At 33.4% G+C, this 142,984-nt stretch overlaps 15 protein-coding genes across 26 annotated transcripts; 8 read left to right on the top strand and 7 right to left on the bottom strand.

Moving 5' to 3' along the window:
• Positions 1-10,476: 10,476 nt before the first annotated feature.
• On the top strand, positions 10,477-11,016 carry LOC107926435 (uncharacterized). Its single transcript, XM_016857282.1, has one exon. It carries the CDS (start codon positions 10,477-10,479, stop codon positions 11,014-11,016), a length of 540 nt encoding a protein of 179 aa, XP_016712771.1.
• A 6,957-nt stretch (positions 11,017-17,973) lies between these two features.
• Positions 17,974-19,671, top strand: LOC107926548 (UDP-glycosyltransferase 90A1). Its single transcript, XM_016857432.2, has one exon. The coding sequence runs from the start codon at positions 18,079-18,081 to the stop codon at positions 19,498-19,500; it is 1,422 nt and encodes a 473-aa protein (XP_016712921.2). The 5' UTR covers positions 17,974-18,078; the 3' UTR covers positions 19,501-19,671.
• A 12,359-nt stretch (positions 19,672-32,030) lies between these two features.
• On the top strand, positions 32,031-32,738 carry LOC121219597 (HMG-Y-related protein A). The gene has a single exon (XM_041098039.1). The coding sequence runs from the start codon at positions 32,299-32,301 to the stop codon at positions 32,689-32,691; it is 393 nt and encodes a 130-aa protein (XP_040953973.1). The 5' UTR covers positions 32,031-32,298; the 3' UTR covers positions 32,692-32,738.
• Positions 32,739-40,391: 7,653 nt separating this feature from the next.
• On the bottom strand, positions 40,392-47,100 carry LOC107926345 (uncharacterized). The gene is made up of 5 exons (XM_041098038.1): positions 46,770-47,100; positions 44,520-44,601; positions 43,388-43,469; positions 41,228-41,599; positions 40,392-41,152 (listed from the first exon to the last, which is right to left on the bottom strand). The coding sequence occupies exons 4-5, from the start codon at positions 41,495-41,497 to the stop codon at positions 40,748-40,750; spliced, it is 675 nt and encodes a 224-aa protein (XP_040953972.1). The 5' UTR covers positions 41,498-41,599; positions 43,388-43,469; positions 44,520-44,601; positions 46,770-47,100; the 3' UTR covers positions 40,392-40,747.
• An 857-nt stretch (positions 47,101-47,957) lies between these two features.
• Positions 47,958-49,928, top strand: LOC107926560 (F-box/LRR-repeat protein 3). Its single transcript, XM_016857444.2, has one exon. It carries the CDS (start codon positions 48,150-48,152, stop codon positions 49,566-49,568), a length of 1,419 nt encoding a protein of 472 aa, XP_016712933.2. The 5' UTR covers positions 47,958-48,149; the 3' UTR covers positions 49,569-49,928.
• An 8,271-nt stretch (positions 49,929-58,199) lies between these two features.
• Positions 58,200-93,019, top strand: LOC107926439 (titin). Of its 7 annotated transcripts, none has more exons than XM_041098034.1 (45): positions 58,200-58,413; positions 58,516-58,566; positions 58,653-58,703; positions 59,869-60,819; positions 61,094-61,255; positions 61,349-62,695; positions 62,794-62,889; positions 63,107-63,202; positions 63,643-64,884; positions 65,008-65,112; positions 65,246-65,404; positions 65,575-66,549; positions 66,734-67,243; positions 72,265-72,363; positions 72,797-74,029; positions 74,153-74,257; positions 74,398-74,556; positions 74,656-75,741; positions 75,881-76,390; positions 76,495-76,593; positions 77,018-78,259; positions 78,383-78,487; positions 78,629-78,787; positions 78,975-79,943; positions 80,127-81,845; positions 81,925-82,041; positions 82,349-82,564; positions 82,649-82,904; positions 82,986-83,230; positions 83,330-83,452; positions 83,534-83,659; positions 83,998-84,246; positions 84,331-84,450; positions 84,540-86,906; positions 87,012-87,137; positions 87,221-87,346; positions 87,690-87,929; positions 88,005-88,121; positions 88,219-90,432; positions 90,539-90,640; positions 90,723-90,836; positions 90,956-91,585; positions 91,717-91,830; positions 91,916-92,026; positions 92,217-93,019. In XM_041098034.1, the coding sequence occupies exons 1-45, from the start codon at positions 58,369-58,371 to the stop codon at positions 92,772-92,774; spliced, it is 21,546 nt and encodes a 7,181-aa protein (XP_040953968.1). In that variant the 5' UTR covers positions 58,200-58,368; the 3' UTR covers positions 92,775-93,019. The 7 variants fall into 7 exon arrangements, with proteins under 7 accessions (XP_040953968.1, XP_040953967.1, XP_040953965.1 ...); XM_041098033.1 differs by having other exon boundaries at positions 82,646-82,904; XM_041098031.1 differs by having other exon boundaries at positions 82,649-83,230.
• LOC121219596 (uncharacterized) lies at positions 70,339-72,258 on the bottom strand. Its single transcript, XM_041098037.1, has 2 exons — positions 70,868-72,258; positions 70,339-70,550 (listed from the first exon to the last, which is right to left on the bottom strand). The coding sequence occupies exons 1-2, from the start codon at positions 71,307-71,309 to the stop codon at positions 70,516-70,518; spliced, it is 477 nt and encodes a 158-aa protein (XP_040953971.1). The 5' UTR covers positions 71,310-72,258; the 3' UTR covers positions 70,339-70,515.
• A 692-nt stretch (positions 93,020-93,711) lies between the features above and the next one.
• Positions 93,712-94,417, bottom strand: LOC107926441 (40S ribosomal protein S17). The gene has a single exon (XM_016857293.1). The coding sequence runs from the start codon at positions 94,329-94,331 to the stop codon at positions 93,903-93,905; it is 429 nt and encodes a 142-aa protein (XP_016712782.1). The 5' UTR covers positions 94,332-94,417; the 3' UTR covers positions 93,712-93,902.
• A 944-nt stretch (positions 94,418-95,361) lies between these two features.
• Positions 95,362-100,019, bottom strand: LOC107926534 (pescadillo homolog). The gene is made up of 13 exons (XM_016857412.2): positions 99,797-100,019; positions 99,607-99,692; positions 98,847-99,095; positions 98,634-98,759; positions 98,430-98,514; positions 98,206-98,316; positions 97,727-97,820; positions 97,316-97,578; positions 97,058-97,165; positions 96,840-96,961; positions 96,374-96,593; positions 96,050-96,244; positions 95,362-95,682 (listed from the first exon to the last, which is right to left on the bottom strand). The coding sequence occupies exons 1-13, from the start codon at positions 99,824-99,826 to the stop codon at positions 95,572-95,574; spliced, it is 1,800 nt and encodes a 599-aa protein (XP_016712901.2). The 5' UTR covers positions 99,827-100,019; the 3' UTR covers positions 95,362-95,571.
• Positions 100,020-107,616: 7,597 nt separating this feature from the next.
• Positions 107,617-112,799, top strand: LOC107926416 (denticleless protein homolog). 2 transcript variants are annotated; one of them, XM_016857267.2, is made up of 16 exons: positions 107,617-107,885; positions 107,961-108,073; positions 108,307-108,415; positions 108,539-108,603; positions 109,284-109,322; positions 109,528-109,624; positions 109,697-109,793; positions 109,916-109,979; positions 110,045-110,121; positions 110,227-110,308; positions 110,717-110,781; positions 110,898-110,982; positions 111,262-111,330; positions 111,410-111,477; positions 111,575-111,623; positions 112,197-112,799. In XM_016857267.2, exons 1-16 carry the CDS (start codon positions 107,819-107,821, stop codon positions 112,578-112,580), a joined length of 1,530 nt encoding a protein of 509 aa, XP_016712756.2. In that variant the 5' UTR covers positions 107,617-107,818; the 3' UTR covers positions 112,581-112,799. The 2 variants fall into 2 exon arrangements, with proteins under 2 accessions (XP_016712756.2, XP_016712757.2); XM_016857268.2 differs by lacking the exon at positions 109,284-109,322 and having other exon boundaries at positions 107,728-107,885.
• Positions 112,800-113,965: 1,166 nt separating this feature from the next.
• LOC107926388 (oleosin 18.2 kDa-like) lies at positions 113,966-114,765 on the top strand. Its single transcript, XM_016857234.2, has one exon. The coding sequence runs from the start codon at positions 114,054-114,056 to the stop codon at positions 114,558-114,560; it is 507 nt and encodes a 168-aa protein (XP_016712723.1). The 5' UTR covers positions 113,966-114,053; the 3' UTR covers positions 114,561-114,765.
• LOC107926511 (zinc finger CCCH domain-containing protein 41) lies at positions 114,598-122,150 on the bottom strand. Of its 4 annotated transcripts, none has more exons than XM_041098028.1 (6): positions 121,847-122,149; positions 120,461-120,531; positions 119,677-120,361; positions 117,392-118,567; positions 116,754-117,068; positions 114,598-115,731 (listed from the first exon to the last, which is right to left on the bottom strand). In XM_041098028.1, exons 2-6 carry the CDS (start codon positions 120,463-120,465, stop codon positions 115,378-115,380), a joined length of 2,535 nt encoding a protein of 844 aa, XP_040953962.1. In that variant the 5' UTR covers positions 120,466-120,531; positions 121,847-122,149; the 3' UTR covers positions 114,598-115,377. The 4 variants fall into 4 exon arrangements, with proteins under 4 accessions (XP_040953962.1, XP_040953963.1, XP_016712870.2 ...); XM_041098029.1 differs by having other exon boundaries at positions 120,461-120,480; XM_016857381.2 differs by having other exon boundaries at positions 119,677-120,531; positions 121,847-122,150.
• Positions 122,151-124,186: 2,036 nt separating this feature from the next.
• LOC107926572 (glycosyltransferase BC10) lies at positions 124,187-129,682 on the bottom strand. 2 transcript variants are annotated; one of them, XM_016857461.2, is made up of 12 exons: positions 129,053-129,682; positions 128,260-128,373; positions 127,515-127,615; positions 127,304-127,375; positions 126,677-126,758; positions 126,459-126,539; positions 126,107-126,145; positions 125,917-125,982; positions 125,499-125,648; positions 125,078-125,206; positions 124,380-124,432; positions 124,187-124,311 (listed from the first exon to the last, which is right to left on the bottom strand). In XM_016857461.2, the coding sequence occupies exons 1-11, from the start codon at positions 129,293-129,295 to the stop codon at positions 124,391-124,393; spliced, it is 1,119 nt and encodes a 372-aa protein (XP_016712950.2). In that variant the 5' UTR covers positions 129,296-129,682; the 3' UTR covers positions 124,187-124,311; positions 124,380-124,390. The 2 variants fall into 2 exon arrangements, with proteins under 2 accessions (XP_016712950.2, XP_016712949.2); XM_016857460.2 differs by having other exon boundaries at positions 124,187-124,432; positions 129,053-129,681.
• Positions 129,683-136,459: 6,777 nt separating this feature from the next.
• Positions 136,460-139,041, top strand: LOC107926385 (sirohydrochlorin ferrochelatase, chloroplastic). Its single transcript, XM_016857230.2, has 6 exons — positions 136,460-136,646; positions 136,724-136,941; positions 137,043-137,104; positions 137,627-137,737; positions 137,846-137,938; positions 138,686-139,041. The coding sequence occupies exons 1-6, from the start codon at positions 136,597-136,599 to the stop codon at positions 138,809-138,811; spliced, it is 660 nt and encodes a 219-aa protein (XP_016712719.1). The 5' UTR covers positions 136,460-136,596; the 3' UTR covers positions 138,812-139,041.
• A 912-nt stretch (positions 139,042-139,953) lies between these two features.
• Positions 139,954-142,370, bottom strand: LOC107926413 (high affinity nitrate transporter 2.7). Its single transcript, XM_041098027.1, has 2 exons — positions 140,792-142,370; positions 139,954-140,310 (listed from the first exon to the last, which is right to left on the bottom strand). Exons 1-2 carry the CDS (start codon positions 141,916-141,918, stop codon positions 140,070-140,072), a joined length of 1,368 nt encoding a protein of 455 aa, XP_040953961.1. The 5' UTR covers positions 141,919-142,370; the 3' UTR covers positions 139,954-140,069.
• Between the last annotated feature and the right edge of the window lie 614 nt (positions 142,371-142,984).

The following is a 142,984-nucleotide window of genomic DNA, read 5'->3' as shown; positions in this document are numbered from 1 at the left end:
TTCACATATCATAAATTTTCTGGTAATGGGCTCGTGCAACAAAGAGGGTGTTTTTACAATGTCCATAGTCACACACGTGTCCAGACACAACACATCAACTCATTTACAGTAAGAGCAACTTACTGTACATAACCCACATGTCATGGAAGTTTCATAACCCAAAGTAAGTAAGAAGGAACTCACCAACAACTTCAGAATAGAATCTACTCTACTGGTCCTTTGCCTCGATTGTTCGGACCTCCACTAGCTTCTTGAGCTAAAAAAGAAACAATATAAACATCAAACAATGCATCTAATTTTATCATGCATGCTTAATACAAAAACGTAAATCCCTTTGACAACAACCTAAAGGCTTTCCAAAACTTCCTCTTCTTCTAACGAAGATACTTTAAAACTTTCGAGTGACTTGGAAAAGAATGTAGAGAAAAACAAAGGTGAAACATGCCAGCTATCGACACATTTATATAGCACAAACAGCAAGGAAAAAGCTTAGTGGGGGGTAAAAAAATCACACTATAGCCACTAACTCGAGAATAGGCTTGTCTAAACATCTACCAAACTTAACTACTACCATTAATCAATTTAGTGAGTAGTAAAACGTTGCTTGTACTCTAAAATAAATCAACTAAACAAGTCACTCAACTACCTAAACACATCAAGTTGTCATTTACAGTACTCTAGTTTAATTCTAACTAGGTCTCAATTAAACTCTAATGATACTCATCGAACTATTATTTTCACGCTAAAACACGGAAAACAAGTATATCAATCCATGAACTAATGAGTTCGCCCCAAGTATTTGGGATTGGAAAATTGTCACACAAAAGAGTCTATCAAACCCTAGAGTTCGCCAAATGGAAAATTCCAACAAGGCATTCCGCAAATGGTCATATTGTCGAATCCGCGCAATACGTCACCCAGATTTATAGCATATAGTTAACCAATCTCACCCACTTTTACCTTGGCTTATTCATCTATATGCCAAAAAACATACCAATACGGTCTATGCCGTGTGGGCTGTTATATCCAGTATCATCAGTTTACTTCATTTTTTTGCTCATGGGCCTGAAGAGAACCCACAAGTTCATTGATAAAAATTTGTGACCAAATCTTTTGATTATTTGATGGAGACAACCACATATTCAAATTTGTGAGTTAATGATCGCAAAATATTTTCCATTCCTCTAACGTCATCAAGAATTTCTCCATTTCTTTTCATTTCATTCACCACCACTATTACTCAGGTGACATAGTCATCAATACTTTCTAAATTTTTCATTTTTAACATATCAAATTTAGCTCTGAGTGTTTGTAAATATACCTTTTCAAATCATTGAAGTGATTTTTGCAAAATACCCCAGGCTTCCATTGATGTCTTTGCATCTAAAATTTTTTCAAAGCTTTATTCGTCAACTTCTTGAAAAATAAAAAACAATGTCTTCTTATATTTTTTTCGAGCTTCCTTTAATGCACGTTTCTCTACATTTGTCAAATTCATTTCGATAATTACATTTTTGGGCTCAACATACCCTTATTCAGTAATATCCCAACAATCTTGAAAGTCGAGCAAAACCTTCATGTGGATGCTCCAATTACTATCATTTGTCTTCATTAGTTTTTTTTTATATGTGGTTGAATCATGTTTTCTATCGTGATATAGATCCAAAGCTAGCTCTAATACTAATTCTTGACACTTAAAATCGAAATAACTTTATTACTCACACAATATGTATACAATAATAACAAATTACAAATATTTTCTCTTTCCAATATTCTAATGACCGTGCCTCGGTGTACATACATTGATCAGAGAAATTTGTAAACAAAGACTAAAATGTGTTGTGTTTTGCAAGTGTAACAGGTCAAGTTCTAATATTTTTAAAGTCTACAATGGAGCACGTTTGGAATATTACAAGGATCAAACCCATAGTAGGCAGGTTGATAAAATTGAATCAAGAAAAACAAGCATGCAAAATAGAAAGTCTAACTAGTTAATATCTAATAGACTATAGTACGAAAAGTTACAAATTGAAGGTTTTAAGTTAAAATTATATCTAAATGACTAAATTGTAAATATTCCAAAATTTATTAAAAAAGTAATCAAGGAAAAAAGTACTCGTTGATTAATTCCCATGTTGACAACTAATTCTTAGATTAGGGAATTGAATGGAATAATTTTCTAATTGGATTAATTAATACCTCTCGGTTAATAATTTACCCTATTACGATTTAGACCAATTAATCTCTCGATCTAACTTAAACTAAACGGGGACAATTAAATTTTTACTATATAAGGTCTCCTTTCATTCTCACTTATCTATGTTTTCACCTAGAGATAATCATGTTTTAATTTGTTTAATTAATCATTAATCAAGAATTAGTGCAATCTTCCATCATCTTCCAGTAGTTCCTATTGCAAAGTGGATTAATTACAATTTTAAACTTTCATATAATTGCCATTTGACAATTAAAACTCTATATAAATTAGACTTTTACAATTTAGTCACTGGACCTTAATTAACTATTAATTCGATAAAATTTCTTAACCAAAGTATAGTACATTTTTATATTATCCTCATAAATATTAATATTTAATAACTACTGACTCGGTTTATAGAAATGGGGTTCCAAAACTGCCTTTTGTAGTACCACTAAAAATCGGGACATTACGATTCCCCCTTAAGAAATTTCGTCTTCGAAATTTTTATTTCGAAAAAGGTGGGGATATTGAGATCTCATAGTTTCTTTTGACTCCCACACTGCCTCTTCTGCATCGTGACGGTGCCAAGATTTGAGTTAAGTTAATGTTTGATAATAATTACCAAATGGATTGGTTTGAATGTCATAGTACTGGAATGTTATGTTTAATGGTTGAGTTGGTAGTATAGTTGATGTAAAGATGATTGTGGATGTTTATACATGTTTTGGTATGTGTTTGGAATGATTTTTATGCAATTAAAGTTGTGCGAATAAGCACCAAATGTGAAGTTTGAAATGTAGACATGAAATAGGTACCAAATGGCCTTAATTTTACCAAAAACAGAGTTCATGTCCTGACGAGCAATCTTCCTCTTCACAACGTTGACCGACAGTATATGATGTTGAGATGTCGAGTGGCCTGAAGTTATGATGTGAAAAACTGTTTAGTGATGTCACGACATGGAGGAAGTGACTTTACGACGTCGACCTTAAAAGTTTAAAACTTTACAATTTGGTCTCGTTTCATGCTTGAGTCAAGAAAAGAGCTTTCGTAGGCTTAATTAAGACTCTATTTTAATTGTGTATCATAATAAGAATGTGTTTATGACATGTTTGAATGTTTGATTGATTTATTTACAGTATATTTGACAGTAGTTGCTCCAACAATAATTGTGGCATCCTATAGCTCGGACCCAATGACCGGGTTGGGCAAGGGGTGTTATATACACATTCAAACCATATTTTTCAGCCAAAACATACCATTTTTATAAATCAAACATGAATAACCAATTTGATCATTAGTGTACCAATGTCACATTACCTAGCTCAAAACAATTAAACCCTTAAACCATATGCTTAATCATTTAAGCTATGAACACAACAACATTTCATATTTCGACAAAAAAATGCATTCAATTGACCAAACCAATCAAAAGAATTCACCATTCACAAAAACATCAAGTTTGACCAAAATATGCACCAAAAAGTTTCATACCAAGTATTATATTCAAGATAAATCATCATTACCATTAACATACGATTACCAATTCTCAAAGTGGTCATTTACATATTAGGGACCTTAAGTACATGGAACATAGTCAAGTTTCAAAATGAATTTATAACTATCGTCTTGAGATAGTGTGTGCTTCTTCGCTGATCCAACTTGGTCGTTCTACAAAGTGAAAAGTTACAGGGAGAGAAAACAACCAAAGTAAGCATTCAAAATGCTTAGTAAGTTCAAATAAAAACTAATACATACATTGATCAATAAGGCATGGTTAACTAATCTATTTGGAAATCAACTTAACTATCCATTGGCACATTATGACATATCTAAACATTTAACAACATCACCAAATAATTTCATTAGCCATCTTTCCAAATCATAAGTATTATTGAAACTTAAACAGATTCATGTAACATACCACATATCAAATACCAACAAGTACCATTTCATTTCCATTCCACCATTAAAATTCCATTTCAAAACATTGAATATCTCCTAATGGAACTATAGTAAAGCGGACTCGGATATACGAGATAAATTGCTCACACAAGCTGACAGTATATCAGGTTTGTTCACACAAGTTGACATTATAATAGTATTGCTCACACAATCTGACATTATATCGAAATTACCCGTCTTGGCTAAACCAACGATACATATAACCCAAGAATACAAATGCTAGATCTCGCAACAACATGTAAAATCATTAATCAAATGCGCATATAACCCTAATGGCATGCCATAAGTATCCTAATATTTTACTAAGTTCACACGGGCATAATTTTCCTATACATATATTATGAGTATTTGAACACATTTACGTATTCCATTTACCAGTCTAGTAATCAACCAACATTTACATTTGTACTATGTACTAACTCATAATATCATGTATTCATGTAACTCTCAGTTCAGCCCAATTTAAACCATATGTGCCAAATTCACTAAATTCTATTTAATTCTTAAAAATAAATAAATTCCAACATAATTCAAATATAAAATAGAATAAAGTGTTAAGTTTTATATGAACTTGTTCAGAAATACGTAAAGTGGATAATTTAAGGGCTAATTCACAATTTTAGCTTTTCCTAGATCAACTCTTCTTTAGTCCGATTTTTTATCTAAATAATCATTTTCAATCAGTACCAAATATTTTCATTCTATGTTATGATGTGTTTGAACCTAAATGAACTCGATTTTTCGATACCCTTAAAATTTTGTATTTTATTCAATTTAGTCTCTAAACTTAAGATAGTCATAACTTTCAATTCCTAGCTTCGGATTAAAATTCGTTTTTATATATTCTCATTAGGGAACTTATAATTTCTACTTCTAACATCATTTCATGAGAATTTTTACATTTATTCAATTTGGTCCCTAATGTAACAAAGCTAACAAACAAACTAAATTAACTTTACAATCTAGTCTTCTTTTATATTCTAAGCTTAAAATCTATCAATTTCAAGCCTAATTCTTCAAGAAATCAACAATGAAAACTTTCACACACTTTAACAGTTTTACAAATTGGTACATGGGCTAGATAAATCAAGCTCCCATAACTCTAAATTCATAAAAAAATTACAAGAAAATTACTTGGAATCACCTTAATATTAATGGTCAAATGTTTTCGAAGCAACAAACCCTTACTCCTTTGGTTTCTTATGTTTGGAGGGTAGAGAAGAAGAAAAAGTTGATAAATCTCTACTATCTTACCCTTTTATACTTTGCTTAAATGTTAATTAACTTGGTTTAATTAAGTTCATCATGGTTTAATTAGTTTAAATAATCATTAATAAAGAATTAGTGGAATCTTCCATCATCTTCAACTAGTTCCTATTGCAAAGTGGATTAATTACCATTTTAAACATTCATCTAATTATCATTTAAGTCTTCAAGCCTTTTGAAAATTAAAACTCTATAGCGATTAGGCTTTTACAATTTAGTCATTGGACCTTAATTAACTATTGATTCACAAAAATTTATTGACCAAACTTTAATACATTTTTGTATTAACCTCGTAAATATTAATATTTAATAATTGCTAACTCAGTTTGCAAAAATGAGATTTCAAAATCGTCTTTTTCGACACCACTGCAAAATCGGGCCATTACAATGGGTTTTAAAAACTCATTATTTTATTTAATTACAAGTAAACATGATATTAACTCAATATTTCTCAAAACTTTTTTTTCATAGTATTGCTACTGCAGGAGCACATTTGAAGCATGGAATTGAAAATTTTTCTCTAATAAGATCTCATTAGTAATATTCTCTCACATAATTTTTAATTGAGAACTTATTCTAAATATTGTAGAGTTATACTACTCCACAATTTTAAAGTCTTGCAACTTTAGGTGCATTCGATTATAATGAGCTTTAGATAGGAGATCTTGCTAGTTCAGGTGTATCCAATCATAAAATTATCATATTTCGATGCTTACCTTTCTTTTAAATTATTTCACAATTCAAGTGGATCTTTCACAGTTAAATAACTTTTGTATGGATAAAAGTTTACATCTCAAATATAAAAATCTGACATAATTTTTTTTCATAACCGCCATCAGAAACATGCATGAATTTCAATTCAATTCAAAATCTATCTATTCATGCTTTTGCCATGATTAATCTCCAATTATAATAAACACGTTATAATAAAATAAGTCATATTAAAATATACCTAAAGATATTTACCATCATCGTCATCACACTAACTATTATCATAAGCACTATTACAAGTATTAAAACAACTTCGCTTTCATAATAATATTTATAAATCAATAGTAAAAATCATTTATAAAACAATTAAAATTTTTTCTTATGATGCTTGAAAATTATTTGATACACATTGTACCAAACTTCAATACCTCATGTATAGTATAAAATCTTATGATGCTCTAATCAAATTTTTTTAATACTTGCATTTAGTTCAGAGAATGACTAAACTAATGTGTTTTTTGGTGCGCAATGGGGTGCAAATCTAAATCCACTAGGGTTTGGGGTACACTTGCACGAAATGGAGCCCAATATGTATTTTATTCTTTTTATACTGCAGAATTCTTATGAGACACACAACGAATTTATTTCACTCTAAAAAATTCTTTTTTTTCTCTCCAAATTTTCAAAAGTTTTGGTGATAGAAGAAGGTTTGTTCTTCTAAGGCAAGGTTTGTTCGTTAATCACTGCAAAGATACTATTGTCACAATCATTTTGTTGTTATATCTTGAGAGACAGACGACCAACGTTTCTCTAAGTACCATAGGAGTAGCCGAATCTGTCTTAAGAAAATTGTGAAAACAAGCATCAACATCTAGTAAAACTCGATTCCCTTATTCGATTTCTGATTTTTCAAGATCTTGTTTCTTTAATTGTTTTAATATTTTCTTTTTTAAATAAATATAATTATTTGTTTAATTTATTTTGTTTAAATTTGATGTTTTTACACAATATGAATATTTGTTTATATTATTTGTTCAGATCTTGTATTTAATATAAATATAAATATTTATATTTATTTATTAACATGTTTTGTACCAAAATTAATAACATAAATAATTTTTTTAATCGAAATCAATCAATGACCAACAATAATAATTAATTTTATTATCATTGATACTCTTTGATAAAATCATAATTAAAAAATAAAAGGGTTTTTTACCAAAATAATACCAAAAAATTAAAAAAATATCAAAATAGTATAACTTTTTTTTATTTACCAAAATGGTATAAAAAAACATAACAGTTAAAAAAAAGTCGAAATCCTGGTGGAGGCCCTGCCACAGGCGGCACCAAAGGTGCCACTACCATAGGCGGCACCACTTCAATTATAACTGCCCTGATTCACTTCAACTGAAGGAGAAGAAGAAGAAGAAGAAGAAGAGGGCAGTGTCGGAAAAAGAAAAGAAAAAGATAAAAAGAGAATAGAGAAAGGAGAAAGAAAGGGAAGAAAAAAATAGAAAAAATAAGGTATTTTTAAAAAAAATAATGGATTATCTTGTTATTATGTTTTTTTGTATAATTTTTATTATTTTTTGTTGTTAGTTTAGTTATTATTGTTAGTTATTAAGATTAATAAAAACCCTAATTATTATTTTAGTTAGTATTATTATTGTTAGTTATTATTGTTAGTTAATAATTATTGTTACTTAGTATTTTTGTATAATTATTGTTAGTTATTAAGATTAATAAAAACCGTAATTATTATTTTAGTATTTTTGTATAATTATTTTAGTTAGTATAACTATTGTTAGTTATTTTTGTATAAGTTTAGTTATTATTGTTAGTTAATAATTATTGTTACTTAGTATTATTGTTAGTAAAAAACTAATAATATTATTATTGTTAGTTATTAGGATTAGTAAAAACCCTAATTATTATTTTAGTTAGTATGATTGTTAGTTTTTACATTATATTACTGTTAGTTATTATTTTTAGTAAAACCCTAATTATTATTGTTAGTTAGTATTATTTTTAGTAAAAAACTATTATTATTATTATTATTATGTTAGTTATTAGGATTAGTGGTTAAACGTTGTTCATGTACAAAATGATAACTGAAATAGTATGAGCTTAAGAATGAAAAAATTGCATATTGAAACATTAAAAAAAATTTATTTAAGTAATTTATTTACTGTTCGAGATTGTTTTTTGAAATTTTGTTTATTTTTTGACAGATTGAATATTGAAGATGGATGATAAGTTTTTTGTATGCATTTATTTCGATGGAATCATCTTGACAACAACTGTTGGATGTATATTTGACTGCCGGCAACAAATAGCAATGAGATTTAATAGAAATGTCTCGTTGAATGATATGAAAGGAAGGATTAATGCAAAAATTGTTAGACGTTGTGGGAGAAGGATATAAAAAATTTTCTACAATTTTCCAGTTTCGACAAATCCGATCAAATTCACAGAAATGGAACTTGTAGACGACGAAGATGTGGAGACAATGGTCGCTCTTTACTGTGGGAATGGAAGTGACAAAAATGCACTGATTCACTTATTTGCTGAGTTAGCCGGTATGAAGCAAAATGAAGATGTCAATGCATATGATAAAGAACACGGAGCTCAAGAACCGTGCATGGTGGCTCCAATATCATACATTGATAGTGAATCCGCTATAGGTGGGATGGGTATCGATCTGAATATTACACCCGATATTGATGTAGTTGGTGATGATGGATACGGTGGTAGCGATCATTGTGATGAAGAGGTCGATAGTGACAGTGATCCCGATGTGGATGATGTACCTGATGATATTGACGATGAAGATGTGAATAACGATGAAAACATTAACGCTTCTTCGGTCGGGAACCAAATGCGACGTATTTTGATACATAATAATCCTGGGCCACACATGTCGCTCATAGACCCCGACGCAACACATGTAGCTGAGTTTTCGGAGTACCCTAAAATAGTTTCTGCTCACCGGCTGGCCGTAAATTCTGATCATGATGAGTTATTCGTAGGCCAGAGATTCGAAAGTAAAGAAGAGTGCGTACTTGCTATTAAACGGTATAGTATGAACATATCAGTGGATTATAAAGTCGCAGTGTCTAAACCGACAATATATATTGAGGAGTGTTGGAAGGCAGCGGAAGGCTGCAATTGGCAGGTACGAGCTGCATTCATTGAAAATTCGCAGATGTGGGAGATACGGAAAATTGTTAGGCCTTATACATGTACATCAACACGTATGACAGAAGATCATCGAAAACATGATTCGAAAACTATCTGTACGTGTATCATGCCAATGGTGAAGGACATGCCGACCATGAAAGCTTCGGTATTGATTGCCGAAATGCAAGCACGATTCCAATATCGAGTATCATATCGAAAGGCGTTGATACCTAAACAGATGGCAATGGAGCAATTGTATGGGGATTATGATTCATCATACAACGAGGTACAATGATGGATAGCTGCTATGCGGGAGTACGTACCGGGGACTGTGATTGAGTTATAGACAAGACCTTATTACAACTCGGACGACCAATTACAGCCGGGAAAAAGAATTTCCCATCGGATGTTCTGGATGTTTGATCCATGTGTGCGGGAATTTCCCTACTGCAAGCCATTTGTGTAGGTGGATGGGACCTGGCTATATGGAAAATATATACAGATCATACTTATTGCGGTTGCTCAAGACGGTAATAGAAATGTGCTCCGGATAGCATTTGCCATCGTAGATAAAGAGAACTTGGAATCTTGAGAATTCTTCCTTACTAACCTGCGGAGGTATGTTATTAGCAACGATAATATTTGCATCATCTCCGATAGAGGGAAAGGTTTAATTGCAGCAATTAGGCATTCCGGTGTGCCATGGAGATCTGTTTACTGCATCCGTCACATTGCTGCTAACTTCCATCGAGATTATAGGAATGCAGACTGGAAGAGACAAGTAGTGGCAATGGTTAAGTGATAACATTATCTTTTCAATATAAGTTGTAATGTTTTATGTTATCGAGTTACTGAAACTTATCTCTTCTTAATACGTATACAGCATACGATTTAGAGCCACATATTTTCTGCCAAAGAATGATTTGACTTGAGAGTGACATAGAGGGTTAAACAAACACATCTTTCCGACAATGTTGGGTACAATAGAGCCGTGGCAATGGGCCCAAAGTTTTGATAAGGGCTTTCGTTATGGTCAAATGACCACAAACTTAGTGAAGGGGGTCAACGCTGTGTTGTTTAAAAAACAACATCTTCTGATTTCATCTGTCTTCTCGGCTACATTCTACAGGTTGGCTACTTTGATGCCAAGAATGGGTCAGCAACAAGTCGACCAGATGGAGGCGAGACACGTGTTTGTCGAAGATGTCAGGGATGTAATGGTTGCAAACCGTTGGATGGCGAGGTCGATAAATGTAGAAATATATTCACGACGTCTGAAAACGTTTCGAGTTACTGAGACCATCGGTCGTCGACCCGGTATACCACCTAGGTCCTATGGAGTTGATCTCTGGAATAGACGGTGCTACTGCAGGAGGTTCAAAACACTTCATTATCCATGTGCGTATTTCGTGGCAGTGTGTGCTAAAGTGACCCTTAATGTTGAACAATTCGTCGATGATGTGTACATGTTCGAGTGCACATTGCGTGTCTGGGAAAATGAGTTCCCCGTCCTGCCTGATCTGTCTACGTGGGAGGTACCTCCGACGACTTTCGAGCTTGTCCCAGACAGAGGGCTACGCAGGAATCCAAGAGGTCGTCTGCAGTCATCCAGAATCCATAATGAAATAGACATTAGGGAGAAATCCTACAGTAAGCATTGTGGATTATGTAAGTTAAGTGGTCATAATTAGAATAAATGCCCTCAGTGAAACTATCATGTTAGACAATCGTCAGGATCGGGTCGGAATTGAGCTTATGCTGTAAAATTGTTATGTGTAATGTTGTAATGTTGTAATGTTGTTGTAAGACCCCTTAACTTAAATTCAACTTTAATATAATGCAAAAAAGTATAACAATTATTTATAGGTTTCCAAATTAAGTTATAAAAAGTATAATTCATTTGGAATAATTAAAATTATATCCAAAATGGATCCATTTAACCTTAAATTCAGCTTTAATATAATGCAAAAAGGGAAGTAAATAAGAGTTGTAAGCATACTTAAAATTAGAATAATTAAATTTATACAAAAAGTACAAACTTTGTAATGTACAAAAAAGTGCAAGAAACCCTTAAAATTGATGGTTCGATGGTGTGGTCCTAGGGGTATACCTATGCGAAGGTCGACGTTCACGTTGTGGGTGATCGCGACGACCAACATCCTCATTAGGCGCAGGTGGGGGTGTGTTAAACATAGAAGAAAATCATTTGGCTCAATAAGCATCAACGAACTTGAACCGGAAGGAGTGCCATGATACTATGGATAAGGGCTGGGAGTGTTGTACTGCGGTGGGTACGATCCAAATATATCAAACTCGTAATGGTATTCGCCCCCTGACAAGCTGAAAAAATAGTCATTGCCTGCCAAATCTGAATGATAACAATGTGAATCCCCATGTGAATGTGATTCCTCGGGATCTAGCTCGGGCTTCGGCTCAGGCTCTGATTCGGGATCAAGCTTCGGATCAGGATCTGCCTCAGGCTCCACCTCCATATCAGCCACTGGCTCGTATGCCCCAGGTCGCTGCATGTGTGGGGGGACCACATTCGATTGCCTTCCAAGTAGATATGGCTTTCCGCAACTAGAGTACCATTGTATGTACTCTAATGATAGTTACAAATTGGAAGCCATAACCATCTGAGGTATTCGAGCCACCCGATTGTTCCACAGCGCAACAAATTTCCGGTGCTTAACCCTCCAATTCAACTGCGATTTTCCTATCTTGTTGATGCCGTGAACCACCCCCACATCGCATGGCGGATCCAGGATATATTGGACGCAACCAAACTGTCGTAGCACTCGATCCCCATGGTACCACTCGACTACATTGAAATTTATAATTGGTACGTTAGTACACCACATATGCGAATGAACGTAGGTAGACGAGGGTATCATAGTTGTAATTTCCGGTCTACGATATGGCATTCATATAAACTGCATGATTAATAACATGGTTATAATTTAACACGGTGTGAGTAAGATATAGAAAGTAACATGTCACGAATATTAGAATAGCTTACCCCTTCCCCGGAATATTGTTCGATCATCAGTCGGTATATCGGGACAGTGTACGACCTCCTGATACCCGGATAAATACTCTATCTACAAAAACAAATATAGTATGGTTGGTAACATCAGTCAATATAGTATCAATTGAAATTAATGACAAGTTATATTTTATCACCTGTTAACTAGTGGATAAACATATGGTTGGTGAGAAACCGATGTCAAAAGTGGCATCCGATAAAGTGCCCAGGACTGCAACAATGTAAGGCATCTGCCCATGTCTACGACAGCAGGCTTTGTCGTCCGACAAAGCTCCCGATACAACACTGCCAGAACTGCGGAGCCCTAGATATACGAGCGAACATTTGTTAAATCAGCTAATAGAGGTAAGTATATGATGTGAACCTTGTTGTTGTTTGAATCGGGCATCAGTACTCCCCCTATAATATGCATGATGTACGCTCGAGCAGCACATCAACTCTCCTTCAATGGCATTAGCTAATAAGTGTCCAAATTTGCCTTTCAGCCATGTAAATTTTAAGCCCATAAAATTTGACTCATCACCATTTGGCGAGTCTTCTAGTAGGCTATAACATAGTGCAGCCGGCTCAGCAAATGCACTTACTCCCGTTATGGGACTCTCGTCGATTGGGAGCCCAAGCTACAGTGCAACATCCTCTAAGGTCACTGTGCACTTCCCACACGGAAAATGAAAAGTGTGGGTCTCCGGGCGCCATCGCTCCACTAGTGCAGATATTAAATAGTACCGCAAGTCGAACGTCCGGATCAATAATGCTGACCCGAATCCAGCTTGCTCCAAGTAAGGCATCAATCGTTCATCCGAGAGATATCCTATACCATTGAACCAACCTCTTAATACGCAGTACGAGCCCTGATAGTGTTAAATTATAGAAAAAAATATTAGGATAACATGATTTATTTCTATATATTAGGTATATCCTTTTTTAATAGAACCCGTGATTAAAACATAATAATATATTACCATATTATTAGCCGCATCAGATATGTGAGGATCGTCGTTAATCAATCGAGCCATTGCGATGCCTGCAACTTCAAAACAAATTTAGTAAAAAACCCTTATTTCGGCTCTTTGTTCGTATTTTTCTTTTTTCCCAGATTTTATTACTTTCAAAAAATATGATATTTTCGTATTTTATTATTTTATATTATTTTACTACATTATGTTTGAAATGTATACATTTAGTGTGTTTTTTAAATAAATTTAGTAAAAACCCTTATTTCGGCTCTTTGTTCGTATTTTTCTTTTTTCCCGATTTTTATTACTTTTAAAAAATATATTATTTTCGTATTTTATTATTTTATATTATTTTACTATATTATGTTTAAAATGTATACATTTAGTGTGTGTTTTAAATAAATTTTGTAAAAAATCCTTATTTTTGCCCTTTCTTCGTATTTTTCTTTTTTCCTGAATTTTATTACTTTCAAAAAATTTTCTATTTTCGTATTTTATTATTTTATATTATTTTACTACATTATGTTTTAAATGTATACATTTATTGTTGTAATAGGCCAATTTAGTCCGAGCTCACAAAAAAAAACCCAAAATAATAAAATAAAGTCCAGGTCCAGTCCAAAATTATATCATTTGGCCCGATCGGAATGGCCCATTACTTGAAAAGGTTGAAGGTCCATCTACAAGCTTGACGTATATGGAAATATAATCTTCAAGGATATACAATCTTAGATATGATATGCAATCTTAGAAGATATGATTTTGTAATATTAGAGATTTAATTTGTAGATACCATTTAATCTTAGCCGTTGATGTAATTGATCTATACCGTTGGATTTGGGGAGGCTCAACTATAAATAGAGGCCTCTCCCTTCATTGTAAAACACTTGAGTTGGGAGTAATAATAATTCTTAAGAGTATTCACTCAAATTTCTCTTTCTGTTGCGTTCTTATTTTCTGTGGCTTGTTCTTATTTTGTTGGTTTGTGTATAATTTATTTATTGATTTGTATATTGTTGATTTCAAATCTCTTTTTCCCTTATTATTCATTTTCAAGTTCATTATTTTTAAATTTGTTTATATTTTATTTTGCCTTATATTTTTTTATTTTAAATTCATTGGTCTTTGATTATTGATGCTATTTAATCCTTTATTTGTTATTTTAGTTTTTTTATTATTAAATTAATTATTTTTATTAATACTATTATGTGCCATCATTAATCTTGTATCATTATTATTTACTTTTTTATGCCTTTAAATTTCAAATTTTGTTATATATATGCATGTATACATACATACGTTTTATAATATATACATATACGTACACATTTTTTAATTTTTATAAATATATATATACACATACTTTTATATATTTTCTATGTTTCATAATTTTATATACATACTTCTATTTTTTTTACATATTAAAATATGTATATTTATATTTTTTTTTTATTTTTTATAATTCACATACATATATATTTTTCTTATATGTACATATATATATATATATATTTCTATATTTTATAATTTTTATCTATTTTCTTTGTTATTATTATTGCTTTACTTGATGTTTGTTTATTTATTTATTCACATGACCATTATTATCATTATTATATTCTTTAAATGCTTCGGTTTTATTTGTTTATTTACTTGATATTGTGTATATATGATTGATTTGTTTTTTTATTTATCTTTTCATTATTATTATTATTATTATTATTATTATTATTATTATTATTATTATTATTGTTGTTCTTGATCATGCTATTTATATTTACATTATCACAATTCTTACTCCATTAAATAATTTTTACCCAAATTCGTATAAAGAGAAAATTTTGAAAAATAAAGGCAATACTCGATATTTGGAATCTTCGAGAGGATTGAGCCATAACGTATTGGGTTCTAACTCTTTCGTTGAATCTGAATAATCGAGAATGCTCTTTAATCAAAACATAAATAAAAACTCATTATCGAGAATTCAATATGTTGTGTCCTAATGCATTGGATATGACATGTTGTTTTCTCGAGATGATGATTTTTTTTCTAAAAATAATAAAGGTAATATTCAATGTTTAGAATTTTGAGAAATTGTGCCCTAACGTATTGGGCTACGATTTCTTCATTTGACTTAAACAATTGAATATCCTTTTAAATTTTATTGCACGAGTTTTTTTGGACAAGCTCGTTTTTGAGGAAGTGAAATATCATGCCCTAACTCATTGGGTGTGACATTTTCTCTTTTCAAAATGAGAGGGTCTTATCGAGTAACTTGTTTAATATAAGTTTTTAAAAAAAAACAAAAGATCGTATTTTAAATCTCTTCAAAGTTTTTAATTTTCGACATTAAGACATTAATTAATTAACTAGGTACCAATTTTTGGGCGTTACGAGGGTGCTAATCCTTCCTCGTACGTAACCAACTCCCAAACCCGTTTTTCTGAATTTCATGGACCAAAATCGTTGTTTTAATAAAGTCAAATAGCTTATTAAAAATAATAACTTTTTGAGGTGACCCGATCATACCTAAATAAAAAGGATCGGTGGCAACTCCTATTTTCATTTTTTTAAAAAAATCTAAGTCAACCCCGTTTTTCAAAATAAAAATGGTTTCGACAATTGTGTTTTTTTAAATAAATTTAGCAAAAAAACCCTTATTTTGACCCTTTCTTCGTATTTTTCTTTTTTCGCAGATTTTATTACTTTCAAAAAATATACTATTTTCGTATTTTATTTCTTCATAAACATATTTTTCAGTATTTTATTTTTAATGCTATTTTTTGTAAAAAAAAACTCATTACAACATGCTAAATAAATTCATAAAAAATATATCTAATCAACATAGAATGTACATAACATTAGTTTTTTACATGCTAAATAAATTTCATAAAAATTTTATGCTAAATAAAATAATAAAACATATAATGTACATAACATGAGTTTTTTACACAAATTATATAAAAAAATAATACCAAAAAAAATTACCTTCCTTTTTTTTTCTTTCTTTTTCCTTCCCTCCCTCTTCTTCTTCTCCTTCTCTTTCTCTTTTTCCTGCGCCTCCTTCCTTCTTCTTCTTCTTCTCCTTTCCTTTTCTTTCTTTTTCTTTCGTTTTTCTTTGCTCTTTTTTTCTTCTCCTTCTGCCGAATGGGGGGGGACTATTATAAGGGCTGGTGCCGCCTGTGGCAGTGGCACCTTTGATGCCGCCTCTGTCACTGGCATCACTGATGCTGCCTGTGGCAGGCCCTCCACCAAGTCCTGTCACCTCACCCTTCAATCTTTTTTTTTTACTGTTATGTTTTTTTATATCATTTTTGTAAATAAAAAAATAATACTATTTTGATATTTTTTTATTTTTGGGTATTATTTTAGTAAAAAACCTAAAATAAAACAAAGAACAATCACATCACAGATACATCTTATAATCTATAGGAAATCTCCCATTAAAAGACACGTTGGTGGGGGAAAGTGATTGTGAATTATGAACCACATAAACATAAGGACAGAGACTCTGCCATGCTCATGGGTCTATTTTATTTCCTGAAAAGAGACCCAAAAAGTTAAATTTTAAAGATTAAACCAGCCAAGCCACATTAAATACGTGTATAATAAATGAATTCTATTACTAGAAATCAAATATTTAAAATAATACACAATAATATATAAAAAATTAAAACGTAAAGTTTAATAATAAAATAAAAATTAGTTTTAATTACGAGTAAAAAATAAATAGCTAAATACATCATAATTAAAAATATTAAAAATATTTTAATTGTTTATATGATATTATCATTTATTTTTATTGGTATCGAGTTAACCTATGGCATTAATTCAGTCGACATAATTAATATATATATACAATGTGGATGAAACAATTTGTGTAATAAGATTGAAATGTATAAAAATATCAAAATAAAACTTTATTTAAAGTAATAAAAAAATATTTTATAGATATAGGTGGCATATGTTCAAATATATATTTTTTTAAATAGTAAGAAAAAGAAAAAAGTACCCTCGTAATAATATGATTTATTTAAAATATAAAAAGTTATTTTTGTAATTTTGTTGACTGAATTGATATTAAATCGACCGTACACCATTTCAATTATACATTTAAATAATAGTATTATTCTATCAACAAATAGATAAAATAAGTGAAAGTGGATTTCTTCCACCAAGCATTTGGAATAACAATATCGAATCTTAGAGCGGCATTATTAAAAAAGTTTTATTTGAATACCACTCTCGATCCAAATAAAACTATACTCAAACCGTAAATAATTATAAAAAAATTAGTATTATTCTAATAGAACAATGTCAGTTCATTAATCATTAACACAATTATTTCTTTATTATTTGTCTTCCCATAATAATTATTTTTTTATCATCAAAGAATAGTTATTCCATGCAAACTTAAATAACAAAATAAAATTAATTTTCAGATTAGTCCTTTAAAACTTGATTAAAAAATATAAAAATAAAATATTTGAAATATTTTAATATAATTTAATATAAAACTAAAATATATTTTAATATAAAAATAATTATATTAAAATGTTATTAAATTATATATTTTTGTTTTTATTAAATTAAATATAATAATTAGTATATTAAAATATAATTCAAATCAAGCTATTCAATTCAAGTGAATCATACGTGCGGTAAGAGTCCTATAAAACCTGCTCGGGAATTTTCAAGTAACTGGCAGAAACCACAGGTCGAAAAAGCCATAGAAAGAGTAAGAGGAAAGCCAAATGGATACAAATTCATCAAAATTTTCAATCCATCATGTAGTTCTTTTTCCATTCATGTCAAAAGGTCACATCATACCAATTCTCAACCTAGCTCGCCTCCTGCTCCGCCGTGGCATGGCGGTGACAATGTTCACCACCACCGGAAACCGACCCTTTATTTCCGAGTCTCTTGCCGACACATCCGTCTGTATCATTGACATCCCTTTCCCTCAAAACGCCCCTGAAATCCCACCTGGTGTTGAGAGCACTGATTTATTACCTTCAATGTCGCTATTTTTTTCATTTTGTAAAGCCACAAAGCAGATGCAACCCATGGTCGAAGAAAAGCTCCAGGGTCTGGTTCAGGCTCAACCAGTTAGCTTCATGGTGTCAGATGGGTTCCTATGGTGGACCCTTGAGTCTGCAACAAAGTTTGGGTTACCAAGGTTGGTGTTTAGTGGCATGAACCAATTTGTTTCATGCGTGTCCAGAGCTGTTTTTGAGGACAGGCTTTTGGATGGGGCTGAATCAGATGATGAGTTAATCACAGTGACTCGGTTTCCATGGATTAAGGTTACAAGAAACGACTTCAATACAGTGATGCCTAATCCAAATGGTCCTACGATGGAGGTTTTCATTGATCAAGTGAAATCAATGACAAACAGTTTGGGGTTTATTGTTAACAGCTTTTACGAGTTGGAAAAAGTTTATATTGATAATTGGAACAGTGAGAAAATACCCAAGGTTTGGTGTGTTGGACCATTGTGCTTAGCTGAACCCGAACTTGAACCTCAAAAGAAACCCTTTTGGATTCAATGGCTAGATCAAAAGCTAGCTCAAGGGTGCTCCGTTTTATACGTAGCATTCGGCTCTCAAGCCGAGGTCTCATCGAAACAACTTCAACAAATAGCGAAGGGATTGCAAGAATCAAAAGCAAACTTCTTGTGGGTGTTAAGGAAAAAAGAATCTGAATCAATATTGGATGAAGGGTTTGAAGAAAAGGTTAAAGGGAGAGGCATTGTGGTGAAACAATGGGTGGATCAAAGGCAAATACTGAAATATCAATGTATTGAAGGGTTTTTGAGTCACTGTGGGTGGAATTCAGCGTTGGAAAGCATATGTTATGGGGTCCCGATCCTTGCATGGCCGATGATAGCTGAGCAGGCACTGAATGCGAGAATGGTGGTGGAAGAAATCAAGGTAGGGTTAAGAGTTGACTCGACATGCAATGGGATGAAACCTGGGTTTGTGAAATGGGATGGGTTGATGAAGATGGTGAAGGAGTTAATGGAAGGAGAGATGGGGAAACAAGTGAGGAAAAGAGTAAAAGAAGTTGCAGAGTTGGCTAAGATGGCTATGGCAGACAGTGATGGATCGTCTTGGCAGACGTTAGATATGCTTATTAATGAACTATGCAACAAGAAGCAAGACGTCCGCCTTTAAAATTGTGTTCAATTCCACATCACACGTGAGAGTCGTGTACTTCTTTCTTTTTTGTGCGGGTGTGGTCCTAATTTCAATAAATGAAGATCAGTGTTTCTATGGCAAAACTTTCACTTAAAAAAGTTGTACTATTTATAATGTTATAAAAAGAATTATCTAACCTTCCGAAGAGTATTTATTTCCAAAGTATAAACTTTTAGAGGTTAACTGAAAATTAGTGAAAGTGTAACATTAGCGTGGCTTTGCTGCTTTAAGCATTAAAATCTAATATTTTACATAAGACATCCTTTTATTGAATTTCTAGTACATTATTGTTTTCAACTCCAGCAGATAAAATAGATGGTATAAATTATTAATATATGTCAATTTTTTTAATTGGCTAAATAGGTCGTTTTTTCAAGATTTAGGGAAACAAATCGATTTTGTAGAGAGTGTGTGAAAGTGTGTCTCTCTCTTCTCGACCATCGTTTTCAAGGTTTTTCTAGGGTTAGGGTTTTTTATTTAGGAATTAGGGTTTAGGGTTTTGAGAGTAAAACCGTGAAAGTTTATAGGTAGATTTAAGAGGGCAGGGATGTGATAATGCATCTTAGAACACATATATTTCATATGTTATGTCGGGATAGGACTATTACCTCAGAAACCCATCTTATAAAAGCCAGGTTTTGGGGTGACAATGTTTGATACGATCACGGGTCGAAATCTAAGTGGTGGTCCCAGTCGGCGGTTGTGAAGCGATCTTAGGTTCGAGTATAACTAGAGGTCAATTGACGGTTGTAATGCAGTCACGAATTCAAGCTTTTTGGATACCCACAAATGATGCCTTATATATACCATATATAATATTGATGCCATAATCATAGGGAAAAACGAAGGGCTTTTCAGTTTAATCAACATAATATTTTTCTCTTTTTCCAAGCAGTTGATATCTTTAGCCTTTCATTCTTATCCGAAGGCTGACACCGAGGTAGACACAACAAGAGTGCTCTCAAGCAAAGAGCAGATGTTCCAATTAAGGGCCAGTTCTTCATTGATTTTGAAAAATGCTTTTGAAAAGTGCTGTGGAAAAGTACTTTAGAGAAGTGCTTTTGAAAAATTTGAGTGTTTGGTATTGCTGTCAAAAAGTGCTTTTGAGAAATAAAATGTCCATTTTAGACATGATATTATAAAGTTACAAATATGTATTTAAATAATGTTCGAATTAGTTAATATTATGATATTTTAGCAAAATTATAAAAAATAATTTATTATAACTTATCGTTAATATTTTAATATATAATATTAATTTTACATATTTCTAAGTAATTAATATTAATTATTTATTAAATTTAATTAGAATATATAAACTATATTTAAATATTTAAATATAATGATTAAATATTTGTAATTAGATATTGACACAATTGTATTATTTTAAAAATTATTTTTTATTTTTAATTAATGCTTTTAACACATTTGTATTATTTTATTTTAAAATGTATTTGAATATATAACTCATATTAGATATTAGCATAACATAGAAAATATAAACCTAACAAATTAAAATATTACATATATTTAGATTAAAGTTTTAAAAAGGGATAATATTTATATACCAAATATAAATACTAAAAATTTTGGGAGAAGACAAAGGTTAAAAATGTAAATAGAAGTCAAAAGTACTTTTGGCAGATGGAGAAGTTAAAATTTTTAACTTCTCCATCTACCAAAAAGTGCTTTTTTTAAGTTTAAAATTTTTCTGAAATGATGTCTGTACTTTATTACTTTTCGGGGAAAAACACTTTTATATGCAAAAGCTAATCTGAAAAGCAATAAAGAACACAACCCAAGTAGAGGTCAAACTTGGACCAGTGTGGCAACAGTTGTAGTTATTAATGAATTGTTTAATAATGACAACTGTTGTCGACTCAAAAGAAGCATCACTTTTACTCCACTACCACAGTCGTTGCCCGCTTGAGAGTCCTTCTGCGTCTACGGCAGTGTCATCCTTCGAATAAAAAAGAACGTTAAAGATATCAATTGTGTGGAAATAGAGAAAAAAATTACGCCGGTTATAGTGGGAATCCCCACAATTTTTCCCTATGATTATGCCCTCAAACTTCTATATGATATTTATAAGGCAATATCTCTGGGTATCTAAAAAGTTTGAGCTCGTTCCTGATCTGCCATAATTTTTTATGGCAAATTAAGATCTTTTCGACACTTAACGAGCTTTTTTATAGCGTTTTTATTCACCATTTTTAGTTTTTACCGCTTTGTGTTTAATTTATACAAAATAATCATTTTTACGCAATTTTGAGTTATGTTATGACCTAATGGGCCACTCTAGGTCTAGGGATGATCTAACGACTCTATCTAGTGAGTAGAGCACTATTTTCGAGCTTAAGAGTTAAGGGGCGACTACAGCATTGCGACACTAGAAAGTGGTGTCGTGACACTGAACCTCAAAACCAAAATACCAAAAAAAATGAAGGTAGTGTCGCGACATCGAGTGACAAATAGGAAATTTTAATTAAGGTTATTTTAGTCCACACAATGTATTTTAATCAGAATTTTGGGTTGCTTAGTAACCCTGATTAGGTTTGAGCATAAACTCTATAAATAGGCATATTAAGTCTCATTTGAGGAGACTTGTCCAAGTAAGTCGTTTTAGTATTTTAGGTTTTTAGTTTAGTTTTATTTTCTTTTCAATTTAGTCTTTTATATACTTTTGTTCTTATTTTAACTTGGATTCGATTTCGATCTAAAGCTTTAATATATTAGTTTTTCATTATTTCGTTGTTGATTCCAATTGCAAGCAAGGTGATCTTCGCAATTGTTAAAGGAGATTTCGCTTTTAAGCTTCAATCAATATCGAAAATGGATTTCTTTCTATACTCCTTACTTTTATTTAATTTGTTGTTTTGCATGTTAAATATGAGTTTAGGAATTATTGTATTTTGATTCATGAGTAGCTAATTTCCTTAAGGAGTTTAACGAACGGATGTGTGAATAATTAACAAATGAATGAGGGTTGAAATCTGGGTTGGTTGGTTTAAATTATGTACATTTAAACCCTAGGGAGTGACACCCGTAGGAAGTAATTTAGGATAAACGAGATCGAGGAATAAGTTTACCAAGTACTCATAATTTATCTCGATCAAGAAAGTGAGGTCGAGTGGCAAGCATGTATTGATCGATTAGTTAATTAGTTAGAGGTCGAGAGGTAATAACTAGTTAATTAATAGCTAACTCGATAAAAACTGAGTTTTGAAGTAAATTAAGATCACTGAAGTGAATTAGGATCACTAAAGTGAGTTAAGTTCCTGCCTATTTTATTGGGTTATTTGCGATTGTTTAATTATTTGATTTTTAGTTTAATTAATTTTTAGGTTGATTATATTAATTGATGTTTATTTTATTTTTTGTAATATAATTTTAAATAGGTACTATTTCAACTTATTAGCGTAGATAATTAATTTTAGTTTAATTCAATCTCCTTTGCGTACAATCCTCGGAATACTTTCTGTAGTGTTTCGTTGTAACATTCTTTTATACTACAATTTGACCGGTATACTTGCGGATATTGTTGTTTCATTAATTATCTATTTTGCTACAGTATTTCTAGTATAGACGTTCGCATGTCTGGTGGCGGTCAGTGCCCGTATAACAACCATCAACTGGCTCCCCCGTTATACTTTGATCCATGACCTCATATTGATTGTCGACCAAGACCTGTATGTAGACTTCCACCCATGATCGTATAAAGAAAAAATACCCTGGAACTCGACTTCTACAGGATAAGTTTTTAAGGCAATAGTTTCATCTCGGCAAGACATATGAAATATGTGTATCTCATATAGATATTGCATCATTGATGACTCAAGAATACATCAAACAGGAAATTTTGTTGTCGACAGAATTTTTTAACACTAAAGCGGGAAAGAAAACCGAGAGGGATAAATATTATAAAGTGGAAGGATGATGACTAAAAGAGATGATAGATTTAAAGATGGAATATCTTAGGAGTTCCCCCCTTTTATAGGCACGGGGGATGGGTGAGACTGAAAAGATAAAAAAAAGCTCGTGGTTAAAAAAGCGTCGCAGAAGAGGGTTTTCATCGAAAATCTAAAAGATGAACCTCAAATCTTAACCAGGGTTCTCGAGATCAAGGCACTTTTGTCAAACTTTGAGTGGTGGTGGATAGAAAACGCGTCCAGCTGGGCGAGCTTTCTTGTTGACTCGGCAGGAAAGCATGCCTAGTTGGACGTGCTTTCTTTGTAGTTAATGGAAAGCGCGCAGGAAAGCGCATCCAACTAGGTGCACTTTCCTGCCATGTCAGCAGGAAAGTTCGCCTAACTGAACATGCTTTCTATCCACTACCACTCAAACCTTGCCAAAGTGCTCTGCCCCTAAGAATCACGGGTACATTTTCAAGCACTTTTTCAAGCACACTGAAGACCCTTTAAAGCATGCGTCTGTTGAAATTGATTCTATTTAAATGCATTTTCGAGCACAGAAAGCCTTTCATTATTATTATTCGATGAAAATGCATCTTCTGAAATGAGTTTTGAAGCACGTCTTACCTCTCTTATCGTTCTTTTTTTGCTATTAAACTACTAAAGTATTGAATTCTTAGACATACAGGAAATTTGTTCTTTTTTGAAGAGTTGCACTGCAAGTGTCATCTGTATTTCTTTGGATAACCATTTGAAGATTTTTTTATTCTAAATATTTTTTAATTTTAAATTTAAACGAGGTGACGAGTGAAATCCATAATTTACTATGACGATCAATTTTGTAATACGGACATTGGGGTCGTATGTGCAAGAGCCCATTCTGTGGAATTGGCTTTCAACCGTACCATTCAATTGCGTAGGGATTAAAATCAGAAGGAAAGTTGAGGGTTCAAGCTGGGGAAGAATTTTGAGCTTGCAATATAGATATAGCATTAGTGAACCCCTTTAAGTATGAGTTATTTGATATGAAAGACGAGCTCAAGCTAGAGGGGGTCATATCTTCACATTGCTCAAGTGGAAATGCTATAATTGATTTATATGTTGAGTTTGCCAAGGTTGATGGAGTTGGCCCATTTTCGACCATTTTTGCGACTAATGCAGGAATTGAAGTAGAAGAATAAAGTCCTGCAACACAGTTGTGTAGTGGGTTCACTGCTTTGTTACAAAGATACCATTATGATGTCCTCGAAGCATCAATGGGAAGACATTCTTCGATTTCAAGCACCGATTTCAACTTCGGCGGCCATTATCAGTCAATGTATAAGCTTAACCTGAACCTCGACACCCGGCCACCATATTCTTTGGTGGTTCGATGTCCTGAGTGGAATCACTTGTATCAATGGGCCATCAACCTACACCAGTTGACAATCCAGTACAGATGTTGACTGTAACATGGGGTATAGAAGAACTGATGACATACTCCCTACGATCAGGTTCAGTGATGGTACATCAAACCCTTTGGTTAAAGATGAATATAAAGATGCAGTTGAGGAAAAAGATGCAGGTGCATACAAAGGGGCAGTTGATGCTGTTGACGAATCAAAATCAGGCCTCGATCAAATTCGGCAGTCCAAGTCGGATGGCTTAAAAGTAGCATTCTTTTATGAACCAAAGTAGGTTCCAACTCAGCCAAAAACTTGCGATTCTGATGATGACGGTTCAGACAATGCTTCAGATCTAGATTCGTAATTTAGGGCATACAAACCTCCGCCCAACATGACCAACATCGATCTTTCTGCTGAGGGTGGTTTAGAGTTTTCGCTATTGGATCTGGTGCCCCAAGTGTAGTATTTTCGTCTAAGTACACTTGTTATTTTTCGAATAAATTAGTTAATAACATTATTCATGAATTACAATAATAATTTGTATATTGCCCTCACATATTTTTTGCATGCAAAGCAAAATGGAAGAAAATGTTGCTCATTGGTTATCTACATGTTTAAATAATTCTAAACATTATTACGTGGTCGGATCGTAGTACAGAAAGATGACTTGTATTAGTAGACAACCTAAGCATTTCCTTAGTCTAATCAGATATGAGCAAACTAATTCAAAGACTGATATGTCTTTTATCAAGTCCAATTGGGGAGATGTCTTATCATGGGCATCAGAGCAGATGACTCCTAGAAGATAGAGACATGGACGTGGTTGACTGGACTGACAGCACATCGGATAAAACCCAAGTAGAATATATCTTGGACCCGTTTATGGATTTATTCACTTGTGACATTCACAGTGTGGCATACCTAAATCTTGAGTGGATGACAAACTATGTATGTGTGAATCATACACTTTGGTGCAAATAAAAGTCTAAGTTCAAATAGATAAGAAACCGAAAGTTAGTGCGTTTGGTGTACGACTTCTGTAGTATATAGCGTTATTCAAAATAGTGGAATTCATAGTCTAAAAAATGGGTAAATGATATCCTCTCATTGGAACTACATGGTTGATGAAAAGTAAATGCGGCTATGGGTTGTCCATCTTTGTGATGGATGACTTGATCACTATGATAGTGATTGACTTTTCATAAAGGAAGATATAATGGTTACTATGAGATAGAATAAGATCATATTGAGAGAACATATATTATCCCAAATAGATCAATGATATCTTATGAGTGTAACACACTTTTGACAAGGTCATTGGACAACCACTAGGTAGTTGCTTTTGTAATGGTACGTCGTTAAGGAGAGTTCAATCACAATACTATAGTGGAATAAATTTGTGACTAAATGAGTTTATAATTAATAGGAAAAAAATTGAAACTTAATTGCAAATCATTTGAGCCTCAACTACATATGTCCAATCGATACCTCCACTAGCTCACTGAAACCATAAATTAATTACGTGTTTGAATAGAAATGAACGGAATGAATAGAAAAAGAGACATGGGAAACATTCGGGAATGATTGTGGTTTTCTCTAAAATGGAGAAATGGAATCATTTGGAAATGAATGTTGGTTTCCAAAAATGGAAATGGAAAATGGAAATTTGCAATCCTATACGGATTACTTAAAAATGATAGGAAGAATGAGTCTATATTTTTGGACTGTGTTTCGATTCAATTAGTTTGAGCCCACACTCAAAGCAGTTGTGATACGAGAGTAGCAAAGAAGATCGTTTGGTTGAAAGTTGAAAAACATCAAGGATCCACTTATCTGAAAACACAAGTATGATTTCGATCTAAGGTTTATTGCTATAAATATCACAAACCGGGTTAATTTTTAAAATTTTAATTTTCCATTGTGCAGGAAAATTGTTTTGAAATCGGATTTTTTTAGCAATTGGTATTAAGAGCCAGATTATGATATTTTTATGGTGCAAACCAAGACCGAATCTCTTTCTTCATCTTGTTTGATTAATATTTTATAAGATGTGACATTCTTATAATTATTTGCATGTTTAGGGGAATGAATGTGAACGAATGCGATATTATATATATTTGTTATATAATTATTAATTTTGCCAAGGTAATGGTTCTTAGGAAATAGACCGTTGACTATCATCTCTACGTAGGAATATTTTTTAATTGCAGAATTCTTGTGAGTCAAAAATGAACATAGGACATAAATGTAATTTTTCCAAAAAAGAGTCAATGACAATGAGAAGATGAAGCGATGGCAGTCGAAGACACAAGGAATGCCTTGTGGCGATAAAACATGTAATTTTTTTTAGTTTTTCATTTATTTTCTAAAAATAAAACCATAGAAACCTTGGCTAAAAATTTTATTTTATTACCCATCTATTTAAATATTTGTTTAATAATTATTTATGGTATAATTGTGATAAATATATATGTATGAGATAATCCACAGTTAATCTATTAAAGATAATAAGTGTGGTAATGAAAAAAATACATTTGTTGTATTGTTCCATTCACTTCTTTAGGTTATTCATTTAATGTGAGAAGTGTGGTAATGAGAAGTTGCATGTCTACGATTAGATTTAGTAAGGAAAAGCTTGCTTTTTAAGTGGTCAAATACGACTCAGCTCTCTTTCTTAGGAACCTACCTAGTGCACAGTTCACATTCACTTCTTCGGTTTTTCCCATAAAAGAAGAATTATGGAGAATCAAAATTGTTTGATTGACTCTTGTGAATAATTGAATGTGAATATTCTAAAATTATCATAGCATGTCATGCATATATGGGATAAGCATGCCATATAGTTTAGAAAAGAATGTCATATGTACTTATCATGTATATATTGATCATACATGATTGAAACTAGAAATTATAAAAACCTTACATGTTTTTTAAAATATTGAGTGGGAGAAGGTCCTTAAACAAGACCTACAACCTCCATCAATGGTCTTTTGTGATGGCATGGCAAGTGCACTACCTCACAGTAGGATTGACCCTTGTGGTAGGCATTATCATGTGATAGATCTAGAAATTCTATGTTCAAAAGAGGAAAACTAGTCAAAGCATGCTACTCGGTGAGATTGTCCCACGATGACTCATTTGTGGTGCATGATGCGATAGGTTTTGAGTTGATGGTTATACACTCAAGATATTCTAGTTAAATAACTCCCTACGGAGCTATACTTAAGTCAGAATAATGACAAAACGTTCACCATTATTAGTATGTGTGAATGCCTAAGGAATTAGGTTCATGTATTAATTGGATGGAAATCCATATTCTTACTCATTGATCATATCACCCCACTGTGGCTTGATTCAATAGATGTGGAAATTATCGTTGCAACAACTTACAAATATTTTCTAGGTTTAATGTAAGACTCATGAATCATTTTAATGCATATCATAATGTTGCAAAATGTTTTCAAACATTTGCTTAATACAAATATATTAATATATTAATGTTTTTATTTTCAGTTCGAAAATGGAAGCAACTCCCTTATTGAATATACTCACTGAAAACAAGTTGAATGTAAACTACTATAAGGAATGGAAAAGGAACCTGATAATTGTCCTGAGCTATGAGAAACTTAAAACAGTTCTTGATATTAAGTGCCCTCGGGCCACTCAAACTAAGGCTAGAAAACGCTAGGAAGAGTCTGATGAGATAGCTCGTTGCTATATGCTGGCAAGCATGACCAGCACCCTGTATAACTAATTGGAGAGTTGTAAGACTGCTAAAGCGATTCTAGATAAGCTAGAAGACATGTTCGGAGGCCAAGCTATCTTAACTCGACAATCTGCTATAACTGGCTTAATGAAGGCCCAACAAAAGCCTAAAACTCCAGTCAAAGACTATATGATCACTCTTATGGGCTACTTTGTCGAGGTCATGGACATTAAGGTCAATTTGGATAAAACACCTAAACAAAGATGGTGTTCAAAAGCTTGTCCAAGGATTTTGTTGGTTTTTGGGCCGCATATAACCTTGGTAGCAAAAACCTGATTCTTACACAGCTCATGAAGAAGTTACAATCCTATGATTTGATGTTGAACAACAGTCAACCGATTCAAAGAGTAGAAGAGAATATAGTCGTCGCTTCTTCCTTAAAAGAGAAGGGAAAGTACACTAAGAAAGGCAAGGCTAAGGTCTCTAGGCCACCACAAGTGGAAAGGAAGAGAACTAGAAAGCCTAACGACTTATCTAAGTCTAAATGCTTCTTTTGTAGCAAGAAATAACACTTCAAGGCAAACCGTAAAGAGTGGAAAGAATACCTAGCTACCAAAGGAAAAGATATGAAACTCTTGGTGATAGAAGCTTGTTTAGTGAAAGACTCAAAAGACCACTGGGCCATTGATTCAAAAGCCACTCATCATGTTTGTGTTTCTCTGCAGGGGTTCGAGGAGATGAAAGATCTTAGAGATAAGAGCTTATCATTACGGACCGGGAACGGGACAAATGTGGCAGCTGAAGTAGTGAGAGATGTACATCTTTATTTTGATAATTTTAGGAAGATTATTTTAAAAGATGTTTTGTAATACCCTGAAAATTTACTACAATAAGAAAGTAAGATAATATCCCTAATATAGTAAAATAAGGAAATAAAGTGATAAAAAGGGTAATTTTGAGTTATGTCAACATTGGGAAGTCTATTATGACATATTAATTCAAGAAAGAATTACATCACAAAAGTGAGAAAAGTTTTTGTTACCCAAGAGTAAATATTCAAAATTTGAGGGGTTAAAGTGTAAATATAAAAAAACTTGAAGGACCAATAGTGTAAATATTTTAAGGGTAGAATAATCTAGAAATTAAGGAAAACAGATGAATTGGGACCAAATTGAATAGGTGAAGAATTATGAGAGACTAAATCGTAATTTTACCAAATTAAGTGATGACTCAAGGATGGAATTTTAAAAGATCATAAATGGAAAAATGGTCAATTAGAAGAAAGAGAAATCCGAAGAAAATGATGATGTTGGAGATATTTTAGATTAAATAAATAAATAAATATTAATTTTTTTAATATTTTAATTTGATTTTTAATTGATATTTTATTATTTTATTATTATTCTATTTAGTATATATATGGAAGGAAAGATGAAGAATCATCTTCTTCTTCCCATGCATCCAACATATGAAGAGAAAAAAAAACTTTCTTTTTTTTACAATTTGGTCCTTTCACCAAATATTCACCATTTTCACTTAGAAATCAAAAGAATTGCCATATCCATCAAGAGAGAAAGATAACAAGGAGACTATGGGGAGCTAGAATATCAAGTTAGATTCAAGAAATAGAAGCTGGAGGATAGAGAAAATCAAGTTAAAGTTTGAAACTAAGAGGACAAGTTAAGAACATCAAGATTTCAATATATTTTGAAATTTGATATTATTGAAAAAGCATGAAAATGATGTTATAGTAGAGTTTTCTTATATAAGGTCTTATGTTCTTGATATATTAGTGAAGGGAAATAAGTGAAAGTGATGAGAAATATTATAGAGAAAGGGAATAAGGGCGTTATAAACTTAGTAATCAACATCTTACACTAATACAATTTTGGACAGCAGCAATAGGTTAAATTTGAAAAAACATCATAAATCATGGAAATTGAATTAGAGGATGAAAAAAATATGAAATTAAATCTTATTGAGTTGTAATAGTAAAAAATATTACATTTGCAAAAAAAATTTATATTTAATTTTAAAAAGTGATATTATTAAAAGTATCAAAAAGAATTAATTTTCATAACAGAAAATAGGTATAAGAAAATAGCATAATATACCAAGAATATTAAGCTTGAATGTGGCATGTAATAATAATGTTAAAAAAATTTACTAATAAGAATGTTGTAAAATCAAGTAAAGTTAGAAAAGAAAATTACCCAACATTCCGAAGAGCATTTAGCTCCAAACTACAAGCTTTTAGACCTTACCTGAAAAGTAGTCAAGCCTTGGAAGTGTAACATTAATGTGCCTTGGTTTAAGCATTAAAATCTACATTTTTTTTTATTGAATTACTTGCAAAATATTGTTATTAGCTAATTATGTAATATGATAGTTGTTTATCTCGTCTCTTAATTTTATAGTTGGGAGTTTAATTTACGCTCACATGAATATATATAAAGCATATTTAATTTGCTAGTTGTTTTTTTTAATATTTACGAAAAAATAATTAATTATTATTATCGATGATGGATACCTTAATTTTGACTAAAAATTATTTTCATGGACCGATTAAATTCCCATTCAATTTTTATAATTTAAATGAATTATTATGAAATTAATTAAATATTTTTAAAATTAAATTTAACTTTTTAAATATATACACTATTAAATAATACTTGCTGTAAATGTTGGGTGTTTTTATTCAAATAATATAAGATTAAAAAATAATTTCTCAAATGATATTAACTTCAAAATTATTTGCAAATCCTTATGTGTTATTTGGTACAACTAAAAAAATTGGAAAAATGGAAAGTTGAAGGTAGAATAGTAAAAAGGAATAAAATATAAATTTTCTTTCCTTGGTAGGAAAGATTTAAAATGGAAGAAAAAGTGATTTTTTTAGCTAAAATATGTTATTAAGTCCTCGTGCATTTCAAAATTTTAGAATTTAGTCCATATATTTTAAAATTTTGTTCAATGTTCATGTTATAATCCAATATAAAAACGTAAAAGGCTTGTTAAATTACACTCAATATTAATCCCTAATTTCACTAAAATAGACATTAAAAAGATCTTTAATAAAGTGTATATTCAACAGGGACCTATTTAAGGGAATTTCAATTATATTGCAAGATTAAATCCAATTCGTTCTTGGCTTTATTCTAAAGTCTTCTCTTATGAGCTACTAAAAGCCTTGGAAGATCAACAATTAAGTTCCAAGCAGATTTTATCAAAACATGGCAACTAATTAAGGCAAGTAAAATTATCCTGCTACATGTTCCTTATGCTGCAACTAGCATTGCATCCACCGTTGTTAATTGGCACTAACAATATTTACAAATGTTTCTAGTTTACCCCTAAATTGAATTTGAATTTGTCAACTTTTTTCAGATTGGTTCATTTTTGTAAATTCAGGACAAGTGATAGAATAGGATTGTGATATGTAACATTAATAATATCTATTAAAAACCAATAGAGTTATTTAAAAATTAATTAAAACAACTAAACCAACCCACTATCCTTAATTAATATTTAAAAATTAAAACAATTTTTATTATTCAGAAAATTAAAATAAAATAAAAACTCAATTTTATTTCTCTCGCTCCCATAATTATTATCACTTCCCCAAAACAAAATTTAACCCGTAACCATAAAATGAACTCTTCTCCGTCAACTTCCATCCCCGTAGACCCTTCTCCCCCATCCACTGTCCCCGCATGGGTCCCCGCTCCACCTGCTGCTGCCTCCGGTTTTTGACCACCCTCTTTACTCAGACATGATAATCGAGGCCATTGGTGCTTTGAAAGAGAAGAATGGATCAAGCAAAAGGGTCATTTTAGCTCACAAACGGTTGCCATCGAATCACGACGAGTTGTTGACTCAAAATTTGAAGCTCTTGAAAAGCGGTCAACTTGTTATGGTAAGGAAGTCTTATAAGTTTGCTCCCTCTGCTACTTCTAACATCCTTGACGGTTCTTCGGCTCCAAAACGTGGTCGCGGGCGTCCTCCTAAGGTTAAACCGACGATATCGGCTACTAATTTTGAGTCTCAGCCGGTGAATGTTTCAGCTGCTGGTGAAGTTCAGAAATCTATCGGTAGGCCTAGGAAAAATGCACCCATCGGCATCGTGATAAGTCATAAAAATAAAACAAGGTTATATAAATATTAATTATGATATTTTAAAAAATTTATTTTTAAAATATTTTTATATTATGATATCATTAATGCTACATGTCACAATCTTATTCTTCCACGTGTCTTGAATTTAATGTTGTTATAAAAAAGTATCGATTTAATTAACGGAAAAAAAATTCGAGTACCAATCCGAGACAAAAGAAACAATAAGTACCAATCTAAAAAAAAAGGATAAATACAAATACCAATTTTATATTTAAACCATAAATGTTTCACGTATACAATTTCAAAGATGGGCAAATTTTGATACCAAATGTAAAGCACAAAAGTTTAGAAACCAATTATAAACAACCAAAGTTAGAAATTTTAAAAAGTTTGGTACCAAAAGTTAAGAATTTATAATAAAAACAAGATGATATAGGGGTTAGAAATTTTAATCTATCCCCTATAAAGCATATTTATTTCTGAAATGACAAGATAATAGCTAAATTTCAATTTTAATCCCTCTAATTTTCATGGTTAAATTTTAGTTTTGATTCCTATACTTTACTCAAATTTAAGATTTAATCTCTATACTTTAATTTTAACATAATTTGGTACTTTGAAGTTTATAATGTCATTAGCTAGCCTAATTATTTTATTCTAATTAAAAAGTTTATCTGAATTTTAAAAATTGCTAGCACCGTTAAAATTTTATATTAAATTTAAGTCATTACAATATCATTTGTTTTATTACATAGATATCAGGTGAGTATTTTTTTCCAATTTTAAAATATTATATCAATAAATTTAACGAAAGAATTTGTACGGTATTTGAATCTAAATTTTTAAATTCAAAAATAAAAGTATAAATATTAATTTTTAAATATATAAAAAATACTTTGAGCATATTATAACACATTTTTATCTATAATTTAAAAAAAATAAATAATTAACGGTAGAAATGTAAAAAGAATTGAGAGGCGTTGATACAAAACCAACACGTAAATTATTCATTGTATCATCATAAATTCATGATGATAGTGAGAAAATTTTGAAAAATAAAACCAAAAAAGAAAAGGGGGCTGTGACGTGGAAGTCGATACCAAGCTCAAACGCGCTTTCCAAGGTAATTGAAAAATCTATTAAGTGGTTTGATAAGTTAGAAGGGGAGTGTTAAGTATAATAATGAGATATATTACATTTAATAGAAAAGCTCAACATGCATAATTTTGTTTCGTGCGTAAGTTACAAGTGATTCGTGAGCAGTATCAAATTCCAAAGCATTGGTTTTTGTAAAGTCTTTTAAATAGTTTTTTAGGTATGGCATGTACTTAGTCCTTTGACTTATCCTACAGATACTTGTCTTTGGTTATTTGATATAATGTTGCATGTTTGGACACTCTTTTGGTAACTTTCTTTACTCATGTTTATGACTTTATATTGAGAATTGATGGTATATATGCATATATGTTTTTAAGTTCTTGCAATTTACTTGTGTGGAGTGTGCATCGCATTTTGAATGAAACAGAGTCGGCGTTGCCACGAGCAAGAGACATCCCAATGTCGTGACACATGACGTCTCGACGAGGTGACATATGATGTCATGATGTGGTGACATGTTCCCCATAAATTGGGTTTCTTCTCCCAATTAAACTCTGATTATTTTTTCGAGTCAAACTCTGATTAATTTAGGATGTTTTAGTCATATTTGACCTCCGAATTTGGCCTATAAAAGGGTCTTAGTAACTCTAGAAAGGTTGATGAAAAATACAACATTACACAATTAAGAAATAGCTTTAATAGAGCTTTAAAAGAATTTTGTGTTTTAGTTGGAGGGTTTTATATTCAGGTTCAGGGTTTTTTTTTATTTATTATCTCCATCTTGTACTTTTCCCATTACTTTCTCATTAGTGAAGTCTCATTTGTCCATGATTTTTTATCCTCATCATTAAAGAGAAGTTTTTCCACATAAATATTTGTGTGTTTGACCTTCTCTACTCTTTCTAGTTCTTTGTTTATACGAGTCAGTCCCCAACAACTTGCATGATCAAATTTTGATTAAATGTATATATATGACTATGAAATTGTATGTTATGGATTTGCTTTAACTTGTTAAATGTGCTTGTATGCTTTTGGTTTCGTGTTTGTCTTATTAGAATGCATTTAGGAGAATAAGTACATGACTTTGAATGATATTTTTGTGTATTTCTAGGTTTAAGTCTCAAGATTGGATGAACAAGCCTCGAGACATGTTTTTCATTTTAAACTTGTACATACATTTCTATGAACATGTCTCAAGACTTAGTGAGCAAGTCTCGAGACCTATTAGACAGTAACCAATTTTCAGCTCCAAGGGTTGCAAATATCGAGACATGAACCATAAGTCTCGAGACATCCTACCATGTTTTGGTATTTTGACCTAAGATTCGTAACTTGGCCCTATATTTGACCATATTTGACCCTGAAACTTCATATGTGGGTCCATTTGAGTTTGAGTTTCACCTATAATGATCTATAAATATTCAATACATTGATTAGCATGCTTTAACTTTAAAACTTTATGAAATATGACTGTAGGAACGTTTGTTTGCATTGCTTTGACAATGAATGTGGTGCTTTACATTCGGTCGTCCTCCAAACTAGGTGTAGGATGTTACAATGAAATTCGGTGTGCCCTCTTGGAGATGATCCCCCTCAAGGCTCCTAATGTTGATGGCCTCCACCGCAATCCTTCCAAAACTAGTGGGATATGGTCGAGGACTTCATATGTAGAATGGTCAAGGGTGTTTTTGAAGGGGAAATAATCAAACTCAATATTAATAAAACTATATTGGTTTTAATCCCAAATATTATAGTCCCTAGGCCGATTAGCTAATTTAGACCAATAAGCCTTTATTTGATGTTGTATAAGATTCTTACTAGAACATTTATGAATAGACTCAAACACGCCATGTTGTTACTCGGCTTTTTTATAAAATTAACCCAAAAAATTTTATTAATTACGTAAATGACACTTTTTTATTAAACACGTAAATGACTTCAAATATACAGTGAAAGTTGGTGGAGCCAAAGAGTTTGGCGCCACCAACATGCCATGTCAACAATCGGAATAAAAAAATTAATTTTTTGGTAGAGCCATGTAGAATGGCGCCACCTGTATAATTATCAAGAAAATACTGCAATTTCTAAAGAATGGGGAGGCTTTAAAAAAATTTCCTTTTTTCTGGTGGAGTTAAATAATTTGACACCACCAATTTCCAATGTCCCCTATCAGATTTCTGTCTTTTTTTATTGTTTGTTTTATAATATTTTAAATATATATTTTTTTGGAGGAGTCATTCTAAATTGTGCCCCCAATTTATTTAATTTTTTTTAAAATTTGTTTATTATTTGTTTTATAATATTTTAAAGGTGTATTTTTTTGGTGGAGTCATTCTAAATGGCGTCATCAGTTCATTTAAACATGTTTTTTTAATTATATTTAAATTTTTAAAAAAATAATATTATATTTGGTGGAATCCCAAATCGAACCGCACAGGTGAAATCATCAATATCGGCAGCATTCGAACTACAAGTTAATAGCACCGAGGACTATAGCAATCCCACACAACCGGCCATGTTACTTATCCCGTGTTTTGTTGCTCGACAAAGCTCATGGTAAAATATGGCCAACACTGCTGATCCCAAGCTGTAAGTACCGGCACGATAGAAATTTTAGCTCGAATGCAGCCGATATTGATGATCTCACCATACAGTTCGATTTGAGATTCCACAAAATAAAAAATTATTTTTTAAAAATTTTAAATATAAAAAAATTTTAAAAAAATGTTTAAATAAACTGATGGCGCCATTTAGAATGGCTCCACTAAAAAAATTATACATTTAAAACATTATAAAATAAATAATAAACAAATAATAAAAAAAGTTTAAATGAACCGGTGGTACCATTTAGAATGACTCCAAAAAATATATATATTTAAAATATTATAAAACAAATAATAAAAAAGACAGAAATCTGGCAGGCGACATTGAAAACTGGGCTCCACCAGAAAAAGAAAAAAATTTTAAAGCCCCCAAATTTTCAGAAATTTTAGTGTTCCCTGTTATATATATAGGTGGCGTTATTCTATATGGCTCCACCAAAAAAATAATTTTTTAACCCAGTTGCTAACGTGGCATGTTGGTGGCGCCAAACTCTTTGGCTCCACCAATTTTCACTGTAGATTTTAAATCATTGACGTGTTTTATCAAAAAAAATAGGCCATTTACGTAATTAATAAAAAAATTTAGGTTAGTCTTATAAAAAAATACCTTGTTACTCATAGCTCCCAATTAGGTGAGCTTTGTGTCAGTAGAAAATCACAGACAATATCATTACCACCCAAGAGGTAATTCATTTAATAAAGACTAGGTAATGTAGTATGAGATGGATTGCCATAAAAGTTACTTGAAAGAGCTTACGAATTTAACTAGGTCATTGGACAAAACATAAACCTAATTTGATTTCATAATGGTATATAATTGAGAGTTTAATTATGGTATATTTAATGGATTGACTCCATAATTAAACAATGTTGTAACTAATAAAAGAAGAGTTTAAACTTAATTATAAATTATTTAAGCTCTAATTATATATTTTCGATTGGTTCATTCGGTAGCTCAAACACAGCCACGTATGGATTGCATTAGAATTGATACAATAAAAAAATGAAAACAACAAAAGAAAAATAGAATATTTGATTACTATCAGCAATAAATGCATTTTCTTGAAAGGAATAATAGATAACTTAGAATTTAATTTAATTTCTTTGAATTATTATTTAATTAATTTTAATTAAATAATTGAGCTTGAATTGAAAATTAAATTAATTGGGTATTGTAGATTTACAAAACAAGAGAATTAAAATTTATTTACTTTTAGATTCTAATATGGTAAAGTCATCATGATTTTGACGGAATTAAAGTTGAGTTGAGAAAATAATTTAATTAATTGAATAAATAGTATTTTATACAAAAGATAATAATTTTACTATGGAATTTTATTTAACAAATTTATTCAAAAAATTACAATAATAATAACAAAATAATTGGATTAAGGGGACAAAATCCTAGTAGAAAGTGGTGGAGATTGAGAAATATTTTATATAAATCTTTTATCACTCCACTTGATTTAATTGATAAATTTGTTAGGCTTAAAAATATCAAGAGATGGTGAATTGATATTTTAAATCTATTTACAAACTTTTCTAAATGATGAGAAAAAGGAAGAAAAGCTTGGGTTTATAGTGGTTCAGCCACAATTGTCTATATCTACTACCTTAGTATACCTCAACTAAGGATTTTCTCCCAATTCACTATACTTGAATTGATATCTTTCAAGAAGAAAATATAACATTTACAATCCCTATATTTTCACAAGGCTAAGATAGAACATTCCCCCTAGTTTTTATAGCTTAACCAGAACCTCTAATTTTTACAAGACTCAACTAACACCTTTTACAATTCATTTAAGGTTTTCCATCTCAAAAACCTTAAGTAGCTTTTTGTAATACAAAGAAATATGTGAACAATAAAGACCTCTCAAATGTGTGTCTTTACAAATGTTAAGCTTTCTCAAAGAATAGATGTGAGAATAATAATAAGTACCTAATAGATATGTGCAAGAGAAAATAAAGAAACAAAAAATTTGAAGCTTTTCTCTTAATTACTATGCCTAAATATTCCTCTCCTCTATCTTGAAGTGTTCTTGAGGTCCATTTATACCAAGGAATAAGTTTATTACCATTTATAGCCATTGGGGAAGAAAAATGACCGTCGGAAACATTAAATTCACAAGGCCATGCACACTAAGAGATCGGTCCTTATTATGTAAGTAACAAATATATTTGTTTTGAAAGTAACAAATATACATATTAAAAGTTCACATAAAATCAATTGATTTTTTTGGTTATAATGATAAAACTGATTGTTTATCATTTATGATGTTGGGAGTTTAAATCTCATTATTATCAAATTTTTATTGATTTATTAAATAAGAAGACAAAAACTTCCTCATAAAAGTATAACTTAATTTATATATGATAATGTATTTTAGTAATTTCGTAATTGAAATGATACCCTGTCAAATAGAGGTGATCATAAGTCGGGTCGAGTCGGACCCAGAAAAAATTTTAGGCCCATTTTTTAGGCCAATGCCCGGCCCGGCTCAAAATATGAGCCTAAAAATTTGTCCAAGCCCGCCCCGAAAAAAAATTGCTAAGCCCGGCCCGGCCCATATTAAATTTTACAACACCAAAAAAGTATATATTTAATATATATTTGATTAAAAAGTATATTTGATTAAAAATAAAAAATATATTTAATATATAATTCGGGTCGGGCCAAAGAGTTTTACCCAAGCCCAGCCCGTTCTCTAAACGAGCCTCATTTTTTTACTCAAACCCATATTTTGGGCCTATATTTTTACCCGAACCCTCTCATTTTTCGAGCGGGCCGTCAGGTCAGGCCCGGTAGCCCAACCCATTAGATATACCTACAATATGGGTGAATATATATATTTGTTAGAAATTTATGTAAGAAATAAATAAAACTTTAACTAAAATGGTAAAATCTAGTCAGGTTAAAATATGTCACAAGTATTTGTATTTTTCATAAATTGGAAATGTAGTATATGTGCTTTTATTTTTAGGAATTTAGTATTTCTACTTTTCTAATTCTAAAATTCAAATATAAGAGCACGTTTGGTTTGCTGTAATGGAATAAAGGTGTAATGGAATAAATGCGTAATGTAATAGAGGCGTAATAGATAATCCTTTTGTTTGGTTGAATAGAATGGAATAGATGCGTAATAGTATTCTTGTGTTTAGTTGAATGGAATGATGTTGTAATAGCATAAGGAAAAAACTATAATGACTAGAATACCCTTAGCAGAATTTTTTGTAGGTAGATGATTATTGTTATTGTTATTAAATTTTAATAAGATTATTAATATAAATAATAAATAATTTAATCATATTTTAACATAATTATTATTAAATGTAATTTAATAAAAATATATAATTTAATAAAATATATGAATTTACTAAAATCATAATATATAATACTAATTATTATTAAATATAATTTAATAAAAATATATAATTTAATAAAATATATGAATTTACTAAAATCATAATATATAATACTATAAAATATAATTTAAAATAATTATTATTAAATATAATTTAACAAAAATATATAATTTAATAAAATTCTTAGTATTAAATATTCCTATATGAATTTACTAAAATCATAATATAAAATACTATAAAATATAATTTAAAATAATTATTATTAAATATAATTTAATAAAAATATATAATTTAATAAAATTCTTAGTATTAAATATTCTTATATGAATTTACTAAAATCATAATATATAATACTATAAAATATAATTTAAAATAATTATTATTAAATATAATTTAATAAAAATATATAATTTGATAAAATTCTTTAGTATTAAATATTCTTATATGAATTTACTAAAATCATACTATATAATACTATAAAATATAATTTAAAATAATTATTATTAAATATAATTTATAATCTACTTTATTATTTTTAAACTGCAATACATATTTTAATGTGCTAAAATATCATTAGTGGAACAAATAATTTAATTATTCTACAATAAAAAAATATTAGCAGTAATTAATAACTTGAGAATTATATTTTGCATAAACATAATTTTCATATATTAACAAAAGATTAAATGAAATTCATGAAATTCTATGTCATAATCCATATGTTATACAGTTTTAGAACATCAAAAAGTTAGAAGATTGTAATGACATACCATCCCAAATATTACAAACAGAAAAAGTTATGAAAATATCATCAACAGAAATAAAAAGTTTAATGGTCAGCAAGAAATCTTCTGACCAATTCCAACCGCACATCAAAAGGTAAACTAAAGAAAACGAGCATTTGAGTTGGATGATCTGGAATTTTACTCAATGCTCGATACCGCTCATCCACTGTTAAACCTTCTATTTCACATAAGGTTGAATATAAATTTATAGCTTTTTCTTGGATGATCTGGAATTCTTCTGACTTTTGTTGAACTACCACATCAGAGGCAATACTCCTACTGATTTGTTCGCCAATGGCCCGCATGTTTTCCGCCAATAAAGTGGTAGCATCATGAAATGAAGAAGAAAAATGATCAGTTGCATCAGAATGCTTTTTTTCTTCTTTGAAGATGAGGAACCCCCTTGGTTTCTATCTGTTTGCGGCTCCGTAGCAGAAACATCCATCTCATCCAAAGAGACATCAGCTTCGCAGTCATAGAATTCGTTTCTTTCTTCATTAATATCTGCAGTATGTACATCCTGAACATTTATTTCTTCAATAACATCAGTGGCTGTTTGAGCATCTTTCCCAGTCGCTTGATCTCTTACGTATATGGCAGTAAGTTTGTTGTAGTAAGGGAAACTGCGATGTCTGAATTGACCGGCATCTTTATGACTCTATAAAAATGAGGAAATCATATTAGTTATAAGTTTGGTAAAAATAAGATAATAAAGACTTGAAATAATTCTTACATTTAAATAAGAGTCCCAAACCGCATCTTCAACAACAACGAGCTGCCTATGCTCGTCCCAACCAAAACCGCTATTGTTTTGGTCATTAAGCATGTCATACACGATTGACCAATCCCTTTTTAGTAACCTAATCCTCGATTCAATATTAGGTCTAGCCTTCAACATTGCATTGGATAAAGCCTTTTCTAGCATTCTTTCCAGCTCGTTTAAATAATCGGCTTTAAACCCGGTATCAGCATTAAATGTTCCAACATTGTGCAAGTCCACCATGCAGGAAACCAATGGTACATTTTCTTCTGGAACCCATTTCCTTTTGGTTCCTCAAGAAGCTTGAGAAAAAGCATTTGATTCTGAAACACCTGACATAATTATCTTAAGAAAAAAAACAAATTATATTAATTACTATTAATATCATGAATCAAAAGGTGAACACTTTATAAAATTAAATTTAAGTTCAATATCATGAATCAAAAGCTCAACACTGTATAAAATTATAACACATGATGAATGAAAAGAAATTAAATTATAATTCAACAAGTTTAGTACAATACAAAAAACAATTCAAATACCACCAAAATTTCACAAACTAGATACATAACATAATATAAACAAATTAACTCAAAATCATTTTGTCCCTAAACCTAACTAATTTCTAGATGCTTGCCATTCATTGAACATTTGGTTGGCTAGTTTCATCCTCCAAGTAGCCCAAGCATCCGATGGATGAATATTTACGATATTCGGTTCATCGTCATCTACCACATTACTAGGTAATCCTTCTCCCACATCTGCTTCAATAAGATCAATACTCATATGGGTTTGAATAAAATTATGGAGCAAACAACATGCAATAATGATTCTATTGTGCACCCTTACAGGATAGAATGATGGACTCCTAAGTATTCCCCATCTAATTTTTAATAACCCAAAACATCTTTCAATAACATTACGTGCTGAGGCATGTTTCATATTAAAAAACTCTTGCGGAGAACTTGGCTGATAACCCTGACGCCACTCGTTCAAATGATATCGTTGTCCTCTAAAAGGTGCAAGAAATCCCTCACAATTTGTGTATCCAGCATCAACTAGATAATAAAAACCTATAAAAAAACTTTTTTAAAAATGATTAATTCACCACAAAAAGTTTGACCTTAATGAATAATTCAAAGTCCTCTAACTATCCATTTTACCATGAGGAACTTTTAGTCCATGTCTCCTACTAATGGCATCTCGAAGAACCTGTCTATCAGCAAAAGAACATTCCCAACCAGGAAGAACATAAACAAATTGCATATCAGGTGTACAAACACCTAGCATATTTGTTACTATGTCACCTTTTCGCGTTCGATATCTAGGTTTATCAACTGTTGGAACCCTAATCTTGATGTGGGCTCCATCAAGAGCACCTAAACAATTCTATATCACATGTTATAAAACCTTGAGTTAGGATACTAAATTTAAATCTAAATCAACTAAATTCTGTACAAGCTATATATAAAACTCAGTCCAATACCTTAAACCATTTCCACCTTGTGTCTGAAGAATTAGCTATAATTGGCTCTGCCTTTTTAAATAACACATCTTGTAAGCGTATGATAGCATTTAAAACACTATGAAATGATCTGCTAACAGTTTTCCCGGACCTATTGAAGTGATGCTTGATAACTCGATTTTTTAAGGTGATGGGAAATGATATGTAAAAACATTGCCACTTTTCTCATCAACTAGCATGTTCCTTGACGACTTCAATCCCCCTAACGTTTGTAACATCTCACATAGTTTAAAAAAGGCAAATCTATTCATCCTAACTTGTTCAATACAGGTCTCATCACTAGCATATATAAGCCTTTTCACATAATCCCGTTGTGCATAAAAATCTAAAATATAGGACCTAATCCTTGGTCTATAAGTATGTAGGCTATGACTGGCACCCAATGTAAGTAAGAACCAACTCGCAATTCTACAGATTTGCAACCATGTCAATGCAATACTAATTCTTTTACGCCTCACACTTTGTGCAATTAAAGGCAGACGAGTTATTACTACAAGATATTAATGTGTTCCATATTGTCAAATCATAGTAAAATGGTCACATTTCTCCAATCATAATTTCAATAACAGTAAAATTAAATTAAATAATTTAATTGCCAAAAAACTTACAGTGATTGTGTGAAAAGAAGACGCTCAACTGTGGGTGGAGGAAGCAATCAAACAAGCCGCTTCAATAGGAAGCAATAACACACTATCAAAGAAAAATGAACAATACAAATTTAGAATCTTTACGAGGCAAAAAATAGAAATTAAAATTATCTTTGCAACTTAAAATTCATTTCTTTATATGGATATCTGTTTCATTACAGCTTGATAAAGGGAAAAAAAAGAAGAGAGAAAATCTTGAAATTCAATTCTTTTCTTTCATTACAGCTTGATGAAAGGATATCTGTTAAATTTATAATTATAACAAGTACAAAATATTCTCGTCAATTAAAATAAAAAAATTCAAACTCGTACTATTATATATATAAAAAGCATATTTTAAACATCATAATTATAAAATGATATTATTTTTATATATATTCTTTTATCATGCTTTTAAATGGAACCTTTATTTATTATCTTTCTTATCCTATCAAAATCATGACATTTTTTAATTATAAAATAGAATTGAGTTGAGTAGCCAACTCATATTATTAAAATTTTATATTTTAAACATTTAAAAAATGAAAGATTATATATTTGTAGGAACTAATTTTTTTTTATTTTCATATATCAAAAAGAAAATAGGGAATTTATTAAAACTTAGATGGTTCCATATTTTAGGTTTTAAGCATAAATTTCTCTCAATATATATAAAATGTACGATAAATTGACGCAATTAGGGGTGATAAAAAAATCTCGAATTTAATGGGTTTCAATATACTATAATTTTATAGGTATGAAGCATAAATAAAAAGTTTTACTTTAACGAAAGGAAATGAATGGACTTCTGATAGTGTTTTGTCGTTTTTCACACTTTTCCATTACTAAAGTCAAGGTAAAAGTAAATTGTTTTTAGGAAAATTGGTTAGTTTATCAATGTGGTTTTAATTTTAATTCTTTTCAATAATAAATAAAAAACTCTAACTGTATTAAACTAAGGTAAAATCGAAGAAATTAATTTAAAATTAAAATCGAAATAAATATTTTAAATAAAACCGAATTCAAAATCATATATATATAAATTGATTAAGAAAAAATAAATCCAACACCCTACATTGCTATCCCATTCCTACATTGCTTCAAAAAAAGGTACCTTTCAGAGGCAGAGAATTAAGCTTGCAACCTTCAACAGGATCAAAATTAGGAGGCAGATTTCCACTTGGGATTGGCTTTATCTGCAGAATAGAAAAGTTCCATGGATTGTGATGCACAAGTCCAGTATTACAATTGAAAAAAAGAAGGTAAAATTGAAAAAAAAATGAAGCTGAAGATCTGTTGTTAATTGTGATGCACAAGTCCAGTATTACAATTTCAGGCATCATAAAATGTTTTGTAAAACTATCCAGACACTCACACATTTGGCAGCACATGAAGCATAAGAAAGGAAACTCTATGAGAGGTTTACTTTCAGAAATAGTAAGAGCAAGCAATAACCACTGGCAGGAGGAGAGAAAACCAGTGATAGACAAACCACTAGAAATAAGGCTCAAGCTTACCACAGAAAGAGACAAATGTTCAAGAGAACTTGTAGCATGTCTTAAAGGCTATTAAACTCACCAGCATGCTTCACTCAGTAATACCATATATTAGATCATAATAGGCAAATCATGCATTACTGCCTTCAGCAATACCCCTTCACATTTCACTTCCTTAGTGGAGCCTCAAACAGATACTTTGGCCATGCCCAAGAAAATGGTACGCTAAATAGGGTTCAAGAAATGAGAAAGAACTTCTCAAATTACGACCTTCAAAGATAAAGCATGCCACTTTCTTGGATTATATTCCTCCATCAGACTTATAATTTGAAGGTGAAAGACATAGCTAAGAAGGTGCAAAGTCATTTTTTATTTAACATCTCCATGGGCTGAAATTCAAATAGCCAATAAAAGTGAATTCTCAAATGCTAAAAGACCTCCAAATCGCCATTCCTTTCCTGAGCCGATCAAGGAAATTGCCTTCCTAAATGCTAAATGAAGACTAAACTACCAAGCTATTCTGATAAAAATGATGATGAAATGAAAATCAAGAATTTATTATGTTAAATCAGCCTCTAATAACCCTTCAAACCACTGGTTGCAAATTTTTAGAAAGAAGTGGTGATGTTTATGGATCACAAAGAAAGCCTTTAAAAGTCATAATTCTTCGCAGTAGTATTGATCAGTAATTTTATGTTAAAATTTGAAAATCTCTCCAAAACCAAACAACACTTCTGAATTCAACCAAGTGAAAATCTACATTACTCCAACTCTTCATTATTCTTTAAGTATGTGTGTCTGACACCTATTTCCAACACATATACATGGAAATTATAGAAAATTGAACATACATGTGTTGGAACACACTTGAGCATAAGTAACACAGGTACAAACTCAAGTTGCTCTACTTCTTATACTGATGTGAAACAAGACCAGTCTTTTTTTTCTTGGTTGTTCTGGTAAATATTGTCCTAACACTTCAATAGTAAGCTTCTATGACTGGGAAAAGGAGAAATAAGAAGAAAAATATGGAAGATCTGGGAATATAGGGCACGAAAAAGAATGAAAGGTTTATTGGGATCAAAATAAATGAATCAACTAACTTGTGAAGTTTCCTTAAAACAAATTATGGCACAACCAATATATACACGACTAAATTTCATTTCTGTAACAAAAGAAGAGAATTCCCATATTATGATCAGTTTACCAAGCTGTTCATCAATTTGTCTTGGAAGCCTATGAATGCAAACAAGAGCCATGCATAAGCCTATGGAAGCCTATGAATGTAGCAACTGTTCTGTATCGCATATGTGCATAAACTAAAAATCAAGAATTACTACAAACGAAGTTGACGCCAATCAAGAACCGAACAACAAAGTCCACGGAATATCCAAAATCAAGCAAGAATATGTTGCAACTAAAAATAGAAAGACTATTCAGAAAATCCACATAAAACACACAAAATATTATCACAGGTACATCAAAGCTATGTTGCTCAGATTCAGGTATAAATGTTTGATACCCCGAACCCATGTCTAAAAACATGTCGAACACAAAAATTTCAAGAAAAATGAAGAGTTGGAGCCATATAAGAATCGAAGACATACAGAAAGGATGAACAAAAAGGGATCCATATTTCAATAAAACCAAACAACACCATTCAATTTCCATGAAAATCAATCAATAAACCAATGCAATTGGTAAAAGCAAACACTTTTTTACAAGTTTCAGACAAAAAGGAATTCAAAACATTCCCAGAAAGGATGGAGATCAAGGAAATCTTGAGACCTAGTCAAGAACCAAACAAGAAAGTCAAAACAAGAGACTCAATTTGCAAGGTTTGAAGTTAAAGAAACACCCCCACTTACAGGCAACCTTGTCAGAATTTTGAGATCAAAAACCTTGTCAGAGCCCTAGTTCCTGCTCGAAAACGATGAGGCCTCTTCGATTTTCCTGGAGCTTAAACAATAAACAAGCAGAAAAATTAACGGGACAGAAGAAGGAAAATGTAAGGGGCGATTCTGTTTGATGTTGGGAGGGAGAGGGTGAAGGTGGCTTTCGGGTTGGGAGGGTAAAACAGGGCAAAAGAAATTGGGAGAAACAAAACAGAAGCAAAACTGAGTTTTCCTTCGGGAATAGAAAGCAGCAGATTGCACGGAATAGGGGGTAATGTAATAAGCCTGTAATAGGGTATTACACACAACCAAACGACGGAATTGGTGGGCCTACGGAATAGAGGCGTAATGGCATACCGATTACAGCGAACCAAACATCACATAATAGTTAACACTATTAAAATTATTTTGTTAAATTCAGGTTCATTACAAATTATTTTTTTAGTTATATGACTATTAAGTGAGAATTTTTTTATTTCAAAATGTCACAACAATAAAATTAACAAAAAAAATAGGGTTAACAATTGGATTTTAATTTTGAAATTTAAAAAATAAAAAGACTAAATTTCTAAAAATAAAAGCACAAAGACTAAATTCTAAATTTGTGAAGAACACAAAGATTTATGACATATTTTAACCAATCAAGTCATATTCAAAATTTCAAATCTCATAAATAATATTAATAGCATAGGTAAATGTACGAGAGAGACTCTTGTATTAAGAGTTAAGATTGTATTTTGACCATTCTACTAAAAAAATGGGCTAGTGCCTGTATGTTAGATAAAAAAATAAATCGATCATTCTGTTGAAATTTTCATTCATTTATATGGTTAAAAATGATCCATGTAAGTCAATAAGGGATGCATAAGGTATGCCAATAGTCACATTATAATTATTCTGTGAGTCACATAAGTTTTTAACAAAAGATGAAATTATTAATAGAAAAACTAATATATTATTTAATTTAACATATAATAATTGATTTACTCATTTTTAATAAAAAATAAAATATAATCTAACTCTTAATACAAATTCTCGAGCATATTTTTACTTATAATTGAAGGAACATTCGAGTTTTCAATCCCTAATAGTCGTCTTTTTTTAGGTTGGAACAATGGAGAAATCTGTCCTTTTCAACTCCCAACAATTACATTTGTCAAACACGCGCTTCAATCTGCGCTTATTCAAATTCTCAACTCACACTTCAAATCTAACCCAATTTTCTCTCTCTCACCTGATCATCAAAATTCAACCTTTTAGATGATACCCAGAAAAGCAGTTGTCAAACACTCGAAGTCTTGATGTGGGTGTTTCGATTCAAAAACCCCAGAAAACTTTGAATAATTTGCAGTAATGGATACCATGTTATGTGATGAATTATTACAAGAAATATTCAAAAGGCTGCCATCAACACCATCAGCTGCTTTAACAGTGTCTTTAGTTTCAAAGCGCTGGCTTAACCTTTATAGAAGCTCAAAAACTTCACTTTCTCTCAGGTTTCTTCCTCACAATTCAATGCTTGTTTCTTTGTCTTCTCTTCTTTCTTATTATCCTTCACTTTCTTCTCTTTCTCTTGTATTATCTGATTCAATCACTAACGCCAATTCAAGCACTGCTACTGCTTTTACTGATCACCTTCTTTTCATAGTTTCTTCTTCTTGTTCTAATCTTCATCATCTCAGGTTCTTAGCTGGTCCAGTTTCTGTTTCTTCTTTATTTTCACTATCAAGATCTTGTTCCCAACTTACTTGTATCACTGTTTCTTTATCTAAACCTCTTTATCTCAGCTGGATTGTGTCATTTCCCTGTTTGAAGGATTTGTGTTTGTATATATGCCCCAGTGGAGTTAATAAATTTGGGTCGCTTTTAAATGAGGAATTGGATGCAGAATTCGGTTTAGAAACCCTGTTTTTGTCTGGGATTCAAGCAGGTGATGAGGGTCTTGGTTGGCTATGGAGGAACTGTAAAAGGCTCAAGAAATTACAGCTAAAGAACTGTGCAAGTGTTGGTGATGGTGAATCATTTTCATCATTTATCTTGTGTGTTAAAGGTCTTCAAGAAGTTGACTTTAGGAAATGTAGGAGTATTGTTGATGGGGTTTTATTAAAATTGGCTGAAAATTGTGGTTCATTGAATTCTCTATTGGTTTATGATGGAGGAAGCAAAGAAGGTTTACTTGAATTCATAAACACTTGCCGGTGTAATTTGCAGAAACTTGACCTTAGATTACCATTAGACCTCAACAACACTCATCTCTTAGCTGTTGCGATGAATTTAAGACATCTCTCAACACTTAAGCTTCAAAGTTGTTGTCTTGTTACAGGTGAAGGTCTAAATACACTTGGGACTGCCTTGTATAACAGTCTTGAAGAACTAGCATTGATAAACTGTGATGTTGTTGAAAGAGAGATAGGATTGTTAGCTACCTTGGGACAAAATTTAAGGATGTTGAGGAAATTAGACTTGTCTTATAATGAGTTATTGGTTGATAAAGAGCTCACTTCAATGCTAATTTCATGTAATAATCTGACAGATTTGAAGTTAAGAGGATGTAGGAAGATAACTGGTGTGACATTGTTTTCTATGTCTAAGAACATCAAGTGTTTACAAAGTGTTGATATCATGAATTGTCCTGGGATTGAAGCTGAGGCTGTTGAGTTCCTTATTTTGAACTATTCACAAATGAGACAAATGGTGGTTGAGGAGAACAAGGTTTCTAACATTGCAAGAACATGGGCATTGCATAAAGTTATAGAGGTAACTTCTGGTTGATGAATTGATTGATTGAAGTACATATTCTCTCTCTCTCTCTCTCTCTCTCTGTGTGTATGTATATATATGTATATAAATTTATGTATGTATGTATGGATACACACACACCAAAAATATTGCTTGTTTGCTGTAAATATTTCATTGCTTCATGTTCTGGAATTGAGAGGAGTTGCATTGCTCTCTGAATAAACATATGCTAAACCAGTTTGTTGTTGTAATAACTGCAACTAATAGAAGAAGGGATTGCAGATGTTAGAATTCGAACTCTAGATATAAACCGAGCTAAGTCTAGGGTTCATGCTGTAATTCATTTTCATATTCATGGTCCTTAAAAAAGTTTATGAGTGAATTGAGTGTGAATGTTTACATTCTTTTGAATCTGCTATCCAGTTTACAATATATTTGTGCTCAAGGGTCAAGGTATTTGCCTATTTTTGTTCCGGCTCTTTAGTTTTCTTCAACTGTTTGTATTTGACATAGTTTTGGATATGTATATGAAGATATAACCCTCCAAGGATCTAGAAAATGTTTTTTTTAAAAAGGTTAAAATATACTCCAAGTCCATTTACTCTTTGCACATATGGAATTTAGTCCTCTACTTTTATTTTCAAGAATTTAGTCCCTATACTTTTTAGATTTCAAAATTCAAGTCCAATTGTCAACACTGTTAAATGTCTTCTGTTAAATTCATTGGTGTAGCATTTTGAAATAAAAAAAAAAAATTGACTGTGTAATGAACTTGAATTTAGAAATCAGAAAGTAAAATGATTAAATTTCTTGAAATAAAAGTAGATGTATTAAATTTCAAATGTATGAAAAGTACAGGGACTTGGAGCATATTTTAACCAAAAAAATGATCAAAACTTTTTTTCGCACATATATTCATCTGACATTTACACCCGAAATTTTTTTTATGCACTCGAATTTATATCTTTTATACTAACAACAATGTTGATATCAACTGAAGTAAGACTCAATTGGCAATTACACCCAAGTGTAAGTGAAAAATGTTGTCTTAATAGTAGATAGAAAGCAGCCAAATAGCCTCCCTTGTTTTCTGGTTGTTCACACAGAAATTTGATTTGGGTATCTTATCTGTAATAAAAGGAGCTGCTTTTGTAATAATAAAGTAGTCACTTCCTGCTAATATTTTAAATTAGTTTGTTGAAGCGTTCTCATGTCTTATTCATGGAGGGATATAAGGTTAAATTCAGCCATTGGCATGTTTACATCAAGAAATGTATCATATTATTGATAGCTTGGAAATGTCAACACTGGAAAAGTTTGAGCATTTCTTACCAACCAACTATCATGTTCAGATTCTATGAAGCTCGTATTAAATGTGTATATTAACATCGTGATCCTCCAAATATGTGAAAATTTTGGGGATGGCAGAAGGAGCATACCATTATCAGTTCGACATTTACTCCCAATCAATCCAATAAGTTTCAAAGAAACAACAATGTGGTGGTTTTGTTATAAACGTAAAAATTCGATATTAAAATGTGGAAATACATTTGAATCTATTGATATTTTGAGATCATGAAATTAATTTTCCAAATTAATACAAATATTTTAGGGAAAGTGACTCTCTTGGGAGTATCTACATATATTTAGCTTATACTTTATTTAATAACCGAAGAACCTATAATAACCAAACAATTCTTGATTAAAGAAAATCCTTTGATCTGATTAGCAATGTTTGTGTCAATGGTGCGAACAAGAAGTTGATGATTTGAACCATGCACTCTTTGATTGTAAGTTCATTTTCCATTTCTGGTGTGGTTTCTTTCATAAGTTGGTCTAAAAATTTGAGTTGAATGTGTTATATTTTTTAATGGAACGAAGGGATTGATTATCGAATTAAATATTGTTTCAATAATTTAATGATACTTTTATTTTGATTTAAGATTATGGTACTTGGCGATAACTTTTGAAAAAATCAATAACTTAATTAAGGTGATCGAAGATCTAAAACATACACATATTAGCATAGAGACAAGTGTCATAGTTGGTTTTTTTAGCTTGACCAACTACTCACAAAAATAGTTTATACGAAATTAATTTGCTCGGGGATAGATATCAGTTAGTATTGTAAAGTTGTAGTTCTTTTTGGACAGTTTCCTCGTATAAAAACTCAAACGTGTACTCTAAAAAAAAACAAATTTCAAACTCAATTTGGTCACTTTAGCAATGTTTCCAAATTAGGTGGAATAAAAAAAAAGTGTAAAACCTATAGAAATCCTTGTATTAAGTGTTAGATTGCATTTTATTTTTTTATATAAAAAATGGGTAAATTAAATCTCTATACATTAAATCAAATAATACTTTTCTGTTAAACATTTTATTCATTTCTACTATTAAAAACTAACATAATTGACAAAATAACTAAACAATGATATGTAGCATGCATACTAACATATAAGGACTTATTTTTGTCTCTCTTTTTTTTTAGCAAAGGACAGCATTAAGCGATTACATTAGATAAAACCATAATCAATAGTAAATAGATATGTTGCGATCTCTTCCCAACAAGTTCATGATAGAAGTTGATGGGGATTTAAATAAACGTATTAAAAAGCTACCTGTATCAGCACATTTAGTCATGTGATCAGCAACATCATTAAGAGTTCTCAAGATATGTCAGATACGAATCTCCCATTTCCGACGCAAAACTTGATGTAACAGTCGCAATTCCACTAAACTACTACTAGCTCCTTCACCAAATAAAAGTAATTCAACCAACGAAGCATTATCACACTCAAATTCAACTTTTCAAAACCCTTTATCCCAAGTTAAGAATAATCCTTCCAACATCACTCTTGTTTTGACTTATTGACTCGTTACCGAAACTCATCACATAGCCCCATAATCAATTTGCATTTGAATCTCTAAGAACACCCCCAATAGAAGCCCTTCATTCCAAATTCGACATACCCCAATATTGTAAGGACTTGTTTTTAATAGTAAAAAGGATAAATATTTTAATAGAAAAATAATTTACTCTTTGATCTAACGCACTAAAATTAATAAAAGAAATAAAATGAAGTTGTTAGGACAATACCATATATTACCCGTCTCTTCCCTTGCCAATCTAATATTCCATCTAGCTTTGATGTTTAGGAGAAACCCCAGCGAAAATTAAAAACAAACGTCGGTAGTTGTCACCTATTTCTTGTTTGTGGTATGGAATGAACCATGCTCAAAAAGAAAATGACGACGTTGGATTGGCTTGGCCCCACCGTTGGCGGTGGTGGGCCGGTGCCAAATGGACGGCATGGCCACCCAACATTAACCATGCACCCATTCCAATAGAAAACATTAATCGTAATAATATATATGTGAGCTGACATGGCTCCACCTGCACATCTTTAGGCTGCCCACCATCCTCTTTCCCTAAAATTATATAGAGTTTACACCTCTCCACATAATATTAATTTAACTGCATGCTCAACTTTTTCTCAAGAGTCCAAGTTAGAGTATTGTTTTAGGAACCAAAACCCTTTCTTCTTTGCGCATAATAAACAAACATTCAATTCTATCTTATTATTTTAAATATATTTTTATATTTATTGATATAAAATGTGAGATTAAAGAGAAAAAACGATTCATACGGTATGTCGAAAGTCGGTAATGATTATCAAAAAGTATTTGAAAGATTTGATAATTTTAAAAGAGATTTAACAGAAAGTTACTATAAAAGTTATTTCTTAACATCTCTTAGTATCGGAGAAGAGTTACATATATAGAAATTTTAATATGGATATCGTTAAGCAAATATCCTACCACGTAAGGTTAGCACTAAGATCATAAAGTGCCTTACTAGGATGTGAGTTACTTACTATAAAGACTTGGTAGTAGAGTTATGAATGCGAGACATAAATAAGGGTGTAGACAGTAACCTGACCCTTAAAAATGTTAAATATGCATTTTAATCCTTTAAAAATTTGCAAAATTACAAGTTAATATGTCGAAGAAAATCGAATTTCTCCTCTCTAGTTTTAGCGAAGTGGTTACAAAATAAGAATAATTGGCAATGACATGGAAATGAAGGCAATAAAGAACCGTCCATTATCTATAATTATCAATATTCATTCTCTTGATTGACCGACTATGACCAAATGAAAGGGACAATCACAGTAGGGGTGGGGCCTCTATTTTTATTCAATTTTTACACTGTCTCTTTTATGTGCTCATCTTTCTTAATGGAACTGCAAAACTACTATTTGATAAATAATTCAATCTTTAATCTTTAAATTTAATATTTTTTCAATTTGATCCTCGAATTTTCTTTGAGTCCAAAATAGTTCTTAAATTTAATAACATTTTCGATGGTACGATGCTTTAATATCGTATCATACCATCACCTAAAAATTATATTTTTTTTATATAAAAATTGAGAGCCAAAAGTAAATTAGAACAAAATTTGTAATTTGCTAAAATTTTGAAATTTCTTGCACAATCAAAATTGTGTACATGTTGGTCCTTCTTAAACTATTGGTGAATGGTCTTATCACCTTTCCAATAAATTTTTTAATCTAAATTAGAAAGGTTGAATTCGGTAAAAAAAAATTCAGTTATTATTTTTAAAAATTTTAAAAAAGTGATAACTTTTTTTAAAAATAATTTATATATTTTTAATTTATTACATAAATCAATTGAAATGAGATGAATCCACTTTCTTTAATTAAATCTAAATAAATAAATAAATAAGCGGAGTGTTTGAAAAAGTGTGTAATCACAAATATAAAATATAAATAAATTAAAAATTCAAATAAAATGGATTCATGAAATGGACAATGAATGTATAAGATAGTAGTTCAAAAGGCAAAAGACAAGTTGGTGGAATCTTTGTATATCCACGTCGAGGGCGGCGGACCAAGACAATTTATTTTTGTTTTGGTCGGTTTGCTTCACCTTCTGCTTTCGATTTAACACTTTATATAGAAAATGAAATTTGATTATTTCATCGCCTAATTTGAATCAAGAATTTGGTATTGGAAGGATTAAAATAGAATTTTATTTTATTTAATTAAGGACCTTAATTACGCCTTGCTAAATGAAAGTCCAAACAGATCAATTCAATTATTTTCTTTATTTGAATTCAACTCAATTATTTGAAATCCTAAAAATTTTTGTTTTTATTTTTGAAAGCAGTTTGCTTCTTCTTTTTCGTTTTATCCAGCGACAACGTCAATGTTCAAATTGATTTTTGTCTTTTTTTTTTCTTCATTCCTTTCATATGTCTTCTCTCTTTTCAGTTTGCAAATCTATTTTGTAGGTATTCTTCCAGTTTTCACAAGTAGTGATGGACAGCTAACGGTGCCTATCGTCGTTAAAACTCCATCGTCCACTGGTACTTTTCTCTTAAAAAAGTGGGTAGCTCTTCGCCGGTTTTTTAATTGGTTTCTGTTTTGACTAGTTGATTTGGACGTGTGTTGTCTTAAGTTTTATATGTTTTTTTTTATTTTCTATTATTTAATAAGTCTTTACTTTTAGAAGTTTTTGTCTGCTCTTATAACACATTTTTTAGTTTTGTTTATACATGTAGTCTTGCTTTTGCAAGTGATTTTAGGTATGATTTTGTTGTCATTCTCTCTAGTTTTTTGGATACTCGGTTCCTTTTCTGTTTTTTGCTCGTCGCTTTGGGCCATCCGGGATTGATTTCTTTATAAGTGCTTGCAATCACTCCATGTGCTTGAGTTGTGACAAAGCCAATTATCAACATGTCATAATGTTTTATTATGTTAAGGCTAAAGCTTTTATCATGTTGATGAAACTTGTCATTCACCACTTTCAACAGGTGTTTATTGATTTTATCTGCAAATTATATAATCTTTCATACAACCAACTATTGGATTTTTATTTATATTTCGAGATTTAAATTATTTTTTAGTTACAAATTCAACGCATTCAATGTTAAAAATATTAAACATAAATATCATAAATGCATTTAATATATTAAATTAATTTATTACATTATTTCTATTTCTAACTAATATGTGTCGTACCTAAAATTACAAATTTCAAAGAAAAGAAGTACCAAAACAATAATAATTGAGGCATGGAATTAACCAAGTTGTCGCTTCACTGTTATTTTCACACCCAACTCAATTCCATTTACGTATTTAATTGATAAACTCAACCTTCTAATTTATCCTCAATTTTTTTAAAATTTAAAATTTAATTCTAAATGAAAATACATTTATTTAAATCATTCGCTTAATAAAAAATTATTCTCACGCTTAATTATTAAATTTGAGTTTAAATTTAAATTCAGACTAAAAATTATAAAATATTCACTTTTTTTTTATTTCATTTCCTATAAATGTAGCATCACGATTCTTAATATTTATTTTTTGATATAATGTCTAAAAAAGAACTACCCATAACCCATTTTCAACTATTTAATGCACTCGAATCATTGTCCTCTTGTACTAACAACAATACTGATGCCAACTGAGTTAAGACTCAATCAACAAAAATATTCTATTTAAAGCTCTACATATATGTATAATTTGTATTTTATACATGAGTCATATATAAATCAATATATTAAATTAGTAAAAGTACCATGAAGGACCTTTATACTAAGAGTCTGTATTTTACCCTTCTACTAAAAAATGAGTAAATTAGTTCATATATGTTAGATTAAAGAACAAATCAACCTTCTGTTAAAAATTCTATCAATTTCTACTATTAAAAATTGATCTTTGTAGGTCTGCATAAAGTACACATGGCACATCACGTACCATTATCTAGTTATTCCGTTAGCTACACTAATTTTTAACAATACAAATATATGAATTTTAACAAAAATAATCGATTTGCTCATTAATTTAACGTACACAGATTAATTTACTTATTTTTCGAATAAAAAAGATAAAATATAATTTAACTATTAATATAGAGACTTCTATAATGCCTTTACCGTATTTTTATATTATCTGGAAACCGATAGTCAAAAATGTAAAAAGCATCCATAATTTTTTCTCATAAAAATTATTATTATTGGAAGTTAAGAGTTAGTGAGACAGATTATTGGGGCACCAAATGATGCGACCTCACTAGACTGCTATTTTATATAAGACAATTATATTTAAAATAATTAGAAAATTCTCCCTATTAGATACGTAAATTTACCTTTGACAATTATCATCAATTATTTTCAAAGAATTAATCATGAAGTTTTACAACCACTTTTGATCTTGAATTTTTCTTTAATTCTCTAATTCAATGCCCATTTTTACAATCAAAGTAACCATTGAAATTGATATCTTTCATTGTTTCAAGTAGGTAAATTAGGAAGAACCTTAATATCAATATTAATGCTTCATGTAGAGGCAATAAATTTTAGATTTTTTTAGTAGTAGGAAGTTGCAATCTCAGAGTCACAGATATTGAGATTCGAATTTCATAAATTTTAAATTTGTAATATGAGTTCAGAATTTATTATTATCATATATGGAGAAAGTGAGACAGATTTGAACTTGTGCATAATGAGATCTTTTTTATAAATAAAATCGTAAAACTTCTCAAATCAAAATCGACAATACTATCAAAGTTGGGAGCTATCTCTATCGAGCATGATTTATATATTTGATATTTGAGATTGACAAGTTTAATCTTTAACCTTAAAATTAATGGACCATGTGCTCTTAATATCATATATGATATGACCACAATGTAAATAATTAAAAGCATGATGTAAAGGAATGTGAATATGTCAAGTGTACATGATTGTTTATTTTTATCCAAATGTGATACTCGTATTTAATAAAAGTTATACATTTTGGTAATTAAAAGTAACAGTGTTAATTTTTCAGTGTTTAACTTGAGTTCTAAAGTTGATTTGTTAAAAATTCATAATTAACTGATAATATTAACAATTAACATTTATCAAATCAAGCCTAAAACCTAAATTAAGTCATATCAATCGAACTATATTTGACAAATTAAATGCAAAATTAAACAAATTCACAAATGACACTAGATTTATTTTATTAACAGAATTATAAAAAAAATTCAAACTAGTAAAATTATATTTTTATAGAATCTAACTCTAAACTTGAACTAAACACTAAAGAGTTAACTTTAAGTATTAAAATATATAATTTTTGTCAAATGCAAGTATTACATTAGACCAAAAAAATAGCGCAGGCACCATATCAGAAAAAGTATCAAATTAAATTAAATATAAATATTTTAAACACGATTATAATATAATAAAATACACGAAAATGATATGAATATACGAGTTATGAGTTATAACTTTTGGTCAAATTTTGAAAGACTATAAGAGGAATTTCTTTTTAGTCATGGAGTTAAAGTGAAGCTTAAGATCACAAATTTAAGGTTAATTGTGAAGAAAAAGGTGTTGGAACCCCCCAACAAGACAGCTCTAATAACATAAGCCTACAAACAAGGAACTGTTAAAAGGGTTTTGTCTGAAACTGAAAACATCTCAAAAAATTTTCAAATTATTAAATCAGAATTTGATCTTAAACCAAAAGAGAATATATTTTTACATTATTTGCCATGTGAGTGACCAATCAGTAGGGCCAATTCCACATATGTGTCCAACTCAGCATCTATATCAGCAAATACCAAGTTGCATTTGTCAGCTTACTATCAACAGTACATTCCTCTTATTACCAGATCAATATTTATGCACATATATATATATATAACAATCATCAACCAATTCAAGGTTATGAATGTTTCAGATCATAGGGAGTTTTCTTTAGTACACTCGAACTCGAACACAAACTCGAATTCTATTATTTCTGCAGGAAAGTAGATGGCAACTGAAGCAGTGATCATTCAAGAACCTGTTTCCATAGTGGTAAAGTTCTTTCATCTTATATGATTCACAGTTTATGAATGTTTCAGGATGATAGGCCGTTTTGTCCAGTGTTCTTGAACTCGAATTCGATCACTTGTGCAGGAAAAAATTGCAACTGAATCAGTGATTATTCAAGAACCCATTTCCATAGTGGTAAAGTTCTTTCATCTTACATGATTCACAGTTTATGAATGTTTGAAATGATAGGCTCTCAAACTAGAATTCGATAACTTGTGCAGGAAAAAATGGCAACTGAAGCAGTGATCATTCAAGAACCCATTTCAATAGTGGTAAAGTTCTTTCATCTTACACGTATTGTGCTTTAAGCAAACTTTAGAACACTCTCCGTCATCAAAGATCAGATGTCTTTGATGACAGATTAAACCAGAAAGATCATGCATCAGGTTTCATCTTTAAATAGCACTTCTGTTTTCGAGTTTTTCGGTGTTGTTGAAACACTTAAAACTGGAGGATCTCTAAGTTCTATAACTATCCTTTTAGTTGATTGATGAAGCATATAATCTCCGGTTTTCAATCGGCTTAAAGACGGTAGTAAGCATATATTTTTAGATCTGTTGATGCAGGGTTCATGCATCAACAAGTTCTCTTTAGAAATACAAGGAAAACTTGGAAAAAGAAAATTGAACATGTATCGGGCACATATCCGTATCCGATACTAACACTAACATTAAAGACAAGCTAAATCTCTTTTCTAAACTGTAATTGTCAAGACCTATCACCATTTGACCAGCCATAGGCTGTGTTACACGGGCATTGAGAGCACAAAAACGGTATTGTCTTCTTTGAGCGTCCACTAACCCTCGTAAAAGCTTTCTCACCTAAAGATGCGCTGAGTTGGATTGAACCTAAGACCTCCTATACCACACACATATCTATAGTGGTCTTTTTTGCAAAGATCAAATGGTACTATGTTTTCAAGATAGACTACTATATATGTTGTAGGAAGTGTTGGTTTCAAATCCAACGAGACACGCCATTGAATGAAAACCTTGAGGGGTTAGTCGACACCCAAAGAGGACAATGTTGGTATTGTGTTCACGATACTTGCACAACCACCTCGGACATGACATAATTCAAACCACTTTCAATTACAGATATGGTCATGCATAACAGAAATTCCGTGTTATACAGAATCAAACTCGAAGTCAAGATTCAAATCCAATTCAAATTAACAAAATTCATCAATGTGTCTCGAGACATTATAGACCAAGTGTCGAGAATGTTCACGTTATTCTTTCACGTCTATAGTTCATATCCAAAATTGCCAACTGTTATCTGACAGCCAACTAGCTTTAATATTACATAGGAAAGGGAAAAATTGCCAGAAATAGATTAAGTTTGCCATTTTTTTTATGTTACCAAAGAAGCTTATTCTTCCAGAGAATAAATACCACATATGTAAATGAAAATAAAAGCTTTGTTTTCTTCATGCAGAAAACAGCAGAGAGCAAGCACTTGACCTTGGAAGTAGCTGCCAATAATAAGGGGATCGAAACGGCATATATCATCACTGAAAGCAATACTGGAATCTCTAAGGGTGAAAGTTTTTTAGTATCACCTGAGATTTCCATGGTTGCCAATGAGACCAGTGGAATGTTAGAACACACTGAGGTGGATGGCACTCCATTTAAAGAAGAGAAGATACTAGAGGACAAAGAAAAAACAGTGGTTCGGATCGAAGAAGAGGACCGAACTCGAGACGGAATTGAAAAGGGTGACATGGATCATGGCCTTGAAGAACTCGAGAAACAAGCTTCAATGGATTCTCATAATCCAATAGTGGACAACTTACCCTCAATGGTAGCTGAAAGCGAAGAGGTTGCTCGCGTACATGAACCTGAAGAGAACAAATGCGTCAATGGAGAAAATGATGCCAGCCAAGATGAGAATTTGTTCGATACTTCTTCCATCAAGAAAACCAAAGAGCTGCATTCTCAAGCCTCTGATATCAGGATGGAGAATATTGTTGAAGAGTGTCCAAGAGAAGAAACTGGACAATGTGAGATCGATGAGAAAACTGACCAAGATTTCAGCACGTCAAATGAATTATGTAAGGATGATGCAAACTCTGAATCGGAAAAGGTTGCAGTGGACGCAATAAAGGCAGAAGACAAGGAGCTGGCCGTTACGGAGGCATCAGATGAAATGGAAATAGATGAGGAATCCGCAATTGCAATGCCTAAAGAATACATTACTGAAGCAGAACATGTTTCAAATCCAAATGAGAAGCCTGCAAATCCTATGAATGCAGTTTACAAAGATGCCAACATTGACATCTCTGGTGAAACTGCAAAAACAAGCACAAGCATCGAAGAGGCAACATCTGTCAAAGACCATGAAGACAGATCTGAGGGAGATGGGAGGGAAACGATGTCTGTTAAAGAGGTAAGTAGATTATATGACATACTGATCTCTGAACTTCTCACTTATTCAGTATTTCCAAACTCGAACTTCCACGAAAGGCATGGCAAAAACAATCATTATCCACACACACATGCACACCATGCAAAACAGCAGACCTGGACCATCTTGTACCACACTCTGCATTTAAACAGTTTTTTTGCTTTATCCTACTTCAAGTTTGTTCTTGTTTATAATCTGATCTGTTACCTTCTAGTACTTTGTCGTAGTTAAATCAAAATTGTGTTTTGTCATGCAGGTCCATGAAGAATCAGAAATGGAAGCTTCAGGTACTGGAAAAGAAAATCCGGAAACGAAGGAACATCCAATACCTGACATCTCTGATTCATCAATTACAGATGAAACTGCAAAGGAAAGCATGAAGGAAGTTGAAAGCAGCCTAATGAAGCTGACAGAAGAGGTCAGCTAACAATGATAGTTAATTTAGGTCCAACAATTCTTTTCCTTTCGTACAATTATTTGTTGTTAACTTACGCACTCAATTGCTACACAGGCTACCAACTCGAATGTCACGGAAATGAACTCTATAGAGCAAAGAGCAAAGCCAGATAATGATCCAAGTCCATTTGATGAAAAGGAGTCGAAAGAAGAAATACAACAAACCCTCGAAGAGGACCTTGTTCGTGGCTCTTCGTTTGAGCTCAAGGAATCCAGAATGGAAACTGAAGAAGAAACATCAGTAAAAGAAGATGAAGCAGAAGGGGAAAAGAATGTTGTTGCGGTCAAAGAGATCGGCCTAGCCACAACTGAACATGACGTGATCGGTGTAGAAGGTGCTAACATTGATGTGAATTCAATGGACTTCTCTGTAACATGCGAGAAGAACGTGGAGGCTCCCAAACCCCGAGAAGAAGATGGAATGCAGGATAAAATTCAGAATGCAGTAAGTGAAGATAGAAAGGAGATGACCACTGAGGATGTTCCCTTGAAAGAAGCAATAGGAGATGAAATTAAGGAACATTCTACCATTCCTTCAGAAGAATACGAAACCACTGAAGAAAGGAAAATAACAGATGAAACTTTGGAAAAAGATAGGGCGTATAAGCACTTAGAAAAGGTTGCAGCGGACGTGGAAGTTGTACCAGACACAGACAAAAAGCCGGCAGTAACTGGGGCATTAGATGAAATGAAAAGGGACGAGGAATCCACTGTCCTGATGCCTGAAGGAAAACCGGAGGAAGAGATCCCAATCCAGCAGAAAAATGAACCCGAAAAGGAGATGCCTTCATGTCCCCTGAATGTAGTTCATGAGGATGTCAATACTGCCATCTCTCGTGAAACTACAGAAACAAGCACAAGCATCAGAGAAAAAACATCAGTCGAAAACCATGAAGAAAGATCCGAGAGAGAAGGGAGGGAAGACTCATCAACCGAACACCAACAAAATGAAGTAAATGAGAATACCAAAACTATGGAACTTGAGATTTCAAACGACAATGCTGATGATTTACATGTTACTGATTCATCAGTTCAACAATCAGCTGAAAACGAGTATGAAAAGCAGTTTGAGTTCTCTGATGTTCAACCCGAAGAACAAGTCGATGATGCAATGGTTGCAGTCAAGGAGAAGGAAAAAGTTAGTGAAGATGCCTCCAAAGCAAGTCAAAGCAGTGATTACACAATTCCAGAGCACATATTCACAGAAGCAGCGGCAACAGATTTGAAATCTGAAACAAGTGAAATGGGCAATGAAAACACAATGTTTGTAAAAGAGGCATATCACTTGAACTCCGGAAATGGCTCAGAGTGCAATGAAGCTTTAAATAACAAACACAAGGGGATACGACAAGAGCTAAATGATCACATAGAAGATAACTCGAAACACGAAGAAACTAAAGAGGTCTGATTCTAGATCATGAATACTAACTCAATTTCAATATTTTTGTTAAAATCTGAAAGCTCCATGTTTAACCAATCTCTCAATATGTTTTCATTCAGGTCTCTGAAAAGCTGGAACTGGACAACACAGTTGAGAATGATGGAAAACAAATCCTAGAGGAAGACACCAACAATGATCAGATTACACTTAAAGAGGTAAGAAAATTATATGACTCTCTAATCTTCGAACTTCAAACTTATAATATATTTCTGAACTCGAACTTCCATCAATAGACATGGAACAAATAAAAATCTCTGGCATACATATGCATACAATGCAAAACAGCACAACCAGAAGTCTTATAATTTCAATATTTTTGTTAAAATCTGAAAGCTCCATGTTTAACCAATCTCTCAATATGTTTTCATTCAGGTCTCTGAAAAGCTGGAACTGGACAACACAGTTGAGAATGATGGAAAACAAATCCTAGAGGAAGACACCAACAATGATCAGATTACACTTAAAGAGGTAAGAAAATTATATGACTCTCTAATCTTCGAACTTCAAACTTATAATATATTTCTGAACTCGAACTTCCATCAATAGACATGGAACAAATAAAAATCTCTGGCATACATATGCATACAATGCAAAACAGCACAACCAGAAGTCTTATGCCCCATCGAAAGGCTATCCATTAAACAGTGTAAAAGTAATAGAGCCGAGTAAATTCAGATCAAAATCAGAAAAGAGAAGGCCAAAAACAGAGTTCCACAATAAGAGAGGTGTCATGAAGCAAATGATGCCAGCAAGCAAACCACAAGATAACTGGGATTTCAAAGAATAAAAAATTCAGTTCATTAACTTAGCACAAAGATGACCCATGACCTGTTGGAATTTGTCTTATAATAGTCTGTAACCTTCTGGAACTTTATCATGTTTATATTGAAATTTTGTTTATTGTGAAGGTGTGTGAAGGATCAGAAACTGAAGCTTTGGGTACAGCAAAAGAAGAAATAACTCTAATCAAAGTCAAAGAAGAACTTGTCTGCAGCTCTTCGTTTGAGCTTGAGGAGTCTAAAATGGATACTGAAGAAGCAACAGCAGTAAAAGAACGTATCGATACTGCTGATTTGGACTGCACATCACAAGCAGCGGAAATGTTAGAAACAAACTTAAAGGAAGCTAAAGCCGAAGCAGAAGAAGAAGAGGAAAAGAATGAAATAAATAATGTCAGTGATGATGAAGATCATGGGAATGGTTTAGGAAGTGCTGACATTGATGCAAAATCAGCAGAATCGTGCATGACAGGTGAGAAGGACATAGATATTCCCCAAGAAGAAGATAGAATGCAGGATAAAATTCTGAATGCAGGCAGTGAAAATCAAATTGAAATGACCACCGACGAGATTCCGTTGAAAGATATATTAGGAGATGATGTTAAGGAACATTCTGCTATGCATTCAGAAGAAAACGATGCAACTCTCTTAGAAGAGAGGAAATTAGTTGATGAAACTTCGGAAGAAGATCAAGCTCAACAGAAGCACTCAGAAAACGTTGTGGTGGATGTGAAAGTTGTACAAGTGACAGGCGAGGAGCTCGCTATAACAAAGGGATCGGAAGAAATGAGAAAGGACAAAGAATCCATTGTTCCAATGCCTGAAGGAGAAATTAGTGAAGTAGAAAATATTGGTCTCGCACGGAAGAATCAGGAGGGAAATTCCGAGAAGGACGAAATCCTAGAGGAGAGCTTCAAGCAAAAGAATGAACCCGAAAAGAAGAACCGTGCATGTCCTTGGGATGCAGTTTCTGAGGATGTCAATACTGCCATCTGTGCCGAAACTGCAGAAACAAGCACAAGCATCGAAGAAGCAACACCAGTCAAAGACCAAGACGAGAGATCCGAGGGAGAAACTAGGAAAGACTCACCAGCAGACCATCTACAAGCAAGTCAGAGTAATGAAACGGTGGAAGTTGAGATTTCAAACGAGAATGCTGATGATTTACATGTTACTGACTCATTCGTAGGACAACTAATGGACAATGAGCACGAAAAGCAGTACAAGTTCTCCGATGTTGAACCAGTGGAAAATGAAGCTTTAGAACACAAAGAAGAGAGTATACAGCAGGAGTCAGAGAACAGAAGTGCTCTACCAAAGGATGCCAAGGAGAACGTAGAAGATAACTTAAATCAGGAAGAAACCAAAGAGGTCTGGATTTAAAGCACAAATGAATACTAACTCAGTTTCAAGCTTCTTTTAAAACAATTTTAAACACTTCTCCAAGGTTAGCACTGTAGTTGTTAAAAAAAGTACACCATGTTCTTCATGCAGGTTCATGAAGGCTCAACATCCATCGTGAAGGAAGAATGTGCTACCATCAATGACTCACTGAAAGCTACAGAAGAAAATGAAAATGAAGCCACACCTGAAGTAGAGGTGAAATTCATGTTACTTCTAAAATTTTGAAGAGCCTAGTTCTTAAGATGAAGTTTTTCTTTTTTTTCAACATCAAGTTGAAAGCTGAAAACCTCCATGTTTCACCGAACTTTTGATATTATTTTTTGTTCAGGTCTGTGAAAAGCTGGAACCAGACAACACAGTTGAGAATTCCGAAAAAAAAATTCTAGAGGAGGAAGATAACAAGAAGGATCAGACAACACTAATGACCAAGACGATGGAAGAAAAAGCTAAAGAAGAGAATACTGCAGCAGTGGTTTCGATAACAGAGGTAAGTAGATTGTATGACTCACTAATAGCTCAACTGTTCTGAACTCAATCTTCCATCAACATATATATTCAAATTTTTTAAAGACTAGCAACTCAATCATCGAGGAATCGGTGTCCATAGAGGAAACAGAAAAACCAAATAATAATTGTAGTCTGTTTGATATTATACAGGAGTCAAAAAAAGAAATAGCACCAATAGAAGTGAAAGAAGATCATGTTCCTAGTTCCTCAGTTGAGCTTGGGGAGTCCAAAAACGATACTGAAGAAGAAAACTCAGCATCATGTACAGCAGAAAGCGAAGAAACAAATATAAAGGAAGCTGACGCTGAACTAGAAAAGGAAAAGAACCAAAAATGTAATGTTGTTGTCATCGAAGAGAACAGCTCAGCAAGAACAGAACATGAACATGAACAGATTCGTGTAAGCAGTGCTGAAATTGATGTGAAATCAGGGAACTCATACGTAACACACGAGAAGGACATGGAGATTCCCGAAGAAGAAGATGCAATGCAGGATAAAGTTCACAATGAAGGAAGTGAAGATCAATTGGAGATGACCACCAAGGAGATTCCCTTGAAAGAAATACTAGGGGATGAAGTGAAAGAATATGAGGCCACACTCATTGAAGAAAGGAAAACAACTGATGAAACTTCAGAAAAAGATCATGATTCGTGTGAGCACTCAGAAACTCCAGTGCCACAAGTAACGGATGAGAAATTAATTCAAAATGAAGATAATCCGCTAGCAGATGTCCCTAAAGCTGAGCCTGAAGATACGGGAAATGAGAGTAGACATGAAGTCGAGGAACAGTTGGCTGAGGAATCTAATCTAGATGTCACCGATGTCTCTAGTGGTGAAGAACATGGAGAACTAGAGAATCAAACCGATGCTTGCAAAGCAAAAACACTGCCAGTAGAAAATTCATCAGATGTAGGACTAGAAAGGTCAAAATTTGAAGATGGAAAGCCACTGGATGGAACCATGGATTTGGAAGCAACCTTGGGCACTTGCAAGGATGGCGAAAAGGCTACTGAAGAAGAGAATTCAGCTAAGAACATAGAAAAAACTGAAAGCTTGAAAGAAGATGCTGAAAAAGAAAAAGAAAATCAGATTCCTGAGATGGTTACCATGACTTATAATGCAAAGGTTAGTGAATAGCTATTCTACTCTTTTCACTCTTTTTCTTCTAAAAATACAAAATCAAATTAAAGATATAAAAAGGGTATCAAGCGTTACTGAATAATTACACTTTTCACTTTCAAAATGAATAGATACTCAAACAGATTTTTGGATGTTATATTGTTAAACATTTTAACTATGTTATGTGCAGGTGGCAGACTACCGTTCAGTCTCAACTGAATGTTTCATGGAAGCCAAGTCCAAAGAGCAGATAGTTGCAGAAAACTTGGAGGTCAAAGAACATTTAACCAATGATGGAGAAGCATCCCACATCACCAAAGAATTAGAAGAAATGAGACAGGCTGAAGAGTCCGGAGATCCTGTAAGTCTATGTAGAGAAGATCGAGAAGCCGAAGAGAAAACTGAGGTGATTATTGATGACTCGAAACCGTGTCATGAGGAGAGTTGTATTGAAGCTGTAACAGAAGTAACAGCAGAGACAAGCTTGAACGACGCCGACAAGATTGTAAATGCATCAAATATCAGCTCAGCTGAGACGACTGTAGGAAATATTAAGAGTGATGCTCAAGAGACAGAAGTGGAGAATGTGTGGCTTGAAGAGATATCCTCTGAATTGGATCCTGATGTCCTAACTAAAGACAATGATGAAGTGCAAAAGCAGAATCTAAATATGGAAACTGTGGACAAGGATGAAACTGAGGTAATCAAAAGAGTTCCTATCATGAATACTAACCCAATTTCAATCTATTTGCTAAAAGCTGAAACCTCCATGCTTAACCAATCTTTCTGTAAAAACACTCAGAGGAAAAATTCTGTTATATTGCTACTGCTTTAGTTTACAGCTTTATAAAGAGAAAAATAATCATTTTAAAGGAAATAAATCCTAATCCCTAAGAATCAGTAATTGATATCCTAATTTCCTAAGAATCAGTAACTGAGATTAGTTTCTATTTACAAGAGATCACAACAAATTTCTATCCTTAATTATAGGGATTCCAATACCATCAGATTTCTATCCTTAATTATAGGGATTCCAACACTCCCCCTTAAGTTGGAGTGTAGATGTTAATCAAACCCAGCTTGCCACTAAGTTCTTCAAACATGTTTCTGTTCAAACTTTTGGTTAACATGTCTGCAACTTGTTGTCTAGTAGGTAGGTAGATGATGCATACTTCTCCTGAGTGTACTTTTTCTTTTATAAAGTGACGATCTATTTCCACATGTTTGGTCCGATCATGATGCACAGGATTATGTGCTATGCTGACAGTAGCCTGGTTGTCACAGTACATCTTCATAGGTCTGGTAAAAGGCACTTTTAGTTCTCCCATAAGTCTTTGTATCCAAACTCCTTCGCATATACCATGAGATAGTGCTCGATACTCTGCCTCTGCACTGCTGCGTGCTACCACAAATTGTTTTTTGCTCCTCCACGTCACAAGATTACCCCAAACATAACTACAATAGCCGCTTGTAGAGCGTCTATCATTAACAGAACCTGCCCAGTCTGCATCAGTGTAGACTTCCACGCTTCGCTTGATAGTCTTCTTGAAGTACAGGCCTTTACCAGGAGTTCCTTTTAGGTATCTTAGTATTCTATATGCAGCTTCCAGGTGCTTCTCCCTCGGGGCATGCATATACTGGCTAATAACACTCACACTGAAGGCTATGTCTGGACGGGTGTGAGATAGGTAGATGAGCCTTCCTACTAGACGTTGATATCTCCCCCTGTCGATTTCTTCTCCATCCTCATTAGTTCCCAATTTGAGGTTAAACTCCATAGGAGTTTCGGCTGGTTTGCTGCCCATCAAACCAACTTCCGACAGTAGATCAAGAACATATTTCCTTTGGGAAATGAAGATACCTTTTTTCGACCTTGCTACCTCCATTCCAAGAAAATATTTAAGACTCCCCAAGTCTTTAAGTTCAAACTCTGTACCAAGAAATTCTTTCAATCTCAAAATTTCGCTCGAGTCATTTCCTGTTATTATTATATCGTCAACATAAACGATAAGGATGCAGCATTTACCCTCTTCCGAGTGCTTGTAGAACATGGTGTGGTCTGCCTGTCCTTGAATGTAATTTCTGCTAGTCATAGCTTTTGCAAATCGGCTGAACCACGCTCGTGGAGACTGTTTCAGCCCATACAAGGACTTCTTCAACTTACACATTTGGTCCTTGTTTTCTTCAAACCCTGGTGGGAAATCCATATACACCTCCTCATTTAATTCCCCGTTGAGAAAAGCATTTTTTACATCTAATTGAGTCAAGTGCCAATCAAGGTTGGCAGCAAGAGATAGCAGGACCCGAACGGTGTTTAGCTTGGCAACCGGTGCAAACGTCTCATTGTAGTCGAGACCATAAGTTTGGGTGAATCCCTTAGCCACAAGTCGAGCTTTGTATCGGTCAATACGGCCATCGGGTTTAAATTTCGTAGTGAAAATCCATTTGCACCCTACGGTTTTTTTCCCTTTAGGCAGATCCGAGACTTCCCATGTTTCATTGTTTTTGAGGGCCTTCATTTCTTCCATCACGGCTTGTCTCCACTCAGCTAATTCAAGAGCCTCTTCTATATTTTTTGGAATTTTTACAGAATCAACATTAGTCACAAAAGCTTTGTAAGACTTAGATAAATTTCCATAGGATACAAACCGAGAAATAGGATGTTGAGTGCAGCTCCTTGTACCCTTTCGAACTACAATTGGAAGATAGATGGATGGTGACGGAGGTGGGACTTCTGCTTCAGAACAGTCCTCGGTTGGAGATGTAATTGGCACTGCTGTATCAGTTTCAGGAGAACGATTCCGTCGGGAGTAAACCTGTATTTGCTGTTTTTCTTGACCAAGTGGCTGTTGTACTTCGGTGGAGGTATTGTCATTGGGAAGGACGGTGTTAAATTCTTGCTGTATAGGGGAAACAACTAAATCTGGGATAGTAGTAGTAGGATCAGGCGGTATAATGAGGAGAGTATTAAGGGTCTCATCTTCATTAAAAATCTCCCCCTGAAGATGAGATGCTGCAAAGTATGGTTCATTTTCAAAGAAGGTAACATCTCGAGAGACAAACATTCGGTGCAATGTTGGTGAGTAACACTTATAGCCTTTTTGTGTAGGGGAATATCCAATGAAGATACAGGTGTGGGCTCGAGGATCAAGTTTGGATTGATTTGGTTGATGGTTATGGACAAAAGCTTTACAGCCGAATATTTTGGCTGGAAGATTAGGGACATGAAATAGAGGGAAGGCCTTTAAAAGAGTATTTAGAGGTGTTTGGAAATTGAGGATCTTTGATGGCATTCGATTTATGAGATAGCAGGCAGTAAGGACAGCTTCTCCCCACAAGTATTTTGGAACATTCATAGTGAACATTATGGCTCGAGCCACATCAAGAAGATGACGATTTTTCCTCTCAGAGATCCCGTTTTGTTGAGGAGTGTCAGGACACGAGCTTTGGTGTATAATGCCTTGGTCAGAAAGGTATGGACTTAAGACAGAGTTGAAGTATTCTCTCCCATTGTCAGTACGGAGGGTATGTATGGTAGAGTTGAATTGGGTTCGAACCATTGAGTGAAAATTTTGGAATACTTTGGGTGTTTCAGATTTTTCTTTGAGTAGATAGACCCAACAGACCCTAGTATGATCATCAATGAATGTTATAAACCATCTAGCCCCTGTAATATTTTTCACTCGGCTGGCTCCCCATAGGTCACTATGGATTAACGAAAAAGGTTGGGACTGAATATGTGGTTTTAATGGGTATGGCACACGAGTATGTTTAGATAATTGGCAAATTTCACACTTCAAGGAATTAATACTTTTATTTCGAAATAACAGCGGAAGATGTTTTTTCAAATACACAAAGTTTGGATGTCCTAACCTACGGTGCCATAACATAATAGTGTCCTCTTTTGCAGTGGATAGAGCCAATCCCCCTTGTGTACTGTTTTTATTCCAAATATATAGTCCATCATCAACTTTAGCAGTGCCAATCATCCTCCCCGATTTCTGTTCCTGTATCACACAACCAATTGCAGAAAATTCAGCAAGAACTTTTTCATCCTTAGTAAGTTTACTAATTGAAAGTAAATTACAGGACAAGTTTGGAACATATAGGACTTTATCGAGAGAAAAATTCTCTGTCATTTGTACTTCTCCTATTCCAGCCACAGGTGAGTAAGAACCGTCAGCTATGCGGATTCGGGATTTGTTATGACAAGGAGTGTAGGTGTGAAACAACGTGGAGTCACCTGTCATGTGATCAGAGGCGCCCGAATCGAGTATCCAAGGAGATTGATTATTAGATTCAAAAGCAATGTTGAGGGCAGTACCTTGAGTTGCTAGAGATCCATGAGTAGTGGGAGTACCAAGTATCTTATGGAGAGTCTCAAGCTGTGTTTTGGTTAAGCGAACATCAAGAACATCATCAGCAGTAGTGGAGGATAACATGGCAGTCTTATTATCCTTCTGTTTTTTTTCAGAATAGCCATGGAATTTGAAGCATTTTTCTTTTGTATGACCAACACGATTGCAGTGACTACACCATGGTCTTGTTGATCCAGAATCATTTCCAGCACGTTTTTGTGGCTGTGGACCTTTGGAGATGAGAGCAGAGGTTTCAGTAGGACGATTAGAAATTGGAGTCATAGGTTTAGGTTCCTTTGAATCTCCCATCATGACAAGACGACGCTTTTCTTCTCTTCTAACTTCTGCAAATGCTTCACCGATCGTTGGGAAGAGGTGATCTACCCAGAATTCGGCCACGGACCTCATCTAACTCACGGTTCAGTCCTGCTAAAAACTCATAAAGACGTTCATTGTTGAGATGGACCATAAACCTGTTGTGTTCTAAGCCTTCACCCCAATCTGCCTCATAATACATATCCAGTTCTTGCCACAAAATTTTCAAATTGTTATAGTAGTGAGTTACCTCGAGTGTTCCTTGTCGGATGTCCTTTAACTTAAGCTTGATTTCAAATACTTGGGAGGCGTTTCCAAGATCTGAGTAGTTTTCTTTGACTGCATCCCACATGTCTTTTGCAGTTTTGAAAAAAAGATAGGTGCGGCTTATATGGCCTTCCATCGAATTGATTAGCCAAGCCATTACAATTGAATTGTTGAGTTCCCAAGTGGCATAAGTAGGATCAGCCATGGTTGGTCGTGGGATTTCTCCATTGATGTACCCTAATTTGCCACGACCACGAATCACCATAAGAACCGATTGAGACCATTGCAAGAAGTTCTTCCCATTTAGCCGATGATTGGTGATTATAAGGGAGGAATTAATTTCACCTTGAGTGATTCCCTGATTGATATTCTGAGTTATTTGTGATGTCTCAGTTTCAGAGAAATTCTCATTGATATCACCCATTGGAGGACTAAACCACAGAAATTTTTAGTAAGGGAATTTAGAGAAAAAATTAGGATCGAATGAATCCTATAGCCCTGATGCCATGTAAAAACACTCAGAGGAAAAATTCTGTTATATTGCTACTGCTTTAGTTTACAGCTTTATAAAGAGAAAAATAATCATTTTAAAGGAAATAAATCCTAATCCCTAAGAATCAGTAATTGATATCCTAATTTCCTAAGAATCAGTAACTGAGATTAGTTTCTATTTACAAGAGATCACAACAGATTTCTATCATTAATTATAGGGATTCCAATACCATCAGATTTCTATCCTTAATTATAGGGATTCCAACACTTCCAATATATTTTCATTCAGTTTGCTGAAAAGCTAGAACCGGACAACACAGTTGAGAATGATGGAAAACAAATTCTAGAGAAGGAAGACACCAACAATAATCAGATTCCAATTGAAGAGGTAAGAAAATTATACAACTCTCTAATCTTTCAACTTCAAACTTATAATATACTTCCGAACTACTTCCATTAATAGACATGGAACAAATAACCATTATTGGCAAACACATGCGTACAATGCAAAACAGCACAACCAGAAGTCTTATGCCACATCAAAAGGTTATCCACTAAACAGTGAAAAAGTAATACAGCCGAGTGAATTCTGATCAAAATCAGAAAAGGCCAAAAACAGAGTTCATTAATAAGAGAGGTGCCATGAGGCAACTGATGCCGGCTAGGAAACCTCAAGATAACTTGGATTTCAAAGAATAAAAAATTCCGTTCATGAACTTAGCACAAAGATGGCTCATGACCTGTTGGAATTTGTTTTATAATATAGCCCGTGATCGTCCAGAAATTATCATGTTTATGTTGAAATTTTGTTTACCGCACAGGTGTGTAAAGGATCAGAAACTGCAGCTTCAGGTACAGCAAAAGAAGAGATAACTCCAATTGAAGTCAAAGAAGAACTTGTCTGTAGCTCTTCATCTGAGCTCGAGCAGTCCAAGATGGATACTGAAGAAGCCGCCACAGTAAAAGAATATATCAGTACTGCTGTGTTGGACTGCACATCACAAGCAGCAGAAACGGAAGAAACAAACTTAAAAGAAGCTAAAGCTGAACCAGAAGAGGAAAAGAATGAAATAAATAATGTTGTTGATGGTGAAGATGATGAGATTGGTTTAGAAAGCGCAGACATTAATGTAAAATCCGAAGAATTGTGTGTGACAAGTGAGGACATCGAGACTCCCCGAGAAGAAGATAGAATGCAGGATAAAATTCCAAATGCAGGAAGTGAAAATCAAATGGAAATGACCATTGAGGAGATTCCAATGAAAGAGGTATCGGGAGATGATGTTAAGGAAGGTTCTACTATGCCTTCAGAAGAAAATGATGCAACTCTCATTGAAGGGAAGAAAATAGTTGATAAAACTTCAGAAGAAGATCAAGCTCTATACAAACCCCCTGAAAATGTTGTGGATGCAAAAGTTGTACAGGAGACAGATGAGGAGCTGGCTATAACAAAGGGATCAGACGAAATGAGAAAGGACGTTGAATCCATTGTTCCAATGCCTGAAGTAAAAACTAGTGAAGTAGAAAATATTGGTTTCATACAGAAGAATCAGGAGGAAAATTCCCACAAGGACGAAATCCAGGAGGAGAGCTTCAAGCAAAAGAATGAACCCGAAGAGGAGAACCATGCGTGTCCTTTGGATGCAGTTTCTGAGGATGTCAATACTGCCATCTGTGCCAAAACTGCAGAAACAAGCACAAGCATCGAAGAAGCAACATCAGTCAAAGACCATGACGAGAGATCTGAGGGAGAAATAAGGGAAGACTCACCAACTGACCACCTACAAACTAAAGCAAGTTACATTAATGAAACTGTGGAAGTTGAGATTTCAAACGAGAAGGCTGATGATTTACATGTTATTGATTCATATGTTGGACAACTAGTGGACAATGAGCACGAAAAGCAGTATGAGCTCCTCAGTGTTCAACCAGTGGAAAATGAAGCTTTAGAACACAAAGAAGAGAGTATACTGCAGCAGCCGGAGAACTGCAGTGCACAGGAACCTGAACCAAAGGATGCCATGGAGAACTTAAAACATGAAGAAACCAAAGAGGTGTAAATTTAGGGCATGAATGAATACTAACTCAGTTTAAAAAACAATTTTAAAACAATTTTAATCTCTTTCAGATATTATCATTGTAATTATTAATAAAAGTACACCTTATTCTTCATGCAGGTTCATGAAGGTCCAATGTCGATCATGAAGAAAGAATGTGCTATCATCGATGACTCACTGAAAGCTACAGAAGAAAATGAAAATGAAGCCACACCTGAAGTAGAGGTGACATTCATGTTACTTCTAAAATTTTGCAAAGACTAGTTCTTAAGATCTTTTTTTTGTTTGTTTTGAAAGTCTTAAGATCAAGTTGAAAGCTGAAAACCTCCATGTTTCACCAATCTTTTGATACTAATTTTGTTCAGGTCTGTGAAAATCTGGAACCAGACAACACAGTAGCGAATGCCGAAAAACAAATTCTAGAGGAGGAAGACAACAAGAAGGATCAGACAACACTAATGACTGAGACGAAGAAAGAAAAAGCTAAGGAAGAGAATACTGCAGCAGTGGCGTCGATAACAGTGGTAAGTAGATTGTATGAATCACTAACATCTTAACTTTTCCACTTATTCAATGTTTTTGAATTCAATCTTCCATCAACTTATATATTCAATGTTTTACAGACGAGCTACACAATCATTGAGGAAACAGAGTCCATAGAGGAAACAGCAAAGCCAAATAATGGTTCTAGTCTGTATGATATTGTACAGGAGTCAAAAGAAGAAATAACACCAATAGAAGTGAAAGAAGACTGGGCTCGTAGTTCGGAGTTTGAGCTCAAGGAGTCCAAAAATGACACCGAAGAAGAAATCTCAGCATCATATCCAGCAGAAACAGAAGAAACAAACATAAAGGAAGCTGAAGCTGATGCTGAAGCTGAAGCTGATGCTGAAGCTGAAAGAGAAAAGAGAAATAACGAAATATATAATGTTGTTGTCATCGAAGAGAACAGCTCAGCAAGAACGGAACATGAAGAGAGTGGTGTATGCAGTGCTGAAATTGATGTGAAATCAGGGGACTCGTACGTAACACACGAGAAGGACATGGAGATTCCCGAAGAAGAAGATGCAGTGCAGGATAAAGTTCCATATGCAGGAAGTGAAGATCAATTGGAGATGACCACCAAGGAGATTCCCTTGAAAGAAACATTAGGAGATGAAGTGAAGGAATATGAGGCAACATTCTCTGAAGAAAGGAAAATAACTGACGAAACTTCAGACAAAGATCAGGATCAGCGTGAGCACTCAGAAACTCCTATGCCACAAATAATGGATGAGAAATTAATGCAAATTGAAGATAATCCGCTAGTAGATGTCCCTAAAGCTGAGTCTAAAGATATGGGAAATGAAAGTGGACAAGTAGTTGAGGAACAGTTGGCCGAGGAATCTAATCTAGAGATCACTGATGTCTCTACCGTTGAAGAACATAGAGAATTTGAGAATCAAACCAATGCTTGCGAAGCAAAAGCACTGCCAGTTCAAAATCCGTCAGATGTAAGACTGGATAGATCAAAAATTGAAGATGGAAAGCCATTGGATGAAGCTGTGGATTTGGAAGCAACCTTGGGTACTCACAAGGATGATGAGAAGGCTACCGAAGAAGAGAAATTAGCTAAGAACATAGAGAAACCGGAAAGCTTGAAGGAAGATACTGAAATAGAAAAAGAAAATCAGATTCCTGAGATGGTTATCATGACTTATAATGCAAAGGTTAGTGAATACTTATTCTGCTCTTTTTCTTGTTAAAAAACAAAATGAATAATTACACTTTTCACTTTCAAAATGAATAGATATTCAAACAAATTTTCGGATGTTATATTGTTAAACATTTTATCTATGTTATGCGCAGGTGGAAGACTACAGTTCTGTCGCAACTGAATGTTTCATGGAAGCAGAGTCCAAAGAGCAGATAGTTGCAGAAAACTTGGAGGTCAAAGAACATTCAACCAATGATGGAGAAGCATCCCACATCACCAAAGAATTAGAAGAAATGAGACAGGCTGAAGAGTCCGGAGATCCTGTAAGTCTGCGTAGCAAAGATCGAGAAGCAGAAGAGAAAACTGAGGAGATTATTGATGACTCGAAACCGTGTCATGAGGAGAGTTGTATTGAAGCTGTAAAAGAAGTAACAGCAGAGACGAGCTTGAACGACGCCGACAAGATTGTAAATGCTTCAAATATCAGCTCAGCTGAGACGACTGTAGGAAATATTAAGAGTGATGCTCAAGAGACAGAAGTGGAGATTGTGCAGCTTGAAGAGATATCCTCTGAATCGGATCCTGATATCCGAACTAATGAAAATGATGAAGTGCAAAAGCAGAACCTAAATATGGAAACTGTGGACAAGGATGAAGCTGAGGTAATCAAAAGAGTTCCTATCATGAATACTAACTCAATTTCAATCTATTTGCTAAAATCTGAAACGTCCATGTTTAACCAATCTATGAATATATTTTCATTCAGGTCGCTGAAAAGCTAGAACCGGACAACACAGTTGAGAATGATGGAAAACAAATTCTAAAGGAGGAAGACACCAACAATAATCAGATTACAATTGAAGAGGTAAGAAAATTATTTAACTCTCCAATCTTCAAACTTCAATCTTATAATATACTTCCGAACTACTTCCATTAATAGACCTGGAACAAACAACCATTATTATTGGCAAACACATGCGTACAATGCAAAACAGTACAATCAGAAGTGATAGGCTATCCATTACACAGTGTAAAAATATAGAGCTGAGTGAATTCTGATCAAAACCACAAAAGATAAGGCCAAAAACAGAGATCCTTAATAAGAGAGGTGTCATGAGGCAACTGATGCTAGCTAGCAAACCTCACGATAACTTGGATTTCAAAGAATAAAATGTTCAGTTCATGAACTTAGCACAAAGATGACCCATGGCCTATTGGAATTTGTCTTATAAGTCCATAACCATCCAGAACTTTGTCAGAGTTATATTGAAATTTTGTATATCCTGCAGGTTTGTAGAGGATCAGAAACTACAGCTTCAGGTACAGCGGAAAAAGAAATAACTATAATCGATTTCAAAGAAGAACTTGTCTGCAGCTCTTCATTTGAGCTCGAGGAGTCCAAAATGGATACTGAAGAAGAAACAGCAGTAAACAAACACATCGATACTGCTGATTTCGATTGTACATCACAAGCAGCAGAAACGGCAGAAACAAACTTAAAGGAAGCTAAAGCTGAACCAGAAGAAGAGGAAATTAATGAAATAAATAATGTTGTTGATGGTGAAGATGAAGGGATTGGTTTAGAAAGTGCAGACATTGATGTAAAATCAGTAGAATCATACGTGACAAGTGAGAAGGACATCGAGATTTCCCGAAAAGAAGATGGAGTGCAGGATAAATTTCCAAACACAGGAAGTGAAAATCAAATGGAAATGACCTCCGAGGAGATTCTATTGAAAGAGGTATTAGGAGATGATGTTAAGGAACATTCTACTATGCCTTTGGAAAAATATGATACGACTCTCATTGAAGAGAGGAAAATAGCCGAGGACACTTCAGAAGAAGATCAAGATCCTCACAGGCACTCAGAAAACATTGCGGCGGACGTGAGAGTCATACAGGTGACAGACAAGGAGCTGGCCATAACAAAGGGATTGTCTGAAATGAGAAAGGACGAGGAATCCATTGTTCCAATGCCTGAAGTAAAAACTAGTGAAGTAGAAAATATTGTTGTCGTACAGAAGAATCAAGAGGAAAATTCCCACAAGGACGAAATCCAGGAGAGCTTCAAGCAAAAGAATGAACCCGAAAAGGAGAACCATATGTGTCCTTTAGATGCAGTTTCTGAGGATGTCAATACTGCCATCTGTGCCGAAACTGCAGAAACAAACACAAGCATCGCAGAAGCAACATCAGTCAAAGACCATGACGAGAGATCCGAGGGAGAAACTAGGGAAGACTCACCAACTGACCACCTACAGCCTAAAGCAAGTCAGAGTAATGAAACCGTGGAAGTTGAGATTTCAAACGAGAATGCTGATGATTTACATGTTACTGACTCGTTCGTTGGACAACTAATGGACAATGAGCACGAAAAGCAGAACAAGTTCTCCAATGTTGAACCAGTGGAAAATGAAGCTTTAGAACACAAAGAAGAGAGTATACTGCAGGAGTCAGAGAACAGAAGTGCACTACCGAAGGATGCCATGGAGAACGTAGAAGATAACTTAAATCAGGAAGAAACCAAAGAGGTCTAAATTTAGGGCATGAATGAATACTAACTCAGTTTAAAACCTTTTTTTAAAACAATTTTAATCTCTTTCAGAGATCATCATTGTAATTATTAATTAAAGTACACCTTATTCTTCATGCAGGTTCATGAAGGCCCAACATTGATCGTGAAGGAAGAATGTGCTATCATCAATGACTCACTGAAAGCTACAGAAGAAAATGAAAATGAAGCCACACCTGAAGTAGAGGTGAAATTCATGTTACTTCTAAAACTTTGAAGAGCCTAGTTCTCAAAATAAAGTTTTTTTTTTCTTTGGAAGTCGTAAGATCAAGTTGGAAGCTGAAAACCTTCACGTTTCACCAATCTCCCAATATTATTTTTTGTTCAGGTCTCTGAAAATCTGGAACCAGACGGCACCATTGAGAATACAGAAAAACAAATTTTAGAGGAGGAAGATAACAAGAAAGATCAGACATCACTAATGACGGATACGATGAAAGAAAAAGGTGAAGAAGAGAAGAATGCAGCAGTGGTCTCGATAACAGAGGTAAGTAGATAGTATGACTCACTAACATCTTAACTTTTCCACTTATTCAATGTTTCTGAACTCAATCTTCCATCAATATAAATATCCAATTGTTTTAAAGGCTAGTAGCTAAATCATCTAGGAAACAGCGTCCATAGAGGAAACAGCAAAGCCAAATAATGATTCTAGTCTGTTTGATATTATACAGGAGTCAAAACAAGAAACAACACCAATAGAAGTGAAAGAAGACCATGTCTGTAGTTTGTCGCTTGAGCTCAAGGAGTCCAAAAAGGACATTGAAGAAGAAACCTCAGCATCATGTGTAGCAGAAACAGAAGAAACAAACATAAAGGAAACTGAAGCTCATGCTGAAGTCGAAAAGGGAAAGAACGAAATAAATAATGTTGTTGTCGTCAAAGAGAACAGCTTAGCAAGAAGTGAACATGAAGAGAGTGGTGTATGCAGTGCTGAAATTGATGTGAAATCAGGGGACTCTCACCTAACACACGAGAAGGACATGGAGAAAGAAGAAGATGCAATGCAGGATAAAGTTCCAAATGCGGGAAGTGAAGATCAAATGGAGATGACCACCAAGGAGATTCCCTTGAAAGAAATATTAGGAGATGAAGTGAAGGAATATGAGGCCACACTCATTGAAGAAAGGAAAATAACTGATGAAACTTCAGAAAAAGATCAGGGTTCCTGTGAGCACTCAGAAACTCCTGTGCCACAAATAACGGATGAAAAATCAATTCAAAATGAAGATAGCCCGTTAGTAGATGTCCCTAAAGCTAAGCCTGAAGATACAGGAAATGAGAGTGGACATGAAGTCGAGGAACAGTTGGCGGGGAAATCTAATCTAGAGGTCACCGATGTCTCTAGTGGTGAAGAACATAGAGAACTAGAGAATCAAACCCATGCATGCGAAGCGGAAACACTGCCAGTTGAAAATTCATCAGATGTAGGACTGGAAAGATCAAAATTTGAAGATGGAAAGCCATTGGATGGAGCCATGGATTTGGAAGCAACCTTGGGTACTAGCAAGGATGACAAAAAGGCTACAGGAGAAGAGAATTTTGCTAAGAACATAGAAAAACCGGAAAGCTTGAAGGAAGAGACTGAAATGGAAAAAGAAAATCAGATTCCTGAGATGGTTATCACGAATTATAGTGCAAAGGTTAGTGAACAATTATTCTACTCTTTTCACTCTTTTTCTTCTTAATAAACAAAATCAAGTAATTATATGAAAATCAGTATCAAACGTTAGTGAATAAGTACACTTTTCACTTAAAAATGAATAGTTACTCAAATAACATTTTTGATGTCATATTGTTAAACTTTTTAACTACCTTATGCACAGGTGGATGACTGCAGTTCAGTCCTAACTGAATGTGTCACGGAAGCCGAGACCAAAGAGCAGATAGTCGCAGAAAACTTGCAGGTTGAAGAATATTTAACCAGTGATGGGGAAGCATCCCACATCACCAAAGAATTCGAGGAAATGAGACAGGATGAGGAGTCCAGAGATCCTGTAAGTCTGCATAGCGAAGATCGAGAAGCAGAAGAGAAAACTGAGGAGATAATTGATGACTCAAACTTGTGTTATAATGAGAGTCGTATTGGAGCAGTAACAGAAGTAAGAGAAGAAACGGTGGACAACCTAACCCAGGACCATGAGCTTGTAGAGACAAAGAGTGAAGCCTCCAAAATTTCAAAAGCTGAGCTACTGGGGGAAATAGATCATATGGGTTCCCCTAATACTGTTTTAGAAGTAAAACTTGAGGAGCAATTTCAAACTTCTTATTGCTCATTTCTTTCTGAGACTGAAGCAAGTCCTGTTGAAAAGATCAAAGAAGAGATGCAGAAGGATGATGAAATAAAACAAGAATGTCGAGGAGGTTCATCTGAAACAAAGACAATAGAAGAGGTATGCTTGTCAAATGAACAAACAGAAGCAGTCTCAGAAGAAGAAACTATTGCTGACCAGGCTCCTCTAACTGATGGACCAGTGGAGCAAATTCAAACTACATCTTCAACATTACCTTCTGAGGAAAGTGAGCATGGAACCAGAGCCATCAGTGAGGCGATAGAATATGGAAAAACAAAGGGAGAAGTACCCACTAAGCTAGATGTTCTTACAGGAGGTGTAGTAACTGGTGAGCAGACTCTCTCAGGAAATAAACCAGAGGAGGGCACTACAAGCACTCCATTGGTTTTTGAGGAAGACAATGAAGAAAATATATGCATAGAAGAAGAGAAAATATATGAAGCAGACATGATTCCAGACAAGATTTCAGAAGATCTTTCAGTTGCAGATACAACGGCAGAGATATGCCTGGAAAAAGAAGAATTTCTCAAGCTTGATGATGGTAAAAATGATGACACTGAAAAAGAAGATGAGAAAACAAACGAAGGGGAACTCATAAGAAACGAGATTCAAGAAGATGCTAAGGAGGCAAAGACAGCATTAAAGATATGCTCACAAACCGAAAGGTCTGTCAAACCAGAAGCTGTTGCAGAAGATGAAATGGCAGTCAGTGAGACTCTCACTAAGAAGACATCAGATGAACAGATTCAGAATCCAACCTCTGCCCTGCCTTCAAAGGAAGAGGAATGTGAAAGAACTATAACAGATGAGATGATAGGAAGTGTGAAAACACAAGATTATAATGAAGAAGATGCATCCTTGCAGAAGGACCGGCTTCAAGAGGATGAAGCTCTTGCAGTAGATGACAATGCTTCTTCGGAAGTGATCCAGACAGAAAAACACAAAGATCTTCCGAATCCTGCTGACATATTGCCAACAGATCACCTTCATCTTACAACCTCTATGCTGCCATCTGAGGTCCAAGGAGATGAAAGGAAGGAAACAGAACTGGAAGAAGATGAGAATCCCGACAAGATTCCAGAACAAACAAGGGAGATTGAGGAAGCTTCCGATTTCAATACGGAGATACATGAAAAGGCTTCCGAAAATGAGTTACTAAATGAAACAGAGGATGCTGCAATCCACGAGAAACTTGTCAAAGCAAGAACTGAGACAGGGGAAATCATATTGAATGAAGTTTCAACAGAAAAGGTAAGCACTACTAAACTTTTCTTCATCTTACTCGTTTTTTGCTTTTTGATATCTGTAGTGAAGCTTTAATCTATAACAGGTCATCTTGGAAGCTCAAAAGACCGGTGAAAATGAGAATCCAATAGAAGATAAAACTGTTGAGGATCCAGTCCAAGCTTCAGATGCCAGGATTGAAACCGCAACAGCAACAGAAGAGGTTAGACAGCATTGAATCCTCCTTCCATGCTTTTCATAATATTTTATGCAAATGTAACCGTAACAGATTGTGCAACAGTCTAGTTAATTTTATGAATCTGTGTGAGTGACAAAAGGAATTTCAGGTTTTAGTATAGAACACAGTTAACTCATTGAAGAACCTCATAAAATCAAATTATTGAAAGAAGACAAAAACCAAAACTTTATAAGTGTCTAACCTTGTCCAGATGTTCATATCACCATTCAATTGTTTCTCTTCATTTTAGTGGATTTCTCAAGCCCTCGGCTAACTTATTAATTTCATACAGAATGTTGAGCTAGCACTAGCAGGTTCTGAAGAAAAGCCCGAATCTGACTCAGAACCAGTGGCTGAAGACCGAAGCAAGGAACCAATCCCTGAAGACACCAAGAGCCAAGATGGCGAAACCAACACTGATGCCCAAAATAAAGACAGTGTTAACAAACTTAAGGATGAAGACAGTGTTAACAAAGACAAAAACACAAAAAAGGTTGTGTCTGAAGAGGTAAAGAACACTTATAAATATTTTGCCTATATGACTTTTTAAGGAGATTTATTTCTGTTGATTGACAAAAGTTAACTTTAGCAGGCTGATGGTAGTGAAGATACTAAAGAACAGGTCATGGAGGAAGAAAGTAGCACAAATGAACCTGAAGCCATGTTGGAAGGTGAAACAATTATTAGTGAGGTTATATCCAAGGAATTGGAGGAGCATGGAGCTGTTATAGAAGAACAGAAAATAAAAGCAGAATCATTTGAAGATGAAGAAAGCTCACAATCAAAGAGCACAAAAGAGCTTCAAGGTGCCTTGGAAGATAGAGCAGCTGCAGTTCATATTGTTCCAGGTGAGACATCAACAGATAACCTTCATTCTATAACCTCTACATTGCCTTCTGAGGTCAAAGAAAACGAAACAATGGAAACAGAACTGAAAGAAGATGAAAGTACAGAGAATATTCAAGAACAAACAAGAGAGATAGAGGAAGTCTCAAATTTCAACAAGGAGACATGTAAAAGGGCTTCTGACAATGAATTACTCACTGAAACAGAAGATGCTGCCAACGAAAAGAAAATTGTCATGGCAAGAGATGAGACAGAGGGTGAAGAACATCAATGCGAGAAAACAATTGAAGGAAATGAAATCACGGAGGATAAAGATTTGGACAAAGAGGTAGGCAAAACTAACTCAAAACCTTAACAATTTCACGTACTTCTTTGCAATTAAAATTTATTATTGTGAAAACTATTAAATGAGAGAGCAAATTGACAGGTTATGGAGAACAAGGAAGTTACTGAAATATCTTATTCAACTTCCCATTTGGAAGAGATGATCAAAGATGGCTCTGGAGAAGAGCTAAAGGATAAACTGGTTGAAGACAAGAAATATGAAGAGGTCAGGAAATGAAAACCAAACTTCGTTCATCTTACATATTCTTTCTTTTCAATATCTGTACTGAAGCTTTGTCCTTAACAGCTCATTGCGGAAACTCAAAAGACCAGTGGAAGCGAGATAATTGAAGACCAGATCAAAGATAAAACTGTTCAGGATCCAGGCCAAGCTTCAGTTGTCAAGATTGAAACCACATCGGTAACAGAAGAGGTTAGCCTACCATTGAATCCTCCTTTCAAACCTTTCATAATGTTTTACGCAGATAGGAAGTATAAGTGTGCAACTTTCTAGTCGATTCCATGAATCGGTTCATATTACAAAAGAGATTCCAGGTTTTAGTACAAAAATGTGATAAATCATTGAAGGACGTCATGAAATCAAATCATTGAAGAAGACAACAACCAAAATTATATATATACACCATAATGGAAAATAAAGTTGTATATAATGTCTAACCTTGTCCAAATGTTCATATCACCTCAACTGTTTCTCTTTAGTTAAGTAGCTGGGTTTCTTCAGCCCTCAACTAATGTATCAATTTCAAACAGAATGTAGCAATAGCAGGTTTTGGAGAAAAATCAAAATCTGAAACAGAAGCAGTGGCTGAAGAACAAAGTAAGGATACAATCCCTGAACACACCAAAAGCCTAGATGATGAAACCAGCATTGGTGTTCAGAATCAAGAAACTGAAGAACAGATAAAAGAGGAACTGAAAGACAAACTGGAAGATGAAGACAGCATCAGCGGTGAACAAAACACGAACGTGGTTACGAAGGCTGTAATTTTGTCTGAAGAGGTAAAGAACACTTCTGAATATTCTGCTTACATGATTATTAAAGGAGATTTCTTTGTTATACTGAAAAATATTCATTTTTGGCAGGTTGATAAGGAAGTTGAGAAAGTTGATGGTATTAAAGAGATTAAAGAACATGTCATGGAGGAAGAAAGTAGCACAAATGAACTTCATCCGGTATCAAAAGGAGACGAAGCAACTAATGAGGTTAGATAAGTGATTCACAATTAATACTTATACTCAAATAGCTCTTTTGATATGCCAAATTCTCAAACATCTTAACTACGTACTGACAGGTCAAAGACTACAGTGCCGTCTCAACTGAATGTATTAAGGTAGCTGCGTCCAAAGAGCAGATAAAAGCAGAGGTTGAAGAAAATTCGACCAATGACAAAGAAGGATCCGACCTTACGAAAGAAATAGAAGAAAGGAGACAGGACGAAGATTCCAGAGACCCTATAAAGGAGCACGGTGAAGACAGAGAAGAAGAAAAAATCGAGGAGATTATTGATGACTCAAAATTTTGTCATGAAGAAAGTCCTATTGAAGCTGTGACAGAAGTAATAGCAGGGACAAGCTTAAACAACACTGAGGTGAATGAGGAGCTTGTAAATACAGCAAATATCAGTTCAGTCAAGATGAGTTTAGAAACCATTGAAAGTGATTCTAATCAAGAGACCAAAGAAATAGAGAAGGTGCAGCTTGAAGAAACATCCTCCAACTTGGCACCAGAAGCCCCAACTAACAACAATGATGAAGCAGAGATTACTGAGAGAGATCTCAAGGCATTTTACATGCCCAAAGATCAGATTGTTGAAGCCGAGAATGGCCTAAGTGTGGAAAAGTTGGAAGAAGTAACTGGTGAGCAGATTCTTGAGACTAAAATACCAAAGGAGGGGACCACAAGCTTTCCATTGGTTTCTAAGGAGGAGGAAGAAAATGTAAGCTCGGTTAAGAAGATAGAAGAAGATAAATTAAGTGAAGCAGACACTTCAGAGAAGATCTCAGAAGATCCTTTTGATGCAAAGGAATTAGCAGAGACATGTTCAGAAAAAGAAGCAATCCAGGAGCTTGACGATGCTAAGAACGATGAAACTGCCACTACTCAATGTCCCCAAGTGGAGGAATCAAGTGAGCAATCTTTGCCTTCAGAATTGACTGTCGAGAACCTAAAGTGTGGAGCTGAGGCCAATGAAAAAGAGGAAGAAAAGGTGAAGGAAGTGGAAATTCTTGAAAAGGAAAGACCTCAGGAACCTGAAGCTGTTATGGATCAAGAAACCATTATAGTTCAGGCTTCAATAACAGAAGAATCACAAGAGATTGAAGCAAACGAAGAGAAAAGGAAAGAAGCCAAAAAGCTTGACGATGGGAACCGTGAAGACTCGTCAGCTGGAGAAACAGAAAAGCTAAATGAGCTTCAATTAGTTACTAGAGAAGAAATTGCTTCTGGTCAGTCTTCCTCAGAATTGACTGAAGAGAACCTAAAGCATGGAGCTGAGGCCAATGAAGAAGAGGGGGAAAAGGTGAAGGAAGTGGAACTTCTCGAAAAGGAAGGACCTCAGGAGCCTAAAGCTGTTATAGATCAAGAAACCATTATTGCTCAGGCTTCATTAACAGAGGAATCACAAGAGATTGAAGCAAACAAAGAAAAAAGGAAAGAAACCGAAAAGCTTCACGATGGGAACCATGAAGACTCATCAGCTGGAGTAACAGAAGAGCTAAATGAGCTTCAGTTAGTTACAAAAAAAGAAATTGCTTCTGGTCAGTCTTCCTCAGAGAAGCAACTTTCTATTTCAGCCACTGCTATAACTAGTGAAATGCTAGAGCATGAAACAAAGGAGAAAGAAGATGAGAAAACAAACGATAGGCAAATCATAAAAGATGGGACTGAAGAAGATGCTTCAGATGCAAGGACAACAGCAGAGATATGCTCACAAAAGGACAGCTCTCTCAAGCTAGAAGCTTTTGCAGAAGACGAAGCAACTGCTGGTACAGCTGAGAAGATAGAAAGTGAGAAAAAAGGCGAAGCAGAATTCTCACAAGATAATGGAGAAGATGTGATCTTACAGAAGGAACTGCTTCAGGAAGATGAAGCTCTTGCAGCAGAAAATAATAATTCGTCGCAGACTATTCCAACGGAGAAACCTGAGGAGAAGATTCTCAATCCTGTTGTCACATTGCCATCAGAGGAGCATGAGCACGAAACCATCAATGAAGTTGACAAGCCTGAAGAAGAGAATATGAAGGAAGAAGAAACAAAAATTGGAGAAATTGATGGAGTAAAGACAGTGGAAGAGATAAGCACAGAAAAGGATGAGATAAAGGAGGCCAAACCCGTGTTGGAAGCTGAAAATGATCACCTTCATATCACAACATCTGCACTGCCTTCTGAGGTCCAAGGAGATGAAATGAATGACATGGAATCGAAAGATGAGAGTCCCGAGAAGATTCAAGAAAAAACGGGAGAGGTTGAGGAAGCCTCAAATTTCAAAGCAAATACATGCGAAAAGGCTTTAGACAATGAATTACTCACTGAAATAGAAGATGCTGCAATCAAAGAGAATCTTGCCAAAGCAAGGGATGGGTCAGGGAGTGAAGTAAACCAGTGTGAGAAAACAAATGAAGGAAATGAAATCCCACTGAATGAAGTTTCGGTAGAACAGGTAACCAATACTAGCTCAAAAATCATAAATTTTTCATCTATTTTCTATGTATTCTCGTTTCTATTATTATCTAGATGACTATTAACTAAGGGTCAAACTTGACAGGTCACAAAGAACAAGAAACTTACTGAAACAACTTATTCAACTTCTTGTTCGGAAGATCTGATTACAGATGGCTCTGGGGAAGATGAGGTAAAGGAAAACCCGACTGAAGGCAAGACATATGGAGAGGTAAGGAAACAGAAACTATAACTTTGTTCATCTTCCATTTTTTTTCTCTTATATATACATATTGAATATTTAATCTATAACAGCTCGTTCAGGAAGCTCAAAAGACCAGTGAAATTGAGATAATTGAAAACCAGATTAAAGATAAAACTTTTGAGGATCCAAGCCATGCTTCAATTTCCAGGATTGAAACTATAACAGTAACAGAAGAGGTCAGACTACTTTCAACCCTCCTTTCAAAGTTAGCGTAATATTTTATGCAAATGTAAATGTAATAGAGACTGCAACAGACTTGTTGAATTCACGTTCCAATGACAAACTGGATTCAGATTTTAGTATAGAACATGGTTAACTCAATGAAGAACCTCGTCAAATCAAATTATCAATAGAAAACAAAAACCAAAACTTCATATGTATACGATAATGGAAAAACATAGTTGTATAGTATGTCTAATCTTGTTCGTTTGTTCATATCAGTTATCACCATTCAATTGCTTCTCTTCATTTAAGTAGCAGATTTCTCAAGCCCTCGACTAATGCATTAATTTCGAACAGAATGTTGAGCCAGCACTAGCAGGTTTTGAAGAAAAGCCCAAATCTGACTCGGAACCCGTGGCTGAAGACCAAAGTAATGAAACAATCCCTGAAGACACCAAGAGCCAAGATGATGAAACCAGTCAAGAAACCAAGGAACATATTACAGAGGAACTGAAACACAAACTGAAGGATGAAGACTATATTAACAGAGAAGAAAATGAAAACGAGGTTACCAAGGTTGTCGTTTTGTCTGAAAAGGTAAAGAGCTTGTAGAGATATTTTGTCTTCATGTTTATTCAAGGTGCATTTCAGTTACATTATCATTGTTGGCAGGTTGATAAGGAAGTCGAGAAAGCTGATGGTAGTGAAGCCATCAAAGAACATGTCATGGAGGAAGAAAGTAGTACAAATGAACTTCCTCCAGTATCAAGAGGAGATGAAGCAAATAAGGTCATCTCAGTAATTCTTAATAAATAGTTATATACTTCTATTAAAATAGTTCTTTTTATGTGTCAAAATCTCAAACATTTTAACTATGTGTTAACAGGCAAAAGACTACAATTCAGTCTCAACTGAATGTATCAAGGAAGCTGAGTCCAGAGAGCACATAGAAGCAGAACAAACAGAGGTTGAAAGAAAATCAACCCATGACAAAGAAGGATCCCACATTATAGAAGAATTAGAAGAAAGGAGACAGGGTGAAGAGTCCACAGATCCTGCAAAAGTGTCCAGTGAAGATAGAGAAGCAGAAGAAAAAGCTGATATTATCGACGACTTGAAACTCTGCCATGAAGAGAGTCATATTGAAGTTGTGACAGACTTAAGAGCACAGACGAGCTTAAACGATGCTGTGAAGGAGGAGCTCATAAATACATTGAATATCAGCTCATTCAAGATGGGTCTAGAAACCATTAAAGGTGGTGCCAATCAAGAGACTAAAGAAGTAGAGATGGGGCAGCTTGAAGATATATCCTCCGACTTGGCACTTGAAATCCCACTTAATGACAACAATGAAGTGGAGGTAATCAAAAGAGATGCTGATGCACTTTACATGCACAAAGATCAGGTTGCTGAACCTGAGAAAGGCCCAACAGCAGAACTGGAAGCCAATAAAACTGAAGACACTGAAGAGAAACCGGATGAGCAACTTCAAAGTTCTGCTTGCACATTGCTTTCTGAGGGTGAAAATATCAGAATTGCAAACCCGATTGAGAATATTGAAGAAGAGATCCAGAAGGATGCTGAAATAAAACATGAGAGCCGAGAAGATTCTTCTGACACAAAGAGAATAGAAGAGGTATGCTTGCCAAATAAAGAACAAGGAGAGCTTAAAGCAGTAGACACAATTGCTGATAAGGGTCTTCCTAATGAGGAACCAGAGGAGAAAATTCAAACTATATTTTCAACATTGGCTTCCAAGGAAAGCGAACATGGAACTGGAGCCATAAATGAGGAGATAGAATATGGCAAAACAAAGGAAGAAATACCCACAAAGCTAGATGCTGTTGCAGGAGATGAAATAACTGGTGAGCAGACTCTTGAGACTAATAAACCAGAGGAGAAGACTACAAGCTCTCCATTAGTTTCGGAGGAGGAAGAAAATGTGAGCAAAGCTGAAAAGACAGAAGAAGAGAAAATAAATGAAGCAGACATGAGTCTGGACAAGATTTCAGAAGATCCTTCTGATGCAAAGAAAAAAGCTGAGACATGCTTAGAAAAACAAGAGTTTCAGGAGCTTAATGATGCAACAAAGGATGAAACTGCTGCTGCTCAAGCTCTTCAAATGGAGGAATCAAATGAACAATCTTTGTATTTAGAATTCCCTGTTCAGAACCCAAAGCATGAAGCTGATGCCAGCAAAGAAGAAGAAAAGGTGAAGCAACCTGAAATGCTTGAAAAGGAAGGACCTGGTGAGCCTGAAACTAAGGAGACAGAAGATGAGAAAACGAGCGAAGGGGAAATCATAAAAATCAAGACAGAAGAAGATGCTTCTGATGCACAGATTACAGTAGAGATAAGCTCACAAAAGCAAAGGTCCATTGGGCTAGAAGCTGTCAAAGAAGATGAAATGACTGCTGGTACAGCCGAGAAGATAGAAAGTAAGAAAATGGAGGAAGCAAAATTCCTACAACGTGATACTAGAGATGATGTGACCTTGCAAAAGGAACAGCTTAAGGAGGATGAAGCTCTTGCAGTAGATGATAGTGCTACTTCTCAGACTACCGCAACAGAGAAACCCGAGGAGCAAATTTCAAATTTGGTTGCCACATTGCAATCTGAGGAGTATAAGCACAAAACTGTCAATGAAGTTGACAATACCGAAGAGGATGATATGAAGGAAAAAGAAACAAAAAATGGACACATTGATGGAGTAAAGAAAGAGGAAAAGATAAGCCAGGAAAAGGACAAGATAAAGGAAGCCGAAGCCATTTTGAGAGGTGAAACTAACCACCTTCATATCACAACCTCTGTATTGCCTTCTGAGGTCCAACGAGATGAAACGAATAAAACAGAATTTAAAGAAGATGAGGGTCACGAGAAGATTCCGGAACTAAAAGGAGAGGTTGAAGAAGCTATGAATTTCAAAAGGGAGATACATGAAAAGGCTTTTGACAATGAACTACTCAACGAAGAAACAAAAGATGCTGCAATCAAAGAGAATATTGTCAAAGCAAGAGATGGGACAGGCGGTGAAGAAAATCAGTGTGAGCAAAGAAATGAAGGAAATGAAATCATACTGAATGAAGTTTCAAAAGAAGAGGTAAGCAATACTAGATCAAAACCTTAATAATTGCATGTATTTCTTATTCATTCTCCTTTCTATTATTGTCTTCTATAACCAATAACTGAGTGGCCAAAATCAACAGGTTGCATCTTATTCGACTTCCCATTCAGAAGGGCCGATCAAAGATGAGGCAAGAGAAAATGTGGGTAAGGATGAACCGATTGAAGACAATACATTTGAAGAGGTCAGGAAACCGAAACTAAACTTTGTTCACCATATTCGCTCATGTTTTTTAGTATCTAAATTGAACCTTTGATCTATAACAGCTCATTGTGGAAGCTCAAAAGACCAGTGAGAATGAGATAATCGAAAAGCAGATAAAAAATGCAGTTGTTGAGGATCGAAGCCAAGCTTCAGCTGTCGGGATTGAGACCACAACAGTATGAGCCCTCCTTTCGAACTTTGCCTAATATTTTATGCAAATGAAACTCTAGTTGGAAACAGAACAGTTTTGTTTGACTTCATGAATCTAAGCAGCTCTTCATTCATCTTTTATCAGGAATCAAGCTCCAAAATATCCATTGCAGAAGGCAATCAAATACTCAATGATATTCAGCTGACTGATGAAACAACAAAGACAGCATCTGATAAGCAGATTCCAAGGGAATTTGATCACATTGAGAACTTGGAGATAACAAGTTTGGTCATCGAGGAATATGTTCGGATAGATTTGCAGGACAGAGTTGATCCGCAAAAGGCTGAAATCGAAGATGTCAAAGAGATCTATTCAGGAGGAGTAGAACATGCTGGAGAAAAAACAGCAAATAATTCAAGTGAAGAAATAATCAAGGAGTCTGTATCCATGGAAGATTTGACTAAGATATCATCATCTGACCATGTCGAAAGCTTCACGAAAGGAACTTCACAATTGACTCGAGACATGATTGAGAGAGAAGCAAAAGATGAAACTGATGCTTCCCGATTTCTTCTTGTGGACAAACAAGAGAATAAATATCCAGCTCCAGTAGATGCAGGAGAAGAAAAAGAACAGATGGAAGTGGAAACTCGAGATAAAGATTCTTCAGATACGAAGATTGGAGACAATATATGCTCGGAGAAGGAAGAAAAAAAGGAGCTAAAATCTGTTGTGGAGGAAAAATCTATAGTTATCCAACCTCCACAAACAAAGGTTAGATCCAATTTAAACCTTAATAATTTCGTGCACTCTTCACTCGTTCCATTTTCTCTCTTCTTTTTGTTTTGCTCTTACACTTTATATATGAACTCAACAACTGCTAACAATGGGAGCGATCATGACAGATCAATGAGGACCTGGTTTCTCATTTTGAAGATGGCAGCAAAGAAGATGAACATACTGGAGACAAAACAAAAGAAACCTTCGAAGTCCCAACATATGAAATTCAAAACGAAAAGGTCAGTTCTCGAAATGCTCATCTATAATCCTTTGGTTCTTTTCTTGCCTCTTCTCTTGTGATCTTGAATCTTAAATTCACAACAGCCGACCTTGGAAACTCCAAAGGATGCTGCAAGCGACAATATCGAGAAAGAGACTGTTGCTAAAGATGAAACTGTGAAGGATGACATGAAAGAAGCCACTATAGTAGAGGAGGTAAGAATCTAGTAAGAAAAATGATATCACATTATGAGTAGAAGGCAATGAAACAACTTCAAGCTTAATGTAGTTTAAGAGGGTTCTAAAAGAATCCTTTTCAAGGTCCATCCATGGAGTCTAAACATGTCATTACATAACATACTATGTCTAGCATAGATATATCACTAATGTAACATTTGACGAACAGATTCCAGGAGAGAAAGATCCTACTGAGTGCAAAAAGACAACAAATTCAATTGGCAAGCAACAGTTTCCAAAAGAACAGCAGGATGAAGCTTCTGAAACCTCAGACAAAGTTGTAGTTGGAGATTTGGAACCTAGAAATGCTCGAGAGATATATTCAGAAGCAGGACCCGATAACGGAAAAGAGAAAAGACCAGAGAGTGCAGGTGCTGAAAAATCTGAGGAACCTGAATCAGAGGATTCCGCTAAGCTATCATTGTATGACCTACTCCAACGATCCACAAGAGAATTACAAGGAGCTAAAAATGTGATTGAAGAAAAGGAACTAGTGGTAAACAAGGAAGAACCACCAGAGGAAGAAGCAAAAACAGATGAAGATGAAGGTGATGAAAACAGTAAGACAGAACCTGGCATTAAACCACATAAAAAATCTCATAACATACTGTCAGGTGTTGGATCGAAAGTGAAGCATTCGATTTCCAAGATGAAGAAGGCAATTACTGGTAAATCATCTCATTCAAAAGAATCGAAACCAATATCACCAAAGGAGAGCAAGAAATGAGGATGATCCAAATCCAATTGTGTCAATCAACAAAGAATCACATATGCTTAGGTGGTTTCTAATAATGGTTTGTTTTCAGTCAAATTGTTTTATGTTCATGGCACTGTTTGCTTAAGCTTGGAGTATTTTTACAGCATATTGAGAAAGTGGTGTTTCAAGTTACTTTTTCATGAAAATACTGGGAGAGTAAGCATGACTGTAAAACAGAGTATTACGAAGTCGCAATATTTCTAAGCTTGCTATAATCACATTTATGCCGATCAGTTTGTTCATTAAAGATTACATCACCTAATTTTCTCCATTGAAAAAACTCAAAACCAAAACCTTCCTAACCTTGCTTAAGGGATATTGAGCTCTTTACTACTCAACCCAACCAGTGTTCATCTTCCATGCATTTATCCATATGTAATATTAATCCAACCATGATCATGGAATATAAAGACAACACAAAATTTGATTCCAAAGATCATGGAAGTTGGATAATATTAACTCCAAGTTGATGGATGCTGTGCGCAGCTGTGGAATTGAACCATACTTTATTTGAACATCATATTCAGTCTCTTTCTTGCAATTTCCATTGAAAATTGCAGAACACGAGACTTTTTATTGAAAAGAAACTCCCTATGAGCACACTTCAAAGACCATCTGAATACATGGAATTGAATCATATCTCACTAGAATTGAATAAGCAATGATCATCTTTTTAGTTTCTTGATTGCAATTGCAACTGAAAATTGCAAAACAAGAACTTAATATAGAAAACAAATTCCCTATAAACTGAATTGAGATTCATTAACCTAAAAAGGAACTCCGAATTTGAATGCCAAATGAGGGCTTGAACTCATACTCTTTACCCCGTCATTTCGATCTTTCAAAAGCTAAAAACAAACTTAGAAATATAAAATGATTTCCAAAGAGAAAATGAACTCAATAGGAATTAATTAAACAAGCTAACAACTAAATATTACCCATTCCAAAAACCTTCGAAAGGAAGTTCTTATCAAACTTAATAAATTTTCAGTAGCATTAGACATAACTAAAATGGTTCCAACAAAAACACAAAATCCCAAAAGAAAACATATCAAACTTAAAATTAAGAACCCATCATATCCATGGAAAACCCACCACTTAAAACCTCCTTCCGGGTCCACCACCACGTCCGAACCCGACTTGAGGAACCTGAACAGCAACCGGATCAACCTTAACAATCCCAGGAAGATCGGCCATTCCAAGAAGTGAAAGCATATCAATGGTTTCCTTATCAACTTCTATTGAATCAACAGCAATAGCCGATACATCGGGGACAAAATCCATACGACGCTCACGCTCTTCTTCCTGAAGCTTCAGAGAAATGCCACGAACCGGACCCTTCTGGATCCGTTTCATCAAATGGGTTGAGAACCCAGCAATCTTGTTCCGGAGCCTCTTGGATGGGATAATAGCTACTTCTTCGATAACCTTTTTGTTGGTGTGGAAATCAAGCGTCATGCGAGAGTAGTACCTCTCGATTACCTGACGAGACGATTTCTTCACAGTCTTCGTACGGACGCGTCCCATTGTTTGGATCGGTAAAGGGGCTGCGTGGGTGGCTGAAGTCTTTGCTAAGAGGAAACTAAGGAAGTGAAGGTCAGGGTTAGGTTTTTTAAGTTAGGGATTTTATATATGGAGAAGGAAATTTTGGGTTGGGCTTCAGATTTATTTTTTATTTGGGTTTGGTTGAGCCCAATTAGATGAATATTAGGCTCATCACAATTATTTTACTTCATCACTAAATTTTAATATTTTATAAAAAATTATTTTTTTTGTAACATATAATTTTGATTTTAAATTTCTTTAAACAATGCCTATTTGTACTTATAACCTCTCCATCAATTCTTAAATCTGGATAAAAACGTGTTTAAGTGCACATCAACTTATGTTATTCTATTTGTTACAATAGCAACGGAGACTCAATCAACACAATTTTTATTAACTAGATTATAGATGAAAAAATGTACATAAAAACATATTTATGAAAACTTTATATAAAAATTAAATAGAAATGAAGCTTTCAACTATTCTCAAAAGTCACAAATAACAATATCAATACCATTTACATTTGTGCCAATCCCGTCTTTCATAGTTGAGTGAAACACGTTATCATTAATGTTTTTCAAATTAAATTAATGGTTAAACCAATCAAGCCACCAGTTTATTAGCTTGATAATTCAGCGAATTCGACTAAAAATTTATTAAAAATTTAAAAAATAATTTAACTGATTTTTTAATCATTTTAAACGAATTTCCAATCTAACCTATTCGAAAGTTGAAGTTTCGCATCTACATACTGTAAATCAGCTCGCTGACCTTCTGACCAAACCGTTGACTCCAGCTACGTTCCATCGGGGCCGTAAGGATGCATAAAGCTATTTAATTTCTCCTTTCCAAGATTTATTTTATTAAAATATTTAGCTTTGATTTTTCTTCATTTTCTCTTTCATTATTGGAAATATTTAGCTTCGGCTGTGATTAGTGGAAATTGTTCATTTACCCTCGACATCAAGAGCTTGTATGTAATTATACCAATAGGAACCTTTTGATTCTCTAATTTTGGGACTGCAAGATAGATATGAATATATTATGATGAACCCAGTTTTTGTTTTTTTATCATTCCAAATCTCAATAACTTTAAACCATAACTAGACAAAATTTTAGCCATTTACACCAATAATTGGCGCAACTCTAAACTTACAATCACTATCAACCTTGACTAGCTTTGTCATAAAACAATATTACCAAAAACATAAAAATAAAAACCTCAAGAAACTTGAGCTTTTTTATGTTTCTTCTCAGATTTCTGAGCTGCTTCAATATTCCTCTTCCGCTCCTTGAGTTTTTCAACACGCTCCTTCTTCTGTTGCTTGCCCATCTGACCAAATCAAAATACAATCAAGTCAAACCAAAGATGAAACATCGATTCATAATGTGAAACTCTTCCTTTTTTTTTCTCATGTGTCCAACACGTTCAAACATGGGCAATGCTATGATCTTTCACATATATGGAAAAACTATAAAAAGATCGAAACATGCCTATGTCGGATCATCCCCTTCCCTTTTTTCTCCAAACCAGAGAAAAAACACTTTAAATTAATAAACTATTGCCTGCTGGGAACTACTAAGACGAAAACCATATCTATGCCGGCAAACTTCCCAATCGATAGATCAACTACAACAAAACTATGATAACATGGAAAGTTGGGTGCTCAAAGCTATGATAAGAAGGTTAATGAAGTTACCTCAATGGCCTTATAAAGCCCCCTCTTTTTACGAGACATCATGAGTCTTGATGGGTCCTCGGCACTTTGCTCTTCTACATCAGGAAGAGATTGTTCTTTAGACTCGGTGTCCTCAGAGTTCAGCTTATTTATACTTGAGACACCCTGAAGTTCCATTTTCAATTCATTATGATACTGCTTCTCGAGAAACATCATCTGCAAAAATATAAAACCATTAAGTCAGTAAATGCATAAGTGAACTTCCTAGGATTTCCCACGTAAAAGCAATATAATTTTTGAATGTCCATCGTGTATTGAATTTTCTAGAAATCCAGCACAACATACCTCTTGCTTCTTCTCAGCAGCTTCCATAGCCTCTGTTCTATAGATAAACCCTTCTGCCAACATATTTTGAGAGTTATCCAACTCATCATTTCCGGTGCCAGGCAAAGGTTGAATATCACTTTTTGCAGCAGCCTGTAGTTGTCTAATGGTCTTGGCATAATCAGGAACATAACCTTCAGCCTCATCATCAACAAAAGGCGACAGATGTGGAGGTGGGTCCCTATTGACAGGAAGATGGCAATATCAAACACCGATGGCATTGACATGAAATGACAATATTCAAGCTTCAATTGCAATTAAATTATTCATATTGATTCAAGGGGGTATGCACACACCAAATTATATAAATGAAGAAACCAAATTAGAAAATGAGAACCGGAAAGCATAAACTGAACCAAAACAAAAGAAAAAAGTTAAAACACAGTGATTAAAATAGATATTTCAAGAGCAAGTTCCAAAAATTTACCTCCCAACCATATATGGCTCAGTTGGCAAGATGATCCGTGCATTTATACAGTCATAAACCCACTGAGGTTGAACATATTCTCTTGAAAGATATACATGTCCCTGGGTTGGTCTGTCCACAATCTACACAAACAAAAACATCAAGTAAAAAAGGAAGGCTCCAAAACCAAAATTACCAGGTACCTGCAAACCTCACAAATGTTCTGTTTATTGGCGCACCTGATGAGTGATGCTATCATCAGATTCGGCGAATGGAGCTCCATCTCCTTCCCAAGAAACAATACCTCCAAAAGCAGGAATGACAAAAAGCAGGGATTCTCTTGGAACCTGAATACAAGGAGTATTAGGAACTATTCCAACAGAAATGAACTAATCTAAAGAAATCAAAGCCACTTAGTGTACTGCTTCTGTTGAACAAAATGAAGCAAATCTTCACAGACTTGATATAGAACTTCAGCCCGGAAGAATTGATCTCACCTCACGACTCAAGAAAATTTTCTTATTTTGAAAAAGATTTTTACAGTTCCTTGTAGTTTCGTCTTCCTCAATTTCACTGGATGCATCTTGAACAAGGTGCATTAGTGCACCAGGTTCGTTGGCAGGCAGTTGATGCTGAAGTTGAGCAAGTCGTAAGTCAGACTCCTCCTGCTCTTGCTCCGATCTAGATGAACCAGCAACTTGAGGTTCTTGAATAGCAGCTCTGTGGTTAGCATCAAAATACCTTGATAATGCATAGAGATCTGCAGTATTCAGAAACAGAAGATTAATATTTTCATATACATCCAAGAGGAAGAAATTTACAAGAATAATTCATAGTCAGCACTTAAAACTGCATATAATTCTGAACCATGCAAGTGTCATTACAAAAAGTAAAGCAATACAGCAAACCTGCTGCCAGAGCCTCCAACCGGGGATCCAAAATAGGAGGATACTTCACATTTATAGAATGATAAAGTTGAAAATTGACAAAGCCAAGAAGTGCCTGCACTCAAAATATATAAATGAAAAAGAAATAAAAGCCAATAAATTGAAGTAACTAGCAGATAACAACAGCTGGCGATAAAGTAGCTTGAAACAATTTACAAACTTATCATAAAAGTAGCAAAGCAATATACGTGGAAAACATGACTTAAATTGATAGGTAATCTAAAATTAAAAAGGTAAAATAAAAATAACATAACAAGAACAACAACTAACAGCTTCTCCTTCATGCTCAGCTTAAAAGCTTATTTTACCTATGTTTCTAAGACTTCATGACACACCTTCCACCTTTCTGACTATGACAGTCCTTGCTCATTAATAAAAAGATTCTATATCTGTTTACAAACTAGGACACATGGAGAGAGAGAGAGAGAGAGAGATGTAACCTCATAAAATTCCAAAAATGTTAGCATGACATTGAAGTCAACATCATCAGTCAATACTTGTTGCCGTGCATGTGGTGCTAACCATGTGATTTTTTGACCATCAACCTCAGCCTGCATGGGGAAGAGAGTAACCTTAAGCAACATGCATAATAGAGAAGGTAGAAACTGTATAATAGCTGGCAGGAAAAATAATTACAATTAACAGCAACATAAGGTCCCAGTACCTGGTAATATATACCCTTTACAGCCACAAAAACCTTCCGCAATTTATGTGTTCGAGAAATGTAGGCTTGCCATTCATGACACAACCTGAAAAAGGACCGAGAATAGCAAGACAAAGATGCAACTGATGAGATTCTAGAAGTAAGGTAACCATCAATCGCTCTCTTCTTGTTTTATTTCTCAATAATAATGAAAAACCCACCAACCTTCGACAGTTATGAATGCGCTTCACTTCAATTTTAAGCCTATCAATGGCAGGCAACATTGCAAACAGGTGCACCATTGTAAGAGGATCATCCAAATCTCTAAGTGCATCAATAAATGTTGGATACCTAAAATACCAAACACATTTAGATACTACAGAATTCATACAACTACCAACGAGAGGAAATAAAACATACAAAGATTGTTTCACAAACCTATCACGGATGACCATATCAAGTCTGTAAGAAGGTGCACGAGATAGAAGAAGCTTTGCTAACTCATCATTCTTTTTAGCCTTAGCTTTCTTTATCTTCCTTTGATATGCCCTTATTTCTCTAAACTTCTCAAGTAGTGGATCATGAAGAATGTACATGACATCCTTCAAGTGATAGTAAGTATGATGATTTCCTTTCACTTTCTTCTTTGGCTCTCTCGGAAATACTCCTTTGTGGATGCATAATTTCCTGCAATATTAAATCCATTAAAGCAAAACGAAGCCAACCATATTTAATAAAAAATAACAAATCCCATCAATACGCGTTTCATTTGGTTGAGGCTTTTTTTGATGTTTTCTTACTAAAATCCTCGATTTTTTATAATAATAATAATAAAAGCAAAATAATATCAATTAAAAAAAATAGCTTTAAAATATAATAACATAAAATGAACATAGTAATAAACTCATCCTGAAGCAAAAAGCTAGCAATAAGAATATTTTCCGTACACACTTCTTCTCTTTGCTTCAGTGAGCAAAAAACAGTTAGCAAAAGTAGCAACTAACTGCTTAGCAAAAGTAGTAACTAACTGCTACCTGATGAACTAATCTCAGCTTAACGAAGCTCAATAGTTTCAAATTCTTAGCTAATTAATCTTCGAAACTAAAAACAACATGAAAAAAATGATAAAATAAGGCAAATAAAGGAAGCTTAAATAATAATAATAATAATTAATAAAAGTGAGAAAGAAGAGATGAACCTGAAATCCGAAAGGCTAACTTGAAGGATTTTAATAGCTTGTGACCTCGTCACATATCTCGCAGCATTTCCTTCCTTCTTCTTTCCCTGTAAAATTTCACCATAAATTATGAGAAAAAAATCCTTACAATAAGTCAAATTTGAAAATTTAAATCGCCAATTTGAAAGCAATAAAGTTCAAAAGAACTTGCCGGGGGTCGGTAGTGCTTTGGTTTCCCCATACTACTGTGGATAGAATTGGGAAACTGAGAACCAAGAAAGCCAACAAAAAAAAGGGAGAGGCGCAAAAAGGCAGAAGTAACACTTAGGGTTTAAGCTTTAGATAAATATAGGATTTTGAAAACGATGACGGCTATCCGGGTAGGATTCTCCTTTCATGGGCTTAGGTTTTTCTTGCAAGCGGACTATAACTGTGTGGCCCAAATAACTTTAGATTATTTCGCTTATGTCTTAAAGTTTTATTTAAGGGTAAATTATCCTATTAGTCACTATTTCTTTTTGTATATTTCTATTTTAATCATCAAACTATAAAAACATTTAATTTAATCACTAAACTATCCGAATTTGTTTTTTAGTTAAAGCATAAGCAGCTCTATAACATAAACTTTTTAAAAAAATTAGTTAAAAGTTGTGGGTCCGATCACATTATTATCTTACATTATTTATTATTTATTATTTTTCCCTATTTCTTTCTCTTTTTTTCCATTTTTATTTCTTATCCTTCTTTCTTTATTTTTAGTAACTTCAACCATAGTTACTGTCTCCAACAAAACTCGCAGCTGAAAAACTCTCCTCTTCATCATTTTTTAAACTACATAAGTGATTTCTTTGAAAACAATAAGCACAATGGCCAAAAGCATTGTTAGCTCAAAATAAAGACTTCCAATCCGTCATCATACGCCTTTGAATCGCAGCCAACCCAAGATATGTTACTCTCCGCCACTTTCCTTTTTCTTATTCTTTAAATCGTCAATATGGTGCCCTAAGGCCCTTAACCTACAAAACCCGAAATGAGTACGGGTTCCTCTATTCTCTCTTGTCTTCTATTTTCTTCCTTCTTCTAATTTCTTTTTGATCTTTTTTTCAAGTTTATTGCTTGAGGATGGCTTCTCCCTCTCGCTTTGATCTATTTTTGCGAGCTTTGGTGGTTTTTAGGTTTATGGTTTTATGTAACACTCTGTACCTAACTCGATCGATGGGTCTGATTACAAAATGTCATGTCATGTCCGAAATAAACTATGAACAATTTACAATTGAATTGTATGACTAACATGACTAAAACAGTCATATGTGCCTTCTTTAATCATACTTAACTTAGTTCAAATATTGTTAGTAACATCTTAACATGTTTAATTACCTAACTTGCTAAATGAAAATACAACTATAAATTTATAGTTTAAAAATCTTAACAGATGGACTTATGATGATTTGACAATAACAAATTTAATATTTTTAATCATTTCTCTACATTGTAAATAAAATAATATTGTTCATACTTAGTTAAAAAAAAACATTTGACCCCGAAGCTTAGCCTTTAGGTCGCCCCACTATATGCATGTTACAATTAAGAATACAAGTTCGCCTAAGCTTGAATGAATTCTGGCCTGATCCCTATTCAGCTCTTTATTCAAACCATTATACTTGGAAAACATAACAAAAATTAAGTAAGTTTGAATGAACTTAGTGAGTTACTAATATAACATATCATTTATGAATTTATAAGTTAGAACTTCATGAGTCTTATCTCCTGTTTGACAACACTTGCATAAGTATAGTTCGCACATATTCCTAACGTACTATTGTCATCCATTGTGGTGGCTCAAGTTGAAAAATTGTACACTTTCTGCATTGTCACAATCCTCCATTTCTATCTCCCATGCTATAGGGTACAATTCAGAATGTTTTGAAGCAAGATAGGTTTTTACCTCTTTTGCCAGCAGAACATACGCGAATTACCTTAGCAATTATCATCATTGCGGATTAATGTATGACAGATTGACTCCATAAAACTCATGCATGGAGATTCACACTTGGGAGAATTTTTACATGCGGATTTACACATAAAATATTATATATGCGAACTCGAGCTTGGTGAATACATACTTGCAAACCTTTATACGCGAAATCATAATCACAAATTCATATATGTGGGTTCATACTTGTGAACTCATTCTTAAATGATACTCACTGCTAAAATCTTGTTTGGTGGATAGTCACTATTAGACTCTTGTTTGGCAAATAGTCACAATGGACTCTCGATTTTAAATATAGTCTTTGGTAGACTCCTATATGAAAGAAAATCCCTACGATTTTGGCTTGAGAAAAATAATTTATACAAACTCTCGTAGCTTGAACATAAGGACAAACCCATGCAATCTCTTACTTGAATAATAGCCCATACTGACTCTTGTGAAAGATAGTCTCTTTGAACTCTTAAAACTTAAAAATATTAATACAAGATCATCAGACTACCATAGCTTGAATTATAAAAATAAATCCAACGAACTATCATACATACGGATTCATATAGAAAATTCATGGATGCGAACTCATAAATGGCAAACTTATACATGGGGATCCATAACGAACATTTAAATATAGATGCGATTTCATATACGCGAACTATTCTGCAGACTTCACGTGGTGGAATTCTGTAACAGCCCAATTTCGACTCTAATCAGACATAGTGGTTTCGGGACCACAAGTCCGAGTCAAAAAATATTTTTATATTATTTTGGGTGCATTTGATTGTGTGAAATTTTCGTGTTTTAATTTTGTTGTTTGAGTGTCCGATTAAATAAAAAGATTAAATCGCGTAAAATAAAAATTTAATGGTTAAATATGAAAGTGTCTATTTGTTGTTGTCTTTATAATTTGGAGGATTTAAGAAGCAATTAGTCCACCAGTAAGTGAGTGGATGGCAATGGTCAAGAATGACCTTATAATATGTGTTATACATTATATTTTAACAAAGGTTAATTAAGTAAATTAATTATTATGGTTATTATATGTTAAATATAATAAATTTAAAACATGTTCTTTATCTTTTTCTACCGAAACTAAGAGAGAAAATAAGGGTTTAAAGCTTTGGAAAAATTCGGCACTTTCAAGCTTGGATTAAGGTATGAATTTTGTTCGGTTTTTGATGATTTTTATGTTTTTGAGATCGTTGCTTCGAGTACTATCCGACCCATGCTTGAATTTTTTTATTTTGATTAATATTTTGAGCTATGTCATTGATGAATAATTGTGTTTTGTGATGTTTGATAATGAATAATGAAAGATATGTTTTAGATTAATATGTTTTGTATTGGAATTTTTGGTGAAATTGAGTAATTAGGGTTAAATTGCAAAAATAATATTTTTAGAGACTAAAATGTGAAATAAATGAAATGTGTGGAATTGTATGAAGACAAGGAACATTCGGCCCTAGATTAGTGTGGGAAAAATTTGTGTATTTTGTGTTTTGTGCAAAAAGGACTAAATTGCAAAAAGTGTAAAATGATAGGGGCAAAATGGTAATTTTCCCATTTATGTATTTTTGGACTTAATTGAATGTTTTGATGAATTAAAAAGGTTAAGTTTGGTTATGTTAGATCAAGAAACGAAGAAAACGGATTTGGATCGAGGAAAAACGAAAGTAATCGAATAGTCGATCGTGTCCGCTGATATCCGAGGTAAGTCTATTAGCAATTAAAAGTTATTAAGTTAATATTTATACATGTATACTAATTGTATTTTGTGTTGAGCTATAATTAAAAGTATGTTGATTAAATAAATTTTGAAGTATGGATGATAATTACATATATAGCATGTTCGAATATACAAGTATAATATTGTATAAATTTATGGGTTGAAATAAAGGTAAGAAATGTATACGAATATAGTTGATATTCGAATAAGCATGTACATATATATAATGCTAGAATATATATATAAGTTATTGAAATTAGTTAAAGTATGAATGTTGCATAGGTATAAATTCTTGATTTTAATCAAATGAATGTATAATATAAATATATATGGTGCGAATATATATATGCAGGTATATATATGTATAAACTCTTGGATTTATTTAAAGTTATGTAACCCATGATTGTATGAGAAATTTTGAATAGATAGGTATATGTGAATTGTAATTTATATGTATATGCTATATTTGAATAAGCATGCTTACATATATGTATATGTTCTTGTAATGATTTTAAGTATGAGTGATATATATATGCATAAATGAAGTTCGAATATGTACATATATATATATAAATGTACATCTATTGTATATTTGATGAGCTAAAATTAAAAGTATATGTATTGAAAATTAGTTGAGTATGAATGATATATATATGCATAAGTGTGAGATTCGACTATACAGTTATGTATATATATATGTACAGGTATAATTTCTTGTATTGAAATTAAGTATGGAATTACATATTGACATACATGGTTGAATGTATATGTATATATATGTTTAAGATTTGCATTGAATTAAAAGTATAAATTTTAAATACTTGTATGATTTGAACATGAACTACAAATTTTCTTGGGATAGAGTTGAGATTGTGAATTATATATAAATGTTATGAACGTGTGTTGCTATTAAAAAAAATATACGAGAAATAATTCTTGTATCTGTGAAATTGAGATTTTCAGGCTAAGCGCCTAGCAGGCTTAATGTCGGTGAATTTTTCAGACTTTAAGTCTAGCAGGCTACGTGCCGGTGATCTGAATCAGGTTATAAACCTAGCAGGCTACGTGCCGGTGATCTGAATCAGGTTATAAACCTAGCAAGCATGCCGGTGATCTGAATCAGGTTACAAACCTAGCAGGCTACGTGCCGGTGATCTGAATCATGCTATAAGTTTAGCAGGTTATGTGCCGTTGAATCTGTTTAAATTAAGTGATTGTATACATTGAATATATGTATATGATTTGATTATTTGTATTGGATTAATATATGAACATCTGTTGCTATGTTTTTTTGATGAGCATATAAAAGCTCGAATCTTTGTGTCTGGTGAGTATATATATCTATGCGTTCGGCATATGTGAATTAAGGTATATATATATGTGCATTCGGCACACGTGATTGATAAGTATAATTATTTGCTTTTGACATATGTATATGAAAGATCATAAGCATGCATTCAATGAAATGCAATGATAAGTATATTTGGAATTTATATTTGCGATTAATGATTATGTATATAACTTGATTTTTAGGTATATAATGATAATACAAATGATCGTTTATATGTATTTTGGATATGCTATAAACTTACTGAGCTATAGAAGCTTACTTTGATTGTTTTTGTTTATTTGTTTATAGATTTTGGAGACGCGTTACGAGCTCGGGGATCGTCAGCATAGTCTATCACACTATCGACTTCTTTTGGTATTTTTGTTAACAGTTTGAACTTGATCTTATGGCATGTATAGGTTTGAGTATGATTTTGGTTAAATTTGGATTGTATAATATAATTAGCCACGTGAATATGGTTTAATTTCTATGTTTGTGATCAGTTTGGTTTAAAAAAAAATGGTTGCGTTTGTTCGGTAATGCCTCGTAACCCTAATTCGGCGACAGATATGGGTTAGGGGTGTTACAAATTCTACGTATAACTTTGTCATGAAGCTTAGGGAACAAGTCCAGCGGCCTGTCGTGGCTTGAATCATGAGATAAGTCTAGTGAACCATCTTATCTTGAGTGTGCTCATGGCCATGGGGCTCGCTTACATAAATGAGGCTTTAAGCCTTAGACTCCGCAGAGTCTCATATTTGAAAGAACCCACGCAAGGTTATCATATATATACATGTGCGCATATATCTCTGTAAAATATATCTGAACCTACGCAAAGCCAAAATCATGCGTAAGGTTATCATATTTATGTGTGCATATATTAAGATTTATATATAGTCATCTTAACATTTTTTTATATTTTATATATTAATATAGATATAATTTTTGTATTATAGTTTACATAATGTATAAAAATTAATATGATATAAAACATTACAAACTTAAAAAACAGGTTAGACCGAGCTCGAGCTTGAATTCAAGGTCCAAGCTGACCCATATTTTTAAATGGGTCTAATTATTTTACCTAAACTTGAAATCCTAATAATTTTACCCAAACTTCATCGAAATTTGAGCGGGTAGCCCGACGATACGACCTCGGTTTAGTAGTTGAATCCGAGTAGTTTAGTTCCCAATTGTAAACGAAGAAGTATATTTGAATATATTGATTCAAGGGAAAGAAAATATGATTGGGTTCAAAGAAGTCAAGTAGGTTCAAACAAAGATGGATATGGATTTGGTTTAGGCTAGAAAATATGTGGAATAGGTTTGGTCAAATTCGGTTTAGGTTTATTTAGGAAATGGTTTTGGTTTTGGTAAGAATTGGAATTGGATATTGGTACAAAATGGTATGAGATTTTTGGTACGAAATAAACCAAATTGGCTCAAAAAGGTCAAGGATGAACCAACACTAAAGAGGAGTGTTGACCCGAAACTTAAAGGACCTAAAAGAGTTGGATTTGGTAATTTGGAAACATTGACCCGATACTTAGGAAAGTATGAACCAAAGGTATTAGGGTGAACGCCACACTCGGGTTTAGGGAGTGATAAGTTCAAAAAAGACTCGGAAAGACACCACTAGAAGCTAGATAAGTCTTACGGGTCTCCAACGAAATTTGAGAGAAAAATGGCTCACAAATTTGGCAGCAATTCATTAACTATATGCCAAAAGTTCTTTACAAAATGAAATTTTCAACTATTTATAAGCAGCACTTAAGCTAGCCGAATAGTCACATACATCATTAAGAACTAAGCAAATGAACTCCATTAAGCGAGCTAACAAGATTCGGCTGAATGGGAGCTTCAATTGTCAGCTTCTAGATAGATAAATGAACCTTGGACAACTTGGATGGTGCATGGATGAGCTAGGTTCGGCCAATGAGCATAAATCAACTCATTTAAGATACAACTTTTGCTGAAAAGTGACCAGCAATTAAAAGGAAATTGAACAGCCAATTGAAGTGTGAAAGCTCAGCTTTGAAGAGTCCTTGAGCGTGAACACCATGAACCGAACAGCCAAAATGATTCCAGCAATGTGAAAGAATTAAATGGCAGCTTTGGAGTAGGAAACATCATCTCCTTTGGTCGAATAGTCACATAGGAAACTTCAAAAATCAACACACCACTTTAATTGCATTCCATGCATGTATTGCCAAATACATTGAATCCAACGTGCATGCATCTTTTAAATACACTCGTGCCAACCTACAAAAGAAGCAAATGAACTTAAATTTAATTTATATTCAGCTGAAACATAATTAAAACATAATCTGGACAATTTAAATTCAAACAATTAAAACAAGACACAATTAATTAAACTAAGACCTAATTAATTCGGTTAGGACAAGACATATTAAAAACATGTAATAAAAACATATTTATAAGCTGTAGAAATTAAGATGACTTAATAACACAATTAACATGCATAATTAAATTTGTCCAGACTTTAGACCAATTAAACAACGAGAATTAATTAAGCTGAATCAAAAGTTATTGAGCTGAAAATGAGCTGAAATGGAGCTTAATTCAGCTCGCAACAAGTTGCAACTAATTGGCCCAAGCTTCGTTGATGTGTCCAACTAAAGTCTCGCCCCAAACTTTATCCACTAGAGCCGAAAAAGCCTCCTTGAAATGCTTGGCTTGCGATCCGGTGATAGGGCCTTGGGGTAGCCCCAAAGGTTCCTTGCTCGAGCTAGTTGTGACTTGGGGTGTGGCCGTCCCAAACTTCATCGAAATTTGAGCAGGTAGCCTGACCCATGAATAAGTGTAGGTTTAACTGGTACAATAATAAATTAAGGACTTAATTAAAAAATTTTGAAATTTAAAAACCAAATTAAAAAAATTAATAATAGTTTAGTCACTTTTGATACAATTAACTTTATTGTTTAGTATCATTGTTATATAGGTAAGTCAAAAGATGCCGCCGCCGGTAAATACAAGGAAAGAAATTTGAGTTTTCCCGCGTCATCTCAAAACAGCCAAACACTCCTCGCGCCAAATCAAAGGAAATATATAAACATTCCCCTCCGTTTCATTTCATTTTATTCTTTATTATTATTTTCTTAATTTTTAATTTTTAATTTTTAATTTTTAATATTTTCGATTTTCAAATCTCCCTCTCTGAGAAATCCAAATGGATTCCTCCAAATCAAAATATTGTTTCCATGGCATCAGTTCCAGAGAACTCAGTAGCTTTCGAGGTAACTCACATTCTCTGTCTCTCGCTCTGTTATTTGCCTTTTTTTTTTGTTATCTAATATATACATATATTTCAGTTAGAAAACGATCATTTATTGATGAATTAGCTTCGGATTTTACTGAAATCGGTGCTGTTGCCATTGAACGCGATGCTGACACGACTCCTCCCTTGGCCATCTCTTTTTGCAAGGTGCTCTTTTTTTTTTTTAAATAATCAATCATATAAATATACTATAAATAAGTTTCTTATTCTACAACAATGTTGGTATAATTTTTTAGTTTTACTAGTTGGATTAGTATTTCATTATGTTTCAAGTCTGGCTGGCTTTTGAATCTGACTTGATATCTGCATTCATTTTTGTGTGTGTGCCTTCGTTTTATGGATTGCATTAAAAAATTCATTTGTGAAATCTTAAATTACAGGCGAGTAAAAATTCTCATATTTTTGCGGTATCTGATGAGGCTGGATATGTAAGCTTGTTTGATTCTCGTAGGAAGCTTTCTTCCGCTGCATCTCACCAGGAAAATGCAGGTTCATTTGTTTAATTTTGTATTTTCTTTCAGAATGACAATTTCAGTTTTTCAAATTTATTAACAGTGATATGTATATCCATCTGTCTGTATGTATGTAATTAATCTAAAAAAATTTGTGCAGAAAAAGCAAGAATCAGTGATTGGGTTGCTCATGAAAATGCCATATTTGATGTATGCTGGATAAAGGTAATCCCACGATTTTCTGCATTTGACTGTTAGAAGATTACGCGAATAAATCGCGGCGCTCTAGTTGTTTTTTAGTGGTTTTGGCTCTCTTTGCTTTTGATATTCACGGTCTAATCGACCATGATAGTATTTATTACTTTTGTAAACACAATGCGAGTGAAAATATATTCACTTTGGCACTAGTGTGGAATTGTACCCTTTGACAGAAGTGCTCATCCTTTTGATGCTATTTGAGCTTGTGATGAGGACTTAGATTCGTGTGGATGGTTGAAAAGAGTGCATTGGTTGGGGAAGCATTATTTAATAATTGTGCATACCGACTTCTTGAACACAATAGAAACGAATTAAGAACATTTTTTATCAAGTTAAAATTTATCTGGGTCAGTTTTTTGGTTTACCTTAAACAATATGAAGAGGTCATTGCTAAAGAAATGATTGCATGGAATTGTTATATATCACGTCACTTTATATCTCTTTTCATTCAAATTATGCCAAAGATTTTAAACCCATTTTTTCTTATTTGATGAATTATGTGTCATGATTTGAAGAAAAAAGATAAAGCTGACGTGACCTAATTGTTTAATACAATTCTTTATCATCATTGCCCTGCAAACTATTCTAGTCAATGATTCTATGCTCCATGCTTTTTTTCCCTCAATGCCGGTGAATATTTCTTGCAGGAAGATAGTCACATTTTAACAGCTTCAGGAGATCAAACTGTAAGTAGCCATGCATAAAAAGACTGTTTAAGGCTTTGTTTAGTTGATTCTTTTACATTGTGCTACGTGACCCTTATTTTGAGTTTTTTATTTATTTATAAAATTGGCTTCAGTTTTTCTTTCTAAAGTGCATCTTTAGTATTTCAATTCAATGAGAGAAACGACGGATGTAAATGAATTGCCTTTTCTTTTGGACATTTTGCAGATAAAAGTATGGGATGCTCTGGAAAAGAAATGCATTGGAGTCTTGATGTTGCACACAGGAAGTGTAAAATGTTTGAGTTCTCATCCAACAAATTCTGGTAAGGTTTTCTTAAAATCCTTTTTCTTTTGGTGCAGAAAGATATGATCTTTAAGCATTAATTTTCCAACAGATCTTGTTGTTTCTGGTTCGAGAGATGGGTCCTTTGCTATTTGGGATCTAAGATGCAAGATTAACTCCCGAAGTAGATATGATGGGGTTTGCCTTACGTAAGTTATCGCTATGCATGCACACACGTACATATATATCTCAATATGTCGGCCTTTTGTATTTTTAATATTTGGTAGTAAGTTGTCACTTCATTGATTACTGTTACTGTCACTTCATTCAGGGCAACTTCCATGGTCAAAGGAGCTCATGCTTCATCTCAAGCAAGGCGGGGTAGGCATGGCAAGGTTTGTTCACTGCTGAGGTTTCTTCAGAATTTCATAAGCAGTTCTTAATACCTTAATCTTGTCAGGCTGCTGCTGCAAGCATTACATCACTTGTTTATCTCAAAGACGAGGTTTCCATTGCTACAGCTGGAGCAGCAGACAGGTAAATTAGAAGCACCTCTGAGGTTCCTAAGATTTAAGTTTTGAGTACTTAAGCATAAATTCATGTGGACTTAATATCCTTTCCTTCCAACCCTGGTTATTTCAGCGTTGTGAAGTTCTGGGATACCAGAAATCTGAAATCTCATGTCACTCGGGCATGTTCCAAGCCAGAGTCTTCATCTAAAAAGGTTGCCTTTCTCTCCTTCAAAATATGTTGAAATGGTTATTTTAGCATGAGATTATGAGAAATTAAAAGCCATTCATAGATAATTGAGCATTCTGTCCAATCCGATAATCTGCTGCAAAATGGTCCAGATGCGTGCATGAGGATTGACATTGATCCGAAAATCTAGAGCTTTAATTAGAGTTACATATATCATGCATGTCTCATGGCGTTTTTTTTACTATGCTAATGTTGCTCTAGTTCTTTATTTTAACCGCAAATTCCAAACTTAAACCATTGTTCAATATGAATACAAGCACATGATCCTAAATATATGAAAAAACTGGTGTTAGATATATATATATATCTACATGTGACACTTACACTCAAATCTAAGTAACATGGCTTCTTTTAATTCTGTCCTTGATTTCAGGGTATATCTAGCTTGTCTCAGGATTCGAAAGGAGTGTTCCTCACAGCATCATGCATGGACAATAGGTACTGATCGACGAGATTAACTATAGAGCCAAAATTTCTGTTTTGGTGGTTTGTACACTAAAAAAAAAAATCATTAATTACTGCTATATATCTCATTTTGTTTTTCCTTTTACTAGAGTATATTTGTATAATGTACTTCAGCTTGATAAGGGACCTATGCAAACTTTCTCTGGATGCCAAATAGAGTCTTTTTATGTGAAGGTATATTCTGTTTCATTTTATGTCCGCTTCATCCTTTAAATGTTATTAATAAGACCAAGCTATTTGCTCGGACTCTCATTTTTCTTCAAGTATTTGCATCCGAACATATTTTAGGTACAAGGATATAATCTTTCAAATTGAGGGAAAAAATTGAACATAGTAGTTGCATATTTGCATCCAAAACTTTTTTTCTAGTTCAAGTAAGATAGAGCTCATGCACACCATTAATTTTGTTAGATTGATAATCTCTCCTAACTTTGAATTTATATGCAATTGTAGGCAGCAATCAGTCCAGATGCAGATCACATACTAAGTGGTTCCAGTAATGGAAATGCTCATATATGGAAGGTTGGTTATATTCTTAAAAACGAACTTTTCTTGTTCTATGTTGATACATGAACATGATTTAGTTAGCAATGGAAACCAGGTAAACAAGCCTCAAGCGGAGCCTATCATCTTGAGAAATCATCACGGCGAAGTCACTGCAGTAGATTGGTAAATTTCCTTTCACTGCAACCGTAGTTTCTATTATGCTTCCCATTCGCTGTTTGCTCGGTTTTAAATGTTAATATATTTTTTTTGTACTTTGCAGGTGCCCATCTGAGATAGGAAAGATAGCAACTACTGCAGATGATTTCACGGTATGTGTCGGAATTAAGCTTTGTTACTTAAATTTGAGTGTGAGTGTCTATGAATGTATTTAATGTGTTTCATTTTTTTAGGGTCTTTGGATGTCTAACATAACAGTTGAGCAGGGTATTCAATGTTACTAGAATTTGAGGGTATCAAACATTAGTATGCATCTCTTCACATGTATTTAAAGTGTAAGAGTATTATGGAGTTAGATTGCATTGTCTCTTTTACTCAAAAAAGAGAGGATAAATTAGTTTTTTTACAGTAGATGAAATGAAAAATGTTTTTTTCTGTCAAAAAAATTATTTATTTCTATTGTTAAAAGTTAGATCATGTATGTTAGCATAAGGTATATGCATTGTTTGGTTAATTTTTAATAGTAGAAATAGATGGTTAATAAAAAGTATTAGTTTGTTATTTAATTTACAGCATAGGAAATGCAATCTGACTAGCAAATTTCACGATACTTTTATCGAATTTAAAGGATTTTTGATGTGAAATGAGTCAAATTAAAGTAGTGTTTCCCATTGCAACCAGTTGGAATTATTGAATCATTCTTCAAATCCGCATTTATATGTCAGGTAAGGATATGGAACACTGAAAACAAGTATTGCTCCACCTCAAGATCATCTAGCATCCGAAGAAGAGTAAATGCGATTCCAAGCACAGAAAGTAGAAAAGTTTTGATGAATGATAATGAGGAAAGCGGCAGCTCAGATTCATCAAATGAACCATTACACCAAATCCGAGTGAGCTCACCATCACACTCGGTAACCACTACATTTTTGCTTAGTACACCAGAAGGGCATAAGAAAAAGTTATTAGCATCAATTTCAGACACCAATGAAACAAGCAGCTTTGAGCAAACACCTGAACCTGCAATGAAAAGCCCATCTTCAGTTTTAAACCCACCTTCTTCCTTGAAAAGAAAAACCATTAAAGATTACTTTGTAGCAGCTCCATGAAACTTTGGCGGTAAATTTCTCATTGAGGAAAAAGGCTTCGTATAAAAATAGTAGTGTTGAGTAAAGTTGTTCAAACTCCTCCTTGCACTTTAAACACCAATAACCTGGTTAATGGGTATAGATTCTGGTTTTGTAAATTGGTTACCGAATTTAAACATAGCTACGGTTGTCTACGAATTTTACTTAATTATACTAAAGATAATTTTTTAATTTTTTTAATTATATAAATTCGATATGATTTTTAAAAAAATTAATTTCACTTTAAGTTTTTAAAAATTTAGATTCATTTATTAATATTATTAGAATTTTTTTGTGTTGGTGTGCTATTTAAAAAATAAATAAAATAAACTTTGTATTTAAACAACAAAAAAATAAAATAATATTGTAATAGATTTGAATTTAATAAAGAATTTAACGAAGTTAACAATTTTTAAAAGTTTACATAATTATTTTAATTAGAATAAAATATTTAGATTAATTAATGGTATTATAAAAGTTGAGGTATTAAATTATGTTGAAATTTAAGTGAGATATAGGAATCAAATTGAAATTTAACCATTCATATAGTTTAAAAAGTAGAGGGATTGGGGTTAATATTTACCCATAATATTCTCATGTAAAAGGTAAAAGGACAAAGATGGACAGGTGTCCATCGTGGGCCGTCCTTAGTTGTATAGATTAAGAACACATTTTTTATAAGGTTAAATTTTGCTAAAATTTTAATATTTGTATTTTAATTTGTTTAATTTTATTTTTTTGTATTTTTTAATTTTAGTTTGATTTAAATAAAAATAGTTAAATTCATTTGGTTAAGCTTAATTACTTGTCTTATAATATATGTATAGTTATAAATTTGATGTATATTTTTTAATTGGGTCATTCTAACTTTCAAAATTTAAAATTTCGATCTTGGTGCAAATGACAATTAATTTGTTAATTATATTTTTGGTGAGTAATATATGAAATAATAAATTTAACCGTTAATGTTTAGTAAAGATTAAAATTAATAGCAGGACTCAACCAAATTGAATAGTATGTGGACTGAATCTACGATTTTCATAAACTACAAAACTAATACCATGTCAATTTTTCACAACCATGTCAATTCCAGCAATGTTTTCCCCAAATTTACTTTCTATATTTTTAATTTTAGAAATTCAATTTTAATTTTTTTAAAATTGATAAAAAATACAAGAAATTATTACACATTTTAAAACTTTCTTTAAATCTTGTCTTTTAAGATTCTTTTTTAATTTTTATTGCTAAGGAATCACAATGAAACTTGTTCCCCATGCAAAGCCTCAACTCACCATGTCATCCCCTACGTGTCTTCCCATTAAACCTCTTTATTCCTTTATAAAACCCTCCCCCTTTTCCCCTATTCTCTCCATCTCTTTCTTTCACTGTCAACTGTCAAAGTTTCTCTCTCTCTCTCTCTCTCTCTATTGTTGAAGTTCATAAGCTTTTGTATCAATGGCTGAAGTCCGTGACCGCAACCTGCCTCACCAAGTTCAAGTTCACCCACAGTACCGTTTCGACAATACAACCGGAGGCGGTTACGGTGCAAAGAACTATCACAGTGGACCATCAACAAGCCAAGTTCTAGCCGTCCTTACACTTCTCCCCATTGGTGGTACACTGCTTGCATTAGCCGGGTTAACACTGGCCGGCACCGTCATTGGGCTGATGCTAGCCACACCGCTGTTCATCATCTTCAGCCCAGTTCTTGTCCCAGCTGCCATTGCCATTGCCATGGCAGTGACGGGGTTCTTGTCGTCGGGGGCGTTTGGGTTAACAGGGTTGTCGTCGTTGAGTTACGTGCTTAACAGGCTGAGGTACGCAACAGGGACGGAGCAGCTAGATTTAGACCATGCAAAGAGAAGGGTACAGGACATGGCAGAGTATGTGGGGCAAAAGACAAAGGAAGTTGGGCAGAAGATTGAGAACAAGGCACATGAAGGTCAAGTTGGAAGGACTTGAAGATGATAACAGGGCTTTTGGGAATAAAAAGAATGTAGGTTTTTTGTTTTTTGTTTTTGGGGGGGGGGGTTGTATTATGTTGTTAGCGTGCATGTGTGGTTGAATGATGTGGGTTTTGCTTCAATTCCATGTATGTTTCCTTTTTATGTCTTAATCATGCTTGTTTTTTTACTCTAAATAAAATATACTCTACTTTTTTAGGAAATCAGTTTCCGAGATGCAACATTTGAGCATGGCTAACATATTGAAAGGAAAAAAGAACCTAAATTTCATTTAATTATTTTTAAAAAATATTATTATTATTTTAAATTCTATATTTTGTATCTAATCTTTAAAATATTTTTATTTCGAATATAAAATTTTAATCTTACCATTATCTTAAAACAGTAAGAAGATTTTAGGGAAGTTATATACATTTCTCGATTTTAAAGAATAAAAATGTATTAATTTAAAGAGATGAAATTGGACAACCATAAGCAGTAATAAAAACAAAATAAAAATTAACCTTTGAATTATAAGGAGAATCAAAGAGAGTAAATAAAAAAAAAAGGAGGTTCCCAAAGACTCGTGGAAAAGGAGAATGTTAGTCCCCTAAAGCTCTAAACAAATTTGCCACCCCTAATCATCCTTGTGGTGGCAACAACTAATATATGAGAATATCATAAACAAACATTGTACTGTAAAAGAAACAAATGGAATTTCAACTTTCACAAAATTTTATACTTCAATAGGATTTTTTAACATTTTACCTCAACTGTACAAATCCCCAAAACGGCCTCAAAATGACCCTTAAGCCTTTTAAGCCACTCTTTCATGCTTAGACATTTGGGATGGGATTATGCTTTGAATCTTCCGGTACTAAACATTCCATATGCTCGCAATTACCCGAAGTACTGCAGCATGCTGTTAACTTTTCATTGGTCTCCACATCGGTTTCCTTTCTACTATGTTGGTCATTGCTAGATGTTTGCCATGAAAGCTGTAAATTATGTGTCTTCCAGCATTTACCATCTGCATAAGCCTTCTCTGCGGAGTGGTGTGTGCTGTAAGTTATAAGAACCGAGCAATTATGCGATGCCTCTGATCCCGTATTATCATCTTTTTCCACATCTTGCAGCTCCACAGAGACGAGATCGCCGTATTGTGAGAAGTGTTGCTTCAAAACATCAACCTAATTGACACACAGATTTTAGCAACCTCTCATTGATTACAAAGAAAAATGTTAAATACCTAGTTTATGGCATTGGGTATGGTTTTATTTCTAGATGGAGCTACACATTTTTTAGGTAAATTTGGGGGCCAAGAGCATGAGCCCTCAGAATGAAACCATGTTCTAGATCAAAATGTTCTGGTTCAGAAAACGAAGTAAAACAATTTAGTTCAGTTAAATATCATGTAAAGACTAAAGAGCATATAAATACTATGTTGCTCCGACCATTCTTTTTCGTAAAGTACCCGTATCCCATACACGTTAGATAGTTTAAATATGCTATTAGTTCCTATTAGTTCCTGTACAAAATTTGAGATTTAGTTCTCTACTTTAAAAGTTAAAAATTCAATCCTATTTTTTAATTTAAAAATTCTAATTCAATCATTATCGTTGTTTACAATTTCTGTCAAAAATTTTCAACTGTCAATTATATGCAACGCAGAACATGCCAAGTTGACAAATCTTGACGGAAATACTAATAATGATTGAACTGAGATTTTTAAATCAGAATAGAGAGAGGACTTAATTTTTAACTTTTTAAAAACATGGACTAAATTTCAAATTTTGTCCAAGTACAAGGACTAATAGCATATTTTGACCTTTTAGATATGCATATGGGCATGCGACTCTAAAAGGACCCTTGACGTAAAAAGAAAAACTTAGAGAATACACCAATATCAAATACATCCTCGCATCAGACTCGAACTCAAGTCTTAGCAACATAGCACAAGTATATTTTATTAAACTCTCTTTGTGCAAGCAAGAAAATATCACATGCTATGTTATGCCTTTCACCTTTGGAATAATTCATCACTACAAATAACTAGAGTACTAGACATACCAAGAAAGTCTTCTAGTGAAATGCGCTTCTTTTTATTTTTATCATTTTCAAAATGGAATAAAAGAGTAATTCTGGTAAAATCTATCATCATAAATGACGGAGCAAATATGTTTCTTAGAGGAAAGGCGAGAAAAATACTCACATCTGCAAAACCCGCAGGCAATGGTGGATTAACTTGAAAAGCAGTAGGTCGGTTGTCCAATTTGTATTTATTTATCATGATTGGATGCCCTACCACCGCTGATGGATGAGAATGATGCTTTGAGCTTGTAGATTCCTGCAATGCAAGATTCTCCGTTGATTTGTTTTTATCTGTCACTACAGTGCACGGTGTTGCTACAAAAGCAGCTGGTTCGGAGGAACTTGAAGTTGAAGCTTTTGCGGGGTCAGCCGCAATTCCCACCTTCTGCCTCTTAGCAGCTTGCTCGGTATGTAGGTCGCCCTTGACACCACTAGACTGCATGAGGTTGAAACACACATTAAATCAACTTAAAATTATGAGTAATTATCCCATATCAATATTTATACCTTGATGTTCTATTTTGCTATCTCTCAACTTGTGACAGCATGTGAACGTAATATGTAGTTGAACTATTGGAAAATAACGAGTATACATGTGCAGAAAACTGGAAATGCTGCATTCCCGCTGACGACGTTTTTGAAATCACTTGGATATAGAATTCTGGTTCATTAAAAAAAGTACCATGCTATGGAACATGCAACTTCTAACACGACAGTTTTCGGGAAGTATATGTTAAAAGTAAAGAAAATTCTCAGTACTTGTTTCTGAAGTTTGTCCAACTGGCGCCGGAAGTCATTCCGCTTCTGCTCCAGCATTTCCTGCTTCTTGCGGAGCTCCTCCTTCATCTGCTCCAGAGTCTCTAACTTTTTCTGCAATGGAGGTGAAGCCTTGGGACCATTCAAATTGACAGGCCTAGGGGAATTCAGAGATGGCGGCAAATCAGCATCATGGACAACATTGCTTTTTTGAGCAGTTGGTTGAAGATTATCCTTTCCTCTTGCAGCAACAGGTTGTACTTGAAAAGCAGGAGCTGTTAGACCATGTGGATTTACTGCTATGCCACTGCCACTTTTTACAGCATCATCAGGTATGCTATCCCGATTAGCCCACCAGAGCTTAATAAAGCGGTTTCCCATGACAGCATCAGGTGACTTCAAAGCAGCTTCTGCCTCTTCCCTCCTTGAAAACTGGACAAAGGCACGTTCGCTATTTGATGGAATATAAATGTCAATAATCTGTCCAAACTTACGAAAATGAGAAAGAAGAGCTTCTCTTTTGTTGCTTTTTTGGGGAATTCCATTGACAAACAGTGTACGAAATGCCTTCTGAGTTGGTTTTCTGCTATTATGTCTACTATCAGTCTGTGACTTGAGTGACAAATCCATAACTTTGGTGCCATCACCCTCAGTGCTGATTGGCTTTACCTGACACGAAGTGCCTTGCAAGCTGGGAAATTCTTTTTGTTCTCCCTTGGTTTCATTCTCAAGATAGTCGGACAGTGTGAGATCAGTTTCCTGTTTTGTATCTATTCTATTTCTTGAGCTAGCAATTCTACCCCAAACAGACAAATTTGTGCCCTGTGACCCAGCACTTCTAACTGGAAACTCATTATCGTGCAAGGGTTCCATTTTATGAACCTTGGGTGAATGTAGACCTGAGAGAGCTGCCGTTGCTTCTGAGCCATTGTTATTCCACAAAGGCTGATCAGGATCATATAAATCAGCCTCACTAGCACTAGTAGAAACAGTATATGTGCCATTTGAACCTAAGGCATCGCCAGTCATTCCAGGTTTGCTACTTTTTCTATAAATACCATCAGTGTTCATTAAAGAGGCTGAGGGAGGAACACCTGAAGGCAGTGGTCCAGGTACAGCAGGGGTTGACAATAGCTGTGCACTTGAAACTGTTACAGGAAGGTTAAACTGTGACAAGCTCTGCAAATCAGAAAAGAACTGTTAACTTTAATGCATGAGGAATGCTAGGTGTTTCAGGGTGATAATAAAGAATCAAAGTCGAAGAAGGAACTCTCCTATGAAGGCGATTTGGATTTCAGAAGCATGCACATTATGGAAGAGATCCTCATTTAGAAGACAGTATAAATTGGAAAAGAAGCAACTCCACCAGTCAATATAGGCCATGAAGCAAATATTGATTATGTTAAAGAAGTTTAATTGCAGAGATCTCTAATTCATGTAGTATATTTTTGGTCAATGATTAAAGCAGAATATTTTTTATAGGAACAAATTTCTTGTTTGTGTAACCCCATTATACTATCCAGGGGGCTTCCCTTCAAGAAGATGCTTAAAAATCAATAGCAATTGAAGCTAATCTACCAGAAGGCGCCAAAGCAGGAAATCTATCTGGTATTCACGCTTTAGTTGGTTAGGAGGTTGTTAAAAAATAAATAGGATCAACATAAGTGGAAGGAAACATCAAATGAATATATTAGGAAGTAACATGAGAATAATTTGTAGTAGTATAGCATATTTACACTCTAAATATAGCAGCAAAACCCAGGTAAATGAACTTAAAACAACAAGAAAAAAAGCCTAGCTTTCAGTGGTAGTGCAGCATTGAGATGAAGGTACCATTGCAACAAGCTTTTGAAAGGTGTTAAAAAGGAAATATTAACAGCCAAAAAACCTTTTTAGCACATTGCCCATCCTATACTTTTTGTTGGTAGCCAGATAAGATAATCCAGATGAACATTGGAACCTATTGCATCTGGAGGTGTTCATGGGCTCGGACAGGCCTAGGCTTGATTCTAGGCCTGAGCCTGGCCTGCCCAAATGGCCTGTTTCGCTATAAAAATATATTAATATTAATTTTTTAATATAATATAATTTTTTTAATATATTTTATTTATTGAACAGGAAATTGGCACAGGCCAGGTGGCCCAAGGTTGAAAAAAATAAACCCAAGCCCGGCCCGAAGCAGGCTAGGTCAACTGGTGAACACCTCTATTGCATCACAGTATGATGTTCAAGGACAACTGTATAAGGCACATGTCAGAATTAAGTTGGACATCAGCAAAAATGCATACCTGAACATCTTCAACAACAATGCGATTGACACCATGCTCCATTGGGCACATGTCTCCTCTTAGACAAAATCCACGCTCCTCAAAGTCTCTACAACGCTGTCGAGGAATGCCCATATTCAATGAAGAATTCATCGGAGGCCTGAGTGCACCTTGTAAGCCAATGGGATGGAGAGTATCTAGGCCACCATTTGGTATTCCAGGCATAAGCCCAAAGGCAGTCCATGATGAGCTTTGTGCATTTGAAACATTTGGTAATCCCCTTCCTGCAAAGAGACTTGGAGCAACAGATCCTGGCTGAACAATCTGAGAAGCAATATCAACTGAACTAAACCTAGGATCACACTGTTTCCAAGAAGAGTTATCCCTTCCTCTTGCCCTACCAGGACCATAATCTCCGCTAAATGTTTGGTTCAACCTAAATCCAGGGCGTCTTCTGCCAAACTTGGATGTCAAGTCTTTGTCAAGTGGCAAACCGTTGTAATTTTTCCAGGTTTCACCTGCTCGAGATTCATTTCCTCTGATAGGATGCCCATTTTCAAAAGGCTTATTGTGCTTTTTGTATGGCCTTGTAAAAGCTGGATCCACAAAATCTGTCTCTAATGATTGAGAACGTGTATCACGCCGAAGATGCTTGTGGTTGCGGTCATCATCCTCCTCATCACTGATTTCCTTATCCTCAGGACCACTAACATAAGCAGGAGGAGAAAGACCACCAAGCTTAGGTGATGAAGCTTTCAGCTCCATTGGACCCTTTCGAAATAAATAACAAACAATTGTTCCTTACCGCATGCAGAGTTCCAATCTCTATCAAAATTGCAGCAGTCAAGCAACATGAGAAGCCATTTGAAGGAAGATCTAAGATTAACGGAAAGAGTTTAAGGTATATAATAACAACATAAAACAGTACTTGACACAGCAATAAATAGACCTTTTACATAAATTCTTATGCACTCACTACAACAACCTCATGTCCAAATGGAAGTTCACATAACCAATGGTCCCAAAACTATAAACAAATTTCTGGCCGCATGCCTAGTAAGCTAGCATATATACAACTTACTTGCATTTCTAATGCCTCATAATGAGGTTTCTGATATTGCAATAAATCCATGTTCTAACCCATGAGTCAATTAAGGCATATAAAGTTAAATGCGAACAAACTAAATTTCTCTAGTTTTATGACGGAAACCATCCATATCCCACATTAGAAGTCATTTCAAATTGAAATCCATCTAACAATGCTATGGAACACAAACCAACCAGATCCACAGCTCTGCCACTATAATTTGACTTTGGGTAGTTAGAATGACGGACATCTAACCATACTCTTCAGTCTCCATAAAAAAGCATTTTGTCACAAACTCAGAAGATCAACCTCTCTGAGTTAACTTTTCTACAAAATATGACCAGCATAAACTCCAAAGAAGACCTTACACTAAAAAAAAAAGGCCAATCAATTGCCTACAGCTAACACTAACATAAATACCAAAGAATATACAGATTAAATTAAATGCATCTAAGAAAACCATTATCAACCATTATTTCAACATTGATAAGGTTTTAATGATCCATGAACTCATAGCAAACTAATATTACAGCAAAAACTACTGCATAACGTCAATGGAACTTGTTTTTTTGCACGCTTCAAAGCTATCATATTAACACATACCAAATCAAGCATGTCCAGGCATTAATAAACAATAATTTAAACCAAATAATAAACCGCCTATCAAGCTCGAGCAAGGTAAATCTAAACCCTAAGACATGTCAGTCACCTCAAACTCAAATATCATTCTGCAACATATCCATAACTCATTTCTTTACTCCTTGAGCATGTCATAAATTGTGATTTCTCATTTTCAAACCTAAAAAAAACAAGCTCAATAACAACCTCCAAACTGCTTAAAACCATATATTCCACTTAAACTACAATAAAGCTAAAATCGACGAAAATCTAGACACAAATTTAAACAAGAATCAAGAACAATAACTAGAAAAGCAAAACCTAATCCCAAAAATTTCTCAAAGATAATAATAATTAAGCTCCTAAACCTATATTTTCACAGTTTAAATCCAAGAAATTGGAATAATTAACCAAAAAAATCAATAATCCCTGTTTCGCCAAAAAAAGAAACAAACTATATATTTAGTTAACAAAAAAAGAACTTACAGAATATTCTAGACGAATAGAAGGAGGAATGTCTTCGGAGCTATCATTTGAATCCGGCCCGACTTTGAAATCGTGAAGAAGGTACTTTATGAGGCGACGGAGGGGTATTTCGGGAAAAGAGAAAAGAATACGTCGGCCGGACAGAGGGTCAGGATCGTAATAAAGGGTTAATCGAGGGCGGGGTTATTAGAGAATTTTAGAGGGTTTGAAGAAGCAGTGATAATTTTTTTTTTCTAATTTAAAAAAAGACAAATATAAATACATGGAAACGAGATTTTTGAGAGACGAGGAAAGAGACGAAAAAGGCTGAAAAAAGTTTTTGGGATAAATATAAAATTTATACATAAACATTGGGTTGATCTACAATTTGATGTATAAACTTTGATTTAATGTAATTATACATATAAAATTTAAATTGTGATCTATATATATACATGAAACTTTAATTTTGATCGATTATAGGCATTTAAAGAAATAAATATTTATTTATTTTCATATCAGATTAATATAATTGTTTGTGTATGTAATATTTCAACATAAAGTGGTATTAATTCGATGATATTATTAGTGATTTGTGAAAATTAAATCAAATCAAAGTTTCATATATAAAAGCGTATAAAATTAAAATTCATATATTACATTGCACATTAGATTAAAGTTAATGTATAATTTTAATATTTATCCCATAAAATTTTGTTTCGGGACTAATTTTTTGTACATTTACATTTCTCTCCCTTATGCTCTCTTTTTGTTCAGAATTCCTTTTTTTTTTCTCATTTGATACTCTCTTATGTTCCTTAAATTGCTAGGTACATGAAATTGAAAGGTAGAAATTTGTTCATATACTAAATTATTAGAATGGTCTAAGAATCGGATTATTGGTCTAAATTTAAAAATCAAATTGAATTGAAAGGGATAGAGACAAATAAGCTTTAAAGTAGGCTTGGTAAAAAAAGAAGAAAGACATATTTAAAATATAGGTATAGCTTGGGATTTAACCTTGCTTATCTTAATCCATTTATTATTTATAATTTTTATATCGTCGCGACAACATACCTCCTCAAACTATTTAATAGTTCTAAGTGTCATATAAAGCACTCTAAATAATTAGGTAAAGTGTATTAATTCTACATTGACGAGGAAATGAATGGGTTTAATGTATATAAATGGGTGTGCTACACATCTTATCAAACATTTCTTTTGAGAAAAGAATAATGATCTTGTGACACAAGAACATTGCAAAAGCTTGACCTTACGGCCTTGCCTAGAGAGTAACAAATTTTGTTTAAACGTTCTATCACACCAAATAGGCGCACACAATTCTCAAAAGATATATGAGAAAAGATATATGAGGAAGATATCCTAGTTAAGGTATAGGCTGAGTCAACTTCCCTCTATAAATATTCCTTCTTAGGACTGGGGAGGGGGGTAAGGATAAGACGTACAAGTAGCCTATGTTGTCTATACTTTGCTTAAACTTAAACCCAACTTTCTCAAATCATCATCCTAGCGGCTCTTTGCATCATCTGCAATGTGAACCGTCCCCATTTTAGTAACTCTTCATACCAGTGTGAACAAGTTGCATCCCGTGTTAACCATCCACTTAATTGTTACAACATCATAACAAATCTAGATGCTGGGAACAAAATAATGCGGTAAAGGCTTTATTTCTCTTATTTGCAATTTCAACAATGGAGCAGCAAACATGTACATCCACTTCCTTTCAACCCCCTAAAGACTAAACAATGAATAAGTTAAACTTTTATTTTTGCTTGAAACGGGTCCCCACAATTTAAGATCGACTCATACGACTCAAAAAATTCATTTATTATTTAATAAAATTATATATTTAAAGTATTTAATATTTTGTAATTGAAATTTTTGTTTAGAATTGAAGCAGATGATATTACTAAATTGACTTTTAATAAGAATACAGGTTTGTCCATTAAATATTTCTAGTTAATTTCGTTTAATTATTCCGTTATTTACCTCAATATATATATGTCCATTACCTATCCAGCTCGATAGGCCCGAAGGTCCAGAACCCAACGACATTTTATTTTTAAAATTTTCAATCATCTCAAATTATCTATTTAATAATAAACAAGTTTTATGTAAATTTAATTACAGATTTTACAAAGAAATATTTTTTAATATTTTAATTTGTACATAATAAATTAAAATAAATTATTACAGATATATATTTATTAAAATATACGAGAACATATGTTTAAACCCGCTTAACTGCACCGTTTCTTTTCTTCCAATTAATAAGTTGAGGGTATGAGTAGAAACATACATTGTATAAAATAATAAAAATAAAAATTAAATATCCATGGATAAGACAATGAAAATTTTCATATATGTATATTTTTATTTAGAAAATGATATTTTTATTATACAACAACAAACTTTGGATTTCATTTCCCCCTCTCTAAATTTACAGCTCCCTCTATTATTTTTTACTGCAAAAAATACAACAGGTTAAGCCTAACAAATCCTACCTAACATTAGCCAAAGTACAGAAAATTACCCTTTGTATTGTTATGTTTCACTTTTTGCTCCTCGGCGAGCTCCCAGAACTGACTGTTCAACAACAAAAACCAAGAACCACAAAAAAGCAGATGTTATTTTATGAGGTGAGTTTTGGATATAGATATGTATTGGATGAAGGTACTTCGGGAAAAAAAAAAAAGGTTTATTACCTCTTTTGGTCCTTGTACCATAGCTAAATTATTACTTTGGTATCTGTACAATTTTTTTTATCACTCTAGCCATTCTACTATCATGTTGTATACCCGCTACCCCACTGTTCATTTTTGTTAAAAAAACCCTAAAGTCTATCACATGTCAACATGTGGACAACTTAATTTCCACACGGGGTATACACAAGGATGTACAGGGGCCAACCCGATAAAAGATTTGTACAAGTACCAATGTGATAATTTAGTTACAGTACATGAACCAAAAGAGATAATAAGCCTTTCTTTTTTTAAAATGGAAATCAACAATGGGGAAACGAAGTATGCGGAATGATAGTACAGGGGTCAAACTGATAAAAGATTGTACCGGTACCAAAGTGATAATTTAGCTATAGTATAAGGGCCAAAAAAGGTATTCAACCAAAAACAAAATCCGAGTTACATAAAATGGTCATGCATATCAAAAGACATCCGGGTTATTCTCAGCATCTTTATATGCTAAAAAGATTTGTGTAAAATTAGAACTTACCAAATTAAGAAGGTGGAGAGCCGCAGGCCTGGTGAATTTTCTCGCAAAAAGGAAGCAAGGGGCTGGCTTCCCCTTGCTACTGCACCATTCTCTTCTGTTTTCAGTTTCATAATTGATATTGTCAATATCCTGCATAAGTCATTAAACACCTTTAGTTTTCCAGAACACTTCATGAAATACAATCAATGTTTACTTAGATTCGGGTCTGAGCATACAACATTCGAACATTCAAGATTTCCATATATTTGGAGTGTCAGATACAAGTAGTTCAAGAAAAATGAAGAATTACAACAGTTTTTAGTTGAACTTATTAGTTTCCGGTACAAATGCCTATCAAATATGATTCTTGTTCTTTTAGCTTTAAATATAGGAGATCGATAATCTATTACCATCTAGGAGCTCAAAGGAAGGGCAAAGGTACCTTTATGGATTTGATTAGCACAGGAGTGGCATCAGAAAACTTATAAGTCACAGGATGCCATCCGCGGCGTTCACGATCTTTTGAGGCCGAAAGATCCCATGCAGAATAGGTTAATGATCTGGGCGTAATTTCCCCTTCAAAGCCTTCTTGCTGAATATTTTGAATAAGATTGGTATTCAAAGAGATATAATAATTTGAAAAACAAAAGAAAGAATGACAAAAGCAGTATGATTAGCACTTTAGTTCAAAGCCTTGGAAGAAATTTCAAGTGCAAAATCAAAATGTTCACTGGTTAAAAGAGTATGCAGATGAGAACAGCAATTTTGAATGTCTTTTCCCAATAAAAGGAAACTTTTTATATCAACTCAAGAGCTGAATAAAAAGGTCGAGAAGGGCAATGTTGCAGATAAGTTCTTACCGCAAGTAATGTTTGAACGTAATGTTCATCTGGTATACAATTGTGCTCCTTTGCTGGATCAGCTGGCTGCACAATATAAATGCATGAGATCGTTTTATCTATTAAAACACTTAAAAAGTATAAAGAAACTTCCTGCAAATTGACTCGAAATAATATTGAAAATACATAAAAAGGACATATTCATACTTACAAATGGACGATCTCGCCAAAACTCCGGTAATGATTTCCTCTGCATGATATTGATTAGGTAAAATATGAGAAAATAGCATATCCTTAACAACCATGAAAATCTTTTTAGATAATTTGCTTTAGTGTATTCTAAAAAACTCGGTCTGTTGAGAGAAGGAACCATAATTTCACATGCTAAGCTTGCAATGGAGTCAAAATAACCGTCCATTTTGTAAAATTTATTCTCAAAACATGTGAAGAAAGCACTGACATTAGCTTGAAATTCTTAAGTTCACACCATTCTGTGACTACGAAGATCATGATCCTTTTAAATTAATAAAATGGCCAGCAGTCATAAATACAAGACAACTTGCCTTGCAGTGTTGTTGAAACATGGGAAAGACTGTAGTATCATTTACAACCACCCCTGCATGCTTTCTTGTTAGCACAACCCACTGCAAGATAAGCAAATTGTAAGGTGACTATAAGTTGTTAGAACTGCAAAGTTCCGCAGCAAAAATAAATGCTATTTTACTTTCTTTTATATCAATGAAAAGCTAAGGAGATGTCCCACAAAAAACCTGACTGTTACCTGAGATCCTTTCCTCCAGTTGTAAACAGGAATAACAGGATCCATTTTTGGGTTGTAGCGACCCTCTTTTGTATCAGCGAAGCTGCTCACAAGTAATTGGAACACTCAGAGAAAGAGAATCTTAAAATCACTTTAACATAAATGTTGGTGCATAGCAAAATATTACAAGACCTAAGAAGGCATCATATAAGTTTATACCAGTTGATTCCAGTTTATGCTAACAGGAAACGGAATCATTTAATGACAATATAGGCACATCTTAAAGTTAGTTCAGAATTAAGCATTCAAACTCGTTTTTGATTTGGTATCTATTCCCCAGAGCAAGGTCTTACTGAGAAAAAGGGTATACTTTCCCAGTCAAGAAGCAGGTTTTTAGCTTTTGTAGCTTGTTGAGGAAGCATCACAATGTTTACGCAAGCAAAGATAAATAAGAAATATAGATGCAGCTGAAAAGTTAATAGTTAATCACCAATTCTCTCTATAGGAGACCTAAAACTAAACTCTGTCAATAGACCATTTGAACAGTCCAATATTCAGTAGCCAATTTGTCCAAATAGATATTAATAATGGATGGCATGTGAGATACAAAAAATACATCTACAAAATAAAATTCAAAGGTGCACTAACCTGTCTACAAAACTGGTTGATGTTGACATGATATAGTCATACGTGTAACTGAAGTTATAAATTGGTATACAGCTGAGAAGAAACCAAGTAACTGAAGTATTTTTAGATACCAAATTTTCGAAAAAGTAGCGTTCTCTTAGCTTCGAAACTGAAAATAATGCAAATAAAGAAAGGTCTTAACGGCACAATCATCATAGAAACCAATCCTCACCTATCCGAGACAAAAACAAAGCGTTCATTATAAGGATCTGTCAGCGCATGTCTAAGCAATATACGCTCAGCCTCAATCATAGTCGCTTCTCCCCAATCTACCTGAAATAGAACACATGAAGGAAATCTTTTCATGTCAAGAACCACTAAAATTTGATAGTTCACAATCTATCATCAGCATTTTCGTAATGCACTAGGCTACTATTTATGATTGATTGCATTAAAGGGTCCACAAATATCTTAGATACATGCAGCAAAAGTTAAACCAACAAACTCGTCATTATAACAACTCTATTGGTTATGAAATATTCTACTCTCAGATATTCAGGCTTAGGTATCCTACATCTTAAGTGTGAAGAGTCAGATCCTTTGGCAATTTAACAACTCCTCCACGGATGAAGGACTGCAAACAAATTGATAATTTAATAACATATATAGTATAGTTATATTCCCTTAAAGGAAAAGATGCATGCACATATATGCATGTATACAAAGTCCATGCAACAACACAGTGACCTTAAGGAAGCACTAGGCAGGTTGTGGCCCCAGAAAATCAAGATCCAAATGCCATTTACCATTGTGATATCAACATAAGCACCACAATGAGGACAAGGGGATAACATAAACACATTTATTCGGATGTGGACACCGAAACAAAGAACTCTGACAATTAAAAAAGCAAGTTCAAATTTCTTATATAGTAACAAAAAAGATTTATAGTCTTAATAAATGGTCCAAAAATTAACCTGAATGCTATCATTAACTTGCCGATTCAAAAAATAAGCGGATCTCGTTGTTCCCTTGTTTAATAAAAAACCAGGCCTAGAATGAACATAAACTGAAAACCTGTTCTCTTCTCCCTGCAAAAAATAAATAAATAAAAAGAAAAAAAAGATTAACAAAAACACTTCATGATTATTATGATCAAGATCATAATTCAGAAAGAGGCATAATAATTTCTCTAATTTTCAAATCTAAAAAATTTAGTAACTAATTTAAGGAAAATGTAGCTAAAAAGAAAAGATAACTGAAAACTTGTTCTCTTCTCCCGGCAAAATTAAATTAACAAAGAATATTTTTTAAAAAGATTAACAAAAACAATTCGTAATTATGATAATCAAGATCATAATTCAGAAAGAGGCATAATAATTTCTCTAATTTTCAAATCTATAGAAAGATTTAGTAACTAATTTAAGGAAAATTTAGCTAAAAAGAAACATAACTGAAAACCTGTTCACTTCTCCCTGCAAAAATAAATTAATAAAGAATATAAAAAAGAGATTAACATTTAACAGAAACACTTCATGATTATGATGATCAAGATCATAATTCAGAAAGAGGCATAGTAATTTCTCTAATTTTCAAATCTATAGAAATATTTAGTAACTAATTTAAGAAAAAAATGTAGCTAAAAAGAAAAGATAACAAACTTTATCCACATATGCTAAAATTAGAAACATAGTAAAGCAAACTACAAAGCATCCATATTAAGCAGGATTTACTAAATTCAGGAATAATTAAGTAAATTAATTGAAGTACCTTGAAGAAAGCATCCCAAACCATATCAAGAGGAAGCCGATTCCTAGCGATGAAAAGGAAGGCGATCTTCGGTTTAACGATGAAACGATGTCGTAAAGAAGACAAAGAAACAACTTGAGGGTACTGTGCCTCCATTAACACTAAACTCGCGAAACAAAGCAACACTAAAAGCGCCGCCAAAACTTTCCTCTTCCATCTAATCTGTGATTTTTGCTGAACCGGTTTTCGCTTCATGGCACTCATTCTTTTCTTTCTTTTACTTAATTAATTACTTTATGTGTTTTTTTTTTCTTTCTATCACTGGAAAGACAACAACGAAAACACCATTTTCTTTTTCTTGGAAATGAGTTGAATTCAGTTAAGAAATTGAGAGGATTTGACGTTCCGGTTGTTGTTTGGTTGGAGAGAAAGTTTGAAAGGAAAATGGTGAAGTGATGATGAAAGTGAAGGCAAAGAAAGAACGTTTCGAATTCGCCCACTGATGTGGGAGTCGTAAAGGGAAGACAGGTTTTTTTTTTTTTTTGGTTCAGTAAAGTTTGCGTGAGAAGAAGGAGATCAGATCCCTTTTCAACACAGATCCCACTCCAGTTGCCTTCTCATTTTCCTACTCTTTTCTTTTCTTTTTTCCCTCTTAATTTAATTATTCCTGTTGTATTTTTATTGTTTTGGTTAAAGGTTAAAATGTGCCATAAGTCCCCATACTCTTTGTAAATTTAAATTTTAGTCTATCTATTTTTATTTCTAGGAATATAGTCCCTATATTTTTTTCAAATTTCAGAATTTAAGTTCAATTGTTAGTTTTGTTTTGTTAAATTCAGATTCATTACAACATATTTTTTATAGTTACATGCCTCGCAAGTGAATATTTTTTTAATTTTAAAATGTCACGCCAACCAATTTAACCAAAAAACAAAAAACAATCTTAACAATTGAACCTAAATTTGAAATCTAAAAGTAGAGGGACTAAATTCCTAGAAATAAAAGGGACTTTCAAGAATTTAGTCACTCTACTTTTAAGATTTCAAAATTTAGGTCAAACTGTTAAGATTTGTTAATTTTATTTGTTAAATTTGTTGGTGTGACTTTTTGAAACAAAAAAAATTTACTTACTTGGTAGCCTAACTAAAAAAATGACATTACAATGAACCTGGATTTAACAATATAATTTTAACAGTGTTAACAATTGAATCTGAATTTTGAAAATTGAAAGATAGAGAGGCTAGATTCCTAAAAATAAAAGTATAAGAATTAAATTCCAAATTTAGGAAGAGTACGTGGATTTATGGCTTATTTTAACCATTAATTATTCATATCGTGTTTTTTAAGGTTAAAATATGCTATAAGTTCATGTACTTTTTTATAAATTAAAAATTTAGTCTTTATACTTTTGTTTTTAGGAATTTAGTCTCATTTGTTTTTAGATTTCAACATTCAGGTCTGATTGTTAATATTATAATTTTTTTTATTAAATTTGTTGGTGTGACATTTTGAATAGGGACAAAACCATTATAATAATTATGAATTATGAAATTTTAGGAGTCAAAGTGCAATTTTACCATTATAATAATTTGAATTTTCTTAAATTTTAAAGGGTCTAAATGAAAATTTTACCATTGGAGCGGGGCAAGGCGACTACCTACTCTTATCTTCGCCCCTGATTTTTAAATAAAAAAAATACTCACTTAGTATACGTAAAATTAAAAAAATGATGTTGCAACAAACCTGAATTTAACAAAATAATTTTAATATCGTTAACGATTGGACTTGCATTTTTAAATCCAACAATTAAAGAAATTATATTACTTGAAATAAAAGTATGGACTAAATTTAAAATCTATGAAAAATATAATAACTCAGAGTATATTTTAATTTTTTTTGTAGAAAATGACAGCATTAAGCGATTATATTAGATAAAACTATAATCAAGAGTAAATAAATATATTGCGATCTCTTCCCAACAAGTTCATGACCGAAGCCGGTGGGGATCTAAATAAACTTATCAAAGAGCTACTTGTATCAGCACATTTAGTCATGTGATCAGCAACACCATTAAGAGTTCTTGAGATAAGTCGGATACGAATCTCCCATTTACGACGCAAAACTTGATGTAACAGCCGTAGTTTCACTAAACTACTACTAGCTCCTCCACCAGACAAAAGTAATTCAACCAACAAAGCATTATCATACTCAACTTCAACTTTCCGAAACCTTTTATCCCTAGCTAAGAATAATTCTTCCAACATTGCTCTTGTTTCAACTTTAATTTTTTTATCAATTATCTTTTTACTTTTTTTTGTAGAATATAATTATAATAAATTTCCAAAACTATATAGAATTTTAATATGTCTATGTACTTTTATTGTTTAAATCTTTTTTTTTTTCATTTTTTTATCTAAATTATCTCCTTCTTAGCTTGTATTTTTTCTATCATCTCTTACCTTATATATTTTTTTTTAAATTAAGGAATTCGAAAAAAAAATATGGACTTAAACTATTAGATTATTTCATATTTATTATGTAAGTGAAATTAATTAAAAAAAGAGATAGATCTATATTTTTATCTTTAAATTACTTTAAAAGGAAACAACATTTTTTAAAAGAGTGGTTGGGGTTTTAAGGTTAAACTCTAATATTGTGTTTTTAAATAAATTATTTTAAATTTTTTATATAATTTATTAAAAGACACAAGTGCCCTTATAATAATATTTATTGTTTATTAAAAATTATGCCAATTAATTTTTTAAATATAAATCCAATTGAATAATATTTTAAAGATTTGATCCACCAAAAAATCCCAACAAACAAACAAAAAATTACTATGAATTATTTAAAATATAAGTTCAATAAAAAATTCACACTTAGTCTTGAAAGTAATATATATTGTACATGAAAATAAAAATGGGTAATTATTATATCCATGGACAGTGCAGTAAAAAAATTTTATAAGCGGGTTTAGAATGATGTCAAGTGTATTATTTAATTATTATTTTATAGAACTTTATTTGATACATCGTCAGTAGAGTTTTATAAACTCTATAAACGAATTAAGGGTTTGACAAATGTATTATAAAGTGTGATAAAAAAATTATATAAATAACCCTTTACGTGCTTATAGAATCTAAAAAACTTCACTAACAATGTAAAATAGGATAGCATCAATCAGCACTCGCTTATGGAGTGTATAAAATAATAATTCAATAAAAATAGGCATGCTATTAATTATAATTTCCATAAAAAAACCCATGTCTAATTATCCATTTACCTTGCTAGTGGAATGCTTCACCTACATTGTGGCACTAAAATCTCATGTTCTATAGCTTAAACAGATAAACATAATGAGAATATTTTTTCTTTTTTCTTTTTCCAATAATTGAATATAATTATAGTGAATTATTGCTTCAATCAAGAAAAAGAAGTATATATATATATTTCAAATTTTTGAAAGGCAATTGTAAAGGCTTCCAAAATCCAAATGCAAATATTTTTTTTATATTTTCATCATTTTGCAATAAAATTTAAAAAATACCCTTTATTCCCATTTACTACAAATTAAATAATTAGGGGATGGGTTTCTAATAATATATAAAAATTATTTAGTATACTAATGTTTAGGATTTTTTTAAATTTTCCAAACAAAATTTAAAAACTATCATGTGTCTTTATTTAAAAACATATGATATTTATTTACTTAAATTAATTAAAATGAATTGATAAAAAATGGTTTTAAAAAGCAAAAATTAAATGGCATTAATTATGACTTTTTGAATAGATATGATGAGAAATATAGATGAAAGAAAAGGGAAATGTTATGATATTCCTAGAAGAAGGAAATAAACATAAAAAATAGGATGGTTTGAGAAAAAGAAGTGCTAACTAACTGGTTGTTATAAAATTATAAGGACTTGATTATTAAATAACAATAAATGAAAAAGGGGTCAAAAGTGGTTTATTAATCCTAAAGAAATGCAACTACTAAAAGTGGGGTATTGGCTAAGCAATGTGTCTTCTCTAAAATCATTAGAGATCAATGCCAAAATAGTGATTTATCAACCTCCATTTTCATCCTTTTCTTTCAACAACCTTAGACAATAACACCATTTTTTTTTTGTCTCTTTGAATCATCATCTTTTTGCAATCTTTTAATGAAAATTGTTAAAAATTGTTATTAAATTATTAACATTTTTTATTTAAGTCACTAGGCTATTAAAATTGTTGCTATATGATTTTATTTGTTCACACTACATGTACCGATCGAAAACACGCATTTCCTTTCTTTTTTTTATATTTCTTTTTTTTCACGAAACAACTTTAAACTTCACGAATCCACAAACAAAAATCCAAGCAACTTTTTTCTTTGATCTTCGACATTGACCGTCAAATTAATTTGGATCTACGCTATGTTATTCTACTTGTCAATGGATACTGATCCACTATATTGGTCATCAAATCGTCGCTTGAAACTTGCTATATGGACTTTTTAAAGAAAAAAAAACTTAATAGCTTGATGACTTAAGTGAAAATTTTCAAATAGTTCAATGACTTAAATGAAAACTTTTGAATAGTTTAGTGACAATTTTGTAAAATTTTGAAGTTAAATGATCAAAATGTAAACTTACGAATAATTTAGTGCTCTTAGATGTAGTTTATCTTCTATTTTTTTTTTTGAAATTAAGGTATCCACTCCGGATAGCAATAATTAATCTGCTCAATGTGGGTATTCTCAAAAAAGGTAAACAACTGACCATAGAATGTACTTCATTCTCACGAACGAGAATTGAACCCTCAACCACAAGATTAAAAATGAAGTGAGAAACTACCACGCTAAATCTCGTGTATCTTTATTTAAATAAGGATGAAAATTACAGTTAACCTTTTCTTTTTCACACATATGAATTGGAATAAGTTAATTGTGTTGCCAAGATTGAGTTTAAGTAATTATTGACACTCACATGCCACAAATGTACAACTTTCCATGGGCAACGCTACTTGAACCAATTCGAAGATTGGTTCAAATTATGAAAATGTTTGAATAAAATTATAATTCCAAATATTCCAACTTTGGATAAAGTTTTTTTAATCTAAGTCTGACTCAAATGTTTTAACCTAAATTTTTAACCATATCCCTTTTCCCCTACCCGATCCCACATTGCCACTCCCAGCCCCTAATTCCCCTTCCCGATTATAACCCCTAATACCCCTTCCCAATCCCTAATCACTCATTCACAGAGACGACACCCCCTCACCAATCTAGTTTCTTCTATGAATATATGTTATGCATATATTCGAGACTGTGCACTTTATCTTACAGTGACAAGTTTATGGCATTTGTTGGATTAATAGGGAAGGACTGCTGATTTTAATAGAAACTGCAACACCAACTTTACTGGATCATTATTTTACGGTTTTAGCTTTGCTGCCGTTAATATTCATAGACATCATTCAGACAACATCTGCAATCTACACGAAATGAATATCTATCTAAATAAAGAGAAAGGATAGAGGACTTGGATAAAAATCTAAGCCTTTTGTTTCGGCCGAGTCGAGCCCAACTTACTAATCGAATCTAAAATTTTAGTTGTGCTCAACCTAATTCATGGACACCTCTAATAAGAAAAAATCAATAACTACACTCTTTTATTAAATACACTTCCAAATAAAAGTAAGCCAGGTTAAGGTAAAGGCCACCTCAAACTTAACTCTTTCATTTAAGTGCAACACATGTCCTCAATGATTTAAAATTTAAAATTATAATTAATTATATAAAATATTATTGTTTCATCAGCTTAGGTATCAAATATTAATTTGGAAGTAAAGTGTGATTTAAAATTAAAAAATATAATTAAAAATTTAAAATAGTAATATCATATCAATTAGATTTTTTCATCAATTTGGGTATTAAATATTAGCTTACATGTGGAGTGTATTCTAAACATGTGAAAGAAATTTGAAACATGAAGAAATTTATTATGGTTTAATATAATATTTAGTATCCGAACTTGTCACGTTTTCTTAATTTGGTGCTTAAATTTGACATTTTTTCTTAAATTGGTACTTAATCGTTTTGGGGTCTAATTTAGTATCTAATTTTTTTGCTCGATTTGGTACTTTTCGAACGTTTTACAAGTTACTTAAATATACTAAAAATGTTATTTTTTATGAGATAGCAAAAATAATCAATGTATGATCGACATGTGATAGATGATATGATATATTTTTATATTTTATATGTTCAATTACTTTTATTTTTAATTAACTAATTATTAATTGAAAATAATGAATTTCTTTTAATTTGGAGTTTTAAAAATATTTTTTTTCTTATTTAATATTAATTCATTAAACATAGTTCAATATCTATTTTTTAACATGAATTTCCTCTAATACTGACTATTTTTGTAGCATAACAAATTTTTTTAATATCGTTAGTATTTTGCATAACTTGTATAACATTTCATAAATTTAGGTACCAAATTTAAAAAAAAAATGCCAAGTTTAGGTATCAAATGTTATAAAAGTTACCAAATTAACTTGGATTCGACATGTAAAAAAAAAAAGAAAGGTTAAAATATGTTATTGGTCTTTGTACTCTTCAAATTTTGATATTTAGTCCTTATATTTTTATTTTTAGGAATTTAGTCACTTTACTTTTCAAATTTCAAAATTTAGGATTAATTGTTAACATTTTTTTAATTTGTTGGTGCGATATTTTGAAAATAATAAAAAAAACTCACTTGGTAACCATGTAACTAAAAAATGACGTTGTAATAAACTTGAATTTAACAAAATAAATTTAACAGTGTTAATAGTTGGACATGAATTTTGAAACTTGAAAAATAAAAAGACTAAATTCATAGAAATAAAAGTAAATGTATTAAATTCCAAATTTACAAAGAGTACAAGGATAAATGGACACAATGAATATGAGCAAATAAAAAATAAGTACACGATGAAAAAATAAGAAATACATTTTTTCAAAAATAAAAAATATATTAAAAATAAATACACAAAATAAATGATTGTCTAGATTTATTTGAATTTGACCTATCATTTATTTTTGGGACAATCATTTGTTGAGATACATTATAAAATTAAAAAAATATAAAAAATGTATAAAAAATAAGCATCAAAATTGGTAGAAATTGATTAAAAGTCATAAATTGTATATAATTTATAAAAAAAAGTAATTTATTAGATATGTTACATCAATATTTGTTGGTTGACGTGGCGTATGTTAATGGTCATTAATTTCTAATGGTCAATGTTGATCAAAAGGTCTCTTAGTCAAAATTGTTAAGCTAAAAAAATTTGGAAGAGCTTAATTGATTTTTTGGTAAAAGTTTGAGGGCTTATTATAGCAATAAGCCATAAAGCAACCTTTATGTTAAGGGCAGCCTCTTTGAATTTTACCTTATCTCTGGGCCATCACTCAAAAAAATTTCATTTTTCAGGCTTAAGATGGGCTAAAGTATTCATAGACGATACGACATCGTTGGGTCCTTCTTGTTCGTATTGAAAGCGTTCACCCAAGTATTGAGAACTTAGCTCCAATGATGTCGATAGAATCATTATTCATCCCTCAAACTCTCCCTCTTAAAAGGTAATATATATTTTTGAATTTTCATTTTTGAAGAATCATATACTCTTTGTTTTTCAATTCAGTCCTTGGAATTGCAGTTCTTCAGTTGACAAAACTGCAAGAAAATCTACTTGGGCGTCCCTCAAGTCCCCAAAATTTCAAACGGGCCCTTCAAGGATCAGAAATTTCTCAGCGAAGTCAAGTTTGGGCTTCGAAAATGGTGGATTCAAACAGTTCCCAAATGGGGTCGGTGAAAAAGATGGAGTTATCATCGTGGACCATGGTTCTCGCCGTAAAGAATCCAATCTCATGCTAAGTAAGCTTTAAAAAAACTTTAATTTTTTCTTAATCTGGTAATTAATTTAAAAATATACCACTTTTTTGAGCTAATTATACTTAAATTTTAATGAATTTCAGATGAATTTGTAGCCATGTTTCGAGAAAAATCTGGGTACCCAATTGTTGAACCAGCTCATATGGTAATTCCTTTTTTTTTTCCATTAAAAATATTAATTGTATGTGTTTGAGGATCAAATTGATAGAATTTGTAAATGTGAAGGTTAAATTTATTGAATTATTGAGGACTAAATGTATTATTATACCAGTTAGAAAAAAGCCACCTCATCATTTTCAAGTGACCAAAACTGAAACGATCTAAAATGTTAGTGTTGAAATTGAAAATTCTTATAGTTTGGTGATCAAAACAGAGACTAATAGTTGGGTGACTAATTTTATAGTTTACCCTTTTTTTTAACCATGAGTTTTCAAGGAATCCCATGTTGATGGTGTTCTGTTAGAACTTTGATGGCAATTTGATAACAGTAGTTTTAGCTTTGAAGTTGTCTGTTTTATTTGGTTCACTGTATTTAGCAACATAGGCATATATATATATATTGTATTTGGTGTTTTTAAGGTAGATGTCAATGTTTTCACTGGTTTTAAGATGTTATAGTATCATATTTTGGGCACTGAATTCTTACATTTTCAGTTAATTTAACTAGGAGTTGGCCGAGCCATCGATAAAAGATGCATTTGGTTTGTGTGTTCAACGAGGAGCAAATCGCGTGATTGTTAGTCCATTCTTTCTCTTCCCTGGAAGGCATTGGTACCAGGTAACTCAATATATTTGCTTCTGATAAACTCAACAAAGAACATTTGTTGTGTCTATAGAAGTTTGGGGGTAATTCCGGTTTGCTGAATGTTGCTATGTTATTTCACAGGATATCCCATTGTTAACTGCTGATGCTGCAAGGGATCACCCTGGTGCATCGTATATAATAACTGCCCCACTCGGCCTGCACGAGCTGCTTGTGGTATGAACACTTGTTTTCCTCTTTGGTCATCATTGATTTCGTACGAGTTTTGTATAGTTCTCTCTGGCTATTATATTTAGTTCAAGTAATAAGGTTTTTGATGCTAAGAAGTTTGTAAGTCAGTATCAAGTACATGATTGTTGTGAAACTTTGTTATTGCTCAAATATGTGTCATATATAATAACTGCCCCATGGCCTGCTTGTGATACGAACTCTCTTGTTTCCATCATTGTTCACCATCGGTTTCTTACGAGCTTGATACTAAGAAGCTCATAGGTCATTGTCAAGTGCACGGTTGTTGTGAAACTTTCTTTCTTGTTGTCCAAACATGTATTGCATATAAACACCCTGTTTTCCTTATTGGTAATTGTCGATTTCGTATGGGTTTTGAAATGAAGAAGCCTGTAAGTCATTGTCAAGGACATGATTGATGATTGTTGTGTAACTTTCTTTGTTATTGCTCAAACATGTCTCGTATATAATAACGCTTCATAACCTGCTCGAGCTGCTTATTGTATGAACTATGAACTCTCTTGTTTTCCTCTTTGGTCACTATGTGTTCAATTAAATTTATGAAGTTTTCTCTGCTAGCTTTTCCAAATGATTGGCCCTAAATCAATCTCTCTTTGCATGTCTTGTTTTCGGGTTTTTAATAACATCATTGTAGATAGTTTCTGTTTCCTCGTACGTTGGCTTTACTTGACCGCCAGATATTTTCTTCTCTAATTGTTTTTCTATATTTTGAAGGATGTCATGAATGATAGGATCAAACACTGCTTGAGCCATGTAGCTGGAGATGCCGATGAGTGTGCAGCTTGTGCTGGAACAAGCAAATGCAAGCTCTACGGACTCGTGGATGTAATTAAAACTTAAAGTTTTCGGGATTGAATGTAGGAATCGGAGGGTTCCGATTGTACGAAAGTTGAGATCTGAGCATATGAAATATAACCCAACGGTTCATGCAAAGGCTGCATATATAGTAGTTTTTCTTATCTTTCAGGATGTTCTGTCCATAATTTATGCCAAGATGCATTTTTCCATGTATTAAACGAAATATATGATTTGTACAATCTGATGTAATACATATTTGAGTTTCATTGTTACATATTTCCCTTTTTTTATCAATGACATGTTTGGTCTAGACAATGAAGTTCTCGGTGGATCAAATAAAATTAGTTTAGTTGAACCAATTGAATCAAGAATCAGGTCTATTCTATCTAGTAGAACCAGAAATTTAGAAGATTGGTAAAAAAACTAGGTTTTAAGCTATGAAATGGAATCTTAAGATTATACTTCTGTGATTCGAGTATGAAGATTTAATCCGAGTAACTTGAATTCAAACTTAGCTTAATTAGATTTTATTATTTAAATCAACAATTTGAACCTGTCCAATTTAAATTAGAATATGATTTGTTCCAAAATTGATTCGAATTTCAATAACCCCAAAAACTTTCATACAAATTGTTTGAAATGATCCAATTTAAAAACTTGTGGCAAACTTAAATTATTTGAACTCAAAATGGCTTAAGAAAAAACCCAAACTTGAAATGTTCCTAACTCGAAAGTATAATGAATCTGAAACGAGTTAAAAATTTAAAACTCGAATTGACTTGACCTGATTAATCCAAACCAAAACCAATTGAACGCTTTATATTTAGCTAAATGTATATTTTTAATACCTATATTTAATATTTAATTTTTTTAATTATTGAAGCAACCAATCAAACAGGTCCAATCAAATTTTCTTATTGGTTTTAATTCATGATTTTCAAAATCGAACCGTGGTCTAATAGATTAGGTCACCTATTCTTAGTCCGATCGTTGATCGGATTTAAATTAAATAAATTATTAAAATTCATAAATACTTTTAGACCCGGTTCAATCGTCTCCTAAACAGTTTTTTTTGGTCCAACCCCTTAATTCAGATCATCGTACCGACCGATTTTCAGTCTAACCGATCCGGTTCCAACATTGCCTCTCTTTACTTCCCTTGCATACTTAGTGCTTACAATCCATTTGAAGAATATTTCTTAAAACCATATATTTTTTTACAATGCAATACATTACAAAAAGGAGAGAATTGATAAATAGTTTTGCATTTCTCTTACTATCTCATAGTTGGTTGTAAATCTTAAACCAGCAAGCTATAATCTTCTTCATCTATTGAAGTTTCATTGGGAGTGCAAAACATACCTCCCCATTGAGGAAAATAGATTAAAGAGATTGGAAGTGTGCAAATGATCATCATAAGCCCCATTACAGAAATGCTTGTTTGTGTTGAAAATTTATCACCCGAAAACAATAGCATCTGTGTCACAACAGCTCCCACTGTCCCTCCACTTCCTGTCATCCCTGATATCACTCCCAATGACCTGCAAAACATCACATTATTTTATATATAAAATTAAATTAGACATTATTTAATTTTAAAAAATCATAAAATAATCAATAAATTATTTAAAAATTTTCAAATAACGCAATGAATTATTAAAATTATTATTGTATACTTTTATTCATATGTACTTGTCTGCACTAATCTTAAGCTATTCTTTCCTTTCTTTTCTATGGTTTAATTTCTTTTTTATGAAATAACTTTAACCAAAATTCAAATGACTTTCACTTCTATATCTGATATTGACCATTAGATCGATTTAAATTTAACTATGTTATTCTACCAATCGATAGATATTGATAATTAGATCATCGCTTAAAAAAATCATAACAACTCAATAAATTAAATAAAAACTTTTAAATAATTTAATCACCATTTTATAATTCTTTTTAATCTAACTTAGATTGTGTCCATGTGATACCGTGTTGGGCGTTTGTGGTTCAAAGTTTAAACAACGTCACCTTTTGGAAACGAAAGGGACAATGCCAAACGTAAGGCCGGAAGCAGCTTGAACAAACACCGAGAACATACACATCACACCAATGGAACCACCTACCGAGTTAGCTCGTCCCATCAATACACAAAGCAAACCTGCCACCGTCAGCACCGCCCACAACCCCCAAAGTCTGCCTCTAACCCCGAACAGCTTCGCCATCTGATCCGACACAACCCCACCCATTGGCCGTGCAAACCAATTCGTCAGCCCAAAACAAGCCGCAATCGTCCCTGCAACCTGTAAATTCGCTCCAAATCGGTAGTAAAAGTACTGTGCTACTATATTATCCATTGTCATTTCTACCCCAAAACAGCAGCCATAGATTAAACCCAATATCCACCCTCTATAGTTCATCAACCCATTGAACAGAAGTCGTAAAAAACTCTCCTTTGGCTTGTTAGAAACCTTTATGGAGTCCTTGCATGGCAGTTCTTGGCCGTAAATTAAGACCATTATGGCTGTTATAGCTTGGAAAGTCGCCGGAACAACGAAAATGACTCGCCATGCGGTGTTTTCCGGTACGTTAAAGGATTTGACGAAGGAATATAAGAGGGGCATGGTCAATTGAGCAACCCCAGCTCCCATGTTAGCCCAACCGGCGGCGAACCCGTTAGCGAGGCCGACGACGGAGGTGGAGAACAATGAACTCATCCAGAACTGGTTAGCTACAAAGTTGGCTAAACAAAATCCGATGAGGAAACGAACGAGGATGAAAGAAGTCGGGGAAGAAATAAAAGCGGTGGCTAGAACTATTGGGGCGGTGATGAGGGAGAGAGCGGCGGAGGCTATACGTGGGCCAACGAGGTCACATACAGGTCCCATAGCGAGGCGGGAAAAGATGGAACCGACGAAAGCGGCAGTACCGGCGGCGCCGACGTCGGCGGCGGAAAGGTTGAGGTTTTGGCGCATGATAGGTATGAGGGGAGGGATTGAGAAAGTGGAAAAGAAACAAGAGAACAAGGAGAGCCATGCGAGGTGAAAGGCGAGCATGTGAGGTGGTGAAGTGGAGAAAGGGTGGAATTCAGTGGCTTTGTTTTCAGAGTCTAAAGGTAAAGAAGATAAGTGAGGCTTTCTTGGGGAAGAATGTTCCATTACAGGAGCTTGACGACGAAAAGAAAGGAAAGCACAAAGTCGAAATGAAAATTGGGTTTGTCATGGAATTTAATCTCTAATCTGTCATGCATGGCATGGATTTTGCTGGATTTTTGTGAAAAAATAAAAAAGATTCTCTATTTAAAATTTATAAAAAAAATCTGGAATGGTTTAATTAACTATCTCGACTGGAGATTTTGTTGCTAAATTTAGCTATTTAAAGTAGAGAGTGATGATCGTATTTTTATCCCTTAATTTAACAGAGATTAACCTTTTAAAAATATAATTTAAAATTTCATTAGTAAAGAATAGGTAACAGTTACAACCCCAACTGAAAAAACCAGGAATGATGAAAGACAATTGGAAAGTACTAAGGAAACACAGAGCTGGACTATTCCCTTCATTCAATGCATCAATCCTCGGGAAAGAAGAAACAGAATAAAAACAAGTCTTATCCCTTCAGCTCATGTAACGGCCACTTAAAAAGATTGAAAAAACACACCGTCCATCTAAATCCGCCTTACAAACCCATCTTGTTTCTCCTTTTCAATCAGTTGAGAGATGCTCCTAGAGTAATCCTCCATCCAAACCTAGTCACCTATGAGAGATAAACCTTGTTAGCATGAAGATGAGTTTCTTGGTTGATTTCACGGCAGACATGATAAAGAATATAATACCTAAAGCTTGAAATGAGTCGTCTGCCATCGATGATAAGTGAATTGTCTAGCACCCGAGCTTCATTTTTGGTGTGTGAGGATAAAAATGAACTTATAAGAATTTAACGAAGGCTTTAAGACATGTATCAATGCCACTTTCTTTAAGGTTCTATTCGTCCCCACCTATGTTATGGTGTGCAAAAGAGTTATTGTCAAATGAACCTCGAGGATACAATGATGCCCAATGGTTGTCTACATTTTGTACTGACGGAAATAGTGCACTAAGAACTGAGCGAAGCATAGTAATGATATCAATTTCTATAAAGAATTTCTGTAGTGATTCTTTATAGAACAATCTAGGAATATAAAAGATGGTGGGAGAATAGAAAGAAACTTTGTTTCTATGATTT

The sequence above is a fragment of the Gossypium hirsutum genome, chromosome D07, assembly GCF_007990345.1.
Source record: "Gossypium hirsutum isolate 1008001.06 chromosome D07, Gossypium_hirsutum_v2.1, whole genome shotgun sequence".
NCBI classification, from domain to species: Eukaryota; Viridiplantae; Streptophyta; class Magnoliopsida; order Malvales; family Malvaceae; genus Gossypium; species Gossypium hirsutum.
Note: the sequence above shows the minus strand (reverse complement) of the source record. Positions and strands in the feature narration are given on the sequence as shown.

What these genes read in the sequence shown, in the direction of transcription:
- LOC107926388 (XM_016857234.2), top strand. Translation starts at nt 114,054, where the DNA reads ATGGCTGAAGTCCGTGACCGCAACCTGCCTCACCAAGTTCAAGTTCAC.
- LOC107926413 (XM_041098027.1), bottom strand. Translation starts at nt 141,918, where the DNA reads ATGGAACATTCTTCCCCAAGAAAGCCTCACTTATCTTCTTTACCTTTA. An exon ending in GTCCCTTTCGTTTCCAAAAG is followed by an intron (nt 140,311 to 140,791) that starts GTGACGTTGTTT and finishes GATGTTTTGCAG; the next exon opens with GTCATTGGGAGTGATATCAG.
- LOC121219597 (XM_041098039.1), top strand. Translation starts at nt 32,299, where the DNA reads ATGATAATCGAGGCCATTGGTGCTTTGAAAGAGAAGAATGGATCAAGC.
- LOC107926345 (XM_041098038.1), bottom strand. Translation starts at nt 41,497, where the DNA reads ATGGTGGACTTGCACAATGTTGGAACATTTAATGCTGATACCGGGTTT. An exon ending in TTTGGGACTCTTATTTAAAT is followed by an intron (nt 41,153 to 41,227) that starts GTAAGAATTATT and finishes TCATTTTTATAG; the next exon opens with AGTCATAAAGATGCCGGTCA.
- LOC107926439 (XM_041098030.1), top strand. Translation starts at nt 58,369, where the DNA reads ATGGCAACTGAAGCAGTGATCATTCAAGAACCTGTTTCCATAGTG. An exon ending in ATCAGGAAGAAACCAAAGAG is followed by an intron (nt 78,260 to 78,382) that starts GTCTAAATTTAG and finishes TTCTTCATGCAG; the next exon opens with GTTCATGAAGGCCCAACATT. An exon ending in AAAAGGTTGTGTCTGAAGAG is followed by an intron (nt 82,565 to 82,645) that starts GTAAAGAACACT and finishes AGTTAACTTTAG; the next exon opens with CAGGCTGATGGTAGTGAAGA.
- LOC107926435 (XM_016857282.1), top strand. Translation starts at nt 10,477, where the DNA reads ATGGGTCAGCAACAAGTCGACCAGATGGAGGCGAGACACGTGTTTGTC.
- LOC107926441 (XM_016857293.1), bottom strand. Translation starts at nt 94,331, where the DNA reads ATGGGACGCGTCCGTACGAAGACTGTGAAGAAATCGTCTCGTCAGGTA.
- LOC107926511 (XM_016857381.2), bottom strand. Translation starts at nt 120,420, where the DNA reads ATGGAGCTGAAAGCTTCATCACCTAAGCTTGGTGGTCTTTCTCCTCCT. An exon ending in TTGTTGTTGAAGATGTTCAG is followed by an intron (nt 118,568 to 119,676) that starts GTATGCATTTTT and finishes TCTGATTTGCAG; the next exon opens with AGCTTGTCACAGTTTAACCT. An exon ending in TGGACAAACTTCAGAAACAA is followed by an intron (nt 117,069 to 117,391) that starts GTACTGAGAATT and finishes AACCTCATGCAG; the next exon opens with TCTAGTGGTGTCAAGGGCGA.
- LOC107926385 (XM_016857230.2), top strand. Translation starts at nt 136,597, where the DNA reads ATGATGTCGATAGAATCATTATTCATCCCTCAAACTCTCCCTCTTAAA. An exon ending in CAAACTCTCCCTCTTAAAAG is followed by an intron (nt 136,647 to 136,723) that starts GTAATATATATT and finishes TTGGAATTGCAG; the next exon opens with TTCTTCAGTTGACAAAACTG. An exon ending in TTGTTGAACCAGCTCATATG is followed by an intron (nt 137,105 to 137,626) that starts GTAATTCCTTTT and finishes TAATTTAACTAG; the next exon opens with GAGTTGGCCGAGCCATCGAT.
- LOC107926416 (XM_016857267.2), top strand. Translation starts at nt 107,819, where the DNA reads ATGGATTCCTCCAAATCAAAATATTGTTTCCATGGCATCAGTTCCAGA. An exon ending in GGCGGGGTAGGCATGGCAAG is followed by an intron (nt 109,980 to 110,044) that starts GTTTGTTCACTG and finishes TAATCTTGTCAG; the next exon opens with GCTGCTGCTGCAAGCATTAC. An exon ending in TAGAGTCTTTTTATGTGAAG is followed by an intron (nt 110,983 to 111,261) that starts GTATATTCTGTT and finishes ATGCAATTGTAG; the next exon opens with GCAGCAATCAGTCCAGATGC.
- LOC107926560 (XM_016857444.2), top strand. Translation starts at nt 48,150, where the DNA reads ATGGATACCATGTTATGTGATGAATTATTACAAGAAATATTCAAAAGG.
- LOC107926534 (XM_016857412.2), bottom strand. Translation starts at nt 99,826, where the DNA reads ATGGGGAAACCAAAGCACTACCGACCCCCG. An exon ending in GTTGGAGGCTCTGGCAGCAG is followed by an intron (nt 97,579 to 97,726) that starts GTTTGCTGTATT and finishes TGAATACTGCAG; the next exon opens with ATCTCTATGCATTATCAAGG. An exon ending in GGCTTTATAAGGCCATTGAG is followed by an intron (nt 95,683 to 96,049) that starts GTAACTTCATTA and finishes TGATTTGGTCAG; the next exon opens with ATGGGCAAGCAACAGAAGAA.
- LOC107926548 (XM_016857432.2), top strand. Translation starts at nt 18,079, where the DNA reads ATGGATACAAATTCATCAAAATTTTCAATCCATCATGTAGTTCTTTTT.
- LOC107926572 (XM_016857461.2), bottom strand. Translation starts at nt 129,295, where the DNA reads ATGAGTGCCATGAAGCGAAAACCGGTTCAGCAAAAATCACAGATTAGA. An exon ending in TTTGGGATGCTTTCTTCAAG is followed by an intron (nt 128,374 to 129,052) that starts GTACTTCAATTA and finishes TATTTTTTGCAG; the next exon opens with GGAGAAGAGAACAGGTTTTC. An exon ending in ACGTTCAAACATTACTTGCG is followed by an intron (nt 125,649 to 125,916) that starts GTAAGAACTTAT and finishes CAAAATATTCAG; the next exon opens with CAAGAAGGCTTTGAAGGGGA.
- LOC121219596 (XM_041098037.1), bottom strand. Translation starts at nt 71,309, where the DNA reads ATGAGGTCCGTGGCCGAATTCTGGGTAGATCACCTCTTCCCAACGATC. An exon ending in TGGATCTCTAGCAACTCAAG is followed by an intron (nt 70,551 to 70,867) that starts GTACTGCCCTCA and finishes TGTGTGATACAG; the next exon opens with GAACAGAAATCGGGGAGGAT.